At 35.6% G+C, this 144,179-nt stretch overlaps 4 protein-coding genes, 2 long non-coding RNA genes and 1 pseudogene across 41 annotated transcripts; 1 reads left to right on the forward strand and 6 right to left on the reverse strand.

The window, feature by feature from the left end:
- Window positions 1-3,551: 3,551 nt before the first annotated feature.
- On the reverse strand, window positions 3,552-7,132 carry LOC148781932 (iron-sulfur cluster assembly SufBD family protein ABCI8, chloroplastic pseudogene; annotated as a pseudogene).
- A 13,292-nt stretch (window positions 7,133-20,424) lies between these two features.
- On the forward strand, window positions 20,425-22,218 carry LOC148781933 (uncharacterized). Of its 2 annotated transcripts, XR_016055856.1 has the most exons (3): window positions 20,425-20,617; window positions 20,816-20,949; window positions 21,756-22,218. It is a non-coding gene; the product is annotated as an uncharacterized LOC148781933 (long non-coding RNA). The 2 variants fall into 2 exon arrangements; XR_016055855.1 differs by lacking the exon at window positions 20,425-20,617 and having other exon boundaries at window positions 20,626-20,949.
- Window positions 22,219-24,631: 2,413 nt separating this feature from the next.
- UAP56A (DEAD/DEAH box RNA helicase family protein) lies at window positions 24,632-59,308 on the reverse strand. 2 transcript variants are annotated; one of them, XM_006853920.4, is made up of 12 exons: window positions 59,213-59,308; window positions 58,711-58,827; window positions 56,817-56,917; window positions 52,654-52,826; window positions 52,281-52,512; window positions 52,019-52,137; window positions 51,363-51,419; window positions 51,100-51,284; window positions 28,812-28,956; window positions 28,558-28,641; window positions 25,159-25,222; window positions 24,632-24,918 (listed from the first exon to the last, which is right to left on the reverse strand). In XM_006853920.4, the coding sequence occupies exons 2-12, from the start codon at window positions 58,824-58,826 to the stop codon at window positions 24,908-24,910; spliced, it is 1,287 nt and encodes a 428-aa protein (XP_006853982.1). In that variant the 5' UTR covers window position 58,827; window positions 59,213-59,308; the 3' UTR covers window positions 24,632-24,907. The 2 variants fall into 2 exon arrangements, with proteins under 2 accessions (XP_006853982.1, XP_088723457.1); XM_088867331.1 differs by having other exon boundaries at window positions 52,654-52,959.
- A 1,323-nt stretch (window positions 59,309-60,631) lies between these two features.
- Window positions 60,632-62,372, reverse strand: LOC148781934 (uncharacterized). Its single transcript, XR_016055857.1, has 3 exons — window positions 62,273-62,372; window positions 61,967-62,126; window positions 60,632-60,925 (listed from the first exon to the last, which is right to left on the reverse strand). It is a non-coding gene; the product is annotated as an uncharacterized LOC148781934 (long non-coding RNA).
- Window positions 62,373-76,579: 14,207 nt separating this feature from the next.
- On the reverse strand, window positions 76,580-88,454 carry DHS (deoxyhypusine synthase). The gene is made up of 7 exons (XM_006853919.4): window positions 87,993-88,454; window positions 86,996-87,163; window positions 84,571-84,789; window positions 80,021-80,107; window positions 78,678-78,783; window positions 78,341-78,570; window positions 76,580-76,828 (listed from the first exon to the last, which is right to left on the reverse strand). The coding sequence occupies exons 1-7, from the start codon at window positions 88,200-88,202 to the stop codon at window positions 76,748-76,750; spliced, it is 1,101 nt and encodes a 366-aa protein (XP_006853981.1). The 5' UTR covers window positions 88,203-88,454; the 3' UTR covers window positions 76,580-76,747.
- A 4,545-nt stretch (window positions 88,455-92,999) lies between these two features.
- Window positions 93,000-109,480, reverse strand: LOC18443736 (Iron-sulfur cluster biosynthesis family protein). Of its 5 annotated transcripts, none has more exons than XM_006853918.4 (4): window positions 109,170-109,480; window positions 108,552-108,807; window positions 93,885-94,002; window positions 93,000-93,437 (listed from the first exon to the last, which is right to left on the reverse strand). In XM_006853918.4, exons 2-4 carry the CDS (start codon window positions 108,739-108,741, stop codon window positions 93,335-93,337), a joined length of 411 nt encoding a protein of 136 aa, XP_006853980.1. In that variant the 5' UTR covers window positions 108,742-108,807; window positions 109,170-109,480; the 3' UTR covers window positions 93,000-93,334. The 5 variants fall into 5 exon arrangements, with proteins under 5 accessions (XP_006853980.1, XP_088723458.1, XP_088723460.1 ...); XM_088867332.1 differs by having other exon boundaries at window positions 93,000-93,452; XM_088867334.1 differs by having other exon boundaries at window positions 108,949-109,217.
- A 7,822-nt stretch (window positions 109,481-117,302) lies between these two features.
- Window positions 117,303-143,106, reverse strand: LOC18443735 (uncharacterized). Of its 30 annotated transcripts, none has more exons than XR_016055858.1 (11): window positions 143,064-143,106; window positions 142,839-142,926; window positions 139,227-139,375; window positions 138,942-138,996; window positions 137,964-138,040; window positions 137,713-137,763; window positions 137,359-137,410; window positions 135,390-135,441; window positions 121,511-121,569; window positions 118,978-119,023; window positions 117,303-117,681 (listed from the first exon to the last, which is right to left on the reverse strand). XR_016055858.1 is itself a non-coding variant. In XM_088867350.1 (11 exons), exons 7-11 carry the CDS (start codon window positions 137,371-137,373, stop codon window positions 117,535-117,537), a joined length of 294 nt encoding a protein of 97 aa, XP_088723476.1. In that variant the 5' UTR covers window positions 137,374-137,410; window positions 137,713-137,763; window positions 137,964-138,040; window positions 138,942-138,996; window positions 139,227-139,375; window positions 142,839-142,926; window positions 143,064-143,106; the 3' UTR covers window positions 117,303-117,534. The 30 variants fall into 30 exon arrangements, 28 of the variants coding, with proteins under 28 accessions (XP_088723476.1, XP_088723482.1, XP_088723478.1 ...); XM_088867350.1 differs by having other exon boundaries at window positions 117,303-117,656; XM_088867356.1 differs by lacking the exon at window positions 135,390-135,441 and adding an exon at window positions 136,028-136,104 and having other exon boundaries at window positions 117,303-117,656.
- Between the last annotated feature and the right edge of the window lie 1,073 nt (window positions 143,107-144,179).

Genomic DNA, 144,179 nt, shown 5'->3' on the forward strand with positions numbered 1-144,179 from the left:
ATTTTATTTCATAAAGAAGACGAAGAATAAAGACGAAAAAAAAGAAAGAAAAAGAAACAAAAAAGAAAAAGGGTAAGTCAAAGGGGATTTGGGAGGCGGTCATTTGGTGAGAATAGAGCCCGAGACGAAATGAGAATAGAGCCCGAGAAGAAGAGGATTAGTCCGAGAAGAAGAGGATTAGTCCGAGATGAAGAAGATTAAAACCAAATTAATTTCGACGATGAGTAAAGAGGCCAAAATCAACCTTAGTGGTCTTGACTTATGCCTCAAGGAACTAGGAGTCCCCATTATCATTGGTTTCTTAATCTACATGTGGTTCTTCCAAACACCTAAGAATTTACCAGTTGGGGGTGGTAATGGAATTTCAAAGCAGTTTGTCAAGGATGAATGCAGGATGAATGCTCGATCTGCCTCCATGGTTTCATGGAGGATGAAGTGAAGTGGTTAGAGAATTGCCATGTCGCCATGTCTTTCATAGAAATTGCATAGATAAGTGGTAGGCAAAAGCCTTACATTGCCCACTTTGTCGAAAGTGTCTCAGGTGTCTCTCATGTAACAATTGACACTTAATTTTTGCTTTTGTTCTACAAGCCATGTTACACAATACCTTATAATTTTATTTCTCACGAAAAGAAAATTTCAAAAGTCGGTCTTTTAAACATGACATAGTTGTAGTGTTTAAAAAAAGTACAAGCCATGTTACATAATACCTTATAATTTTATTTCTCAAGTAGAAAAAATTTCAAAAGTTGATCTTTCAAACATGACATAGTTGTATAGTGTTTAGAGAAAGGGGAAAAAGGCGGCGAAATTAAGTAATTCTCCAATGAGATTTCAAGAACAAACAAACGTGTCAGATCTCTTCTTTCTTTTCTTTTCTTTTTTTCTTTTTTTTTTCTTTTTTTTTTCTTTTTTCTTTTTTTATGACATGTTAATGGCAGGAATAGAAGGTAGGATGTCATGTTGAGGCATCAGCCCCCGATCACCAATGCCCCAACCCCATTCCCGCGATGTCGAATTTTTTTGGGGTTGACACGTGTCTTGTGTATGTTGACATGCCTAGAACCGTGAACATACCTTTTCATATGCCACCGGTATATGTAACTCATGTATGCCACCCTCTCCCTACGGTCGGATCTGGATGGAGGGCTGAAACGCTTCATTCTAATGTCAAAAGTGAGCATATGAGCATTTGATCTTGATCTAGTGGCTTAGAGTATTTTATTTTTAAATTTTTTCTACAAATCATACGAATATGAAACTTAGGGAGTTTCATCCTCTCTAGAGGTCGTCTAAAAAAAATACTTTGGTCATTTTATTTTATTAAGAATATTTACCTTTTTATATATTTTTCTCATGTGCGGCTCCATGAGAGGATGATACACGTCAAATTTGGTATCAATATGATTTGTAAATAAATAAATAAAAAAGATTTGTACAAGGAAAAAAACAAAAAGTAATGACATTCAGGCATGATATTATAATTCGACCGTGCAAGTAGATGGGACCCCTAGGTAAGGGGCCGTTGTATTTAGCGGCTTACAATAAGGTTCCCTATAGAATAAGGGCTTATTGAGAGCATATAGTAAGGTTCCCTATAGAATAAAGGCTCCACCATATCTGAAAATTTTGGTCACTAAGACCAACTTGAAAATAATTAGTTTGTTAAGGTTATTTTTGTTATTTTGAAATTTGGTTGAGATAAGATTTTATGAATTATAAGATATAGAAAAGGGAATACCTAATTTAGAATTTTTACATAAGCTTTTGATAGGAAAGGGATTGAGTTTTGAATTGTACGTGCTTTTGCTTTCATCTTTTCATGGCCTTTTATTTATATATATATATATATATATATATATATATATATATATATATATATATATATATATATATATATATATAGTGATGAGAGTAGGTGAAATCACTATTTATTTTCGCCTACAGGCATTGAGAAGGTTTTTCTTTTATTTATATATATATATATAATATGTATAACAAATATTTGCAAAACATTTGTCATATCCCACATCATTTTTGGATAAAATCTGTACGGATTTAAGGCGATTTTTCACTGGTAGCAAGTCCTCTCAAACCAACATGAAAAAGAGCATACTTTCATAGTTATTTGAAGTTTAATAATTGCATGTGCAAGCACTCGTGTGTGTCTATACATAGCTACAGGAAAATCTAAACCCAACCAATCTCTCCAAGATAGTAGCATCTGCAGCAGTATACTGCAATAGATTTCCTACTATCAACTCTTTCCATTATCACCGTTAAGATTGTTTTATTTGCCAATACATTTTCATTCACATAACACAAACATAAGTTTGGTAAATCATATTATTCTCATGGACAGGACCATTCGCAACCATAATACCTCACCATAAGTTTCCAGATTAAGATTAATGAAAGACAAAATGCACATAGAAAATAGCCTGCCATGCTTTCTTAACTATAATTTATTTCATTATTGAATAAGAAAAAAGGTATCTACCCAAAAAAACTTCAGTAATTGCCTCTGTCATCTAAAGCATGGTGGCAATATGAACAGAATAGGTTTAATGGTTTGAATCTAAACCTTCAAGAACTCAATAGCATATTTTTATAAAATTGTTTGTTTTTTGAATTGTGCAAAATTTCTGCCCAAAAAAATCCCTCTACGTATTTGTTTTGATCTCGACATATACTGTAGCACTAAGCCCATTGTCTTGCAGAATCTTTTTTTGAAGTAAATTTTCTTTGGACAAGCTTTATCCCACCTTACTTTAGTCGAGTTCCACTAGGTCAATATAAAAAGCATAGGGATTTATTTCAACGTCCTGTCACCCTAAACTGACCTCATAACAATACAGTAAAAGAGGATGACAAACTAGGCATCTCTATGAAACTGCATAAATATAATTCTTGCATTCGATGTAAGTTTAAGAGTGCATTTTCCTTGTAATTCCAACAATCATCAAATTAGAAGTCACTACATTCTTCTAAGAAACTCAAGTGACATAGATATGCCTATCATAGATGAGCCCCATTGCTACTAAACTGCTAAAACCCATGGACTAGCATAGCGATCATTTGCTCCAAAATTTGCAGCACAAGATGATCATGATTTTAATTGAGGACTTGGAACCTTTTCCGAGCTTCTTCAATAAAAACAATCTTCGCAATTGATTGGACCCTCAACAATCACGAACCCGTTATAGGAAGTTCGCAAATTGTGCATCAATATCCACTAATTAATTCTTAAACATAGTCTATCTAAGACAAAGAATGTTCCGCATCACAAGTAACTGATTTGTTCATGAATTCATGACAAGTTCAGCAGAAAAAAATGCAACATTTCTCAAACTAATTAATTCTTAAACATAGTCTATCTAAGACAAAGAATGTTCCGCATCACAAGTAACTGATTTGTTCATGAATTCATGGCAAGAGCAGAAAAAAGTGCAACATTTGCTTGAGGAAATGACCAGTGGGCTGTTCAACAGCAACCCTTCCAACATGGAGATAATTTGAAAGCAAAAAGAAAAACAACTAAAAATAGCAAGGAACAGTATAACGAAGAGGACCTATTTTGAGACTCCAAAAGACAGTGATGTCAATAAATTGGAACAATGTAGGCCCTAAGAGGTGGTGCAGCACAATCAACCTTCACATTTGAAGCCTAAACGGAAAAAAGGATGAGAAATGCATCACTCGAGAGCATTACTCATTACTTTCAATCATATTCTAACTCATGGACCAAAAGCGTTAAAGAAAAGGCTGAAGCCATCAAAGAGAATTCATTTACTTAAAATCAGCATGTATCCAATAAATTACAAATTAGTCGATGTCAAAGTGAATACATAGTTAATTGCAAGTATATCACAATGTCCAATACTAAAATGTGTTATTGTGGTGAAAAGCATCATAGCCACATGCTCCTGGCTGATATACGGCAGCCCTAGCTTCCCTAAAGGCGCTTGCATATAATTTTTTTCATATTTCAGTGTTACCAGCAATACAGCATGAATTTGCATTCTACCACATAAATACAACATCAGAAACAAAATATTCTCTCACAATATAAAAAAAAAAACACTCATAAATAGGATGAAGCATCACAACCATGCATCACATCCAAGAAGTGTGCTCGACTCAAGAACAAGATAAAGCAACTCAAAGAGAAAATAATGACTTCAAACCCAACAAGAAGAAAAAAAAGTAAAATGGTTGAAGTTTTACCTGGATGTAAGGATAAGTGTTCGCCACCGCATTATCACCAATCAACGAAGAGTCACACTAAGAGAAATTCCTTGCATTCTGAGCATGTGGTCGAATCTCAACCAAACCCCTGTAACAACTCCTTGACTTTCCTGCTGATATGCTTTTTGAAACAATCCTACTTCTCGAATTTTTCCCAATATGAATTATCTTAGTTCCAGTATCTGCCTGTTGATGATTGTCCGTTAAAGCAACCGAATAACACTCACCGACCGAATTCTTTCCCCTCAAAACAACTCTTTTACATCATTTTTGACGTACCTCCGTAAGCCCGTATGAATAAGGAGAGAGCCGGTGGTAGGTTGGTCTCGCAGGTTCACGAAGCACCCGCAGACCAAGATTGTGTCGAAAATAAAGCCTCCAGCCTAGCGACTTGGGTATGGTCCTCTCGCACCAAAGAAGGACCCTTCACTGTAGCCCTACGCTAACGGCTATAGCAAGGTACTAGACCACCGCTATTGTGCCTGGACGTCGAAAAACCCCTGAGGACCAAATTTGGGCTCAATCGGACCTCCCTAGAGGGGTCTATGCTCATGCGGCCTCGCAACTCATGGGTTGTACCATAGCACAGTGCGGCTTCAATAAACCAGTCCCGGAAATGGGGCTACAACAATGTTTTCAGGCAGCAACTTCGCCAACCCACGACACCTTTCTCTGAAATCAAACGGAGCTCAAACATTGACATGTTTTGGATCATGCCAGCCCCATCAATTTGACCTAAGGGACACACTGTGGCGTGACCGAGAACCCCCATTGCTCTGAAGATGAAAGGGATAGGAGAAACCAAGGAAAACACAGGGTTTAGCAAGCTTCGGATTCAGTGAACCATAGCTCAATGTCCTAAGCCTTGGATTAACATGTGGAGGAGTTCAATAGCATCCCCTTCCAAAGAGCTACATTCTGGTACAACTATTGCATTCAATCCGTAGTTCAATGAATGCAAGCCCCTAGGTCGCTAAAGAAGCAAATCCAACCAGTTGCCGGAATGTCTTTATTCGGCAACCTTACAAATTAGGCAAATGCACCAATCGGCACCAAATCAACCCAAACTTGGTGCAAAACGACTGTAACAGCCTCCTCTGTGACTTACAAGCAGAACCAGGAGCTAAAACGACGTAGCTCAAAGATGCATCGGCAAACAAAGTTCACAAAATTGGCCGGACTTTCACCCCCGACAAAAAAGGCACCACAACATGATTAAAGGGCATCAAAATACTCACAACCGAGAGAAGAACGAAGATATGTTGCTGAAATAGCTAAACAGTTGTCGTAAGTTGCAGGACCAGCTTTCAAGGTCTCCCCATGGCAGAGCAATCTACATACAGGGATGGTCTCGTCATTCGGGCAAAAGATCGCAGGGACATTTTGGTCATTTGCACCTAATTTTTGGATTTGTTTTGAATTTCTTTAATTGTATTTAAACTTGACTTTTGAGCATCCACCTTTGGTTGGTAAATCCTCTATATAAGCAAGCTCAACTCCTTTGTAAATGAGGACTTTTGGACCTTGAAACTTTTAGGCTAGAGGCTTTTAGCCCCTTTGAGAGCTCCAAAGGCTGGGAGGAATCAAGGCTAGCTTTTGTTAGTTTGTCTTTCTTTGTGAGCCCTTGAGGGAGAGGAGAGGAGAGGAGAGGAGAGAAATCTTTGAGAGAAAAGGGATACCCCTGAGTGCGCGGTCCCACGGGCACCCCGGTCGCACAGGTTACCCCACGTCTCCTATGATGAGTCGTTCCGTCTCTCTCTCACTCTCACCCCCGTGCATGCGACCCCCCCTCGCGTGGCAGCCCATGCCCATCTGTAAACCCACAGAAGTGAGCAAACCCGCAGGCCTCGCCTTTCGGGTTTATCTACGCCCCCTTTTTAGCGGCCAGTAGATTCCCTCCGAAATGACGACCAAGGAGGAGAGACATTCAAATCCCATCCCAAAAGCACAGAGAAAGTGAGAGGAGAGAAGTCGTGAGCTTGAAGAGAGCTCCTGTCCAAACCGCTTTGACGAATAAACGGAGGGCTTCGTAATTGCTCTAAGAGGACCATCTACCAAGGCATGTCCCCAAACCCCCAAAGCAATGTAAGAGCGTTCGTGCTCCAGTTGCAAAAATCTCTCTCACTGTCAGCCTCCTATCCGCTAGCAGGAGGGCCCGCGCGTGCGTCACGCATCAGACCTCTACAGTTGTTTGAGAGAGGGTTTCCGCCTCCCCTCCCGAAGGGAAACTAGGACCCCATCGACATCAATAACACTTGGGTATTTCCAGGTGATCGTTGATCCAGTCTTCACTTGAGTCCATGAAATTTTTGAAATTATCGCCATTGCATAAGCCCCTTTTTGTAACAAAATTATATATCCCTCCCTTTCGTTCCTTATCACCAGGATACCAATGTTATATAATTGAATACTTAATCTGAGCATCCTCTGCATAATACCATAGCTTCTCTCATCAACCACAATCAGATTTCTTTCAAATTGTCCAATTTCTAAAGCGTTGATTCGAAAATAGGTTGATATGTCCATTGCTGAAACTACGTTGATTCAAAAATAGGTTGATATATCTATTGGTGAAACTGTATCTTTACAAAAGAACCATCACTAAAAACTGTTGAATTTAGAGCTGCGTAGTAGTTATCAGAAGGATGAACAACTTTGCCTAAATATTTCCTAACTTCATCTGGATACTCTCTAATTGCCTCTGAAATCAAGCAAAAGATTACTCCTTTTTCCTCTAATTCCATTCTATAGGTTGTACCAACAGATGCACTATCGAGAATTGCTCTGTTAAAGGGATCCCTAATTTTTTGAATTCCTCTAAAAGCTCGGGATCAATGTAGTCAGCTTGTTTAATCAATCCCTTTGCAGCAGGTTTCAAAGGCATCGCAGCTTGTGTCATCAAGCATCAATCCCTCGGCATGTACCTACATAGCGGTTTTGAGATTAGCCAAAGAGTCATCAATCCCTCGGCATGTACATAGCGGTTTTGAGATTCACCAAAGAGGGTGAAGCATGAGATTACCTCTATGCACCATAGAGTTATAGTTGTCTACGAATAACTATGGTTTTTGTCTCTAGGAGAAAACCTGAAATCCATTAATTGTGATTGCATCCCCTAGTCTGTTGGCTGATTTTGGTAGTCCAATCATTGCATCCCTTAATCTAGTGGCTAATTTTGGTAGTCTAATAATGAACCCGTGCATTGGCTAACTTTGGTAGTCTAATGAACCTTGTAGTGGACTATAGGTCGAAAGCTAATGAAGGTGGAGTGCTACATAATTGGCTAACTTTGGTAGTCCATGAACTTTGTAGTGGACTATGGGTCGAAAGCTAATTAAGGTGGAGTTCTGCATAATTTCTTAGATCTAAAGGACCTGATTCCTATCAAAATTAATTATTTTGATCAATTTTATGTTATGTGAGTTTTAAAATGTTTATACAGCAGGTTTTCCAGAGTTCTTCTAGGCATCAAAGGCATCAGCAGCTTGAACTCTCAGATTGAGAAGTACAGAGTTCTTCCGTCAGATGGGTCGTTCTCAATAGAATGTTGTGATGGAAACGCGGAACGCTTCTTTCTTAATGGTTTTGGAGAGAGAAGCAAGTTGAATGCTTCTTTCTTAATGGTTTTGGAGAGAGAAGCCAGACGTCTGTTACAATATAAGCCATGGGTTTTTACCACAAAGAAAGGCGTAAAGAGAGAAAGCTCAAATATTATGCTCGTGTAGCCATGGGTTTCGACCACAAAGAAAAGCGCAAGGAGAAAAAGCTCAATAGTACGCTCAAATAGTGAGAGTGATTGTAGAGGCTATAGAGAAAGCGGGATTTTTAGGCTTTTTCTCGTGCATTGAAGCAGTGTTCACAAAATCAAACCGGAACCATTAACCGGTCATGAGGCTGGGAGCGGTTTGAATCTTAATGGTTAACCGGATTAACCGGAAGAGTAGATTTTTTTTAAAAAAAATCAGTCAAAAACCCTAAAAACATTTAAAAAAATTAGAAAAACTTAGATTAAGTCATATGTAAATCATTTTTCTTTTCTTTTTTTATCTTCTAGACTAATCATATATTAGTCATTTGGACCAAGTTGCAGGTGCAAACAATTCAGGGCTTCAATAGAGCAATAAAATTTTTTTACAAATTCACAAGACTTTTACAGTAATTCCATAGATTCTCAGTGAATAGCAATAGTGTTGCAATAAATATATTGGTACGTATAAAATCTAGCCTAAGGAAACCTTATATAGCAAGGTTGTAATTGTTCCAAAGTCCAAACTAGATGTGGCTGGAAAAATCCAAAGTAAAAAGTCCAAACTAGATGTGGCTGGAAAAATCTAAAGTAGATGTGGCTGGAAATTTATGATGGCAAAATCCCAAGTAGATGTGACTGGAAATTTGTGATGAAGGTAATCAGGCCAACCTACAAAATGATACGATTTAATGTAGCACAACAATGGAGGACCTTTACCACGTACTATGATTGCCTATCAAAAGCTCATGGAATTTATTGTTTTATAAAAGAAACTCAACCAATAAACATTAATGTTTTAATACTATTCAGTCAACACAAACTCATGCTACATTTCCTAGAACAAAAAGACATACTTTTATAAAACAATATATAACATTACAAGCAATCCAACAAGCTCACCAAAAATATATATCATTAAAAAGAAATAAATATCTTTTTTTTGCATATTCATCACAAAAAACATATTTTTGTAAAAAATATATATAACATTAAAAACAATCCAAGAAGCTCACCAAAAATATATAACATTAACAAGAAAGAAACGTTTTTTTCTAATAGTCATCGCAAAAAAACATAATTTTATAAAAAAAATATATAATATTAAAAACAATCCAACAAGCTCACCAAAAATATAACATTAAAAATAATGAAATATTTTTTTCTCATATTCATCACCAAAAAAAAAATTTGTAATATATATATATATATATATATATATATATATATATATATATATATATATATATATATATATATATATATATATATATATATATATATATAACATTAAAAACAATCCAACAAGCTCACCAAAAATATATAAAATTAAAAAGAAAGAAATTTTTTTTCTCATATTCATCACAAATAACATATTTTTGTAAAAACCATAAATAACATTAAAAACAATCTAACAAGCTCACAAAAAATATATAACATTAAAAAGAAAGAAATTTTTTTCTCATATTCATCTCAAAAAAAGATGTTTTTGTAAAAAATATATATAACATTAAAAAATATCCAACAAGCTCACCCTAAAATTAAAAAGAAAGAATCTATTTTTTCTCATATTCATCACAAATAACTTGTTTATATATATATATATATATATATATATATAAATATATAAAACATAATTTTATTATGAAGCAAAAATTTTTTATGAACCCTAAAATCGAGCCAAAGAACACATAAACTTTAGAGTCAAAATCAACCCCAAGTCTTTCATTTTTTGAACAAATTGGCCTAGTGATATGATAGATACTTCAATTACGATTTAAATGCCTCAAATATCATGAAGATCAATTCACTATTGAGATTGTTCTCCAAAAATGGCAGATATTTCACTTCATGCAATTTTCAAAACAAAAAAGCAGCAAAAAAAATTCATATAAATAAATATACTCAATGATAAATCAACATATATATTCGATTGATGAAGCCTTGCTGATCAAAATTAACTGATCAATTCAATAAGAAACAATCAATACATCAATCAAACATCATTTTTTTTTCATCGAACACAGTTCTTCAAACAACAACATTTTCAGCCGAATCAACCTTCAAAATTCATATTTTTCGACAAATCGAAATAGAAAACAGTATTAGGCTTCAATAATGAATCAAAGCCCTCCATTTACATACATATTCATGGGGTATTGAAAAGCTCATATTGATAAAATGGCGGAAATTTCACAGTTTCATAAATCCGCCATTTCAATCCACCAAAAAATCATTCTTTTTCAATTTGTGATTCAATACACAGTTATTTATAGAAAATTTCAAGTGTATAAGTGCAATAATTCACAGACAAAAAAAAATCCAGAAAATCGAATAGAAAAAAAGTTACAAAACATGAATCACAAGTTATGTTTAAAATAACGGCCTTTGTGTCAAATAAGGGCCATTATTTAATATGCTATCGTTATGAACGTTATATCGCATGTTTTATCTTTAAACCAGACCGGTTAGCAGAAACTAGCCAGTTTTGAATTAAAACGGCCGGTTCAACATCGAACCGTCTGGTTTTCGTGCTAATTTTTTTTTTTTTTAGAGGTTCTTGAGTTTTTACTAATACTACAAAACCAGCCTTAACGGTAGTCGATACCTAGCCGATTCCGATCTAACTAGTTGGTTCCGATTCGGACCTATCGGTTTTGCGAACACTGGATTGAAGAGAGAGATTATAAACTGAAAATGCAATGATTTTGGGGCTTACGTTATATAAGTTTGTAATAAAAATAAGAAAATAAAAATATTTTGGCTCAAAAAAATTAAGTACGACCAATTTTGAGGGAGAAGGGTTGGCCAATTACAAAATGGCCACATTGTATTCCCCATGGAGGAGGGGTGTTGGTCAATTATAAAATATGAACATTGTGTTAGGGGATTGGTAAATTACAAAATCGGAATATTGTGTTTCCAAATTACGAGTGATTATTATTATTTTTTTATCAAATTAATTCGATAATACGAATACCTCACAATAACTGCACCTTTAAAAGTAAAAAATATTACGCGTTGTTCGAATCATTAGCTTCCCATCCTCTTAGCTTTTTAGCATTTATTGTTCCGTGGATAGCTGTATCTGGGATAGAGTTTGAGATAAAAATAGCCATACATAGAGTTAGAAATACATAAAGAAGATGTCATCTCTTTTGTATTATCGAAGGAGCAGAGTCATTTTATATTAAGAAAATTAATTTTCAAACGATGAAGTACAAATATTTGTGAAGCCACAAGAATCAAGTGGTGAACTACACATATTTGTGAAGCCTGAAGGAAAAAGGAAAGCTAAAAGGTTTGAAAAAGGAAAATTTGATATAAAATATTTGGTTAGGTTTGGAAAAAAGAAAAAAGGGATATAGAACTGAATTTTTATATTATAAAAATTAATTTTCAAATAATGAAGTATAAATATTTGTGAAGCCAGATTTTTATATTATGAAAATTAAGGAAAGCTGAAAAGGTTTGGAAAAAAGAAAAAATGGATATAGAATATTTGGTTACGTTTGGAAAAAAGAAAAATTGGATATAGAAGATTTGGTTTTAACCTATACGGGAAAGAAAGAATAGAGCATTGATACTATGAGACCCTTCCACACGACCTCAAGGGATAGCCATTAAATTTGATACAGATCTCTAGAAAAGTTATGACATGGGTGTGGGACTTGACTCTTTTAGAGATTTGTGTTAAATTTAATGGTGATCTGTGGGGTCCTACACACATGGATGTGGAAGGGTCTCATAGGATCATTACTCGAAAGAATATTTTAGGGGGATATGGGTTTTTTACAAAGTGAATTCGAGTATACTCACCATTACTCTATTCGAAAGATCCAAATTAAAGTTAAAATATTAGTCTCTTCCACTTATCCAAGTTAAAATTATCTTTTTTAGAAAAATGTTAACTATACAAGCTAAAGTTAAATTTAATAGCAAGCTCTCAATACTTTAACTCTCTTTCAATTTTCTAATTTGAAAGGATAACTATTACAATTAACTCTCATTCAAGTTCAAAGGGTTCTTGACCTTTACGGGTTTTTTTAGGATGATATTGAGCTCTAAAGTTTGAAAATTGTTTTTTTAGGATGATATTGAACTCTATAGTTTGAAAATTGAAGTTAAAATGGCATTTGCAACAAAATATTTATACGATGGCATCTATAAAGGCGTATTCACATTCAAAGCATGGACACACATAAATAAAGTACCCAATAAAAAGGGCATCTTCCACAAAATAAAGGGCTAAATACATTTTATTTTTTAATATTTATTTCAAAATATACAAATTTTATGGCCATACTTTAAAAACTCAAATTCTTTAAAACTATAGGTGGTATTACATATAGTTTTATATTAAAATTTACTATTATAAATAAAAAGAATGCATAAATCAATTTACCCTGATGGTTTGTAGCAGTTATAACATTTTACTAGTAAAGATAATCAAGTAGTTATGATTTTTCATGAGTATCATAATTATACATTTTAAATTTTAAATATTCCAATATTTATTTATTTTTATTATAATTTTATTAATATTAATGTAGTAATTTATGTATTACCATTTTCAAACATGAATTTTCATATTATGAAAACTAATTTTCAAGTTGTCTAAGTAAAAGTATTTGTTAGCGTGAAGGAGAGGAAACTTGATAAGGTTCACTATAAAAAACAAAATAAAAAATTGATTTAACGAAATAATATTAAAGGGGTTATCGGTTTTAACCTATATGAGGAAGAATATTAGAGGGATTATCGGTTTTTTTAGCAGGTGAATTCAAGTATTCTTACCATCAATCTCCTCCAATGTTCCAAGTTAAAATTATAATCTTTCAATGCTTCCAATATTCTCGATTAAAGTTAAAATTTTCAATGTTCCAAGTTAAACTTAAAATTGATAGCAATCTCTCAATCCTTTAACTCTCTTCCAATTTTCTGACTTCAAAATATGACAATTAACTCTCATCCAAGTTCAAATGAATCTTGAACTCTACCATTTTTTATTTTTTTTTAGGATGATCTTGAACACTAAATTTTGAAAATTGAAGTGAAATGGGATTTGGAATAGAGCATTTATATAGGGCTATTCACATTCAAAACATGGGGCCTAATCACACATAAATAAAGCATGTAATAAAAAGAGCATCTTCTACGATATAAAAGACCAAATGCATGTTATTTTTTAATATTTATGTCAAAATATACAAATTTTATGACCATACTTTTAAAAACTCAAATTCTTTAAAACTACAAGTGATATTAAATATAGCTATATGTTAAATTTTACAATTAAAAAAGAATTAATAACCAATTTAATACGAGATTGTCTTTAGCAGTTATAACGTATTACTAATAAAGTAATAACAAAGTAATTACGATTTTTTTCATGAATATCATAATTGTAAATATTCCAACATGTATTTATTTTTATTACAATCCTGTTAATATTAATATAGGAATCATGTATTATGACAATAATAAGTATAGTTTCATTAATTATAATTATGAAAATTATATAAAATTATTAAAAATATAATTAAATATTATTAATATATTCAAATAATAAAAATAAAATTATATAAATTTGATATATTTAATTTAAAATCAATATTACAATTTTAAGGAAAATTATCACAAATATACCATAATTTCCACCTAAATGAAAAAAAAAAAAAAAGGACCTCAACTTTCATAAACCTCGTCAACAATAATAACTATCGCATTTTATACGGTATTTAAAATGCCGTAATAACTTGAAGTAATAGTACGGTACTTTAAGTACCGTAAAATCGAACTTATGTTATACGGCATTTTCATTACCGTAAGGAGTTTGAATTTTTATTGCGGCACTCGAAATGTTGTAATACTATTGAACCTTATAAACCCTAATCCAAAACCATTTTCTACTTTACGATTCTGTTTCTACCGTTTTAGGGGCTCGATTCTCTTTCTCAACTTCAAGATTTCTAGTGTTCAATCTCTCACGGTGTCTCTTTCTCCCTCATTTCACCTCACCTCATCAAATCTTTGAGGTGAGAAATCTCTCCCCAAATTTTTTTTTTTTAGTACTTTGTAGTATTTTAACCAATTTAGGGTAACATCATATATTGCCAATTTTAAGTTTTTTCTTTGATTTGGGGTAATTTTGGTAAAAAAAAAATATTGCTTTTTAGCTTGCTTTGGAATGGGATTTTGGTGTTGGCATTGTTGATATAAATGCTCTGTACTATTTTGGGTTGATATGGCTTTGATTACGAGTTCAAAATAAGCATGAAATTACTCTTTTTTGAAATTTCTTGTTTATTCAATTATTCTTGAGTAGTAATCATGTTCGTGAAACCAGGATGCTCTACATTATATCAATAATATTTGCAACAAATATACGAGTTCTTTATCATGATAAATCTTCATAATTATCTATGAAAATACATATGAAAGTGATTTCTTGTTTGCCTTGTTAGTTACTTTATGTACTAATTATGATTGAATGTGTTTAAGTAGTTTCTTCTTTTGATATCTTAATGGCTACATTGTCCTACATAAAGTAAGAGCATGTTCCTTTTTTTTGGGGAAGATGTAAGAGCATATTCCTTTTTTTTTTGGGAAGATGTAAGAGCATGTCCCTTCTCTTAGTCATTTTACCTTATCATATTGATATTTCATAAATTCTTTTCAATCCATTACTATCTTAAAAAACTAGCTTGAAAACCTATCACTTGTGATTCGTCTCCTAAAAGAAATATCTCCTACCTAAAAATTAGCTCAAAAAACAAAAATAAGTCAAATTGGGAGGTTTTATTGTGCATCTCTATGGGCTATGGGCTTATGTTAAGACATGGCCAATAGGAAATAATAGACAAAGTCAAAGTAAAACCAAAATCATACACATCTGCCTTGATGGTTATCGACTGATTCTTGTGTCATTCATGAGCCACATATCTCCTAGTATGTTCTTTACTGATTGTTCTTTTACTTTGTATGATAGACTAGTAGTAGTCTATTTACTATGAGTTTGTTGTTTACGATGGTTTTTTAAACAGGGATCATAGCAGAAGGTGCACCTTGCCCAGGAGGTCATGAGATTCCTACATTGCTCAATAGACAGAGTCAACATATATCACAGAAGATCTGGGAAGGAGATGTATGTACAATTATTTCAAATTATATTATTTATCTATCATGTTGGTTAATCAATTTATTTATTTTAATATTTGAAATCACAAATTCCATTTCAGGATCGGGAAAGTCCCCTCAGGATTGATGAGAATGACAATGCAGTTACTTTATGGCGTTTAACAAACAATGATCAAATCGATTTGGTCAAGAGATTAGGATTGTATCATCTAACCATAATTCTGATGAATCACTAAGACAATGGCACATTGTCTGCTATAATCGAGAGGTGGCATACAGAGACGAACACCGAACACTTCAATGTAGATGTCAGAGAGATGATTCGTACTCTTGAAGATGCATAGAAAATTCTCTGGCTAAGGGTGACTAGTGTAGCTGTAACTCTTATGAAAGTTGAGAAGTACAAGGATTATATAAGCCGCATGCTATGATAGGTGTCACGAGGTTCTAATCATTTTATTATCCGACTGACATGATTGAGGAACACATTTAAACAGCTGCTACAAAACTATAACCCCAATACCCTGTTACAACACTCCTATACCTAGTTGGCTGCACATTCTTCATGGATTCCACAAATGGATCGGTGCCTATTATATATTTACAGCTTTTTTAGAATATGGATGTAGCTGGTCAGTATGCATGGAGTGCAGCTGCCCTAGCTTTTTTGTTCCGCGTGTTGTCAAAAGTTGTTTATCCTGATCACCAATATCTAAGCGGATCAGCCCATCAATTATTGATAATGCTAGTATGTTAATGTTTTGATAGCTTTTTTAAAGTTTTTATAGATATTTGGTTGTAATACTTTTTTTTTTTATACGTTCATTTCAGTGCTAAGCGTACAAATATTTCAAATTGTTGCACCCAATTCCCAAAGAAATAAGTGTAAGACAACCTAGATCCCTCAAGTGGACCCCTCTAGAGAGTGGGATAACTCTCACAACTGCCCTCTCCACCGGTTATATAATTTGGAGATGTTTGATGTAAAATGATTGTATCTACACCTCCGAAAATATGTATTTGCTCAATATTTCTGATGTTGTAACATGATCCAGTCATAGGCCTCAGGATTTGCACTCTTAATCTTTACCATGTACTCATCGAAAATTGACATAGATAATGCACATGCAGCTTTCCAATAAAGCTTTGTGAGAGCCAAATTTCTATAGACCATTTTGAAGTTATCAGCAATGTGATTCATACAATAGCTCTGCTCACTGGTTGAGAATACTTTTTCAGTTGCGATTTGCAACCCGTTCTGACGATCTGAGACAATAGTCAAAGCTGGCGAATCATGCCTCTCGCCAAACTGCTCATTGAGATGCTCTAGAAACCAAGTCCAACTTGGTGTATTTTCACTCTCAACCACTGCATATGCTATATGAAATATATTTTCATTCGTATCTACCCCAACTGCATCCAATAGTATCCATTTGTATCTTCCCTTAAAAAATATCTCATCTAGTCCCATCAGTAGCCTGCAACCATACATAAAATCATACAAACATGGACGATTGCCTATAAACACGCACTCAAACCTATCATGATCATCTATTTCAATAACCATTAAGGTTCCAGGGTTAGTGATTCGGATCTTATGAAGGTACTTGGCTTGGCAAGATCCTTGTATGACTTCATATGGGAACCCTCATTTATCTCTTGTGCAACCTCTTTGCCCCACCATGCATGTCGGTAAGATAACATGACATTGCGATCACGTTGTATATCATTAATAACACCTTTAGGTATCAGTTTGATCTTGTTTGCTACCCAGTGGCTTCAAGCAAGCGGCTAACGAACCTTACCTATTGCTCCGGCACATGAGTGCATGTTTACAAAGTTGAAGAAACCCTCCAACAGTACACTTGTCATGAACACCCATCTGTAGCACACCTCACCCATACACGTCTCTCCTCACTTTTTATAAACTTCATATTGAAGTTTTGTGTTATGGCATAATCAATAAGGTGATTACGACATGCCTATACGTCATCAAAATCCTAACCCTATCGACGTACAACTTCGTGACGGTCAATCTTGGGGGGGCTTTCTATCGGATTGATATCGTCAATATATCGCTCGATTTATGAATCTTGTTCATCTTCTATGCTTATGCCAGCAGCACATTCATTCTGAACTACTTGCTTCGGTCGAAAACTGTTGTCGAAAAAGAAATTGAAGAATTTCATTGCAAACTTCTTACATGACCAATCTTAATGGACCATTATTGAGCACTGTTAGTGGTCGATAATTAATAGAGTCGGTGTGAATAGGTCTGTTTGATCATACAAAGCGATGTGAGAAGTCCCTTCCACCCTATTTACAATGTTGTCATCATCATTAATACATATCATATTACTGTTACTTAGTAACCCTTGGTCAATATACCTAATAGTCATAGTACTTGGGGCATAATTTGATACTTTTGACAGGTGAGCCTTTACTTGATCGAATGATAGGATCCCCCTAAAAAATATAACCTCCATGCCCCCACCGTCACAAAAAATACGTCAATCATTAGATTTCCTCTTGAAAGAACCACCAAAGTATAAAACAATTTTCACTTTGTTGTCACTCATTATTGTTGCGTACAAGCTTAATCACTGTAGATAAATTTCATAAAGAAACAAATATAAAATACTACTGAGAAGTTTCAAAATACTTATATATAATGAGGAGGTTGCATTATATAGGTACATTAGATTACAATGCAGATGCCATGATATAAATACAAATCTAAAACTTATTTATGCAACATTTTAATCAAAAAAATTACAATAGCCAACCTAACTAAATCAAGTACTATAGAAAAAACAACACAATATTTCTTGTAAAATGTTCCTATCGCAAATCGAAGGAAATATAATTACAAGATTGACGATTTTGATGACATACCTATAAAATAGTGTTGTCGTGTGTATTTTATACTCACGGATTGAGAAATAGCTCTCAGAGACCTCATTCAAAGATTGAGAAATAGACGGATGATAGAAAATAGATGAGAGATATAAGAGGCTAAGGAAGAGAGAGATATATATATATATATATGAGAAAAGAGGCAAAGGAAGAGTGATGTGGGGTTAGAGAGAGTGGGATGGGAAGATATAGGGTTTTATGATAAAAAATCATGAAAATGGCAGGAGAACTTTAGAAATAATTACAATTATTTTTTATACCGTATAATCACCAAACAAAGTTATGGTACATTTACTACCATAATATATGTGTGAAAGTATTGCAGTAATTCGAGTACCGTAACAAATGTTGGAGACCTTACAGTATTCAAAGTGTCATGGTGCTTCACGGTATTATGGCTACCGTGAAAGTTATTTTAGCAAAAAAATTACCAAAAATAAGGAACAAGGGTGTGGATGAGGGTTATGAAAATTGAAGGTTTTTTTTCCAATTAGGCAAAAATTAAGACATATTTGTGATAATTTCCCTAATTTTAACTGTCAAAGTTGGGTGGGCGAAGTGGGGATGAGCAACTGAGACTTTATGTGATCGCCGCATACCAACAAAACTGAAGGGCAAGTTCTATGAGCCCAATTTTGTTCTATGGGTGGAATATTGGGCAGGTAAAAATAATATATTCATAAAATGAATGTCGCGGAGATGAGGATGTTGAGATAGATGAGTGGCAAAATAAGAAGGGATAGAATTCAAAATGAATTCATTGGGGAAATTTTAGATGTGGTATTAATAAAGGATAAGATGAGAGAGAGTAGACTTAGATGAGTTGGCCATGTGTGGCACCGACCAGGGACAACACCTGTTAGGTGGTACGCTTCAGTTCAAGTAGAAGGATTGAAAATGGCAAGGGGTAAGCCCAAAAGGACGTGGTTGGAAGTAGTCCGAAAAGATACGGGAACTTATGGCCTCATTGAAGGTATGGCCTTTAATAGAACAGAATGGAGGATTATGATTCATGTAGCTAGCCCCAATTAATAGGAAAAAGGTTATGATGATGATGATGATAATTTAAATTATTATCGTTAATTACTTTATAGTATTATTATATTTAACATTAATAATGTGATCGTAATGTTATAATGAATATTAAAACAATAATGTAAATATAATTAGAGTCATAGATAAATATTATGAATATGTATTACCTGTAATGCACTTTCCCATTGGAAAATCTTGTAAATATTTTTATTGAAAGATCATATAATTATTTTCATTGAAAAATCATGTAATTATTTAGGCGATCACTTAACGCGTATCAATATATTATTCCATTGCATATTTATGAAAGTATTTACATAAATGCTTGAAACATATCTACATAAATGCTTGAAACATATCTACATACTCTTGATTACATAGTTACATAATTATTTATGTGATCACTTATTTCATTTCTAACGCACATGATCCCACTAGTGTAATTGAAGCAAATCTATTTTATAATGAATATTAAAAAAATTATGTAAATATAATTAGAGCCATAGATAAATATTATGAATATGTATTACCTTGTGTTTTTCTCTATGTGATGTAATTTCCAATATTTAAAATTATTAGAACTAGTTAGAGTTTGAGAGTTTGATGAATGGAAATTTAGCTGGTTTATTAAACTGTTTTAGGATAAGATGGACAGTAATGTTTCTTTGCCCAGCTTTCGTAACTTCACACCTTTCACCACTAATCGATGCCTATGCAAATTTGCGAAATTTATTTACTTGTGTTTTTCATTTAGAACTTTGTGATCAATGCTTTCTTTATCCTTTTAAAGGACTACCCACAAACAATCACTGAAGCATTAACTCTTGACCTAATGCGGATTAATCCTGACTTGTTTATCATGCTAGAGGTATGTTTTATTTGGTTTTCAATGAGGTAATGTACATGGAAACTGATGCCACTTGTTTCTTCTCTTTTCTTTTTTTTTCTTTTTTTTGAGTTCACAGGAACAGTAGTGCAACAGTTATTATTAGGTTTGGACTTTGGAATCATAAGTGTTAAAGGATGATTTCTGGCATTGATAAATGGGGAAGGACGATTGTGCTGCTTGGAACCTAGAAGAATAGTCGATGTGGGCCACGAGAGCTGTACCAAATTGAGGCAAGGATACTTCTCAGCTCTTACAGAAGAGGAGCTTGAAATAATTACTTAAAAGTCTAGTTAAATCTAATTATAAGTTCACTATAATAATTAAGTTTATAAAATAAAATAGAAATGAAAAAAGTTGAATTAATAGAAATAGAAATTCAATGAAATTATAACTTCGTTGGAAAATAATAAATATTCAATTGCTTAAAATACCCCTTGAGTTTTATAGTAACTCTGGCATAAAATGCAATAGTGTGTTCTATAAAGGGCAGAGGACTATGTAGCCTAACTTCCCCTTCAAATTGGACCACCTGGACTTATGAACAAGAGTTTTTCCAAAAGCTTACGCTATCTTTTGGAAGAGTTGTTTGCTGATCTCTAAAGACATCGGTTGATGAAATTTTCTTGTTTTGTACTTTTTATCTGGTGAGGACATGGCAACTTCTGTAGTCAATACAATTTAGTTTTTGTTTTGATCCTTATTGGGAGATTGATTGATGACATTGGTAATGTCAAAAATGATATTGGTACTGTCAAAAGTTGTCATAGACTCAAATTAATGAGCAAACTTTTGACGAAGCATGGATCTACATCTCATTGTTGTTTTGTGATTAACATTGCCAGGATTCTGCTTATGCATTATATTTGGAAAACTTCTTTTGCTTCTCGCATTCCAGGCACTGAGAGATGAATTGCATAAAAGACATAGAGATATTGGTTATGATGATACATGCTTAAGATGAGGATGCTTTAAATAGGTAAGCTAGAGGTGTTGGCTTTCTACTTGAATTCATGTATATGGTTGGATAGGGTTATGCTTTCTCAATTTAAAATTCTGCTTCTTAGTTTCTTAGAAAATTCTGCTTCTTAGTTTCTTAGTGAGAGTGGACAATAACTTGTGAAATTAGTCATTTATTCAGTATTCGGAAATTTCAATCTTATTGTAGTACGGATTTTATGGAAAGATGAGTTTTAAATGTTCTTCAAGAGTTTCTCACCATGATAGTAAAGATATTTGTTGAATTTGAAATAAATTCGTTTCTACCATTTCCGATGGATGTGAATAGAGCTCTCTGAAGAAATTTATTCGAAGACCCATGAACATGTATGTATTAAGAACTTAATGACACCTTTTCAAGTATATAGTTCTGAGAGAGATATCCTCCAAAGAATTACTATCTTTATTATAGTTTATTTTTCAGAGTCTTCTTGCTCAGTAAACATTCAACTTCCAATTCCAGTCCAGATACGCTTAGATTTTTGGCTTCTGCATTGTGATTGTTATTTTCAATATTCATGTTTAGCTGAGTCAATATTTATAATACTATTCTTATTATGTCAAATATTTGTGGATGGAATAGGGAATCCCATCTCCAATGAGATGGTCTGAAAAATGACTGAAAGGGCTACTCAAGTAACCTTTGGCGATCTTTTATTTTTAATCCTATGATATTTCGTGACATTTGTGTCTGTTGTTTTCCCATCAATTGTAATGGTACCTGAGCATGTTTCAATTTTTATCCTGGTCTTGATGTGTTGCAGTATCATATTCTGTTACACACAGGTTCCTGATCACATTATTATAAGAGGTGCGCTGAACAGAGGGTGGATCCGGTTACAGGAAATCTTTACGATCCCAAATTTTTTTCCTCCTGAGACAAAAGAAATTAGTGGCCGACTTATTGTTGATCCAGTTACAGGAAATCTTTACGATGCCAAATTTTTTTCCTCCTAAGGCAAAAGAAATTAGTGGCCGGCTTATTGTTGATCCTTACTATGCTGAAGATCAAGTAATACCACCCATGATTTCCATTTCTTAATCAATGTTTCTCTGTCTAGTGCTGTGTTATATCATATAAAACACTGCTTAGTCTTGCCATGATGATTAGTTCTTGCAGTCGGACTACTTATAAGCTGCTTCCTGTATCGGTCTTCAAAAAATGGTGTGATATTTTGATATTAAAAAGCAAATAACTTAGATTGGCATGAGTTAGCAAAGGTTAATTGTAAATTTATTATAGATTCAATATTTTGTTGTTGCAATAATAAGTAGGACTGGGAGGGGATGCAAAGAAACACTGGTCGGATACCTGATTATTCCAAAATAACTTGGCAATCATTGTCTGCAATTTAGGAAGGCTGAAAAAAAAAATAGCCCCCATGAGCCTATCTTCCACTTGTGCTTCTTTCCATCCACCACTGTATCAACTGCATAGTTCTTCCCTTTTATAACAGTTCCATGATTCAAGAACTTGATTGGGTGTCCATTAATGTTTTGCGTTGGTAGAGTGTTTGTACTCACCAATTGGAGGCAATACCTATCCCAGCACCACTCTCATCAGTTGATGACATGGATGATAGAGCTTGTCTACAGTTTCTTGCCACTCTCTTTCTCATTCTCCACAGACCCATGGTTTCTGTAACCTTCCAGCACAATCCAATACATACAATCAAGCGAGCACACTTTCAAATAGACCTGGGATCAACATGCTTTAATGCAAAATTAAACTGAACCTGATTGTTGAAGCTAAAGGCTACCAAAATAAGAGGTAAATAGGGAACATTTGTATTCAAATCAATGGAAAACAATGACAGCAAATACCGACAATGTCTACAAGCAATTACGGAGTGCGAAAGCAAAATCTGAGAGCCACAGCAAGTAGGATTTCATAGCGATCAAGAGCTCTGACAAGAGTTTTAATCAATTAAAGCAAAATCCTAAAATGGTATAAGTTGTACACTAATCAAAGTCTTACTAATTCTAATTTAAACTTTTTTTTTTTTTTAATAAGAAAAGAAGCTATCCATCATTGAGGTGTGCCTTAATTTGATTGTTTAGGGCCTCAGCCTTATATAGACTTCTTCTTAATTTTAATAACGTGCTAAAGAAGGTCGCTGAAGTCCATGAGACTCAGGGAAATCAAGTGGTTTGGTTAAATTTCCCTTGTAATAGACTAAACGATGCCCAATATTCTCAGTTTAGTGCACTATTGAAGGATTTGGATCAAGTTTATATCCTGATTTGTTTGGAAGAAGTTATTTGGGATGTAAAAAGTGATGGACAATTTTCGATCAAATTTGTTTATAGATTATTATTCCGTGATCAGTGGTGCTAATCCATTCCACAAGTTGCTCAAATTTGGACCCTAACATTGTTAAGCCATCATGGGGTGCTGGGTTGGGGAGTATCGGACTTGTTTCAGGTGCGTATTGTAGACCAATAACCATTTGGGTTTCACCTTTGACGAGAGGCTTTAAATTTAATTTTCATGAGAGTTCTTTGAAGGTTATCAAATGGTACAATATAGAACAATAACTGCCTCAGTAGCTGAAATTGTTGTGGATTCAAATCCTAAATATGGCAGACTGAAATTGTTGTGGATTCAAATCCTAAATATGGCAGAACCGACGGCTATCTTTTTCCATCATGTTTATAGGGAAAAATGATATAATCCTTGGACATAATTTTTTATTATTAATAAAATCAGTAACAGAGGGAAAAAAACAAAACAAGAAATAGTAATAATCACGTGCTAAAGAAACGTGCACCCGGAGTATGCAGACTTGCCGTACATTTACAAAATGAGCTAGAATAAGCGAAAGTACCATCTGGGTCAACAAGGGGTACCGCTTGTATAGAGAGACATGGTCACGGAAGTTTATTTGTTAAAATAGGTGACCACCCTTGCCAACTAAAGAATCAGCACAATTACCAACCCAATTTTTAGTTGGTAAAATTTAAGGGTTGTAGAACTCAAAATTTATCAATTTTTTTCATGAGACTAATCCAGTGATTCTCAAGTCATCCCCAAATTTCAGATTGCAGAGGAATTAAAAGCATACCATGCCCTGAAGGGAAAAGTATAATTTACACCCAGAAGGGAAAAGTATAATTTACACGCTCAAAATAGTTGTCCTATGATTACCTCAGAATCCTAAAAAAGCAAACCGGACCTCAATCCCCTACATTATTGGTACACCATAGCAAAGGAACCCCCACCTCAACATAGCCTCAATTGAGGGACGGATGCTTTTTACGCAAATTCAGGTTTAAAATTTGCGATACTAGTTATTTAATCAAGACTCAATTGAGGAACGTACACTTTTTGCATTTACTTGAAACCAACGTTCTAGGCACACACCATGACTATGATTATAAGCTCAAAAATGGGTACTCGAATACAATTTTCTTAACCAAACTTCAAGAACATTAGGCATTCAAATGGTTTATCCCCTCAAGACCCCAAATGCACACTCCAAGAAAGTAGTCCTCGATGAGAGGCCTAATAAAGGATACAACCATGAAATTGTAAAATGGCACGATTCATGGAAAATCACATTTAAGACGTAAATCACATTTAAGACGTGACAAAGCAATAGACGGGCCAACCACGCAAAAGGAGAACGAAATAAAAAATACAACAGCCCAACTTCAAAAAATAAAGCAAAATGCTACCCAACCTGTGCGATTGGTTGAAGAACTGCCATTTCAAGTCCATATCGTCATTTCTAAGCATCTAAAACATATGCAAGATATGGTGAATCAGAGAATTTAGGAGCCATGAGAATCTAATATAGGCAAACAAAGGCCAAGTTACAAAAGAACTCTACGGAACGTGTTGCCACATAAATACAGAAGCATCTGCTAGCCCCATGTAAAGGTTTTTTTGTAAGCCAGGCTCCAAGAATCCTCGAGAGATTTATCACCCATGGGCATTACGATGGCACTGTAACATCAAACAAAGGACGGACCATCACATCATTTAACCTCATCACAACACATCTTTCAACTTAAAATATCCAAGTAATCTTTTTTCATGAAAAAAATATCCAAGTAATCATCACTGAAAACTGTAATTGTGTATGTGCACAAGAGAGTATGCGCACGAGAGGGAGAGAGAAATGCACACCCCTGGAGAAATCAAGGAACCCAAATAATGAAAGATAATCAATATAAAAGCACATACTGTAAGTTGAAGTGTCGATTTGCTCTGGCAGCTCCTTTATATCCACCTCAAACCTTTCCTGAACCTGTATGCACAAGGGCAAGAAGACACATCAGGAATCAGAACTAATCCCAGAACTAATCCCTTCGAAGTACAGGTCCTTGGGAGAACCAAGAGAAGGGCAAATTTCGAAAAGGAATATACTATGGGACATGTCCCCTATTTTTAAATTTCATTTCACAATAGACCCAAGATTTTAAAAGATAACTTGGGACATAAAAATTATAGATTTTTAAAAAGACGTGCCTTTTCTAAAAACCATCTTCCCAAACTTCTCTCTCCCCGCACCCCTTCTCTCTGTCTTTCCCATCTCTCCCCTTACTCTCTCCTCCCACACCCTCTTTTCACGTTTCCAATCTCTCCCCTCACTCTCTCTCCTCCCAAATACACAGTATACAGAGAGAGAAAGAGAACAACAGATAAAAAGAGAAACAAGAGAGCGCTGAAAAAGCTACTCCCGCATAAACCCAGTTAGCTCTCCATAACTCCCTAAATCTTATGGATCTCAGAGCTTCTTCAAGTAAACCCAGAACGTCTCTCATGAGATTTGCACTTAATCTCATTATTCAAACGCAAATGTCTTGCTCATTCAAAGCTCCATCACCGTCCTTGTCTCCCTCTCTAACCATGGCCACGAGTTCTTAATCACTGAGATAATCTAAACCCAAAAGACCAGAATTTTTCTTCAAGCTCTCAAATGTTATCAAACCCTTCGATGGGTCGGCCAAAAGCTTGACCCATTGAGCTCCACCTTGAAAGCATCAGCTTCAAGCTTTTCGGCCATGATAGGAAGCAAATCTTCGTACTCCATTGCCTGGTTTTGACCCATTTTTGTTTTTTTTTTTGGCCATTTTTTGCCATTATTTTGCTGAAGAAAGAATGAGGCTCTTGATGGTGTTGGTTGACAAAGAGGTTTGGAGAGAGAAATTATAGAAGAGGGAGAGTATTTTATTGGGGATTTGGGCTACTTTGACCTTGATTTGTATAGAGGAATTATCAAGATATTTTCCCAAAAAAAGTTCTTGTTTGAATTGGTGTTATGCAGAGGATTTTCATGGATTTCACAGAGGTGAGAGAGAGAGGGGTTCGGGAAAACACATGAGGAGAGAGTGAGATGCAAGAAGAGAAAAAAAAAAGAAAGAAAGAAGTTTGGGGTATATAAGTGAAGAGAGAGAAAGGATTATGTTGGATTTCATAAAGAAACACGAGAAGAAAGGGAGTAAGATCCAGGAAGAGAGAACGAAATAAATTTGGGGTATATAAGTGAAAAGAGAAAGGATTGGGTTTAAAAAGAGCATATCTTTTTCACATTTGTTTAAACTAAAAAATAGGTTTAAAGTGGCTAAGGGGTTAGAAGATGTCTTTTGAAACATTGTGTTTATCAAGAAATAAAACCCTAAAAATAAGGGATATGGACATATTTGCCCTTTTTATTTTTAGTACAAGGAGAACACAATCACCATAGATTGTTAGATTTGAAATTGGGTTTGAAATGTTGCAACACTTTCATCTATTGGATTTGACATCCAATGGCTAAAAGTGATTGTGACCTTGTATCAAAAGTAAATGGTCTCATTGTATACATTTCCTTTACAAAAAGGGGGAAATGAAGTTTTATTGAGGCATTATAAAAAAAGCGAAGACAAACTTTCCATTGCCTTGAAAACTAAGTTTCTATAAAATGTTTTGCCATGGCTGTGGTTACATGTGCATCTTGCACCTGTCTGTTTTTACCAGACAGAACAAAACAGTAGGGGCAAATGCAACAGCAACCACATGAAACAATTTCCACGTGCATATAGCGCGGTTCCTCAGAAACACACCATACACTCACTCCCTAGAGTAAAAGACCATCTTAGGCGTATTTTCCTGATCTAAAATTTTGGAACCACTATAGCATCACCAGAGGAGTATTTTCGTAAGATGATGGATTTAGTTTCTAAAAACTTAGATCTGACTGAAAAATGGACAGTCTTCATTCGATCTTAGGATGTTATCTTTCAGGCACATACAGAATAAGTTCTTCTTTAAAAGGTCGATTGAAAACTAAGTTTCTATAAAATGTTTTGGCATGGCTGTGGTTACATGTGCATCTTGCACCTGTCTGTTTTTACCAGACAGAACAAAACAGTAGGGGCAAATGCAACAGCAACAACATGAAACAATTTCCACGTGCATATAGCGTGGTTCCTCAGAAACACACCATACACTCACTCCCTAGAGTAAAAGACCATCTTAGGCGTATTTTCCTGATCTAAAATTTTGGAACCACTATAGCATCACCAGATGAGTATTTTCGTAAGATGATGGATTTAGTTTCTAAAAACTTAGATCTGACAGAAAAATGGACAGTCTTCATTCGATCTTAGGATGTTATCTTTCAGGCACAGAAAGAATATGTTCTTCTTTAAAAGGTCGATTGAAAACTAAGTTTCTATAAAATGTTTTGCCATGGCTGTGGTTACGTGTGCATCTTGCACCTGTCTGTTTTTACCAGACAGAACAAAACAGTAGGGGCAAATGCAACAGCAACCACATGAAACAATTTCCACGTGCATATAGCGCGGTTCCTCAGAAACACACCATACACTCACTCCCTAGAGTAAAAGACCATCTTAGGCGTATTTTCCTGATCTAAAATTTTGGAACCACTATAGCATCACCAGAGGAGTATTTTCGTAAGATGATGGATTTAGTTTCTAAAAACTTAGATCTGACTGAAAAATGGACAGTCTTCATTCGATCTTAGGATGTTATCTTTCAGGCACATACAGAATATGTTTTTTAAAAGGTCGATTGCTAGGTCGAAAGCTTAGATCCTAAACATTCAGGTCCAAAAATTTACCCAAGAGCCAGGAGCATATACTCTTTGGATCATGTGTGTGTATAAATATATAGATAGAGATTCTATAAGCCACAAGCTGAGGGAACAGTATCAGCCCAATGGCCCAGTTCGAATCATCAAGATCGATCTGGATGGCCAGCGTTCACAAAAAAGAGGTTATTTTGGCCCATTTCTTGCATTGTTTCCGGCACACATAGGTCATGCCCACATGTCCCCAAATTTTGGGGTTCATTGGATTTATAAAGTGAAAAGGAAAAAAAATCATTAGTGATCCTAGCTATGGTTTCAGTATATTATGCTCCACGGGAGAATAATAGCATAAAATCTTTTGGAACACAAAATCAGAAAGGTTTTATAACAGAAAATCAGGTGAAAGCAACAAAATAACTCGAAATACATAAAGTTTAACAAGTCTCTGATGCTTTCTCAACATTTAGAAAAAAAAAAAAAATAGATGTTTCAGATATCAGGAACAACCATGCACACACACAAAAGGACAATCAACTTTAACAAACCTGATTAAGGACATCTGAATCAGAAGCAGAGGCGACAAATGTGATTGCTAGTCCTTTGGTACCAAACCGACCAGCACGACCAACCTGAAATACAAAGAAAATAGAAAGAAATCCAAGTGTCATAGATAAGAAAATGAATCTCACATATACACAAACAAACAGAGCATGCACATGCACGCACTCAAGTGCACGCACACACACAAGCACACACACATATACTCTTAAAGATCAATGATCACTTCAAGGCAAATTACCCTGTGTAAGTATGTGTCTGCAGATTCGGGCATGTCATAATTTATCACAATATTCACACGCTCAATGTCTATCCCCCTGCCAACCAGATCAGTGGCCACAAGAATCCGCTTGTGCCCCTCCTTAAAGCCTTTGTACCGGGTCAACCTGCAAAATCACATTACATTAGTCTAGGACCAAGGGTTGTATCTTGGGAACACCAAAATAATCACACTAGCTTTTTGTGATCTGTTTTGAGATTTCATGCTACCAATTGCTTTTGGTGTTCTTTTATGCAACTTTGTCCCAAACATGCATCTCACCAATTTGTTCTTTCCAATGTACCATACTAGCAACCAAAAAAATTTGACAAACATTGCATCATTCGATGAATTAGAACAAAAAACCAGAAATAAAAGACCAATCAAAAACGCTGAAATTCCATACATAACCCAAGTCTGAGCATACAAAAAAGAAAAATAAATAAATAGCAATAAAGCTGTTAATTCTTAACTTCTTATAACGTGCCAGGAATCCAGATCCCAGTCACATCAGCCTCATATATAATGGTTTAACAAAAACAACGAAAAACTCCAAATCAGAAGAAACATGGACTTCCTATAGAAGAAATATCGTGTGCAACAAAAAGAAAGACAACACTCAGAGACGAGCAACTCTGAATCACATAGAAAGCCATTGGTATCAAGTAACAAACTCCGAAGTCAATAGAAGGCCTTCAGTATCCAATAATGATAAATTTCTGTAAACTACCAGTGAAAAAATTCCATACAATTGGAAAAAGAAAGGATATTACACACTTTAGATTGATTGTTGTAGTGTGTTCAAATAATATTTCAGTGAGGGTTACCTCAAAGATTAAGGAGGTGACGCGTCAGCTGATTTCTCATTGCAAATTGCGAGGGAAAGATAATATAGAATCAATATATCACACATGTTCCGCAACTACAAATATATGAGGACAGGATGGAAGCCCTTGTCATTTTTGAGATGTACTTAGAGATTGTACTGATCACAATCACATAAACTTCATCGAAACTCGGACTTCTCAAAGAGTCACAAAGGATTCCACTTGCCACTGTTATTTCTATAATTATGCGGAATCATGAAGAAGCATTTCAGATAAACTAGTAGATTAAATTAAGATTTTAATTTTTTTTAACTGAAATATTAGGATCCAGCTTATTGTTCTCACTCATATGTGAGCATTCATATCTCTAGCAACAAATTATCTAGAAAAAACCATCCAAATATTATAGGGTAGATCCAACAATTTTAAGCGGTTACTATGCATATGCCATCACTATACATGTGATCGCCCATTTTACATGGCATTTCAAGCCTTGGCAAGTCACATGTCATTCCATGAAGGCAGATGCAGCCTCCTAGGAGGCCAGGGGTCTGGGCCACCTAGGCCCCAAGGCGGGTGCACAGACACAAAGGCAGCCTGCATTGGGAAGGAGGGACAGATCCTTGAGGATTGTTGGACCCCCCACACCTCGCCTGCCTTTATTGTACATAGAATTGACATTTACAAGAAGTGAAAATTGCAAATACATACACAAAAAGCAAGATTAATTTACAACTACTAGTTTAAATATTTGAAATTTAAAATTAGTCATCCGAAAAATTACAAATAGGAAATGAAGTGGAAAGAATTGTCACATTGACCCATTAATATCTTCAGTTCTTAACAATCCAAGGACGAATTAAAGCAAGCATGATAAAGGAAAAAAAAGAAACAAAAAATTAGGTACAACATACACATCAAAATTGCAATGATATAACACAATAAAAAAAAACATATTACTCATGCAATTTTTTTTTTTTGATAATGAATTACTCATGCAAGTATTTAATAAGCAATTTGTTAAAATTATGGTTTATGAATCATACAAGTAAACTCATGCATAAAATTAAATAAAAAATAAAAAATTCATTCGGAATGGGAGCAATGGACCATTTCCATTGAATTGCTTTCCCAAAGACCCAAACTAAATATCAAAATGGGAAAATTATCCAAATATTTTTTTTTGGGTGAATAATAATCCAAATAATCAATAATATATCAAATATATATATCATAAAGTATCAAACAGAAAATACAAAAAGCAATGAAGACTTCGTGAACAAATAAATAAATAACCTAATCAAAATATTAAATATACCAACCTTCTTGAAATGGAACCGATATCGGCCCAAACCAAAAAGTTTTGGTTCATGAATCTCCTCTTTTAAAATCACTATAAGCCTCAAAAAGACTGGGGATGATCTTTTAATTTTGTGAGCATTCGAGGAGGTTGAAAAAAATTTTGATCCCTTGCAAATCTTCAAATCTTGTTTTTTTCAAGGTTTTTCACACTCTAAAATTCACTAAAAACATTTTCGGGGGCAAGAATGGCCCCCAAAACCCTTATCCCCCCGTTTCAAGGGAGGGAAATGGCAAATTTACCCAACTGCCAAGCGGCAATTTCTGCCCTCAGTCTCGATTGGTCGACGCAGCCGCCTTTTATGCCGCCTAGATGCACCCACCTGGAACATACTAGGCCTAGACCACACCTAGGCGTTTAAGAAAATAGCAGCCTAAGCAGCCAGGCAGACGAATTTTCGTTCATTGCATCACTCTAAATCAATCATGACGTGTTCCATGATACACAAGTTCAAATTATGAGAGCTAACAATCTTGGACAAAAGTGTTTTCTTTTGAAAATTTGCATGAAAGAAAGTGTCTGCAGAACACAAATTAGAACAAAGGGTTGACACAATGATCGAGTTACTAATCTCGTGGATTGGTTAATGGACACAGTAAGGAGGTCGTTCAGATCATCAACCATTAGACTCACCTAATTAGCCAGTTGAAACCAGAATAGCAGAACTCCATTAAAAATGTGTTTTCTTCAATTTTTTGAATAATATATTAATAAGTGTGATCTTCGAAATGACTTCAAAAATTTGATTTTTTGGAATTAAATTGAACACAACCATATTATGTTTATAGAAAACAAAACTACTCAAAAAAATCAAAACAATTCTAAAAATACCTTAAGTTTAATCTTCTTTGTTAAATTAGTCATGGCATTGTGATACAAGGCATGAATATTAGTTCATCAATTAATTACTTGCATTATCATTGAAATTCTCTGTTTGTCATCAAAGTTAATATAATCAACTACCACCCCATAGACATATACACAAATTACACATAAACCCCTTTCTTTACACCCAATTTTTTCAATCAAATCTAAACCAATCACATTTTTTCACTCCACAAATTTCTAGCACTCATTTATTTGGCCCGTTATTTGGACCAAAACAAATTTAATAGTAACTTTTTGGTTCAAAAAATACCCTTTTCTTTACACCCAATTTTTTCAATCAAATCTAAACCAATCACATTTTTTCACGCCACAATTTTCTAGCACTCATTTATTTGGCCCGTTATTTGGACCAAAACAAATTTAATAGTAACTTTTTGGTTCAAAAATACCCTTTTCTTTACACCCAATTTTTTCAATCAAATCTACACCAATCACATTTCTTCACTCCACAATTTTCTAGCACTCATTTATTTGGCTAGTTATTTGGACCAAAACAAATTTAATAATAACTTTTTGGTTAAAAAAATACTCTTGCTATACATATTGCCAGCTATGATTTGAAAATCAGTAACAACAGCAATGTTGGATTACACAAAGTATCACTACACTCGGCGAGCTCGATATGTATATATCATTATCCAAGCCTTACCCCAACTATTTGGGGTCCGCTACATGAATCATGTTCCGCCCTTCCACTCTTTGCAAGGTTAAGTTACCATATTTGTTCTCACGAATTTCATCCATGTATATTTGGGCCTTACCCTTTCCCTTTTAGAGCCCTTCCACTTTGGCCAAATTGCACCTCCTAACTAGGTGTTGTATTAGGCCTACGCATGGTTAAGGGAACCTTGTGGGTAGGGTGACAATCCCGGTTCGAAACCTTGATCCCACGGTTCTTGCAATGGATCTTGTAGGGACCCCGTTTTTTTCGATTTTGGGAACTTGCTCCCAAAAAAAGGGACCACATTACATTCAACAGTGGAATCTAGTGCCATTTCGAAATAGATCCCCACTCCCAACAATCATGGCCCAAGGTTTTGGTACATTAAAATCTTGGGTTCCATGTTTGTGGGTTCTACTTTCATTAATGGATGCTACCAGGTTAGAGATTGCCATTATCTGAAGTTCCCATTATTTAGGAATCATAAGTTCCATGATGTTTAAAACCGGTCCTTTTTTCGCATAGCTTAAAGTTCCATTATTTTAGATCCTTAATTTACACTAGGCATAGTCTAGAGCGATTCATTGTTTTATTAAGTCCTACTGTGTAAGCCAACCCTCTTAGTTGTAAGAATATATATTTCATTTAAAACCTTATATTTATGATGCCCTATTGTTTTAGAGTCTTAAATCTGATTACAATTGTGAGATGAGAATATATGTTTTCATTTCAAGCTTTAATAAGCTTCTTTCATCAATCAGAGAGAGAAAGAGAGAGAGAGAGAGAGAGAGAGAGAGAGAGTGAGAGAGAGAGAGAGAGAAGTTCATCTTGTCCTCTTGCCCCTTCGAAGAGCAAGACTTGGTGAAACAATGGAAGCAGGGGAGACTACATTTGAAGAAGATGACTCTGGACAGGTAGGATTCTGAGTTGTTGGGGCCTCAAAGGAAATAGTGCATGTTAAACTTGTGTCATGGCCTGAAGATGTAGCGGTCATAAGAAAGACCGACTTATAGTGGGCCTCAAAAAGGTTCAACCCCTCATGGGGCCAACTTTTGGTGTTGGAAGGAGACACCCAAAATATCATCTCTTGGGAAGCAGGCACCTCCCCTCCTCCTTGGTACCTCTCTAGGATTTTGGATGAAATTCACCACATATGCAGGGATATGAACGTCTTATGGAAGCATACTTGGCGAACGTCGAACGAGCTCGTCGATCTTCTAGCTAAAGACAGAGCACGGGCAAGTGTGGAAGACCCCGACCGGTCTGTCTCCTTTTTTGCTCTGGACCACAGAGGATTCCCAAGACTGTAGTTAGCCTTTCTTTTTTACTTGTACTCGGGTGCTCTTATAAGCCCCATTTTTTGCTACACTATAATTTTTTGTAATCTGGTAGGAGCCGAGGCCAATTTTTTGTATAGGATCTTGGGACCTATTTTTTGAAAAAGATATGCGACTCGTGGGTACTCGAGGTCCTCTCTTTGCTCCTTCACTTGTAATCACTCTTACAGCAATACAACGTTAACATTATCAAACAAAAAAACAAAAAAACCGACTTATAGAGCTACATAAGAAATATGTTGTTATTCACGCAAAATTAAATAAATCCATTGTTAAGGGTGAGGGGAACTTGATAAGGGATCCATGATAAATGACACTTGCGGACTTCGAGGCCAATCAGCTGAGGACCACGATTCTTATACTTTTAAGAAACTCGACATTAGAACAAGAGGAACCACGTTATATGAAAATACTTAAACCTCGATTCCTTAACCAAGGGAGCTCGTACAAGCTCTATCTATTTACAACCTCATTTTTTGTATAGTGGACCTTAGATTCCTGCTAGTCAAAATATCAAACCCATTGACATCGGATCTCACTCCCATAAACCTAAGGATCTCACTCCTTGTCTTGTTCATTATACGGACGCCGATCCTAACCCCAAGGGGCTTCCATTATAGAGCGGTTCGGCGAATCCCAAACCGATCCCGCTCCTGCCTCCAACACCTATGGGCCTACGCTGCACATGGCCAGCCCACCAAAGTCTACTTTCCCTCATTTTGAATTATATCATTTCTTGTGTTGCCACTCAACTATCTAAACATCCCCATCTCATCTACATCCATCCTATGGGATTATATATATAGATAACTAAGTTGAACCTGAGGCACACAACGAGCCATAAGAATAAGTCGCCTTAAATGGGATCAACCCATGGAGAACATAGATCAACAACATGCTAAAGGTAGCAACTCCTAAATGCTAAGCCAATGTAAAAAGAATAACTTTTGGATCCAAATTTCTAGCAAACCGAAAACTACATAAACAAAAAATATTAAAATCAATGCATAAATGCCAAATTTTTACTATCTAAAAGATATAGATAACTTGATTTATGTTATTCTAAAACATGGATGTGCAGAAACGAGAACTGAACAAATCCAATCAGTTGTGCAAAATAATATAGCAGCAGCAAAGAGTATAACGAAAGAGAGATTTGTTTTGACTCTTTTAAGCCCTAATTTCGATCACCACATCAAAAAATTTAGCAAATTGAAAGAAAATTAGGCAAGGTATGATGGACTGGAAGTACATGTTTATTAATGGTCAAGAAAAATGAGAACCCAAGTTTCATAGAAATGTTCATTATTCTAAAGCCGTAAAACAAAGGATGGTAATTGGTTTAAGAAAATGGTGCCTAGAACAAAACATTTAAAAGTAATTGGTTAAAGAAAATGGTCATAGAACAAAACATTTAAAAGCAAAGCAAACTGACTTATATAGAACAATCAAGAAATAAGGATCAATTTGTGATCAATTTTCTATAAAAAAAAAAAAACCAGCTAAGACAATCTCCTTCAAGTACATCACTTATAAAAGCTCATAGAGGGCTTGTCAGCATTAACCATGCGCAAGACCACCACCAAAGATAGAGATACTAGTATCGCATGCTTTAACCCACGCCAAAAATATTTACAAAAAACAATCACCCATGCCTTCTTTCCTTTGGCATCTCTAGACCACCGTCATTGATCCTCTGAGTCAAACACAATCCTTAATAGAATCCTCCTTTCATACATACTGTGTAGATAAAGGTAGACAGTGGCAAATCTAGTAAACCCCGGCCCCACTAAGTCCCGCTTCTTAGTAGACCTGAGCATCATGCTAAGAGTAATGTTATGATTGTAACCTCCTTAGCCTTAAAACGAACTCCTTTAATAGTAGACATATCACCAATGGCCTCAAGCATAAGATCTAAGTGATTTGCAACGCAAGGAGTTCAAAATATGCAAGGCCTCTTCGACAAAGCAAATGTCCTGCAGCAATACTGGGAGCAGTATTATCTATGACCACTTGAATTACATGCTCCTCCCCAACCTCGTCAATGCCTTCATCAATCAAAAAATATATATATAAAGAGCATCAAGAATATCATCAGAAGCATCAATGGATCGACAAAAACATGTACCCAAGGGAAAATTTACCAACAAATCCATGGTACTACTCCTAACACTCCATAGATTGGTCATTAAAGAAACATTGAAGTTAGCCCACCCATCCTTGTGAGCCTTGAGATATTCCTTAATATGCTCAACTTCTTTCTTCAATAGTGGTTCGCCAAGCTCATATGGAGTTGGGCCTTTCAGCCATGCCCAAATTTCTTACAACATCATATGGAAGTTATTCAAGCAAACAATAATAAAAGGAATGCCCACATGGTAAACTACGAACCAATATGCTAAACCACTTGGGCTCTGCCTTCCTTCAGAAATATGTGTTCAATTGTCATTTGCTTTTTCTCCTTCCCTTTCATACGAGCAGTGTTTCAAAAAGCGCAAGGCAGATCCTAGGCAGCCTGGGGGGTCCAAGCCACCCAATGCCTAGGTGGGCGTCCAGTCGGGCACCCAAAACCTGGGCGGCCCAATCGAATCCAAAAAGGAAGCCCATTTGAATAAAAAAAAAGATATATAGTATAAAAAATAAAAATTAGGCATACATTGAATTTGATTGCTCAATCTTCAAACTTCCACCTCAAAGATGCTTCAAATGACTCAAAATCTTTTAAAAAACGCCCCAATTGATTTCTAAAACATCAAAAATCAAATCTAATATCAATGGGTAATGTTTTGATCAAGTTTCGTCAACTTTGAAAAACCCTTCGATATTAAACAAATCACCAAAAACTAGTTTTTTGAAGGCTCTCTCTCTAAAATGGGCTCCAATAAGTTTTAAATTTCAAATGAACTTAAAACCATCCTTCTAACCCTTTATATTTAAAAAAAAAAACCAATGCAAAAAAATAAAATAAAATATCCGCCTCTGAGTAGGGTGCCCACCTAGGCAAGCTCCATACCGCCTAGGCGGCTGCTCAGAGATTGCCGCCCAGATTGGCCGCCTAGGCCTGAGCGATGCGCCCAAGCTTTCTGGACTGTATAGGCACTGGGCGGTTTGCTTTTTGAATCACTGCATACGAGGCCTCTAAGGCCCAAAACCCCTCTTACTCTTAGAGCTCTACATAACAACCATGCCTACCTTGTCTTCGCCTTCTTCATCCTCATCGACGTCAACATCATCATAAAAAATATGGACCATTGCCCTCAATTATTTTTGCTATATTGTTTTCTTTTGATATATTTTTTAGTTTTTTAAGCTTCAATGTACTAAAAAATTTCTATCTTTAAAAGCGTTCGGACCTTCTTAAACGGGGCTACATCACCACTAAAACCGAGAAGATTGCCGACATTAGGCATATGTCCACAAAAATTGCACATAATTTATTTTTCTCATTCGTATCTGAGTTCGAAGAAGCTTCCTAAACTTTTTTTTCCAAAACTTTAGGATGGAAGTATTGTGTTAACTCGGTCAAGAATGACAAAAACAAAATCATGTGCAAATTTTGTGGACATATTTCTAATGCCACTAAAAATAGATTCAATAAACATCTTGCCAGTATTAGAGGTGATGATGCCCCGTGTAAGAAGGACCCAATGCTTATAAATAAAGAAATTTCTTATATTGGAGCTTAAGAAAATAAAAATAAAAATATCAAAAGAAAAAGGATATAGCATAATTGAGGGGAGGGGTCCATATTTTTTATGATAATGTTGACACTGATGAGAATGAACATGGGGAAGACAAGAGGGGTTTTGGTTCGAAGAGGCCTCATATGAAAGGGCCTATTGATAATTGTTTCGCACCTAGCCGCAAGACAGTAATTGAGAAAGGGAAGGGAAAAGGGAAAAAGCAAGTGACCCTTTAAAATAGATTTAAGAATGACGTACATTGCTCTGTGGTTTTACCATGTGGGAAATTATTTTAGTGTCGCTCGCCTTAATAGCTTCCACACAATGTTGAGAGCAATTGGACAAATTGGGCCAGGTTTGAAAGGCCCAACTCCATATGAGATTGGCGATCCTTTATTGAATAAAGAAGTTGAACATACTAAGGAATATGTCAAGACATATAAGGATGGGTGCGCTAAAATTGGGGTTTCTTGAATGACCGAGCTATGGAGTGATAGGAGTAGTACCATGAATTTGTTGGTAAATTGTCTACTGGGTATAGTTTTTTTGCAATCCATTAATGCTTTTGATGATATTCAAGATGCTCATTATATATTTTCTTTCATTGATAAAGGCATTGAAAACATTGGGGAGGAGCATATAATTCAAGTGGTCACATATAATGTTGTTGCCAATATAGCTGCAGGTCATTTGCATCGACAGAAGAGCCCTCGAATATTTTGAACTCCTTGTGCTGCACATTACATAGATATTATGTTTGAGGTCATTGGTGATATGGCTAGTATTAAAGGAGTTCTTTCCAAAGCTAAGGAGGTTACAAGCACACACTTACCCTTACAATGTTGTGCAAGTCTACTAAGAAGATGGAGCTAGTGAGCCCAAGGTCACTAGATTTGCCACTGCCTACCATAGTCTAAAGAGCATGCCTAAAAGGAGGATACCATGGATGTCTATGTTTGCTTCAGAGCATTGGAGTAGGTGTAAGTGGTGTAGAGATTCCAAGGGAAAGAAGGCATAGGATAATGTCTTACGCTCGGTTGATGTTGATAAGCCCTCTATGGGCTTTATATATGTACTTGAAGGAGCTAAGGAGACCGCAAAGAATTTAGGCAATGATGAGGCCAACTACAACCCAATTTGGGAGATTATAGATGACAAGTGGGCTAGGCAGCTCCATAGACCATTGCATGCAAGGTGCGATGTACTACTTGAACCCCAAATTCTTTTATGTTGATGATGATATTGAGGCAAAAGATACAATTATGGATGAGTTCCTTGAGAGATTAGTTCCTAATCCACATATCCAAGGTAAGATATCAACTGAAGAGCTCAACTCGTACAAGTGTGCGTTGATGTCATTCACGAAAGATGTGGCAATAGAACAGAACATAGACGAACCAGGTAAAAATAATATATCTCGTACCTCTGTTTTATAATTTTCTTTCAAGTTCCTAAAATTCTGTAGGATAATGTTGAATACCTAAACTAATTATAGAAGTTAACCACAAATTGCAACCTAGTGGTGGAGACAACATGGGAGCAGCGCTCCACACCTCCATAAGATTGGTTATTCGAATCTTGAGTTTGACAACTACCTGTTCTAGTTGTGAGTGCAATTGGAGTTCGCTTGAGATGGTATTCTATATGTTTTTCATGACTAGTTCATTTTTCTAATATAGATTCATAGAAGATCATAGTAGTCTACTACTCATGCATTTTTCCTTATAGGTGCAAACAAAGAGAAGGAAAAAGATTGAGCAAAAGAAGCTCAATGACTTGGTTTTAGTTAAAGAGAACCAGAGGCTCAAGGAGAAGTTTAAAAAAGAAGGATCCCATAGCTTCGAAAGACATGGAGAACGCTTCAGATTGGCAAGTTAGGGACTCTAGTACTGAAGAGATCTTCCCCGAAAGGGTTTGACCTAGGAAATGGCTGAGGAGGCTTCTGGACGAGCTTTTGACCCTAGGAGGGCCACTCGAGCAACGACGGCTGCTGGTACTTCACACTCACAAACGAAGATGAAGGAGGTGACAGATTCTAAACAAATTACGGAAGACGAGCAATATGTTGAAGAGGGTGATGATTGCCTCAATTCCTATGCAGATGCAAGTAATAACGATGATGATTCTGACTCTTATTGATGTCCTCTGTCTTCTTTTATAGCATCTTTATTGCACCATCTTGGTTTGGACTTTAGACATTTGGATGTTAGACAAACTTTTCGCCTTTTTGGACTATTTTGTTGTGTGGTTTCATAGAATGTAAGTTTGTTGCAAACATGGAGAGTTGGACACTTGGACACTTGGAGTCCATGTTATTATGGAATATGAAGAATTGGAGAGTAGGAGACTATTAGACTACTACTATTACCATCCTATTAGACTTTAAAATGTTTTGTATGGTTTGAATTTTGAAATTTTGAACAAGATTAATCTCAACAAGTGATGTCATGTTTGTATATAAAAAAGTATGTCAGAATATTTTCAAATGCAATAAATTGCAAAATTTACACAAATATATGCATAAATGTGAAATTTGGACAGCACATATATGTATACAAGGATTTATACTACATCGTGCCTGAGATTCTGGCCGCCCGACTAGATGCTGGGCGCCAAGCCAACGCCTAGCATTTTTTGAAACCTTGAGTGTCCACTAAAGGCCATCCATATCCGAGGTGTTCAAAAATGCCAGCCATATCATGGCATCTTTTACTAAATGCCAGAGCGTGTTGGCAACCTTTCTATATTTCAGTAAAAAAAATATGATAAATTAAGTTCGCATTGCCAAGTCTACTTAGAGGCTTTCTAGAGCTGACCTGGCTTCAAGAAGATGAAGAAACTAAATGAAATTATAAATGACCAAGGGATGGAACACAAAACCTTCGGTAGAACTAAAAAGAGAAGAAAGCATCTTGGATAATAGCAGACCACTGCAACCAAACAAAAATGTGAAGCACTAAGTCTTCTCTCGAGGACTTGGTGGTATAGCTATCATGAACGGTTAAGAGTCCACAGTAAAGTGAAACCAAGAGTCCACAGTCAAGTGAAAGAAGGGTTTTATATGCTAGGTATAGCTAATCACGAACAGGTGAAGGAAATGCATTTGTGGTTTTGGTGGTAACGAAACAGCTCTCAGGGAATGATCACTTTCTTACTTCGTGTTTGTTTTCATGACATCGATAACGGGCAAATCAACAATTTCACCTTCCAATTTCGGACCATAAAATCATGTTGCTCATGATTCTCGCGATCAACAATGGAAATGAACAGAGAAGTAGTGGAAAGCATATTGCTCATGATGTTCGCGATTAATAATGGATCGCTCTGACTCATCACAAAAACGATGACAGGTTGGCTCCCATACCATTAGATATGCCCTTCTTGATCCCCCAACACGGCAAAGGTTTAGTCCATCATGAGCCCTGAGTAAAAGCAAACGATGGGACAGTTTCGCAACTCAAACAAACTGCCTTACCTTGCTACTCAAAAACTTGGACAAAAGGAGAAGGTCAATATCCACAAATCTCGTCAAATGAATGGAAAACTGACCGACCAAGGATTTCACAGGTGCCAGTGGGTCGTGGAGTGCCCGTTAAGGGCACTAAAGCATACCTCAGCAAGTATGGTATTTGTAGGAACACAAAAGAGAGAAGAACACTAGTTTTGAAGAGGATAATGAAACACATACACAATCCTTAAGATGGACGTCACGATCCTTGAAACGCCTAAGATTCTGATGCATTTTGGGAATCGGAATGGCGGCAAGCTAGAAGATTCTTGTTTTTCATAATCGATGTCTGTGGAAGGGAATTGCATAAAACAAGATTCCTTACTGTATAGGAATAAGATTCAGCCCAAATGGAATTGAGATCCCTACATTTGTGGAATCGAGATCCCTTCCTCTTTGGAATCGAGTTTTTGAACTATTTGGAATCAACCCATGGGGAATCGAGGTTCATATATGGAATCGAGATTCAAATATTTGGTATCGAGTTTTTGATTTGATGCTTAATACATGGTGGTATGTTTCTGTTTCTAATTTGATGGAGACCATCACTATATGTAGAATTCAAATTCAACAAATGCAGAATCCAGATTCAACAAATGTGGGATTGAAAATCAATAAATATTAGAAATGATACCCTATAGGTATTGGAATCGAGATTCTTGAAATAAGGAGCCGAGATTCTAAACTTCAGAAAAACTAATTCAGTAGAGTCCTTGTCGATCATGAAATTGGGATTCAGAATTGGAATCGTGCCCTTAGGTGAGAGGTTCCAAACAACTATAGGACGGCATTAACTTCGATCAAATTATAAAAGATGGAGAACTTGGAAGGCTGAATGAGATAAGATGAAAAATGCATGCAATCTGTGTACTCGGCAGATACAAGGCTCTAGGCCAATAAAGAATGTCACAAGTACCAAGGCAATCTCAAGTAAGTAATTATGGAAGAAGCTCCTCATGAGCTTCTTTATGGGTTAGGTCTAACCTACCCCAAGCCTCAACAAATTTTCTTACAATTTCCAAGATAATTTGAAGACATTATGGAAGTTTTCTTGAGTTCTTCACTTTCCTCATTGAGGCAAGGTTAAACCTACATGTATGCATTCATTGCTCTCATTCTAAAGACTAACAAAGCCAAAGAAAAAAAAAAGTTAATATTTCAATAAAAACAAGGCCATTAGCCTTCTGATACAATGCATGTATTTTTCTGGCAAAGGTACTTTTACAATGGCTGCGGCTCTTTTATTTCCACACAATTTATTGAAGAGGAAAATAAAGACTTCAAGTTATATTGAAATCGTAACATTAAAGAGGCTCGCAATTCTTTTTTATAATGGGATAAACGTTCACAATCATGTTGATTGAGGCTTCTTGGATATTTTATGAGAGGCATTTGATTTGGGATGAGGATGAGATAGTTAAGCGATTGTATTTTCAAAGTCTCCTCACTAGTGATAAATGGATCCTAGATGCATCTGTGAATATCATATATAGGCGCCAATGTTCCAAAGAGACATTGAGACAGAGGAGGGGGGCACTACAAGTGACAGACGACACAATTAGAGAGATAAAGTGCACATTTAGAGTGACAAAGGAAGTTAGACAAACAAAAGGAATCGTTGGAGAGCGAGCAAGGACACAATTAGAAAGAGAGCAGTTAAAGAGAGAAGTACCACAGAGAGAGAATGGAGTTACAAAGAGAAATGCAACATTTAAAGAAAGATAACTTAGAGAGTGAGTACATAGCTAGAGGAGTTAAAGAGTATGAGCACTGTTAAAGAGAAAGGGTATGATTAGAGAAAGGAATTCAAGAGTTAGAAAGAGAAGATTTAGAGAGAAAAGGGTAACTACAAGAGAGAGAGGTAAGGATAGAGAGCTAGAGAGAGTGCACAATTAAAGGGAGGATTAGAGAGAAGCATTAGAGAGAAAAGGCACATTCAGAGAGAGAAATGAGTCATAAAGAAAACGGGCACCCTCAGAGAGCATTTAGAGATAGGAAAGGCATGGCTAGACGGTTATAGAGAAAGAGAGGGGGGCCTTCGCTAGATAGAGAAAGGATTCGGAGAGAGAAAGGAGACGAAACGCGAAAAGGGGGCGAGAGTCAAACTTCCCAAAAACTAGGTATGCAGACTTGAATGGGGGACATAGAAGTTGTAGGTTGCCACTTTTTTGAAACTTAGGAACTTCCTAAAGCTAGTTTCGTGTAGCAAGTCCTGTTACCAAACAAGTGCTATAGTAAACTAGAACTTCCAGCTTCTAGAGTTGCAGTTTCCCATTACTCAATTGTGCCCCTAAGAAATCATCTTCACAAAATAGAAGCGGCAGGTTGCCACTTATTGGAAACTCATTAACTTGCTAAAGCTAGTTTCTTGTAGCATGTCCTGCTACCAAACAAGTAATATAGAAAACTAGACCTTCCAACTTCTTGAGTTGCGGCTTCCCATTATTCAATTGTGCCCCTAAGAAATCATCTTCACCTATAACTGGCCTCTTTGTTTAATCAACACATAGCCTAAAGAAGTAACTAAAGCGTTAACATTTTGCATAGGTTTCAAAGAAGTGGTCACCTGAAATAGGATAATAATGAATCACCTCTATAATCGCAAGAAATGCCCCAGGCCAGTAAAGTTCAGTTAAAGCCAACCAATCACTACATTTCATCGACTATTATGCCTCTTAAGTACCACGACTCTACATGCCCACAAATCCCATTCTCTCTGCAAATTAGTGGAGTTAAAACCAGTGTATCAAAAAGCGCTAGGCGGGTCCTAGGCAGCTTGGGGGGTCCAGGCCTCCAGGCCGCCTAACCCCTAGGCGGGTACCCAGAACCTGGACGGCTGCCCAGTTGAAAAAAAAAAAATCCCAATATGCCGTATTCCAACAATCCAACTTGAAAAAAAGAAAAATAGAAGTTGAGAAAAGAATTTTGATAATCCATAAGTGCCCCGGATAGAGCACCTCAAAAACCCATCCGGATCGATGAATCAACGATTCGGATCAGGAATCGGCAGAATCGATCCAATTAAGAATTAAAAAAAATCAAAAAAATTATGAAAATTCATTATAAATGTTATTTTTTAAGAATCCAATAAGAAATATGGGTATTACATTATTAACTTTCATTTTTAATCAATTTGTGAATACTTAAGATATTCTTTCCCTGTATGAACTTATGTTAACCATTAAATGTGCATCACATACAACCAAAAACATAGAAATACCATGGATGAAGTACATAATCATACATAGACTACAATAAATAATGGATTAAATCGATAAAAAATGGTCACTAAAATCCTGAATTAGAGGAAAAACCTAATCCACAAAAAAAAAAAGCCAAATTATTACAAACTAACTATAATCCAAAATTATTAAAACCAATCTAACTATAATATTATATATTGCAACAAAAATTGTTGCTTTATTTTTTATTATATAAATAATGGAAATTCAAAATATTTTAAAATATCATTTAATTTAAAATGTATTATTGACAATTGTAAGAAAAATAATACATTACAAGATTTATAATGCAAATAAATAAATAAAATATTTGATTATCAATATATAAATTATTCGAATGAGCATCAATTTTCTAAATAACACTTCAAATTTTTAAAAATATAATTTTTTAGAATTCTAGAATAAATTTAATGCAAGAGATTGTTAGAGACTGAGAAATATTTCAAATGTGTATGAATCATATCTTAAAATTAATATTCCAAAATTTATATTAAAGCTTACCATATTATAAAAGTAAAAATTATAATTCAATCAGTTATTCCTAGTTTGCATTAAAACATATTTGTTATATTAAGAAATATCTTTTATTTTTTTGAAAAGAAATACTTGTATTTTTTTTTTTACGAGAAAATATGATATTTGTTGTACTACTTTTTTTTTTTTGACAAAAAAGAAAAGAAGATGTTATATTACCTGTTTTTTTTTTTGGCTTGTTGTATTACTTTTTCTTTTCTTTATTTCTTTTATCATAGTATTTTCTTTATTTTAGTTTTTTTTTAAGACAAAAGTAAGAACCTATCTTCTTCTTTTTTTTTTATGAAGATTAATTGAAGTTTTTTTTTAAGACAAAAGTAAAAGCCAAGGTTTTAAAAATTGGCGAGTTGCAATGGACTCGCCTGAGTCGATGCGGGAATCAGGCAACCCCCGTCAATTCTTTTGCAAAACCGAAAATCTCATGATCCTAGAAGAGAATCGACGATTTTGATCAGTGAATCGCCCCTATTACGTCATAAATCGCGATTCCAGCCGCTTGATGATGTCACAAGGCTCTTAGTGACGTTACAGAGGGAGTCCTTACGTAAAGACATTTTGGTAATTTTTTTCAAAATATCATTTCAGGTTACCCTTTCTCTCCATCGCGCTGGCATTAAAAGCTTATGTAAAGGTATTTATATCTTATTGACTTTCTACAATTCTTCGATGTGGGACATCCGCTACACCATATTATATTGAAAATTTATACAATATAGGCAATTATTATACAAAACTCTTCAGCAAAGCGCGAAGGACTATCATGGTTAGCAGCAGAGGTTTTATGCGTGACGTCCCAAATTCGAATCCCAATTGGGACGATATTGTGCAAAATTCACTTTGGTCTTCATAAAAAAATTTTAAAAAAATAATATCATAAAAAAAAGGAAGAAAAATAATATCATAAAAAATAAAAAAACGAAGATAGGTTTCTACTTTTGTCTTTAAAAAAAAACTAAAAATTGTCTTCATTAAAAAAAAAATATACGTTTTTACTTTTGTTTTAAAAAAAATAAAAAACTCAAATGAAAAAAATAATATGATAAAAGAAATAAAAAAAATAAAAAGTAATACAACAAGCAAAAAAAAAAGGTAATATAACATCTTTTTTTTCTTGTCAAAAAAAAAAAAGTAATACAACAAATATCATATTTTCTCGTAAAAAAACGTACAAGCATTTCTTGTCAAAAAAAGTACAAGATATTTCTTTATACAACTATTATTTTTTAATAAAAACCAAGAAAAACTGATCTAATTGTAGTTTTTATTTTTATAATATGGCAAGCTTTAACATAAATTTAGGAATATTAATTTCAAGGTATGATTTATGCACATTTAAAATATTTCTCTGTCTCTAACAATCTCTTTTATTTAAATTTATTCTAGAATTCTAAAAAATTATATTTGAAGTGTTATTTTGAAAATTTGAAGTGTTATTTTTGGAAATTTGAAGTGTTATTTTGAAAATTTGAAGTGTTATTTTGAAAATTGATGCGCATTCGAATAATTTATATATTCATAATCAAATATTTTATTTCTTTATTTATTTATTTGCATTATAAATCTTGTAATGTATTATTTTCCGTACAGCTGTCAATAATACATTTTAAATTAAATGATATTATAAAATATTTTAAATTTGCTATTATTTATATAATAAAATATAAACCAACAATTTTCGCTGCAATATATAATATTATAATTAGACAGGTTGTAATAATTATGGATTATAGTGGGGTTGTAATAATTAGTTTTTTTTTTTTTTTTTGTGGATTAGGTTTTTCCGCCAATTCGAGATTTTAGTGGCCATTTTTTATCGATTTAATCCATTATTTATTGTAGTTTATGTATGATTATATACTTTATCCATGGTAATTCTATGTTTTTTGTTTTATGTGAAGCAAATTTAATGATTAACAGAAGTTCATACAGAAAAAGAACAGCTTAATTATTCACAAATTGATTAAAAATGAAAGTTAATAATGTCATACCCCTATTTCTTATTGGATTCTTAAAAAATAACATTTATAATGAATTTTCATAATTTTTTTGGATTTTTTTTAAGGCTTAACAAGACCGATTCGGCCAATTCCCGATCCGAATCGCCAATTCACCAATCCGGATGGTTTTTGAGGTGCCCTATCCGGGGCACCCATCCGTTTTTTAAACCACTGGTAAAAACCTACCTTCTTCTTTTTCTATGATATTTTAAAAAAAAAAAAAAATTTATGATATTATTTTCTTTTTTTTTTATGAAGATAAATTTTAGTTTTTTTTTTTTAAAACAAAAGTAAAAACCTATCTCTCTTTTTTTTATGATATTATTTTTTTTAAATTTTTTTTTTTAACACAAAAAGTGAATTTTGCACAATAACGTCCCAACTGGGATTCGAACTTGGGACGTCACGCACAAGAACCACTGCTGCTAACCACGACAGCCATTCACGAACTGCTGAAGAGTTTTGTACAATAATTACCTATATTGTATAAATTTTCAATATAATATGGCTTAACGCAAGTCCCACATCAAATAATGGGAGAAAGTGTAGCAAGTATAAATACCTTTACAAAAGCCTAAACGCTAGCGTAATGGAAAGAAATGGTACACCAGTCATGATTTTTTGAAAAAAAATTCCAAAATGTCCTCAGGTCACGACTTGCCCTGTGACGTCACTAAGCGACTGGAATCGCGATTTATGACATAAAAAAGGCAATTCACTGTTCAAAATCACTGATTCTCCTCTAAGATCGAACGATTCCTGGTTTTGCAGAAGAATCGACACGCGGTACCCGGTTCCTGTGTCGACTTAGGTGAGTCCGTTGCGACTTGCTGATTTTTAAAACCCTGGTTAAAACAATAAACTGTAAAACCATACACAAGTGATATAAAAGTCAACACCCAACACAACAGAAATATATAAAAATTTAAAAAAAATACGCAGTCTAGCAAAAGTCAACACTCATGACTCAACACAAGTTACACAACAGTCAACAGACTCAAGACTCAACACCCAGCACCAAGAGGCAAGAGTCTTCAATCATCATCATCATCAGAAGAAGAAATATCAATAGCGCAAGCCTCATCATATGCATCAGAGTCGAGGCCATCATCATCAAAGTCATCTCCCCCTTCAATATAACGTTCATCTTCCTCTATTTATTCTGAATCAGCCTCTTCCTCCTCCTCCTCTTCTTCTACCTTCCTCTTACTAGTATGAGTAGTCTGTGCAGATGAGACGCTAAGAGTCTTGGCTGATGTACCCTTCTTTTTGTGCTTCTTTGAACTCAAATATTGAGTAATTTCCTCCTTAGTAGCCTCAAGAACATTTTACACGGGGCAACATCCCCCGTAATACCGACAAGGTGTTTTTAAAACCGGTAAATGCCCCCATTCGTATCCTTTCCACAATAATTACATTTACTATGATTTTTATCACTTGGATTCAGAATATAACCATACTTCCAACCCGGATCACCACTCCGACGACTAGAAGCTGGAGAAGATACTTCCATAGAAGCTTATTTTCATCTTTTTTTGGTTCTTCAAAATTCAAAAGATGTCTAATCTCATCTCAAACTGCTTCCGGAACCTTTGTACAAGAAGATTACCTCTAACACCAGCAACGTGTTTTTTGAATTGGCTAATACCCCCATTGGTAACTTTTTCACAAAAATTACACCTTATACAATTTTTATCATTTGGTTTTGGGTTATTTCCATACAACCAACCCGGATCACTTTTTTCTAAGGTTATTTCCATAAAACCTTTGTAGCCTCATGATTACTTTGACTCTAAATCCTATCCCAAGCAGCTCCTTAGTAAACCTCAAATCATATGATGTTGTGCATATATATATGAAATTATGATAATAAACCCGCACTTATTTTATTACTTAATTAAATCATAAATTCATCAAAAAAATTTAATTAAATCATAAATTTCTTATCAAGCTCAACACATTTTCTACCAAAAACACTCAAACCAAGTCCTCATAATCATCACCATCAAAGCCTTTTCCAACTAATTGGCGTCTGATACACAAATCCTGGTCCACCATTATGCTCTATTAGGGGTCATACCCTCAGTAAGGCCATAGGTTGTCATATCTTTTCTTACTACTTCAAACCATGTCCTTTTGGGCCTTACCCCTTACACTTTTTTAGCCTTCCACTTGAACTAACTCGCACCACCTAACAGGTATTGTACTGAGTTTGTGTCACAGATGGCTAGCCCACCAAAGTCTACTATCTCTAATCTTATCACCTATAGGTGCCACACCTAAATTTTTCCGAATGTATTTATTTCGAATTGTATCCTTTCTTGTCTTTCTGCTCATCCATCTCAACATCCTCACCTCCGCTACTTTCATTCTGAGTATATTGTTTTTTAACAGCCCAACATTCCACCCCAAATAGCAAAACTTGTCTCCAGTTGTCCTATAAGACTTGCCCTTCAGATTGATTGGTATACGGCAATCACATAAAATTCCAGTTGTACATCTCCACTTCGCCCATCCAAATCTAACTCTATTCGCGACATCATCCTCATTCTCTCCATTTCCCTGGATTATCGTCCCACGATATCGATAATGCGCTCTGTTTGGTATTTCCTGACCGTCAATGTTAACTACTTCCTCGTCTCTACTCCTATCATTACTAAACTTGTTTTCCATGTACTTTGTCTTAGTTCAAACTCCGGCTCATTTAAAAACCTTTAGATTCTAGAGCATCCCTCCAAAGCTCTAACTTTGTGTTGAGCAACGTTTTGAGTCTCATCGATCAAAACTATGTCAGTGCACAATAGATGAGCATCTTCCATTGATTGTCCATCACGGCATCAAAATAAAACAATATAAGGTCATATTGGTACATAAAATCAACAATCAAAAAATGCACATAACAAACACCATATCTAAATTCATAAAAATGGGCAAAGGCTTAAAACATTTAAGAAGAGCTTAATGACTATAATAAAGTAAAAAAATCTCTCTTTCACCTACTTACAAGCTTAAGCTAGGGTCACAAAAATCTCATAAAGGCAACCTATCTTACTTCCAATATTCAATCAATGAGCACATCACAAAATCTTGCAACAAGCAAAACAACAAGTCACAAATCTTGCACCCCATTCCTAAATCACTGCCAACCATCCTATGTAAGGCACGTCATCACAACCACAACAAAGCATGTACTGATGGGTCACGTATGAGCATCTTCCATTGCATCCACCCTTAAAGCACCAACCACAAATTACATACCATAATAGTACATAACAATAGATGACTTGAAAAAAAGTAGAAAAAAAAATCTCCAAGTAACGTTAGTTATCAAAATGCAAACAATACAAAAAAGGTTAAATTCATTTACAAAGAGATTTAAAGAAATAATAATAACTAAAAATCTTTATTCAACCAGGTTCTACAAGTTCAAACTAGGATCATTGGACCATGTCCAGCAACGTGGCCAAGGAGCGCATTAAAGCAATCTATGACAAGCTTATCAGTTAAAAGAGAGTAAAATATCAATAAAATAGATGAAATATAAATGCACAAGGGATGAGAAAACTGAAAATGCAAGAAGAAGAAACATATAATGCAATTGTGAAAGTTGTATTTCATTTCACCAAAGATGTGACTATAAAGTTGAAAGCAGAAACAAACAAAGAAATAATACTGAAGAATAACATAACTGATGAGTACGCAAGTATCAGGTGACAAAGGATATTGTGCCATCTTTTCACTCAAAAATTCAGAGAAACCGGGGTGTCCAATACAAGAATTAATATCACAGTGAACACTTCACTTTTCGAAAGGCACATCTCAAATTGATCTGCGTAAATAAATAGAAACATAGGGGGTGTAAAGAAGAGAAAACTAAGTATATGAAGGCATAGGTTCCCACTACAAGACACGTGATTGAGCTCCTAACTTGAATGATCAGGGTAATGATAACTGCAAAACACCCATCCCCATGTTCAGATCCCACCATTGACCAAGCCAAAAAGTGCAATACATATAGCAAAGATACACAGGCAAAATATCTTCCCAACATCTGCCATAGGATCTTTAAAATGTTTTTTTATTTAATACCTTAGAATGTGCGATTTTGTTTAGAAGCTACAAAGTTTGATCAATAAAACATTTCTTATTAAATCAACATCAGAAAAATGTATAATGATTTAACTATAAACTCACTAAATTTAGCAATTTGAGTGCTTAGAAACACCACCCTACCTTTCTTCTTGAGACATCCCAGAATGGATGCAAATAGAAGGAAAATTGCACTCCACAAGCAATTTGTTGAGCTCAGCAGCTCTGTTCACACTCTTAACAAAGATCACAACTTGATTGAAATCCAACGCATCCAAGAGGTCATTTAACTTGCGATTCTTTTCAAGCTCGCTCAACTTAATGTAGTGCTGCATAAAAAGAAATCAAATAAGGAGGGCATTCAATACATCTATAGTAAACAAAGAGCGAAAGAATAAAAGAGTTACCTGCACGAGTCCGTGAAGAGTCAACTTGGCCTCATCATCGACATATATTTCCATGGGCTGAAATGGAAGAAATGTCAGGTTAAACTAGATTAGCAGCTGGCCCTCAACTCTGAATCCAGTACCAAATCAATGACGCTGAACAACCTCCAAAACTCAATATCCAGGGCCAACCAAGTGAGAGTACCCATTCTAAGATATGATAGCCTAGGGAAACCAGTCCAACAAGGATGCCATTTATATGTAACTAATAGATTAGGGGGTGACAGGCTTATGGTATTAAACCACAAAGGCGCTAAGCAACTCAGAACCAGGCAAAAAGAGCTACCCAGCTAACTAACCCTAAAGAGAGAGTGTGGAACAAGAGACAAAGAATACTGATAAATACCAAAACCAACCACCCAAGCCCACCCACAATAACCATATGATGGACAAAAAGCAATGCCCTGATCCCAACTAATTACTAACATATAAAAATTTTAGAGTCCCACAGAAGAAATTAAAAAGAGAAACCCCACTAATCTAGATGGAATACTAGCACTAAGAATCCAATTTCGCTGTTAAACTTCAGCGATGTTACAATCTAATAGCTGCTCCAGATATCTGTGATAATAAAAAGATCGATAAATTCGAGAAGGTGAGCTGGCCACAGGACATACATCTTGCATGAACTTCTTGCATACAGGTCGAATCTCTTTGCTGAGCGTAGCCGAGAACATCATAACCTGTTTGTCATGAGGAGTCATCTTGAAAATGCTCTGCACGTCTTTCCGCATATCTAGAGACATACACCCAAGAACCAAATGGGGATGATAAGGATGAAGAAACTAAAAAGAAAACCCACCACTACTAAGACCATGGCAACAAACTAATGGTAATCAAGTGGTCCTCCCAAATTAAACGGATGCTGCAAATACGTACCAAGAGACTCAAGCATCTTGTCACATTCATCAAGAATGAAATGCCTGACATTCTTCAAGTTAAGGTCTTTATCATTTGCCAAAGCCAAAATTCTCCCAGGGGTGCCAACAACAACGTGAGGGCACTCATTTTTAAGCAGTTCCTTGTGGGTTTTGATGTTCACTCCACCGTAAAATACAGCAACTTTAATATCCGGCAAATAAGTGCTGAACCTCTCAAACTCATGGCAAATCTGCAAGAATCAGGTAAATTTCAGTTCAAATTCTGATAATCTTAGATGTTCACCTGATTTCTCACACCTAGTTCATTCTCACAAAATTCACAAAACAAAAAAAAAAAATGAGAAAGAATAGATGCAGGTTAGATATCTAACCTGGTATGCCAACTCCCTCGTATGGCACAAAACCAGCGCAGCAACTTGACCTGTAACTGGCTCAATCTGCTGCAGGGTTGAAAGAACGAAGACAGCTGTTTTCCCCATCCCCGATTTAGCTTGACAAATGACATCCATCCCAAGGATAGCCTGAGGGATGCATTCGTGTTGCACTGATGGAGTACCAAACAAATTGGAGCGAAGGAAACCCTCAGTAAGTACAAAATCACCGTCTGTATCCTTATTTGAAATGTTACCAAACCAATTATCGCCTCCTAATGCAGGAGTATAGAAGTAGGATATTACCTGCAAGTTAACAAAAAATTTACAAAATTTAAGTAATGAGACTACACTAATACATAGGGAAGTCAAATTCAGCACAGAATGGGAAAAAATCCACAATTTTAAAGCACTACATCCACATTTGAAGACAAAATACAGTAGTAACACCATTAAAATTACCAGCGTTCAAATGTTATCACAATAAACTTCCGTTATTAGTTTACCACCAGGAGAGCATTCTCTGAAAGTTCACCACTACATACTAATGCAAGTAACATTATAAGAACCACCGTGCTCAATTAAATCTAGGAACAATTGAGATCCCATATGCAAAAAGGGATCCCAGAAATGTACTACTCGCATTTTAGAACGAGGTTTACTACTTTTTTCTAATAATAACTCCACAAGGGCAACACAGTTTGAGTATACCAGCAATATGTAGGATGGTAACTTCAAACAAAATAATACAATTGAGTAGAATACAAATAAGATCCACATTCAAACAAAATACTGGCATAAATAAGATCCAATCCACCCTACACACAGAAAAATACATGTTCTCTGGCAATCTGAGAGGGAAAAAACACAAAGGCACTGAGATGCTAGCCAATCAGCCCTTCTATGATGTAGTAAGCTTCATAAAATTGAACAGATTCGACGTCCAACACCAGATATACACATATGCTATTATCTCCAAAGAAAGGGCACCTGCGACATCCATGAATTATACATAGCTTGTATAGATTGAACTCTGTTGCATCCATGAACTATACATAGCTTGCATAGATTGAACTCAGATGGTACTCGGAAAGCTCTAAAGGTAGCAGGCCAAACATAATGGGATCATGCAGCCAACCATGATAAGCAGGAGAACAGAACCCAAACGACTCAAGGAAATAAATGGAGAAATAGCTTTTGGTGTTCTCTATCATCAATGGTATTTGGCCACCAAACACACTCAAAATTAGGATTGAAACGGCCGCTAAGAGATGATATGATCAAGGCAAAAGGAATCATCTATCAAACTCATTAAACTGTCACAGGGGCAAACGTACTGAAAGTCAGAATTCCTAATGCAGAAACAAAGCCCAGTGCCCACAACACAAGCATTCCGACATTGCTATTGCAGCTCCCAAATTCCTTGCCTCAAAACCAGCACCCACTAAATAGAAATCTGAGAACACAAAATAAAACAATATATGTCCCACACGGAGAGAGAAAAAAAGCACTTGCTGATCAAGTAAGCTTGTAAAAGATAATCTGTGATTAAAAAAAGTTGGAACTCCACCAGAAATGGTACAAGAATATCGGATAATTCCCACCAGAAAACAATCAATGCACATGAGCAAATGATGAAGCATTTACAAAATGTGGATTGGAAGTGATTAAGGGAAGTAAATATATAAAGTAAGAGGTTAGGTAACAATCAGTCCTGTGTCCAGCTTTTCTATGAACTGAATGGTCCCTCTCTCCTGAGTTTTCTTGTAAAGACAAATTTTCAATGAATGTCATCACCTACAAAGGCAAGAATGACATTTCATAAAAGAAGGCCCCAATCCATTTGTTCATACAACGTTAAAAAAGCCAAGTTACCGTTGGTTGTTTATGATCACTACAAGTTCGGGAAAAAGATCACCATCTTCTTTTACTCCCAAAAAGAATATGTCTACAATCAAAAAAGATCATTACAAGACCCTTTAAAACCGTCCCAAATCACTTCCCCTCATTAATTGAATAAAAATATTTCCAGAGGCAATTTCAATAGTTGGCAAAAGACAAATAACTATAACTGAAACCAACAAAAGACAAAGTTTGGGGGAAAAAAGGAACAAAAGTAGCCAAACAACACAACCATATGGTCATCATTAGATGAACATAACTGAGAAAAATAGTGGGAACCAAGGTGCACATATGGTACCAAACAACAAAAAGCCATATCCCCTCAAAATACATACAAGTTACTTATAACAAGAAAAATCCGCTATTTGGTGAAAATATTATCAGACTAGTATCTGTTCAACCCACTAATAACATATAAAGCGCCTAACTCTCATCAACATATTAATCTCTGCATGAAGCTCCAGCTGTCTGGCTTGGTTCTAACTCAGGCCATGGACTACTAAGTTGACTGAATTGCAACTAATGATCCAACATGCCATTGCTAATGAACCTAGCAAGACAACATTTCAGATACACCAAAAATCAACACTCTCCCTACCATATGAACCATATTATGATCCACGTCAAGCCTGTCTTACTCTACAATCACCAAATTGGGGCTGGTATATTGTACAGAAGAGTTGTCAACCTTGGTCTTGAGCAAGGTCGATGCTCTCCCTATCATGTGAACCCTATTTGGATCCACTTCAATTGGATCCACTTCAAGCCTGTCATGTTCTAAAATCACCAAATTGGGGCTAGCATATTGTACAGGAGTTGTCAACCCTGATCTTTCTCTTGTTGCTAAGGAGCAATCTGGTGCTTTTAACTGTTCACCTTTATCATTATACTTTCATCTATTACGACTATACTTACTAGCAACAACAAATTTAGACTATACAAACAAAATATACATATAATAAAATTATCATTTTTCATATATTTTGCAGAAAAGGGGTTATTTATTACCCTTTCTAACGATCATATTGTCAAAGAGTTTAAGACGATTACATGCTGCTAAAGGTAAAGACTTCAAATGGGCAATTAGGCAATGAAAAGACGAAACTAGAAAACGCATATCGGTAGAGTAGATGCCTGAACATATACAAGCAAGCAATAAGATAAAGGGAAAAAATGATGAAAGGGAAAATGTGATATAGAAGAATGACACAATCAAGCACAATGCAACACATGTTCTTGGATAAATAGCAAATTAATACAACAAGATCCAAATATAAACACCAAAAAAGATTGAATCATTGATATTTTTGCATAAAATACTTTGCCAATTCAACCTGAACAGCTATGCATACTTAATGCACATAAAGCAGGGAAGGAGGGAAGTGACAAGACGCATAGAAACCAAAAGAAAACACGCTCGAAAACACAATCTTCTTCCAATCGGAATATAATTTTCAGCTCTAAAATCTATGACCCAAGACATGTATCATATTCTCCAGGACTTGGGTTTATGGAACACAAATCCTATTACAGATATATATATATATATATATATATATATATATATATATATATATATATATATATATATATATATATATATATATTTTGTTTCTCCAAAAAAAAAAAACAGCAAAACATAAAACTCCAACAACTAAAACAATCCCAAAAAAGCCTCCTATTTAACCCCATAACAAACATGTCCAAAGTACAAAAATGTTCTAAAGTTCTTTTCAATACATACCGCATCAACTTAATATGGGATACGTACAAAAATACTCGTATAGTACCCCATCAATTATGAAAAGGCCACATGCTTATTCATGTAAAAGGACCACCTCATAAAAATAATGAATCACTGAGGCTTACACTTGGTGACTAGTTAATTTAGACGCTGCAGCACAACATCCCAGGGTGAATCCCATGATGAAGCCAGCAAAACATACAAAACATTGATACATTCTAAAAAGTTCAAATATTTCAAATAGAAAATATTCAGTCAAAATTTATTTCTTGGAACCTAACAACATTCCTATTCAATCAAAAAAATGTTCATATGATCATAACAAAACAGTCATAATTACTTCCCATAACTAAGGGAAATCCACCTATCATATCAAATTAACCATTTACAGATGGACACAAGAGGAAGTCATTATAAAAAGCACCACGATGAGATAGGATACAAACTGAAAGAAACAAATCTACTAGCATTTCATGAGATATTAAATAAATGCATGTATGATCAGTGATGAATTTGCCTTCTGAAGGGTGCTCAAATCCAGAGTCCACAATAGCTCGAAGAAGTTCTGGTTTCAAAAGAAAGTCCCTAAATCCTGAACTGTGAATCCCAACATAGCCCCTACATTCACAAGCAACCAAAAAATACGTCACCACATGCAAAATGAAAATCAGCAACATCTAAGCAACATAGAAATCATAAAACCCTCAGAACATAAAGGATAGAACGGAGCCATACAGCTTCCTTTGACTAACTACCAACACCTTAAAATGCTCGCAAATGTCACCACAAATAGAGACATTTTGTTATGAGCATTTTCTCATAACCATCTCCAAAACAAATCTTTTGCAGCAAACCCCTCTCAAGCATCATAAATGCATCTAAAATAATGACCAAGCTAGGTCAGGTCAAGGTCCAAGCCGGGGCCTGAATTCGAACCGAACACAAACCTGGACCCGGATTTTTTCAGGTTCAGGTCAAGGTCAAGCGGAGGTGGATCCAAATCCAATCCAGTCGGATCTACAGTCGACCCGACCTTTTTCCCACCCCTATCTCATACACCTTGACGGGTGACCTTAAGTTTAGAGGCGTTTTTCTTGATAATCTTTTGATCACTAAGATACAATGTTCCTTGACAGTAATCAATATGAGAAGCCAATATATCTAAATTTAGGGAACCCCAAGATGCATCCAAATGCTATCCAAACAAAAAAAATCTATTTTTCACGAAATATGTTTCACAGGAAATGAATTTTGCAGGAACTAGATTTTTTCAATGTCTTTCTGAGAATCCAAACGGGCCCTTTGTGCTGGCTATAATCACACTTTCCCAAGAAATCTCTCTCACCCGTGAAACCCACTTTCATCTTTTCATTCCCACTCAATTGCCAGAGTTGGCACAGTGTCAAGGGCAGTAAGGTGGGGGTAGACATCGAGTTTATGTTAATCAAAGCAGCAACTCAAACAGGCACCACAAGTCAGGCGCAGAACTCAATCAGGCACCACAAAATCAATATTCTCAATTCTATATAATAATTTGTTTTTCCAAAACAATAATTTCCAACTGAAAAATTACTCCAGAAATTCTCAAAAAAAAAAAATAACACATCACAATGCATCAAAATTGAATCAATTTTGTAATATATACAAAGCAGCATCATATTGTAGTATGATAACAAATAAAAATAAGCATTTTAAGTGAAATTCAGATAAATGTAGAACATCATCAAATGCATGCACCGATGCACAAAGGTCTTTAGGAAATATATATCAAACTGGTACAATACAAAGAAACTATAACATTCATCTAACCCTCCAACATGTTTCAATTAGAAGAGCAAAAGAATCAAACAATTTGTCACACGAACTAGGACACGCAATGTGAAAGAATAAATTCGTTAATCATGCACAATAGTTTCATAAGCAGAAATGAGAGAACGACAGTTGTCAATTTTCATAGGTTAAGCCACTCATAAAAATAAATAGTTCATCTTTTTACATTAAAAGGAGCTCAAGAAATAAGAACGATAATAATAAGAATAACACAAATTATGGTTTTAAACTAGTATCAATAACAGCGTTAACTAATGAAAGATAGTAATAATAAAAGCAATCATAATAATAGCGAGCAAATATAAGCCCACTTATAAACCAAAAAAAAAAATTGAACACTATACAAGCCCTGCATCTACCGAATTAAAGCATAAGTCCACTAAAAAAAAGTAGATTGTCCCAATCACTAGATATAAGTACGAACTGTAAAACACAAAACCAAATACAAAATAAAATAATATATTAGCATATCTGCAAAAAATGATACATGAAAAGATAGAAAAGGTATAAAAACACCAAAAGCCAAAAAAAAAAAACTCAAACAAAAAAAGAAAATAAGTGTAAAGCTCAAAGAATCTTACTTTTTGACCGATTCACTGGCACCTTTGGCCGTGATGGAATCGGGGGCTATTTCCTCCTCCTCTTCGTAGTCGAGAAGCTCCTCCTGGTACGTATCATTGTCCTTTGCTTCACCCATTCTGCCAAAATCAACCCAATAAATCAAACCCTTCGAAATCAACAAGCAAATGATGGAAAAACCCAGTTTCAAACCAAGAGATGGGTATCCAAATACGAAAATCATTCAAACTACGATCTAGGGTTTAAAGAAATCACTAATAAGCAACACAATAAACCTAGGGTTTTAAAATCACAAGAAGTTCCAACCCAAATAAAACACCGTTGACAACAGCGGCAAGGACTTCCATTTGTGTTGGGGTTTAGGTTTCGGAGATCGCATACTAAAAGCCAACCACAAATAAAATACCCAAGATGAACTTGGGTATTATCTTTGATAGTACACATAACAGGCAAATAAAAGAGAGAAGAAATAAAAGATAAGGCAGAGAATTTTCATAGGGAAACCTTGAAGCCGCAGTAACAAAAAACTAGGGTTAGGTCTGAAGAGAGAGAAACGTCTGCAAACAAAAACAGATGAGAGACTGAACCCAAACAAGCGGTAGGGCACTCCAAGCAAACTAAACGAGATAGATATAGGTGGGTGTACTCCTCAGTATTTATCGTGAGCAAATGAAGACTAGAAAACCCAAAACAATTTTCCCAATGACGATGTAATCCTGATTTTTAAGTGAGTCCGCCAAATGGATATGCGGTGTGCTCTTCACTTTTGACTATGTCCTAGTGGGAAATGAACCCAGACCCGGGTCACGTCTAGGTCATTGGTGGGTCTAAATTAAGTTGTGTGTTATATTACATGTTTTATGCATAAATATTATGGCCCTCGGTGGACCGAGACCTGACCTAAGGCAAGTAAGGTCTAGGTCAAATAGATGAACCGATCCATTGGGTCCAAACCTGAACTCATGTTTGGTTGACCTGAGCCATGTGCCACTCCTAACCTCAGGGGTAGTTCACACATCTAACAACTACCGGTAAATGTGAACCTTTTTTGTACTAATAGTATAAGGTCTTATTGCATACTATTTTTTTTAAATTACCCATTATAACGTATCCTATCTTTAATGAACGAAAACTCGGCCGCCTTGCCATTTAGATGGCCTAGCTTACGAACTGCTTAGGTGGTGGGGTCCCGGCAAGCATGCTAAGGCAAGTGCCTAGGCAAGCGTTTAGTGCCATCCCTTAATAATAAATAAATAAATTCAAATCTATCGGAATAAAATGAAGAATGCCCGGTATTGCTCGTCTCTTTTTCCTCTCTCTCGAATCCCATCTACTTTCTACATATGATAAGAAGAAAAAAAAGACGCATTCCAAGTGTTCGATGTATGGCCTCTCTCTCACACACAAATATACACACGGATTCATATGCTCCCTTCAAGTATTCGATACAATGTTCCCCTTTCGCTCTATATCTCCTAAGTGTTTGAAACCTCTCTCTCACAAATACATATCAAAAAGAAAAAATAAATAAAAAAAGAGGCCGGTCTTTATAAATTTATTACAAGACCTCACGCACACACTTATGTGTGCATGCACATACACGCACAAAACAACATATGGCTATACCCAAACCCTTAGGCCGCCCAAGTATATCTAGCCCCTTATGCAGCTACATCCGCCTTCTTGAACATTGCCCATCTTTGAAAAATAACCATGGAGCAAGCATTGAGGGATGAAAAGTGAGTTTTTTTAGCCGTCTTTGGTTTTAGAAAATATATAAAAAAATTTAAGTTATTAGAAAGTAAATTAATATATATTTTAAATATTAACAAAACTTTAGCTAATATAAAAAGTTCAGTTTGAATTTATGGGTAGATGAAGAACTCTGTCTAATTAATTATAGAGTTTAGAGGAAACTCGAGGAAAAGGTGAAATATATCAATTGCATATCAATATTCACGAAGGCACATTCAGCCACTTAGGTTGGTGCCAAATACTTTGGCGTATCTTTGTGGCTTGTGTAGAAAAGGGTCTTCTAGGCCCATGAGGTTGCGTTCGTGCCCAATTTTGAGGCGATCGGCACTTCAACCGCATGACCTTGAACTTCAACTTAGTCACTCAGACGTAATTGTCAGTTTCGTCGAATTGTTGTCCACAAGAAACTAGTCGCGAGACTATGCTCTTGTGGACCGCCGGTTATGATAATTCAAGCCCTTTCTGCAAATGGAAATCATGGTTTTCTCAAATTAAACAAATCATAGAATCAATCAAAGAAACATAAACATTTAAAAGAGAGAGACTTCATTAAAGAAAGCATACATGGTCTTCTAATCCAAATCAGATATGGGTTCTTGGACCCTTGTCTCTTATTGCTTGGGCACTTTCTTGAGGGGATATCACAATTTCTCAACTTAAAGAAAGATTTGAAAGAGATAGAGAGAGTTTCATTAAAAACCAAGGAGAGGGAATACTTGGTATTCAAAACCAAATCGGAGATCGGTTCTTGGACCCTTCTCTCTGATAGCTCAAGCATTTTTTGCAAAGGGGAATCACAGTTTTCTCAAATTAAAGAAACATTTGAAGGAAAGAGAGAGATAAAGTTTCATTAAAAACCAGAGAGAGTGAGCATACTAGGCTTTCAAATCCAAATCGGAGAGGGGTTTTTGGACCCTTGTCTCGGATAGCTCGGCCAATTTCTGGGGAATCGCAGTTTTCTCAAATTAAATAAACATTTGAGAGAGAGAGAAAAAAATTTTAGAGAGAATAAGATAATTTAGAGGGAGAGAATTTCATTAAAACTAGGGAAAACATACTTGGTCTTCAAATCCAAATTGGAGAGATGGGTTATTGGACCCTTGTCTCTGATAGCTCAGCAAGTTTCTGCAAAAGAGATCCAAATCGGAGATGGCTTTTGGACCCTTGTCTCTGATAGCTTGACCACTTTTTGGGGAATCACAATTTTCTCAAATTAAATAAATACTTGAGAGAGAGAAAGAGAGAATTTAGAGAGAGAGAGAGAAGGTTTCATTAAAAACTAGGGAGAACGTACTTGGTCCTCAAATCCAAATCGGAGAGATGAGTTCTCAGACCCCGGTCTCTGATAGCTCGGGCACTTTATGCAAAGGAGAATCACAATTTTTCAAATTAAAGAAACTTTTGATAGAGAGACAGAAAGTTTCATAAAAAACCTTTCCCAAATTAAAGAAACATTTGAGAGAGAGAGATAGAGAGAGAAAATAAACCAAGGGGAGAGCATACATGTTCTTCAAATCCAAATTGGAGGCGGGTTCTTGGGCCCTTGTCTCTGATAGTTCGGGCATTCTCTTCAAAGGGGAATCACAAGGAATCACAGTTTTCTCAAATTAAACAAATTCAAATTGGAGTTCTTGGACCCATGTCTCTGATAGCGCAGGCATTTCTGCAATGGGGAATCACAGTTTTTTCAATTAAACAAATTAAAAAGACATATAGAGAGAAAGAGAGTTTCATAAGAATACGAGAGAGAGAGAGAGAGTTTCATAAAATACTAGAGAGAGTTTCAAAAAAGAACAAGATAGAGCATACTTGGGCTGGGTTAGCTCGGGCCGTTCTTGGCCCTTTCTGCAAAGTAGAGAGAGAGAGAGAGAAAGAGAGAGAGAGAGAGGAGAGGGGGGAGAGAACTAGAGAGTTCACATATAAAAAATGTTGGGTGAGTGTGGCCATTAAAGGCCTTATGAGTTGTTGTAATAAAACATTTTGATATAACAGAACATGAACTCAGTGAAAGTGTGGTCCATCGTGGATTATACTAAGCAAATAACATTCGCTGATACCGAACTGAGTTTTTTGAACTAGACCAGTCGATTGGAAAAAACTTATGTTACCTTGGCATAGAAAACTATCTAGTAAAGATTCTAATATGTCATCCTTTGATGATGTCGAAGTATGCCCTGATGAGTTAGCTGATGGATTGTGTAAACCTTTATGTGTGATAGTGGCCTTCGGAGACGAGGCTCAATACCTCATCCATGTATCACCACATGGCATGCATATATGATAGTCGATTCAAGAAAGCGAATTATCGTTCAGGGTGAAGCTTATGCATGTGGGAGAGATGCCCCTATGCGCGATCGGAGCTGTAGTCACATTAGGTCTAGGTGACCTTAGTACGTCTCTAGGGAAGAACCTGAAATCTACAAACTAGGATTACGACCCCTTGACTCATCGGCCAGACTTTGATGACTAATGAGCCCCTTGTATGGACTATGAGTCATGGTAAACACTAGGTCAATTTGATAAAGCAATTGTAGACCGTAGTCCATAGTTGAAGGTGGAGTGCCCCAATATTTATTGATTTAATTCCTATATCATTTTATCATCTAATAAACTTAATTATGTTTTTTTTATGATATATATGATTTTAGAATTATTATTTATTTATTTTTAGAAATATCGATATTTTATTTATCAAAATTTTAGTTATAAAAATAAATATATTGATTTAAATATTCAAATAAATTCTAAAATTATTTTATTGAGTTTTTAAAAAATATTTAAAATTGCATTGGGACCCATTGTGCACATGGGACCACCATGGCCTAGATGGTGGGGCCAGTGAGATCTTCTCATAGGTGGCATGCCCCACCCATTTAGGGGCTTTCTATTTTGTTTGATTAGTGACTTTGGCTTGAAGGCCAAGTTGTTATGTGTTTCGGAAAGCTATGGGCTTGAAGAAGCTTTGTATGGATTTTTGGAAAGCATGAGAAGGCTAGTGCATTAATTTGGTATGTACATTATTATATTTAGAATTATTTTATTTATTTTATATTGATGGAAAAAATGGTTTAGAAAAGGGGGATACAGATTCTAGCACATTCCATGATGTTGATGCCCATCTATGGAATGGAGGGCTCAAATATCTCATCCCACAAGTCACCCACAATAATTTATATTCAATCTCATCCCACGATAATTTATATTCAATCTCACAAGAAGAGACAAGCCATGAAAAACCTTAATAAACTATAATCATATTTTTGCACTATAAATAGAGGACCACTTGCCCATAAATCTCTACAAAAAAAAACTCTCTTCTCTCTCTAAATATTTTTTTTTCTCTCTTTGGTAACTATAAGGGGCACAACCCAACCCTAAAAGCTCTCTCTCTAGATTATAGTATGGGTCACGCCCCACCTCTTAGACCATCTCTCTCTCTAGGTTGACGTAAGGGGCACGCCCCACCTAGATGGTGTTATCTCTCTCTCATCTTAGTTTGATGATCTAAAGGGTTCGATAGTAGTAGTAAGAAGATGTTTTGTAGGTTTGTACTTAAGTTTGAGTTTTGTGATCAGTAAGAGTTTATAGTTCCATTGGAGGGCTTGGCCTAAACTTGCTTTCCCGGTTGAGATTGAAGGTAGATCGTTGATCCCATGTTATCGGATGGTGGTGACGTGGTGTGGGGTGTAATAAGCCCTGTTGAGGTAATATCGTTATATTTAATTATATTGTCTTTATACTCCCAAGCATAAGAATTATGGCTATTTATTTCTTTAAAGAAAATTGGTTTAGTGGTATCAAAGGTTTTTTTTAAGGTCCTAGTTTTTGCTTGTATTATTTTTTTGAACCAATAGTTACTGGAATAAAACTACTTGTAAGTGATATTTACCAAAGGGAAAGAGGTAATAATATATATATATATATATATATATATATATATATATATATATATATATATATATATATATATATATATATCCCTGCAAGATCACATTGGTCTTTTTTTTCAAAAAAGTGAAATGTTTCTATGTGACCCAACTACATAACTTACATGTGGTCCAACTTCTTAACCGTTCGCTTTGAATCGAATAGCAACGATTATTCATAACACAATGTCATGTCAAATACGGCTTTCTTTTTTATTTTTTCTACAAAATATTTTTCGATGAACCATCACAGATTAGGGCGAACTGGTGAAAAATAATAAATTTTTATGTAAAATGAATGACCAAAATGCCCTTGTAATTTTCATGGGTATTCTAATTTATATATGGAAAAAGTTTATATAGAGCTGAGGCTGTAAACAATCAAATTAGAGCCTACATCAAAAATTTCATTACAAGAGATTTGTTTTGATGCCCAAATATCTTTAAATTGATCATATTAACATGAATATGCATGGACATGGGAAAAAAATGGATTTCAAGTTTTGGAAATAGTATATTTTGTAACGCATTTTTAGACCATCAATTTCAAGATTTTCAAGTTTTCATATATTTGTCATTGAAGTTATTAGAAATATACCTTAATTTTTGCCTAATTACACTTCCACCCATTAACTGTAAGCCTGTAACTGCTTCGACATCTTTTGACGATTGTTTGCATGACTGATATTTTTTGTTGTCTAGAATCATGACATTGTAATTAATTTTGGATATTTTTTGGTATGTAAGGTCTTCTTTTGACAATTGCTTGCTATTGTTGCTTGTGGCCTCCCTCTCTCACAAATAAGTTATATTAAAAGAGAAAGTTTATATAAGGTGTCAATCTTATATAGGTGCACCTCAAAAAAAAAAAGATTATTCAGATATTGGAAAACTCATTCGTTGATTATTTCGACCTCAAGATGTTAGGTATGAGAAAAAAGAGATTTCAAATATTAAAATCGTAATATATTATCTGGATTGTTCATTTTTAAGTATTTATAGATCTATTCGATTTGCACCAATTTTAGAACTTTAAATTTTATAATTAATAGTACAAATAGATTTTGAGGCAATCATAAAGTTTTAGACTCTGAAACGACGTTTTTCAACAAGGTTTGGGGGTGCATCACTTTCATTTTTTAAGGTGCTCAGCTTATACAAACCTCATCTGAGAATTCGTATCAAAACAAAATAGAAGAAGCAACCTGCTTTGTAGTTTCATGCACACACTCATATCTAAAACGAAAAGCAATGTGCGTACGTCATATATATATATATCGGAAAATGCTAGTGTAGGCCCACTTGCCTATAACTACATATGAGTCAAACGACTTATGTTGAATATGGGGAGATCTGATGGACATGATATCATTTCGTATTTTAATTTTAATTATTTTATATAAATCCAAATCATATGGAATTTCAGTCGTCCATTCTTCTCATCAAAGACACACCTAATAAAAATATTTTAAAATAATTTGTAAAATATATATTGGCTAAAATACCCTTGAAACATTCCGAGGCTATCAATATATTTTTCACAAAATATATTTTTGATATTTTTATTGGATTCTCTTTTTTTTATAGACACACGTCCAAAATTTCAAGTGATTTAGATTTACATAAAAAAATTAAAATTAAAATATAAAATGAAATCATGATAATTGGATTGACCCATATTCAATTTAGGCTGTTGGGCTCATATGTACTTGTAGGCTTGTGGGTCTACGCTACTATATATATATATATATATATAAGAGGGAAACAATAAAATCAACAAGAAATCAAGCCAACCATCAACAATAACTATAATAAACCCCAAGGTTTTTTCCTCACACTCGAGTTCGGGTACCAAAAGCATGAGCTTTTCGTTCTATTTTCATATATGTAAACCATGTGGACTCACCCTCTAGGTGCCTCACACATCTTAAATAATTATATTTAATGTTAAAGGATATTGAATATCCATACAATAATTAAATTGTCAAAAAATAGTTCTAACTTAAACACAAACTTCATAATAACAATTTTGTCTTTGTGAATATTAGCCCATGAATAATATACATGAATGGTTTTTGGGAATATTAACTGTGAATAGTAAATAAAAAACCCTTGGATTCCTAACGAAACTTAAAAACTCCAAAACTCAAATTAAAATATAAATTATTTGAAATTGAATATAATCTAAAAATAAGAATAATTTTACCGCCCATCATTTTCTTCTAGTTAGAGAAACTCGTCCTCGAGTTTTTCCACCTCGATATTGTAAACTTGTAGGTTATTATACTAATTAAAACATAATGATTGTGCATTAGAATTGAGTTAGTTAATTGATATATCCATAAAGACTTTTGAGAAACCCTCGAGAAAAGGGTCATTATATATTGACAGTGACTGATTAGCCATATGAGCTACTTGAAATTACATCAATTCAATCATATAACATTGTTAAAATTGCCCAGGCTCAACCCAAAAATACATCATGGATGCATCTTGGGCATGTGAATTGGATTCAATGACTAAAGCAATAACTTCATCTATTGATTCTCCGTAGAGTCCTCAATCTTTTTCTTTGTTAAAGATTCGATTTTCTACGAAATCTTGTTCTTCATCTAAGCATATATCAAATAATGGTAGCATATGTCAATCTTCAACCTACTAATTTTGGATATAACCTACGTCACAAATAAAAAATATCCTTATTCAAACAAAAAATCCTAGAGTAATGTTCCCCTTGTCTAGATCACTATGATTTTTATCTTCACTCGAATCTTCAAGCAGAGCACATAGGTGAAAAGAGTGGTAGTTGACATCTTATTGGCCAGAATGATCATCGCCATGAATGGTGCTCATAAACTAATGAGCCAACTTTTGAAGTTGCCCTTGAAGTTCCTCAATTTCTTAATATATGGGATCATGAAGTGGGTCTGTGAAAGCCCCTTCACAAACTCTAAGCAGAACATTAGCACAAACTCACTAAGATCAGCAAGATCTAAACTGATTTGGCAATATTTGGCCATGAATTATCAAACAGTAAGCTTGCATGTAGTTTTTTGGCTTTGTTCTTGAAGGAAACTTAAGCCCTAATACCAAATTAATGTAAGAAAGTTAAATGAAATAGTAAATCAACAAGAAATCAAGCCAAACACCATTAATAACTAGGAGAAACCCTAGGGTTTTTTCCTCACACCCTAAAAGCCTGAGCTTTTCATTTTATTTAGATATGTAAATCACATATAATCATCCATCTATCCCCCACACACCTCTTAACCAACAATATTAATGTTCAAGGACATTAAATGCTCATATAATAATTATAATGACCCAAAAATCCTAACTTAAACATGAAATCCATAATAACAATTTTGCCCATGTGAATAGTACTCAGTAACAATAACTATGAACAATAAATAAAAAATAAAAGGAAAAACCCTAGAATCCCTTGAAAAAAACTTAAAAATCCTAAAAATAAATTCTAAAACTAAAATCAAAATATACGTCATTTGAAATTGAATAAAATTAAAAAAAAAAGAATATTTTTGCCATTTATCAGATAGACTGACAATGTAACAATAGAGGCCATAAAAACATGGACACGATTTTTTTACATAAGCCAACACATCTATATATGCGCTCTTTCTCCATAATTCATTTTTGAGCTGGATTTTGAACTAAACTTTTGGGGAATATGTAACCTTTAATGTGGGGAGCATTAATATGTAAAAATAAAAAAATTAAAATTTTAAATGATAATTTCTGAATAATAAAAGTAGACAATTGAGTTTGTTTTTATGTAGGACTAACACGTTTTCACGTACATCCTTAGAAATGGATATGTGATGCATCCAGGGACGCAAATGTAGAACTTCATCCTTGACTTACAAAGCACTTTTACTAAAAACATTAACAAGAGAATTAATAAAGAAACCACCATAAATTTGATTTGACAAAAGAATATTTCATATTGATAACTAGCAAAGGAACCAAATTGGAACCCAAAACTTGCTATGAAAATAAAATGTACAAAAATTGGGCCATATGACCTTTAATTCGTAAATAGCCATACAACATCATTCATGAGTTAATGATGCCTTAGCAATTGCAAAATTTCAAAAGTATATAGAGCTGCATGAATTGCAAAGGGTGCCCACTCCACAACATTAACATCAACCCTATCGCATGAACACCAATTGCCATGGGTCACTCCATCAAATCTCACTATCAATTTTATTAATAATAGGGTAATCTCTTTGAAACCTCCGTACAAATGCGGCCGTACCATTTGTCATGTCCAAACTACAAATGTGGTAGTTTGGAACAGTGCTCGCCATATTGGCCCGTTTAACTTCGAACAAGCTGGTTAGATCGGAATCGGGCATTGGCAGGTTTTAGTGATCCAGTTGGGTATTTTAAAAAGTATTCATAAAATAACATAAAATCTCAAAAAATAAGGGATTTGTTTGTGGTGTGTTATTACTTTTTTTTTTTTAATCATTTTGGAAAAGATTGGAAAGTGTTTTGCTCATAAATACTTTTTTTTTTATATTTGTTATATTTTTTTAAAAATTAAAAAATACCCCTAACCAATAAATTTATTTTTTTAACTAATTTTCAACTTCATTCGGATGTGCTTTGTCTAATCATGCTTTAACTATACTTTTCATATATTTTTTATTTATTTTAGCTACTTTTTGACCGACTGGGACTTGTCCAGTTAGGCCGATTGAACTAGCCGTTGAACTTTCCCTTGGCCAGTTTCCAAGCCCGGTTCGATTTCTCGAACACTGGTTTGGAGTGCAGGTGAGTTGTAAAGAAGTAAGCTTCTAGGGGAAGGAGAAGCCTAGTGAAGTTCTCAAAATTACGCATGGAGAATATGTTGCATCCAAAATGAAAAAAATGGCATTAGCATTTTCTTTTTAAGGTCAGAAACATTAGGTGGATCTCCCATTATGCCAAAACCATCAAGGTTAGAAACATGATACTCGAAGCATAAATTGACAGATGGTGATGGTGTAGGAATGTTGGACAAAGGCTTTTGGTTTTCCCATATCCAAACAATTCCAATATACAAATAATTTTAATACAAACAAAAAGGAAAATGATAATGAAATTAACTATGCAATAAGGTTTGTCAAAAATGTAAGTTTCACAAATTGTTAGTTACTAGAAATATACAAAGAAATTGAGAAATTATGTTTTTTTTTTTTGTTTGCATATGTAGTCAACAAAATGTGTGATAAACGACTATAAGTTTTGAAAAATGATATAATATAGCCACTTGACTTTTGCATGTCATATCTAGACTCAAGTTTTAGAGTTCCATTTAAGGGTGCAGTTTGCATACAGATGCACTCGTACGTGTAGTGTTAAGGTGCACCTTCAAATTTTATCATGGCATGTAAATTTGATGTAAAATGTTCTTAGGATTATCTCAAAATCTATCTTTATATCTAATTATAAAATTTTAAATATAAAAAATGGTTAAAATCAAGTAGATCTATAAACATATGAAAATCTTAAAAATGGACGGTGTAGATAATATGTTATAAAATGCATTATTTATGAGCGTTAAAATCTTTTTATTTTTCATAGTCATACATCTCGATGTTGAGATGATCAATCAAAGGGTTTTTCAACATTAAAACTACCTTTTCCAATGGGTTTTTGAGGGGCATTCGTAGTTCTACATTATAAGTTAGATCCTTATACAAACTTTTTCTTCCATTTAAATGGAACATAGAAAACATAAAAAAAACAGCAACAGATAGTGCCAAACGAATATGATTTTCAACATCTTGGCGCAAATTAACAAATAGCAATAAGTTAATAGTTGCCAAATTTCAACAACACATAAATTCAAAAAATTGGGGAAAATAAGTTTTGAAAATTGTAACATTTTAGGCCCGCTTATTCAAGATATCTAATTACTATGGGCATAAACATATTAGTTAATAATATCATGGTATTGATATGAAAATAGACACGCATAGATATAAATATTACTAGGTCTTTAGTGGTCTAATTAATTGGGAGTTTTGACTGTTTGGATTTCGTATCGCATGTAGCGAAAAAAAGTGGGGAATTGAATCCACCATTTTATTGAATCAAGTAAGATCAACAATAATATAGAAAGAACACGACTGTAAATCAAGCCAAGATAAGAAGAATTTTATTCTTTCATAAAATAAACCTTATTCCAATAAGGTATCTTTTAAAATATGACATCCAACCTTTTATAAGGTTATGAAACCCTAAGTTAATTTGAGATCTAAGTAAACATTTAAGACTCTTAAATACCCCTAAAAAATATAATAATTTCAAAAATACCCATGTGACCAGTAAAACATGAACAATAACTATGAACATCAGTAAATGTAAATATTGTATAATAAATAAAAATAAAAACCTTAGAATCCCAAAAAAACTAAAAAAACCTAAAACTAAAACTAAAACTAAAACTATACATCTTTGAAATTGAATAAAAATAAAAAATAAGAAGAATTTTCTCTCCGTCATTATCCCCTTGTTAGAGAAAACTCGCCATTGAGTTTTAAATTGTACAAGATGAATTCAGCATAAAAAATGCCTTCTTCAACCTTCTTTTTCTTTGTTGGATCAAATGTTATTCGTGGTAAAGATAATTCCTCAAGAAACAGATCTTGATATGTAGATTGGGAATTAATGCAAATTCATCAAATATGGATACCCTTGAACTCCCATAGAAAATTATGTGGGAAACTTCAAACTCAATTTTATGCCATCAAAAGGTTCATTTTTTATGTTTCTTCGAATTCGCCTACGTCACTTTGATACTAGATCCAAGTGGTAACTCCTATCGTTAACCACCTTAAAAAGCATTGGGAGCTTTGACAAGTTGTCACTTAGCTGTTAAAACTCCCATTAGGATGAATTAGGCCCCTAAAGACCTATTAATATTTATATATATGTGGCTCCTTCTATGTCAAGACCATGATATTATTATCTAATATGTTTATGCCCATAATAATTAGGTATTTCGAATAAAAGGGCTTGAATGACTAGAATTTCCAACAATAAGTACTATGGGATCTTTTGTGTTATTATTTTTGTCCATTTCAGTATGTATTTTGTCATAGTTTTTTATTTATGCACTTATTTATTGATTTACAAAACATTACGTGAAACAATATGTTTGATTTACATGGTTTTATTTGTTTTACAAAGTAATATGTCCAATAACATAAATAAAGAAAAATTATTATTATAAAATAATATTCTTTATATAAATCACAAAATAATATCATCTCAAGATTAGCAGATAATTTCCATTGAAAAATAACATTATCATTAGATTATCTATTTTTTAGGTGATTTGCTGCCATCACTAATTTTTTTTTGAAATCACATCATTTTTTTTCCTCACTCACGCATACATATATAAGCATTTACTGTGATTTTCAACTTTTACTCAGTTTTCTTATGCCTCGGAATTGTAAGGTTCTGTTCACAGATTTTGATTTGAGGTTTATTAACAAATTTCATGTAAGATTTTTTGCCATCAAAGAAAAACATAAGATCTTCTTCAATAAATAAATTTTCTAAATCAAGATTAGAGTTTATTGTAATCAAAGTGAACCCTTTATGGTGATTTAGAGATTGCAAATGAAAAACAAAAAATATTGCCACTAGCCAATTTCATTGTCGTAGCCCTGAAAAGCAACTTCTCTTGGATTTTTTTTACCGAAATTGCGTGGAGTGGGAGAGGTTAGGCACGAACTTGAGATGGCAGGACAGAGAGCAAGCATGGGATCCTTTCAACTTGTTCGCAGAAAAATAAAAAAAATAAAAACAAAATTAAATGGTTGAGAGAATGTATCTTCTCAGGATTTACAAGGGAGTCAACTCCAAAAATTCTCTTTATAAGATCCGAAAATTTCATTCTTTCTCAAAATTAACCTTCATAAAAAAAAATGCCTTATTCCCTTTAAATACATACTAAAAATAAAAATCTTTATGATAACCATAAGATATATTTTCATCTTTAGTTATAAAACATTTAAAGCTTAAAAAATAGTGTAGATCGAGTAGGTCTATGGAAAATTGAAAATCTTGAAATTGATGGTCAAAAAATGCGTTATAAGATGCACTATTTCCAAAACTTGAAATTCATTTTTTCTCATGTCCATGCATCTTGATTCGACATGATCAATTTGAGGATTTTTTTTTGGATAAGTGAGTGGGGGAGAAGGCCCCTACCCGATTTTTCATTAAAGAAAAAGGAATAACATGTTATTATACAACCCTATAATAGGACGCCAAATCATGTCATAAGAGAAGAGAGAAAGTATGGCGGATGACTATGCCAAATTGTGGCGCTTGATAAACCGATGCTATCTTAACGAGGGCATCAACTACCATGTTGGCCTCACATAAGCCATAGGCAATATACCACCTATAGGGCGAGAGCTTGACACGACAATAATTTGAAGATATTTGGACATCAAAACAACCTCTTATTGTGAAATTTGAGGTGGGCACTAATTTGATTGTTTCGAGCCTCAGCTCTATATAAACTTTTTTTCTTATTGAATTGTCAAAAGATAGTTCATCATTTACGTTGCCTTATATTTCCTTATTCATGGAGTTTCAGATTTGAGAGAGAGAGATGAACAGACTAAGGCTGGGAGAATGTGGGAATAGGATTAGGCTCGTGGTTCTATAGGAGATGGGATTCATGGTTGGGCAGTTTAAAAGAACTAAATTTGTTTTATTTGATTATTGTACGTGTAAAAAGGGAGTGGAGGCCTTTGCATGGGAATGCTGAAAATTTAGATTCTTCTATTGAAGAAAAAAAAATCGTGCTTCCCCTGAGAGCTTATCTCATTGGATTACTTTCGACTGTTTCGAGAGGTATACAATATTGCATTGATTTGGTACTCTTTGAAACCAAGCTACTATTTTTTATTTATTTTTGGGTAATTTAGTGTGGAAGCCGGGCACCGACCTGTTTTTTAAATGGATTAGGGAGTTAATTTTTTTGAAGATGTTACCGGGTGGCGTCAGCAGGATAGGTGTAGGGTTGCTACATGAGAGCATGTGCCTATGTGTTTTACCATCTCTTCTTATGCCAAGGAAGAACGGCTTATGGATGCTATGTTGGCGGCAATTGTGGTTTCAACAGGCTGCCGAGTATAGGTTTCCCATACCTAGGCTTAATGAAATGTTGGATATACTTTCGTATTCTTTTTCTAAACAGAAGAACCGTTTTTAAGTAGTGTTAAATTGATTGCGTATTAATCAACATTCGATTGATTGGTCCAAGATGAGTCTTTCTGAAGATGAGCTTTCAAAGAATAAGAGTGGGCTACACTACCAATTACTAAAGTTCTACACCACCAATTACTAAAGTTCCCTATGGACACAGTGAATCAAAGTCGAGGACAGGTTTTCCCAAGTGGGGGAGATTGATGCAATTATTACCCAAAGAGCATAACTCTTCATCCATATCTTCAGTTTTAGGTGCTTCAAAATGCAAGTTGAAGATCTTAAAATTATTTGCTAAGGCTATTTTTAAGTCTTTTTTTTTTTGTAATTTTTCTCTCCTAGGCCTCAAATCTTAGTAACAATTTTTTGTCTAATTGGAGGTTTTGATATTATTTGTTTATCATGGGGTAAATATGGGATCTCCTTATTGATTGGGATTTAAGTTGAAGCGCTAGAATTGTTGAGTTTTGACAACTAAAGCACATATGGTGTGATTAGGCTTGGAATTCCTTGAGGGCACATTAGGTTCAGTGTAGGTGTGGCAATGGGCCTGGTCACCCGGCCCACCCCCTTACAGCCCAGCCCTAAAAAACTAGGGCGGCCGGGCAACTACAACCTTGGGTATGGCGGCTGAGCCTGGGCCAAGGCCAACCCGACCCTCCCAACTTTTTCTTTATTATTATTTATTTATTTGTTTGTTTGGCCTGGCTTGGATAGAGCTAGTGTTGGTCCTAGGCTAGGGCTAGGGCAAGGGGCTTTTTGGCCAGGTTAAGGCTAGGGCCAGCCCTATGGGGCCATGCTCAGGCTAGGGCCAAGGTTGGCTCATCCCTTTGGCCCCGCCCATTGCCAGCCCTAGTTCAATGAATATCTTTCCTAAGGAGGGATATTTCTGGCATGTCGGTTTCATATCTCGGAGGATATGAAACCACTTTCCCATGCTATCATCCCAATTCGTATAGCGGCTTCTTGAGCGGCACTTTTGCCATGAAACGAACCTGGGAAATCAAATTGGTCAATGAAAATCACTCTCCCCGAAAGGAATTTCCCACAAAAACACGCCATGAGGGATCACCCTCATAATTAAGCGGTGTATAACCACCAGCAAAGACTTCCCTTTAGACATAATAATAATAATAATATTATTATTATTTTTTAACGTTAATGACTTATCTTTGGTTGTTTTATTCAATTTTTAAAATTTATTAAACTACAACTATAATATAAACTATTTAAAATCTCACTTGTTTATCAAGATCATGTAAAAATATATATCATTCCAACTCATGATCATGGGCATTTTGGATTTTTGAAATTCAATCAAAAGAAATAAGTGAGACACTCATTAAATGTCAAATTGGATGGTTTGGGGTGAGTTACGAAATCCAATAAATTTTTTTTTTTTTGGAACTTTGTGTCTATTCAATGACACGTTTACAACTACCCATTTTGAAATGGACATGATTATAGTGAGTTAGGCGATTCATCTATTACCATGCAGTCCCTTGTCCATCTAACGTCCATCTCTAAGATGGATGTCAAAAACTGTTCCATTCACTAAATATTAAAATGGATGCTGAAGAAAGAAATTAAAAAAATAACATTTATAATTTTTTTTTTTTTAAAAATTCTAAATTTAGAGGGTTGAGATTATGGAACTTTAAAATTTTGGATCAAAAAAGTTTTCATTGAAGGAAAAAACTAATAATCACATGACACGTGTCTAGTCGGCATATTTTAAATTGAAAGTTTTCATTAAAGAAAAAAAATAAATCACATAACACGTCTCTAGTCGTCTGTTGGTTGCTTAATTTTCTTTCTTCTCTCTCCATTATTCACAGCGCATTCCAAACCACCATAATACACTTGGTTTTAGTTTTGAATGAAGTTTCTATTATGAAATCAAAATAAAAACCTCAGAAATCTTCATGTCGGCTCTAAAATTAATTTTCAATACCAACGATAAAATTTGAAACTAAAAAATCGATATAAATCTTGTAGATACGTAAGCACTTATTTTTAGAGTCAAATGGATGGTTTAGATAGTTTGTTGCAATATATACTATTTTTAGAATTTAAAAGTTTTTCAACATTTTATGAGATGAGGCTTTACTTAGTTTGATAGGGCCGCAGCCCTATTAAAGCCTACCTTAAAAGTGAGACAAGAAAACCATGTAGATCGTAACGATGAAACATACGATTTACAAATTTTTGTAAACTTTTTACTTTTAGCTCAGTTGAGCTCACTTGCTCCACACAAAGCAACCGGCTCTAAATTGCAAACGATATTTTTCACTATTACTATCCATGAATGATATGGCCCAATTAATGGGAAAGGTTTCTATACTTTCCTTACAGCATAGAAGGTCTATGCTTCTCCTACCATCCAACCGTCCAATTTTGATCAAGTGAGCCACTCACTGTTCGATCCTAGATCCGACGCCTCAAAGTATTTTATTTTTAATTTTTTTAATACAAATTGTATGAATATGAAATTTGGTACGTGCCATCTTCTCATTGAGGTGCACCAATAAAAAATATTACAAACTAAATTTTTGATAAAATATAATGACCAAAATACCCCTTAAAGCTTTGAGGGGTATTTTGATGATTTAATTTAAGTAAAAATATTTTTTTTATAATTTTTACAAGTGCCAGTTTAATAGAGGATTGGATGCCCAAAATTTGGTGTCAAAATATGTTATATAAACAAAATTAAACATAAATTCATGTAGAGACGTGACATTGTGATTGGGGCAATTTTAGCCATCCATTCAGAATGAATGGTTGGATAAAAAGAAGCATATAAGTTTTATGTTTTATGCTGTAGGGGAAGCATAGAAAGTTTGCACCCAATAAATATATTCTGAAGTCTGAATGACAAGTGCCATGCAGCTCGATTACTCATGGATAATTAAATTTCATGATGCAATGAGGGGGCAAAAAAAAAGAAGAGAAGAATCTGCGTCGTTAGGTTCACAATACCACGTTAAGTACATGATCCACTAATCGAAGATTCAAATAGGAAAGGATAATAATTAAAAAGACCCTCACCATTGTCTCAGTTCCAAAAGAAAAAATCAAGCAATTACAGCTTCCATCGGTGATCCTTTGGAAATTACTCATCAGATCTCTTGAACCTTTTCGCAAATGTTTCAGCCACCAGCAAAGGGAAAGCAATAGTTGCATCACAATGCACCTAATCAACACAAGGTCAAAGTTTAATAAGAAACGGAACAAGGTAATCAAAAGATTATATATCGCACCATAGGATTACATTTATAAGGACGTGAGTCAGCTGACTAACATATTACCGTGCGGTCCCTTGTCTATCAAATGTCCAACTCTAAGATAGATGTTAAAACTTATTTCAACCACTAAACGTTAAAATGGACAGTGGAAAAAAGAATTCCAAAACAGTATTTATATTTTTTAAAAAGAAAATTCGAAATTAGATCATTGTCTTGGTTGATATTATCAAACCCTAAAATTTTAGATAAAAAATACATTATCATCATCATTAGAGCCTTTGTTCAAATTGGGATCGGCTAATATGAATTCTGATGCGCCATTCAGCTCTATCAAAGGTCATACCTTTAGTGAGGCTATAAATCGTCATATATTTTCTCACTACTTCCAATCATGTCCTTTTGGGCCTACCCCACTAGGTATGCGCTGCACATGACCAACCCACTGATGGCTACTTTCTCTTATCTTATCGCCTATTGGTGCCACACCTAAATTCTCTCGAGTGTATTCATTTCGAATTCCATCCCTTCTTGTCATGTCACAAAATCCATCTCAACATCCTCCTATCAGCTACATTCATCCTATGGATATGTTGTTTCTTGACGCTCAACATCCCAATCGACCTTGTGTTGATTAGGATAAAAAATACATCTTTGAGATATATATTCGGAGGGAGACAACACAAGAAATTTTGAGTGGGCCGACTCATCAAATACTTTTCTTATTTATAAACAAAACCTAATGCTTACATCTTGGAAATATACCAAAAGCAAAAATGTTCCACATTAGTAGGAATGTGTTGTACTCTGAAATGCATTCTAATCCAACTTTCAGGTAAAATAAACCTATTTTTCTTTTTTAATATAGTTACTCACGATGAACTTATTTGGGAGCTGGGTTTCTAACCTTCTGTACTCATTTATTTATCTTTAAGCTTAAGCAGGAACCTATGAACAATGAACAAAAACCCCAAATAGGGGCTGTTATTGATTGTATTATAGACGTTACTTCTGTTACACTGCATTTTAGATGTTATAAAGTTCATCACTTTTTTGTGGACAGTAATATATTTTTGGTGGGAATGGAGTCCGAGACCTCTTTTTGGGACATCGGAGGAAGTACCACCTCATCCCATTTCCTATAAAGTTCATCATTTACAGAGGGACTTTGGCCAAAATTTGCCTCCACCTCTGGACCTTTCAGTTTCCAACCTCAATAGGAAACATTACAAGGCCCTCACTTTGTGAATCTTGATTCAAGCAAATCAAGAAGGGGTAAATGTAGTGAAATACGAAGACGAGAAAAGGCCCTGTTTTTTTCTTTTGAGGAAATCTAAGAGACATGGTTACCGTTTTCTGGATGGCTAAAAAAAAAAATTGTCAACTAATAAGAACTATTGTCACCACAAAGTCAAAAGGAAACAAGAATAAACTAAAACAAATTAGAAAAATGGGAAACATACTTTTACAGCTTTTGCAGACCCTCGGATCTTCCCCCAAGAAACAGCTTCATCAGGACGAGCTCCTGAGTCACTCCCATCAAATTCCTGTGCAGTGTTGATTAACACAGCAAAATCCGCACCATTTCGCATCAGATTGGCATTGTAAATGTGATGCTTTGGTAACCCACCTCCAAGAATAATCATGCCTGTCTTTTTTGCATGGACAGCTTCCCTGTTAATGGCTCCTATATCTATATACTCTCACCATTAAAAAGAAAGAGAAGTAAGGATTTTCCAAAGAAACACCAATATTTTTGTTAGTTTCACTTCTTGACTGCCAAAAACTGCATTGCCATACCTTGCACAATGTCAATAACTAGACCAGGATTACGGGCTGAGTGGAAGTAGAGCATGTCTCCCAATGAACCATCAGTTAAAGCGGGGCAGAAGACAGGAATATTGTTCTGAAAATTTTACACAAGAAAATAACTGTCAAAAGCATCCGCAGGCCCTCAACCCATATTGTAAGTTCATAATAGTAAGAATATTGGCATTAAATACAGATTTTGTCTCAATTACTAAAACTAAAAAATTACAAATCCAGCACATGAGCAAAGATACTAAAACTATAGGAAGATGCATGGGACTAAAACATAATCTGACAAAGTTTTTGAAGAAAATGGCAAACATAAGTCAAAATCAAGAAAAAAGGAGAGACCAGAAAGTTAAGTTCGTTGCATTTGATATGACCAATATCTGGGATCACTAAGAAGAAAAGATATGTTGAATATTTTATCAAATTTGAAATGGTTTATGTTCATTTCAATATAATCACTTTCTTAGCTCCAGAAATAAGAGAAGTGTGAATTGTATAAACTTGTAATACCAAGAAATAAGCAATAGGACAAAGCATGAGCAGTGTTTCATCCTGACTACTTAGTAAATTAAAGGTAAATGGAGCACATCCCAGATAAGCATCTGATTCTTACATGGAAGACACACTCAGACAAACAAAATATTAAAGCAAAGCTCCCTATTGAAGTGCAAAGTTTATGCCAAAAACCATGTCAGGAGTTACACCTTGACCCAGAAAAATGATGGACACCAGGTGCAAAGTTGATTTACAGAAATTATATGCTAATATCTAGTGCTTCAAGATAACTAACACAAAATAAGAAAGAAAAGAGACAACTTTGAATGACGAGCAATGATCATAAATAGAAAAGGCACAGTGTTAATCATAAACAGGGGCATCACGCATAGTTTCAAAAAATTGGCTTGCTTTTAAATGGAAGAAGGAGAGAATGAATGAAAACATTGAGGGGCTTAATAATGCTGGAGGTTACACATTTGAGGTTATGGTTGGGGGACCTTTGCTACTTCCCAAGATAAAAAAATGGAATAAGAAGCAGAGATATGAAGAATATGGCTTTTCAGGGTGTGAACCTCAAAACCTAGTCGCATGAAGTTTTTAAGTGTCCCAGTTCCATATCCTACAAGTCAGGTCAAATGAGAGAGAGAGAGAGAGAGAGAGAGAGAGAGAGAGAATCTGGCTTTAAATAAGCTATAGAAAGTCAAAATGACCTAGATAACAAAGATTACTCAAGTTACACTTTCTACAGTAAATAAGAATAAAATTTCATAAAACCAGCACTTAATGGTGCTGAGATATCTAGCTAAGTAATAAACTCAAAAAATTACCTTGTAAGCCCAGTACAAGTATGAACTTGGATCATTAATTTCTTGACCAAGACGGGCAATTACCTTTGAAGGGGTCCAAACCACACTCTGCAAGTGTGAACAGCATAAATTCTCAGCATGTATGCATGGAAATTCCAAGAGTCTTGGCAAATACTCAAACTTACAACACAGTACTTTGAAGTTTCCAGTGTATAAGTTTGATGACCCTTCATAGAAAACTCATGCAACATCTTTCCAATCACAAAATGCATTAATCCAAAAACAAAATAGTCCGAAAAATTTGAAGTGCAGACATTCAGAAGTTCAAGGAAGAACCCTGGAAAAACTCAAAACTCCCACATTTGCTGTAGACAAACATGGGGGTTTCATCTGTAAACAATCGACATTGTAGTCCCTCACCATAACAAGTTTTAGGGAGACAAAGGCAATGATATACAGAACTTTTTAATGAAGGATTAAAAAAAAAAAATCACTAACATCTATGGAAATATAAAGTTCCACTAACACTTTAAGTTATGATGTATAAAATAATCATACATACAATATCGCTCATCAAAAACAAGAGTACATGCTAAATATGTTGAAATAATAAGGGAGTAAACCGAGTAGTTTTTCATGCTCCATGACATAAATATAAAACTTATACCAGAAAATTGAGCAGTTTTGCTACTAAAAAACGAGCTTGTTAGTCAAAGAGTCCTACAGGTAAACTCCGGAAACACAATCTCAGCTAAACCATAGAGCATTTGTATTTTAACTGCTGCACATAACAGAGTCCATCAATAATTAGTTACACTTCAGGAAAAAATTGTTTTATTATTCAGTCCAAAATCCACCAATATCTTCAATTTGACTCTTCCATGGTTGGATTCAAGAGTACCCATGGAATGCTTTTTGCATTTGATTCTCTCAAATAATTATTGCTCCTCCAATCTCTGGGATCTGACTATGGGATTCCTTTTACAATCTCCAACTCAATGTAGGAATGCAGCTCTTCTGAAGCGGAAATTCCATCAAGTTCCCCAAGCACAATCCGAACGAACACTAATGTCTAAACCAACTGTTGTTTCAGAAAGAAATTCAAGAGACAGTGAACAGATTGAGGGTGTAGCCATAACCCATATGTCTCAGTTTAGGATGTAGAGAGCCATGAGTTAGAACCAGTAGGAAATTCTTGGGAAGAGCAGGAAGAAACTGTGTAGATTGGTTGGAACCACACGTAGAACATGCTTATCAACAACTGGAACATCTGGGAAGGGAGGTACCAGAAGTGCGCGTAAATGGCCATTGCAAGTGAGAGAAAGGCACTCCCATTGGGTGTCAAGACATGATTTGCTCATGGAAAATATCCTACGCCAGCCACCACACAAGATCAAGATTTTGTAATGCACCAACTCATCCTCACCTCTCCCATTCACAACACTACTTATATTGAGAATGCCACCTCTACTCTCCATTCATTTAGTGCCAAATAATGCTATGACCCCTAACCTGGCACCTTGAGTAGGCCTTTGCAAAAACTCGTAATGGCCGTATACCCTAGGGTTAACAATCCTCCCATGTTCTTCATCTTCCCCAGAATGCGCTGGCCATTGCTATACCTAACCGCATGTAACTAACTTCAACCAAATCATGTAGGTGATATGTTCCATAGTTGCCACAATCTCCTCTAGCGGCTAACTAGCCTCCACTTCTAATCTTAATGTGTGGCCTAATATCTATCACGAGGTAGCTAACTAATCAACCGTTTAAACGTCCAAAACCTCTAGCCAAAGGCTTTCAGTATCCTCCAATAAAAGCAGATCATGGATAGCTTGTAAAATCTCAAATCTTTTCTCCGCCAACACAGGAACACCCTTTCCCTTCAACTCTTTATCGTCAGACCCAATTAATGAGCCTCTTCACCTTAAAACCCATGTTTCTGATCGTAACCCCATATCTCTAATATCCTTAAAAGTTAAAACCAAACAGTAGGGAGTTATTTAACCTAGTAACCAAGTTCCTCATCCACTACATAAGAAGAAGAGTGTATTGGGTTCAATGAAGCAGGACTTAATTTGCCAACAATAAGGATATCTTGTGCTCTGCCACTTGCTCAGAGCCTCAAACCATCCAAAGTGTTATACATGGTCCACCATCACCAGCACTTCCCCAACCCACTTTTTATTAACAACACTGGTTCAAGTTTGCACCTACACTGTGTCACAAAACAAAAATCCCTATTACAACCATAAACAGGAAAAATATATACTAGATAAAGCGGGACTCAAACAAAAAAGATTACTATATAGAGGAGAGAGACAACCATGCCAAGAAGGACTAGCCACAACAGCCCTTTCTGGGAACAAGACTTGGTATTCATTTAGAGAATCCAGGTTATAGTAGTCTACATGTCACATCCATGGAGCCTGAGAGTATCTGGGCCTTGAACTTCCTAGTATAATTATTTGACAAGAATCAATCATGTTCTTTTTGTAAGATGGCTACTTGGAAATTCCTTCGAAGGGCCTTGGAACTTGGGATAGATAAGCTGTTAAAGGATAACAAGGGCTCTAAAAGTTAAGGAATTAGGACTAGAAAATTCTCAATGGGCCCAGAATTGGAAAACAAGCTTGGGTCTTCCAGAACATCACTGCAGTGTTTCCAGCCAAACTCGAGCACAACCTTGTCAATAATCACAAGCTACCATGCGAGAAGCAGGGTTGCCCACTCACTCAGCTAAGTGTTGTGGCTTGTCCCATGGTGGACAATTTATTAGCTACTTCCTTTGGTCAATGCAGCTTAAAAATTCCTTAATCTATTAACCACAATTTTAAAATAGAACAATAGACGAGTCTACTCACTACAATTATTAGTAGTAGTCGTTTAACAATTGTTGAAGGAATACATTCAACAAATTGTTAAAGGAGGTGCTTTTAGTAATTGTTTTTAAACAGACTAGAAGTTTCTCATCAACATGTGGAGGGCATATAGGTGTTAGTTACACCAATTTATTCACACGTAACCATCCATGGATAGAACAACATGTCCTTAGGAAGATATGTTAGTACCCAAAATGTGACCTGCACAAATGAATACTAAAAACAAATTGTGAGGCCCCACCGAGCATAAACCATACAACAAGTGATTCTCGAACAGACCGCATGCAACATGTCTATAGTTGTTGGGAAACTTGATGAGAGAAATTGGTTCTTCCCAGTACATGCTTCAGAATTTCAGATACACGCTCAATACATTTTCCATTTAATGAGAGAGCAATGCATACAAGGCATATTTTTCCATGGTCCTCCAGCAGCTTTCTCACCAGACGTCCATGAGCTCTCATCTAATCTCTAATTTTCAGGCATTTTTTGGAGCTACTGTTCATCAATTTCTTTGTCAACAAATTTTTCTAACAGCTGCTACACATTTCCAATCCTGAGTCATGTCATTTGGATATATTGTTTCTCACACTTATCTATGACAGCTATCCCCTTTCTATCAACTATGTTAGTATGCATAAAATACAAGAATATATCCAATGATTGATGAACTACTCAGGGAAAAGGCCCCTATGAGACATAGTGTTCGAATATTTGCCATATAAAGATAGAGTTCCACTAGAATAGCACATTAAGGCTAGGCAAACATACTCAATAAGGCAACAACCACAAATGCCTTATGATGGGTGGAGTCAGATGGGCTTCCAGTATGCACCTCAACACATTCATTAGGACTCAACAAGTGATAGTCATCTCAAGAGTTCGTAAATTAGCAAAGATTTAAATGGTAGCCAACAAAAGAAACACAGACGCCTTGTGTTAAATATAAACAGGCAACATCATGAAATACCAAGCCCATTACTTCGTGTCATGCCAGCAGACAGATATCAAAGCACCACAATCCCTGACAATCTGCAAGGCAAGATAGACGAACATGACTCAAAGCAGCAAAAATGTTTGATGCTCTCCATGGACTGCATCTGTGATCTGCCTAATTCATGGTTCAGAGAAGAGATAAACGTTTGTCATTGGTACACCGCTTTGGATATTTTTCTTTTGGTAGGTCAACGGTAGGATTCAAACTTGGGATGTTATGCTGCAATGACTGACAATGTATCCAATCAAGCCTAAGACCGAGTCCCAAGGGTAGACAGGTACGTGAGGTTGTGTGGTATTTTGGAGTAAATTTAATGAGTTCTAATCCTTGACACCTTCATGCAAACATATCTACAATTAAGACTTGAAACATGTAAAAGGGCACATCCAGATATCCAGTTAATAATATAAAGCACTTGTTTCTTATATAAAGCATTTCCAAAAATCACAAGATTCTGAATCATTATATTAAATTCATTTCATTGCAAAGCTTGGAAGAAGCTATGAGGCATATTTCTCGAATGCACACTAAAAATTGAAATGCAATGATCTTAAGAAGAAAACAAGACAAACAAAAAGTCTGAAGCAACAACTACTTCTAACCATTAAAACGCTACCCCTACTAGGAAAATGCCTTACCAAAAACAAAAAGATAGATTGGAAGTGCTTCTAACTTAGTTAGTTGATCCATACCTTTTCAGATTGCTCCTTCAACATTTGCTGAAAAAGCGGGATGATCCAATTTTCGAATTTGCAGTAGTTGTCATTAGGAACCAGCAAATTACCAATGCGGTTCAATCCCTTTGACCTTAGATACGCTCCGGGAAGAGAAAACTCACCACTGAAAGTCGGTGCAAGACATTTAATAATGTCTTCTTCAATCCCGCCAGCAGTGGTAACCATCACATCTACCTGCCAGATGGTCCTATTATCCTTAGTTGTCACCAAAACTCATTGAAGAAACAAGAAAGCCTCAACTCTATATGTCAATCTGCATTTAATTCACGTCAAAGATCAAGTACACTAGCATTGGGACCAGACTTATGGGCATGACCAGTAAGATTATTGTTTTTAATAAGCATCAAAGTAGATGATTTCACATTACCTCATAGGATTAAGTAGCATTAGTTGGTTTTTACAAAATGCAACTCTCTATTTTGAGTGAGTAGTACAAACTATAAAAAGATTGAATAAATATCAATTTATAAACGATCAGTTGGTATTAGATCATTTATTGTTTAGATAAAAAAATCTATAAGTTCCTATTACTAAATGTTGCACCATTGAATGAAGAGTGAAACAACGTCAACTTTGAAGGACTATGGAGGCACAAAGCCTCCAATGGCAAATCTTCGAGGTGCAAGGGAATCTGTGTTTACATCTGTGGTTGTTAATACGTTTTGCTAGAGCTTGATCTATAATTCTCATTTAGTTCAATGATTGAGTGGCTAATTATATAATAGAAATACTCATGGGTAGAGACTTATGAAAGTCATAGATATCAATGAACTGAACCGTCCAGTCTGACCAATTAGACCACCAACCAATGCCTTGGGCGGTCTAGCCCAAAGCAATAACTAGGTTTGGTAGGAAATTGGTCAAAAGAAACATTTGAACAATTTGGCCAATCAGATCAATATTGACTAGCTAGACTTGCTAAACAAAGTTGGGCAACCTTTTTGTTTTGCATAAACTATTGTTGCTATTTTTCATTATCCTTTTAAAATCTGGTCCAACTAGTTCCATTGATGGTTGGACCAGTCTCACCAGCTCAATGGCTAGTCAGATTCTGATGACGCTGATGTCAGTGGCTATATCATTAGCTAGAATGAACCTTTAGAAATAGAACATAACTCTAAATAAATTAAAAAGTTAAAGGGGAAAGTCCGAGGTTCACCATTTGACATAAAAGGAGCCAAATATGGTAGAACATCATTAGAAATGTAAGATTAGTTGGGTGTTCCATATACACATGCACATCAATAACTCATGGTGAAATCATATGCAATATACCTAATAAAGGCCCAAACAGGACCCCTACAAGCAAGACCTTGAGGCTAATGATATCCTTATATATATATAGGCAAAAGTTTATATAAGGTTGCAACCTTAAAATGTAGAATTAAAGATGCACCTCAAAAATCAATCGGAGAAAGTTATTTTAATGTTGAAAAACCCTCTAATAGATCATCTCAACATCGAGATGTATTCATATGAAAAAAAAAAGAAAAACATTTTGAGTCCCATAAATAGTGCATCTTGCAACACATTATCTAGACTGTCCATTTTCAAGATTTTCATATGTTTATAGATCTACTTGATTTTAACCATTTTTGGAGTTTACAATTTTATAATTAGAGATAAAAATAGATTTTCAGATAATCCAAAGAATTTTTTACACCAAAATTATATGTTATAATAAAATTTGGAGGTGCGCCTTAATTGGATCACTAGGACAAAAATTCAAAGAAAACTGTAGAAAATGGTTTTCTTGAACAAAGTCAATAAGGTTCATTCATTTTGATGGGGGATCAGATCTAAGTTTAGATGAGCCCATAATCATTTTTTTCCTTTTTCTAGGTTCATCTGGTCATCTTAAGACTATCTATAAGCTTCGGGTAAAAAAAGAAAAACGATAAAAATAGAAAAGGGGTTAGTCAAATGTGTTGCAAATGCACACACATCAATACACACACCAAAACACACACACATCAATACACACACCAAAACACACACGCACACACATATCAATACACACACCAAAACACACACACACACACACATATACAGATACACAGATAAAAAGAGATTCCATAGGCTAACCGCCTACTGGCTATAGTACATGCCGAAGGGTCAAAACAAATAGCGGGAAGGATTTGTTTGGGCTGAAATTTCACACAACATCTTTGATTCGAAAAAATATCATGAGGAGAATTTCCTATCTATTTTCCATATATGTCCCAATGATACTCATATTTTTTCCTTTTCTAGTGATTTACTAGGAAAAAGAGACCCATATTGTCCCATAATTTATCACCATCGATTAAATTGCAACTTATTCAACTAAGCATAATATTATAAAAGATATAAACAATTATTAATAACAAAAAATACTCACCATTTTATGCTCTGCAAGAAACCTGACTGTTTCCCGAACACCAGAAGATATGAGATTGGAGGTGAAACCTAGGAACACCTTACACTTAACTGACTTCCTGTACTCCAAATCTGTTTCCTTTCCATTACAGTCTTCAGATGGCTCTTCATCGCTCAGCCTCCAATCTAACTGCAACATAGTGAACAATTGAATAAATAGGCATAAGAATAGATAAAAATGGAGCAATTTCCAGATATTTTATTGCTAAATCAATTCAAAGTAAAAAATGCAGCATTTTTGAGCATTTTATTGATGCTTCAATTAAAAAACAAATAAGATGCAGCTTTCATTAATAAAACAATGCAAAAGCAAATAAAATTCAGCATATTAGTTATTTAGCTGATAACTCAATCCAAATACTAATGCAAAGAAACATTTTAAGGAACTCCTAAACACTAGATCTCTCTTGTCTTCACTATAATCCTCAGAAAGATCACCACAGCTCAGCCTCCAATCGTACTTTGACCCATGAAATAATCAAATATATCCATGTGAAATATATCAATAATGCAGCAATTTCATCCGTTTTATTGATCAATCAGTTTAAAAATGAAGAAAATGAATCATTATCAGCCATTATAGCGATAAATCAATTGAAAATAAATAAATGCAGCTTTTTCACCAATTGTTATTCGCAAATTAGTTAAAGAACAAATACAAATTCAAAATGGAGCAATTTTCAGGCATTTCATAGATCACCAGTTAAAAAAAAAGGGCATTTTCAGGCATCTCATAGATAAATCAATTAATAAATAAATTCACAACAATACTATTCAGGAATTTTTTAGATAAATCAACTCAAGAATAAATAAAACCCAGTATTTTCAGCTATTCTATTGGTAACTCAACCAAAAACAGATAAAATTCATATAAAACATAACTTTTCAGGAACGCAATAGATTAATCAATTCAGATGAACTTCTTCAAGGAAAAACGCAATGAAAAAAAAACCAATAACCATTTGATTCACAGTGGAGATGGCTTCGCCTAAATTCGAGGCTTGAAAACCAGTTGTGATCATCGAACCAAGAAGCTTCTCATAATCAACTCCATTGTTGAAATCGTAGCCACTGATTTTCTCAAACTTGCCATCAAGTAGCTCCGACTGCTTAAACACTATAGCACGAGTGGCATCAAGCACACTCTGCTCCTCTGCAGATTCTCCCATCTCCTTCGTCCACCAAGAAGAACCCTAATCAATTCCAATAGCCAGAAAAACCTTCAAAAGTTCAATTTTTTTCCTAATATAAAAACCTTAGAGATTCAGGTTCTAAAACCCTACAATAATCCAGCTCCTCCTTCGGCTTCGATCTGATAACGCTAATCAATTCCTGACAATGACGAAACCCAGAAAACTTCATTTCTTCTACTGAAACCCTAGAACACAATCAATCACCTTCTTTTCTTCATTCCAAAACCCAATTCTCCACTTTAGTTTTTAAATTCCAACGTACACTTTGAGAAACAAACTAAAAGAAAACCATTGCAAATGGAATATTTTTCTCTAACGTCCATTAAATTGATTGTACGGTGATTAAAAATACTGTCATTGTCGGGACAATCTGCCACCGTAGATGATACTCGCTTTCTATTTCGGGAAGGAGAATTGTATGGTGTGTTGGAGATCTACACCAGTTTACACCGTAAATAATAGTCCAAAAAAAACTATCAAATATTTTTTCAAAAAATATCATGTCTAGTTTTTAAAATTTATTATTTTTACAGACTACTCATAATTCTATAAAATTAAATTCTCTAAAAATTATTTTTACAATTATATATATTTTAAAAATTAGAATTAAGTTCTATTTAAAAAATAAATTATTAAAGAGAGCGCATTTTTACATGTGTTTGGCGGACTCATAGAAAGGATATTTCGCGCGCAGTATCTGGGAAACCTTCATGTCGCGTGGCCATTGTGCAAAACTCACCCAACTTCTATTCTTTACTAAGTTTGGCAACGGGCCGGGTCGAGGTAGCCTCAATGGCCCACAAGGTTAGGGGAGGCAAAAAAACAAATGAAAAAAAAAGAAAGGAAAAAAAAAGAGAAAGGTTGGGCCGGGCTGGTATAGGCCATAACTACTATTGAAAAAACAGGGTGATCTAATCGCTAATCTCCTGGTTAGAAGTGGCTAGTTCAAGTTTTGGACAGTTTTAGACTTTTAGTGATCAACAAAATTTTTTAAAAAATTCAAAAAATATATATAATTTTTTTAAAATGAGCAATTTGATTTGTAATATAATTTTTAATATTATTTACATTATGGTAAAGACTAAAAAAAAATTTGGTCATTAATACTTTCTTTTATATTTTCCCTTTTTTTCAAAAAAAATTAAAAATACCCTTATACACAAGCTGATTCGTTAAATCCATTTTTTCATGAATTTTCAACCTCATTTGAATGTGTTTTGTTTTAATCATTCTTTATATGCATTTCATATTTTAGTAGATTTTTTTTTGTATTTTTTTTTTAACACGTTTTTGATCACTGGGGACTTATCCAGTTAGAGCGATTGAATCGACTGGTTTACTGGTTAAACCACTTCCGGGCCCATGTGCAGTTCACTGTTCCAATTTGATTTTATGAGCCCTAGCCCTAGCCCATCTCTAGGGCCACAATTTGTGGACCAAGGCCCAATTTTTTAGGGTCGGGTTGACCAGCCCTATTCTCAATCGTCGATAGCTTTAGTCACAATTTTGCGCCTACCTATAATCTTATCTTTTGTACTGTAGACGTAAGGCGCATCTAAAAAATTTTAGTCGAGGAGATGATTTTGATGTTGAAAGACCTTACAATTGATTGTCTTGACCTTACAATTTTGATTTTAAGTATTTATATTATAATAGGTGGAAAAAGATTTTTAAGCTATTGCAAGGGTTTCCATGTTAGATTGACATATTTTATCAAAATTTAGAGGTGCACATTACTTTGATTATTTTAAGTTGAGAGCTTACACAAACCTCACCTTTTATTTTATTTTTTTAATTTTTACAAATCTTCTTGATACAAAATTTGGAGTGTGTTTACTCTTTGGAAACGCGCAACAAAAATAAAATGACCAAAATACTCCAAAAAGTTATAATGACATTTTAGTCATAAATTTATTATTAAATAATATGTTTTTCAGTTTTTTAGGTGTGCCTTGTGAGAATTGGGAAACGTCAAATTACATTTCAAAATGATTTGTAGAAAAAATAAATAAAAAGTTTGAGTCCTCTGATTGAAATCAAACGATAAGAGACTAATTGGGAGACATTATGATTAAAGCTATCTCAACCGTCCATTTTAGAATGGACAAGTGGAATACATTAGTTGTTCACTCTTTGAACCATAAACGTTGTTTCGATGATTTACAAAACATAAAAAATAATAAAATAAAATGACCAAAATATACATTAGCTGGTCTACTATGCTAGAGACAAAGGGGACATCACATATGAGCACCTGATTCCTACAAAGGGAGACACATTAGGACAGACCACCACATTAAATGGAATGGTTCCCAATGAAGTGCAAACCTCATGCCAAAAACCATGAATGAATAAAATTACACCCTCATCCAGAAATTTAAGGAACTTAGTAACACGATTGACCTTGTCGAGTACATAAATTCCTCAAATGCAATGAAATAACTCAACTATACGAAAAGATGGAAGTGCGAGCATGGAGCACTATAATCACAAAAAAGAAAGGAGAGCATGGTAAATTTTATTTTGATGTATATACAGGAGGCCATTATACATTGAGGCTAAGAAGGGTAAGGATTTTAAACTGTCACCTACTCTGTCTCAAACTCAGTTATAGGAGGTGGGTGCATTAGGTAGGAAGACAGCGTAACACTTCGCCACATCTTATCATGAAGTATGAACCTATGTTAATTGATACTTAAATAAAAATAAAAAATAAAAAAGACCAAGATGCGAAAGAACAATGCATCTAGTTTCTAAAGGGTAACATCCTAAAACACAAATAGTATGGGAGTTCAGGGATCTGAGTTTCGTGTCCTACAATGCATGCCAGAATTCAAGCTTACTGATGAAAAAGAAAAGGTAAAAAGAACCAATTTGGCTTTTAAATAAGCTATTGAAAGTCTTAACTGACTTAGATAACAATGACTACTCGAGTTACACTGTAAACAAAAAAAGAAAATAGGGTTCTCGAGTAAATGCCTACTATGCTCCTGAGCAAGAATTTGATGGAGGGAAAATTTGTTATTATTATTATTGTTTTATTCAACTTTTAAAGATGCATATTATAGTTTGTTTTTAAATGCCTACATTAAAATTCAAACTTTGGCTAAGAGTGATAGGCAAATTCAGTTTTTCCTCTGGTTTCCTTCAGAGCTAATGAATCATTTTATAGTTCATCTCAATGGACAGCTTAGATTCGTGTGGCTGGTCAATTTAAGTGATGTAATCATTTCATACAAGAGGTTACAATTATTATTGACTGTTGGATGTGAAAGCTCGAAAATATGCTATTAATTGGGCACAATATCCAAAACAAAACTTTTTAATTGTTATGACACCCTTCAATCTATTAGATTTTATATCCAATGACTAAAAATAATTATTATTTTGCAAACAGTGAATTGTCGTGGCTGTTGTCCATGTTGAGTTGTGTTCTCCAAAGATTTTGTACATCCCCCTCGATTTACGTTTTACTTGAGACTTTTTAAGTGAACACTGAATATAAAGTACAAGTAAAATGACAAGAAAAAATGTGCCTGGAGCCCGAATTTTCTACTTACAAAGACGATATGGAATTTTTTTTCTTTGAAGTGAAGTGCACTATATTGCATTTTTTTTCCAGCACAGAAGAGTATAGGCTTTTTTGTCTAGGAAATGTTTATGTGACCCCAACAATAAATAAGTTATATATGCAACCCCACTTTTTAGCCGTTTGATCTAAATCAAACAATTACGATTGTTTATACCACAATGTCATGTCAAATACTGTTTTATTTTTTATTTTTTTCTTACAAAATATTTTTTAATGAAATTTTGAACATCCCATCAGAAAAATAAAGCAAACCTGGAAAAAATGAAAAAAATATTTTACATAAAAATAAATTACCAAAATGCCCATGTAATTTTCAGAAAGGTATTATGGTAAGCTTTCATCACCAAAAATATATTTTTTAACTATTTTATCATGTAAGCCCTTGTTATATCCATTTATGCCCCAAATTTTGCTTCAAAATTATCTGTACAATAAAAAATTAAAATAAAATATTATGAACTGTCTGATCAAGATTTGACAGGTAAGTGATAGCTTGTGACATTGTGCCTTAAGCCCTCCACTCATATCTTATGGCTGAGAACAAGAGTCACATATACCATATATGTGGGTGGGGTCACATAGGAAGCGATCCCTTTGCTCCCTTTATGTTTTTCTATGCATAGACAGAGGAGGCTGCATAGACATAGGAGGCTTCTATACCACTGCTTGTCTTTATCACTAATGCCATTATCAATCATGGTCTGGTAGCAAAGAGACCATGCTACCGATGTCTTGGTTTGCGGGGAAAGAAAGAGAAACAGACAGAACATGTGGTCTTAAAAAAAGCAGCTAGCTAACAGGTGAACTGCTAACAGGTGAACTGAAGGAGAGAGAGACATGATATTTGGCAGCACAAAGACCATGCTACTGATGTCTTGGCTGCAAAGAGAGAGAAACAGACAAAACATGTGGCCCTAAAAAAAAAGCAGCTAGAACGTAACGAGAGAGAGAGATGATGTCTGGTAGCAGAAAGACCATGCTACTTATGTCTTGGTTGGAGAGAGAGAGAGAGAACACGAGGCCTTAAAAAAGCAGCGAGCTAACTGGTGAACTAATATAGGGGGAGAGAGAGAGAGAACATGTGGCCTTAAAAAAGCAGCTAGCTAACTGGTGAACTAATATATATATAGATATATATATATATATATGAGCAATGAGAGAGAGAGCATTAACAACTGCACTTTCTTCCTCAAATATAGAATATCATTGTAAAATACACTAATTCCATATACACGATCAAGCTTTTTCTTTTAGCAGTTCAATCAACAAGAAATGTCAATATAAAACAAAATACAAAGAATTACAGGCCAGGAGAATCTACAGGAGAAGAATAAGAGGCCCACTGGAAGCAGCAATACCCAAGATAAAATTATTGTTGTGAAAAACAATATTTTGGAAAACAAGGTCAGTTTTCACTCTTTCTTCAACTTACTAGTGGCTCAAATGTAAGGGATGAGTGGAAATTTTAGTAGATGGGCCTCTCAGTCATTACAAGGGCAACAAAATCAAGAGCTTCTTAACTGGTTCCTTGTTTGTTAGCACCACTACTTGTAGTCATGAAGGATTCTCCACAGCCACATTGCCCTTTTGAGTTGGGATTAATGAAAATAAACTCAGACCTGCAAAACAAATCACTTTTGTCACAGAGAGAGAGAGGTTTGTGTCAGGAAGGCATGTGCGAGGGAGAGAGAGAAAGAGAGAGAGAGAGAGGGTGCTCTCAATTTAGAAATACAGTGGAGGATTTCTCTTTCAGATAGAGAGATTGCATATTTCATCGTGATATGACAAGAATCAGATAGAGATTGTGGGTCTTGGGGGCCCAGGGGGCATATCTAACGTAGAGAGAGACGATGGGTTTATTTGCATGAGAAAAGGCAGAGGAGAGAGAGATTCCTACGGCCGAGAAAGATAAGCAATGCATTTGCAAGAAATAGGCAGCAAGGCAAAATGTATAAGATATAAAATTGTCTGTGTGCACGCGTGTGTGTGTGTGGGGGAGGGGGGGGGGTGCAGGTGTGCAAGGAAAAAGGGCAGTATGTCAAGACTGAGAGAGGCAGTAGATTTACTTTAATGTATCATCTACAAAGTCCATTTGTGTCCCTATGACATGCATGAGTGCTTTCGGATCAATTAGAATTTTGACACCTTTATCCTCAACTAGCTCGTCAAATTTTCCCTTCTCATCTGCACAAAGTTAAATGCCAAACCATTACATTATTTGTAAATTGCTAGAAGGCTGTAATCGTCAAAACAGAGAAACAAAGACTATGTATCAGGTAAATTGAAAAGAAAATTCCAAATTCGACTGCAGAATAATTTGGCAAATTGGAAAATCAATCAACACTAGACAGCTAATTGAGGAGTTATTCTAGTCTTTGAAATGTCATTTCTACCTAAGATACAAGAGAAACATTCCATACACTTTTCATATTTCATTGTCCAAAGTACAATTAAGTCACCACGAACAAGGTCCAAATCATTTTTCCACTTCAAATCCTACTTGACATGCCACCCAGCCATTAGATATTTTTGTTATTTTTTGGCAAAGTTAGTGGAGGTTAAAGCGAGTGCCCAATCATTGTATCAATGTGGGAAGATTGTATAAAAGGATTATACAAGACTGAAAAGTAAAAGGCTCTCAAAGGCTCCCAATATACGAGTCTAATCACTACATCGCTCAGAAGTACATACTCAAATTCTTTTTTTCACTAAGTTTGCAAGGGTTTGAGAGTGCAAACCACCTACCGTATTAAGGTATAAAAAATGTACGAAGGAAATATAAAAGACTGGATGTAAAGTGCTCTCCACGAGCTCACAGTAAGATCATTAGATCACATGCTTCAGGAACTACCTTAGTTGCTTGTCTTCACTTGAACTTATTTCTTACTTGGGATATCTCTTCCCAATTTTTCGATCTCTTCCCAATTTTTCCACATTTCACAAATAAGGTCACAACTATTTTCTTTCTTAGCTGCTGTCCATTAAAAAGGAGTCCGAATTTCATCAACAAGGGTTCACTAATTCGAGTTTCTCCGGCAATGAGACAAAAAAAGGGAGTCCCACACTTATCTATTATTCAAAAAAATCTTTCGCTGGTCCCACTTTTTCACAGTCTAACATATTTTCTTCCAATTTTAGTTTCTTTTTCTTTTAGTAGGTAATACGAATTATAGAACAAAAAAAATGGCATCACACCTATTTGGGGCACGTCCCAAACAATGCTTCAAAAAAAGCAAGGCAGCGCCTAGGTGGCCAGAGGGGTCCAGGCCACCCAGTACCTAGGTGGACGCCCAAAACCTGGGCGGCCCAAGAGAAAGAAAAATGTCCATAATCTAACAATATAACTGTATAACACATAAGACAAGAGTTAGGGACTTAGGGTACACATAATACAAGATCAGTGAGTGACATTTAGATCGATCTAATGGGGTTTAGGTTTCAAATAAATCTAAAACCCACAAATTTCCCCCTTGTTTATTAAAAAAGGCCTAAAAATGCTCCTCAACGAGGAGCATTTCCGCCCTAGGGCAGGACACAGGTCCTGGGCGTCGGCCTAGGCAGGTTCTAGGGCACCTAGGCGGCCGCCTAGGTCTGGGCGAGGCGGTCAGGCTCTCTGGACCACCTAGGCGCTGGGCGGTCCGCTTTTTAAAATAATGGTCCCAAAAATAAACACCCTAATGGAGAATCTCCAAATAATGAGAATCTGACATCTGGGTCCCTATCGAACCAAAAGTAACACAACAACAAGATTAAGACTTCTGATTTCCCAATGTACTTTTGAATCGGCTGTTGACTCCTGTCCTATAGAGGAGTTTCCCTTGAGTATTTCAACTTTGTCATTTGTACAACAACTTGCAAATCACTTTGCACTATGATGAAGCGACCACCCAGCACCATTGTTGTATCGTATACTATGAGGACATATGCAACCCAAACCTGAAGATGGGCATTATAAATTAACTGTATGTCCAATTGATGGACATTCACTTGCATAAGCTAATTCAGATTGACGCTGATAAGACTACTCAGACCAAACCATGAGAAAAATAAAAGTTTAATGGATATTGATTTTAACCAGCCTGGAAAAAGTCTACAGGTAAAATACCTCTAGCCTTCGTTGGAGGTTCTAGAATGGTGATGTATTGACCAGAAAGTGAGCTACAAAAAAATTCCAGTCAATAGATCACTTTGAATGAATGAAAACACACATTAATAAGCTGCATCCAATACACAAATGCCAAGGTTTACAAACCAGTGAAATTTGAATAACTTCAGCCCAAAGTGCGTTGCTAGAATAAATTTGATCATGAAGTCTAACTAACATACTTATATCCCCCAACTTTGTCATTCTTGATAGCTTCTTCTACAACTCTGAATCTGGAATCTGTGATGTTATAAAAGAACTAGAAGATACAACGGTTATACAAATAGATATAAACGTTGCGACAGTCTTATAAATGCCCAAGATTTCATTAAGCCTCTTAACATTTCTGATATCAGGACATCTTCTACGAAAAGAAAAAAAGGGGCATGAAACATTTCGCAACATGATAGTGGAAAAAGCCTACTGCTATAATGCATAGATACTTGCGTATGCTTAACATAACCATTTGAGAGCCTGCAATCTTCCTTGACCATCTCTCTCTCACCTTGCACAAAATTGTCGACTGTGGAAATGAGAAACAATAACAGCGGACCAAGAAAGGGACATACAAAAAAAATGAGGGGAAAATGGTGAGTCGTCGCTAAATATGGAGTGGAAAATGGATCCAAAATATGCCAGGGAGAATGAGATGGGAAGAGTGGAGCTTCTGTGCATGAAGACGAAATGAGGAGAGAGGGAGAGCTCGATTTTCTTTGCAACAATGGAGCAGAGTTTGGTTTGTGTGTGTATAGAGACAGAAAGAGAGAGGGAGAGAGAGGGATGGTAAATACAAAGAAAAGGGTCAACGGTTAGTGTTACATGGACACTAACACTTATGTTGGTATTTAATACGTATCCAAGTGTCTAGTATGTGGAGTGAAAAGCCCAATACTTCCTAACATGTTCATGCAAACGAATAAGAGAATATAAATATATGATACAATGTATATATTATATTAATATAGAATCCCATTATAGTCCCACAAAGCTATGTTGGTAGTATGGTGGCACTGGTGCTTCATAACCAAAAGCTTTAAAGTTTATTCCTATTGTGAATAGTTTTTTATATTATATAAAACTTTTTCCCCACATGGCCTATATTATTTTGTTTGAGAGAAACATGGCCTACAAAATTTGAAACCTTGAAAACCCCCACATGGCCAGAAAAAAACATGAATCTTCGAGTAGAAATCAGACCTTAGATAGAAGAGCAAGCAACAACTAATGCTTTTATGATATGAAGTAGTGAATTATTATATAAGACATGTTAGAGGAAAACCACGACACAGTTCTGAAATCTAATGACATCATCAATACATATGGGCCAGTGTCAAAAGGGGTATTGGTGAGTATCAATTTGTACATAAGTGTCAACATGCGACACCAAAGAAAATCTCAAGTGGCAGGTTAACACTAGATAATACTCAATGCGAAAGACTTATCGAGATCTGACCTTCACTATTGTAGTTTCAGATACTCAGATTATCCCCTAAACTAGGCAGAAAGACCTCCTTTACTCTCCTTCCTATCAGTGGTAGAGGGCAAAAAGTGACACATGTACCACCTTCTTTTAGTTAGGATATGCCTATAATGATGATGATGATGATGATGTACCACCTTCTTTTAGAGTCAATTTATTTTTACTTTATCCAATGAGCGACATCCTGGTAGGCTGGTCCAAATTAAGAGTTCACTTTGCTTTTTGAAAAGTGGTTCAAACTCTTCATATATATTAAAATACCTTGGGACTAAAACAAACTTGACACACTCTCCTAAGGGCATTTCCTTAGATATTTAGTGTTTTGTGGCATCACGAATAACAACATCCGTGTTGATGATTACATCATCATTAGTCTTGGAATGCCTCACCTTTCCGATTTTCCCATGAAACCTAGAGATTCTAGGATGTAGGCTCTAATCCATCTTTTCATCAAATGCTTTGCTCATATCCACATTCTTAATCATAGTACCCACTTTTAACTATCTCACTTTACTTACCTTTACTTTGTAAATGTAACAGATTCTACCGAACTATACTCTGGCCTTTAATGATTAACCGGATTCATGCTAAGTCCACTTCAGATACACGCTTATTTTGCCCATCAAAGCGAAACTACTTCCACCTTCAGTTCAGTGTTACCCCAACACTTGTAATTTTCTTCGGTGTCGTGTGCCGACACGTATTGACACTTCGACACGCGTTGACCTTCCCCCTTCATATTGATAACATCATTAGATTTTAGTACAACGTTGATACTATTTTTTTCTAACGTGCTTTATATAATAACTTACTGTTTCATATCATAAAGCATTGATGGTCTACCTGATAGAATGACATGTTGCTTGCTCTTCTAAGGCTCGTTCTCTACTTGTTGCTTTGTCTTTTATCTTTTGGGGCCTTATTTTTAGGGGATTCAAGCCTTTTAAGCCCCATGAAGGTTTTCAAGGATTTAAATCTTGTAGGCCATGTGGGGGTTTTTCAAGATTCAAATATTGTATGCTTCGAATCGTGTAGGCCTCGTGGGATAGAGGTTTTATAATATAAAAAGTTAGTTACAATAGTATTTGAATCTTAAATCATTTGGTCATGAAACAACAGTTCTAAGCTGCTACTGATGTAACTTTATGGGATAGAATATCAATATATTAAATATATACATTATATTATATATTTATATTCTCTTACTCATTTATTAAGGAAATACTGAGTTTTTTTCCACATACTAGACACTTGGATACGTACTAAATATTGACAACCGTGTCGGTGTCATGAAACACTGGTCCCTCAGGTCATGGAGTCTTTGTGGCCAGATTTGTATGGGATGCCCTTCTTCCTCTCAGATTGGAGGTAAGTGGCTGGCTGGCGAACATAGATAAGATTCTCACATTAAAAAAATTTCAAAGTCATAGGTTGAAACTTCCATAAGTGTATGATGTGTAATACTTAAGGTGGATGATACTGTCAGACATCTACTCATCCATTGCCCTTTGGATGCTGCCATGGTGGTGGCTTTCCACTTGGAATGGAATTGTGCCAATAGTGATGGCTACATACACGCGCACACACACACACAAAGGCCACATAATGGCCAAATCATTAATAAACAAATAAAAAAAGACAAGAAACAAAATACAAGAAAGCCCAATGATAAACAGATGAAATGTATCCTATAGAATCATTGATAACCCTAAGTGTCATTATTCCATTCTTGTTGCAAGTGTTAAATTAAACCACCTAGCCGTGCATATTTCTCTACACCAAAAGCATGTGCAATTATATAACAATAATCACTTTCTATTAACGTCTCAGATTTTTGTGACTTCTTGACCAAGAACAGGAATCCAAGGTGTTTCCCCACAAATTATACATCAATGTTTGAGAAAAGGTTTCCCCAAAAATAATGTGACATAATGTCCATATCAAAGAAATTAATGCACTTGTATAACAATATCTAAATTTCCTCAATCCCCTTTCCCTTGGTTCTCACACAAGTTAAACCACTAATCGCTATGTTTTTTAAAAGACTACAAATGATACAATTCACAGACCAAATTACAAAGATACATGCAAAAAGAATATTTCACAAAAAACAAATGAAAAAAGTGAGGTATCCCAGTTTCATTTCATCGTTTAGTTCCAAAAAAAAAAAAATTATAGTTTTGCAATTATAAGCTTTAACTCATTTCTAGCAAAGGAAAATTGAGGTCCATCCATATTTAGAACTTCAAAACCAAATTGTGTATGCACAATAATCAGGCATGGAGATAAAATCAACATAAACAACAATAGAACAACACAATTTGACTAATAAAAAAAATCATGAGATAACATTATACATTTAATTCCCCTCGATCTCTCAGGTTTCCTTATTTCTTGCCCAAAGCAGCCTAGCATTTGCCAATTTTCTCATAATTCATCCATCAAAAAGCAAGAGTTCAAACAAAAGAAAGAAATCACAATTAACAAAACAATTAAATATCATTTCATGAAAAAAAAGCAAAAGATGAGAAAAAAAAAGCCACAATTGAGAGTACAAGAGAGGCCATTATATGCCCTTTTCTTTACACCAAGACGAAGACAAGGGCACAACCTTAGTTGCAGGAAATGGTGAACTTTTTTAACCAGCAGCAAATGTTAACATTAGGGCTTGGTGTTTCAATGAAGCACCTAATTTCTCTGATGCCGCTTTTAAGTATGAGGACATGATTAAAGGTCGCATACTGCAGATGAAAGAGGTGTTAGGCTTAGAATATAGTCATGGAAATAGCACGATACATGTGAACCCCTAATCAAGTATGATATTTCATTTTTAACCCTTATTTGAGTATGCATTTTATTGATGTCAATGGCAATTGTGATTCGTGACAAGAAGATTTAGTTTGGTAAGAAGAGAGTTTAAAGAGGGCAAATGAATTCCTATGTTATCTAACTCATCATCATAGCCTCTTCCCAATTAATTGGGGTCGGCTCCTACGTTATATAACTGGTAGGGATAAAAGAAATTCCCAAATTCAACTGCAAAATAATTTGGCAATTGGGGAAAAGAATGAGCTCAATTGGTACTAGATACCTAATTGAGGAGTTCTTCTAATCATAGAAGTGTCATCTCTACCTAACACAAAAGAGCATCATTCCAAATGCTTCTCATAGTTCAATGTCCAAATTTCAAATATGTCACGGTGCGAAAATTCCAAATAATTTTTCCACATTCAAATGCTACTTGACAAACTACCTAGCCATTAGATCACACTCTTCAGAACCTATATCTTAGTTGTAAAACACAAAAACACAAAACCTATCTTAGTTGTTTGTCTTCAACTTGAACCTATCTCTCACTTTTGATCCTTCGCTTCCCAAATTATTCACATTCCTCAAATAAGATCAACTATTTATTACTTATCTGATGTCCACTGAAACCAATTGTCATTAAAAAGGGGTTCGCTAACAGGAGTTTCTCTTGCAAATCAGACAATAAAATAAGAGTGCCACACTTGTCATATTTAAAAGTAGCTTCACTGGTCGAAACTTTTAGTGATTCGGCATCATTTCTTCGAAAATTGATTTATTTTATTCTTCTTTCGGTCGGTAGTAAAAATTACTGAACAAAAACAAACCCCTATAGGACATGTCCCAAAAATACAGACCTTTTGAAGATAGTCCAAATAGTGAAAATTTGGCATTTGCATTCTATAACAACCGAAAGTGACACAAATTATACTTCCAATTACCCAATGTACTAATGGGTTGGCTGTTGATTCCTCTTCTACAAGTGCATTTTCCCCAAGCATTGAATCCACACAATGCTGAAGTTCACTATTCAACATTGTCATTTGTGCTAAACTTTGCACTGTGATGGACCAAACAACTAGCACCAGTGTTGCATGGTACATCACGAGGACATAAACAGCCTACTCTATGATGGGATGGTGAAAATTAACAGCATGTTTCCAATGTAGGACATTTAGCTGCATAAGCTAACTCCGCTTGGAACTGATTGTTGAGACCTGCCCATGAGAAAGATGAAATTTTCATGGGCCATAATTTCTATCAGCCTACAAAAAGATCTACAGTGTACATAGACAAAATGCCTCAAGACTTCCTAGGGGGGTTTCAAATGGTGCTGTTTTGACTAAGTTAAAGTGAGTTGCTCAGAATTCCAAAGTCCATCTATCACTTTGAATGAATGCAACAACAACTTCAATAAGCTGCATCATACCTCACTAAATACAAGAATGCCCAGGTTTACAAACCAAAAAGAAGGATGAGGCCCTTTAATATATTTACCATTCATAAATTCAAGGCAAAACGAGTTGCCAACAAATTAAATTTTCCATCAAAATTTTGTCTTGACGTCTATATAACATATTGATATCCCCCAACTTTGTCCTTCACAGTAACCTCTATAACTTCAAATTTGGAATCTGAAGAATTAAACTTGGGCCTGAGTGGTTAGCAGTTGATGTTTGCAATGCTATGTCTCAAGTTTGATTTCTCCTGACTAAACTGCCCAAGAAAAAGAATCTGAAATCTGGGCTTTTGTGGATATCAATTCTCATGCAAATTGATATTATCACTACAACAATCTTGTAAACGCCTGAGATTTCACTAAGCCTCTTGACATTTTTGATAGCAAGCAATCTTTTATGAAATAGATGAAAAGTGACATGAAATATTTTGGGAGATGATAATTCAAGAAGCCCACTGCCAAAAGATAAAAACTAAAATATTATGCATTATGGTAGTACATTTATATATATGCAACTATACACATATATACTATACATTTACATTAGCAATAAGATATATTCATTGTTGTGTCAAATACAATATAGGAAGGTTGTACGACCAGTTATGCTTTATGGGATGGAATGTAAGGCAGTCAAGAAACAACATATCTATAGGATATGTATACCTGAGATGAGGATGTTGAGATGGATGAATGACTAGACAAGAAAGGATGGAATTCAATATGAATACATACGAGGGAACTTAGGCAGTGTTTCAAAAAGCGCCCACCTAATGCCTAGGTGGCCCGGGGGGGCTTAGGTGCACTGCCAAGACTTGGGCGAGGAGTCCCTGGGCGGCCGCCTAAGTTCCTCGGACCCCACCTAGGTGGTAGCCCAGTGCCTAAGGGAAAAAATGCCACTCATTGAGGGGTATTTTAGGTTTTTTTTTTAATTTAAGCTTCTAAAAAATGAGTTTTAGGTTCATATGAAACCTAAACCCCATTTGAACCATTTTCGAGAGAAAGAAATCAAAAAATTTGGAATTTTGTGATTTCCATAGGATCGAAGGGTTTCTCAAAGTTCTGAGAAATCGATCCAAACATCACCCTTTGAGTTTAGATTTAGTTTAGGGGATTTTTTTAGGACTATGAGAGGGTTTTTTATAAGATTTTGAGATTGAAAAACATCTCAAAGGTAGAAGTTTGAAGATCAAGCAATCAAGGTCAATGAAAAAAAATCTCAGGGTGGAAGTTTTAAGATCAAGCAATCAAGGTTAGTGAAAAAATTTTGTTTTTTTGATTACTTAGATCAATTTGAGATGTCTTCTTTGGGATCTAACAAAAGTGGTGATCCGGGTTGGAAATATGGCTAACCCAAATCCTTTAGATAAAAATTGCATAAGATGCAATTATTGTGAAAAGGACATGAATGATAGTATAAACCGGTTCAAGAAACATGTTGCCAGTATCAAGAGGGGATATTATCCCGTATAAAAAAGTTCTTGATGCAATTAGGGAGGAGATAAAATATTATACGTGTATAGTTAAAAAGAAAATAGAGGAAAAAGAGTCATGCATAGCAGGGCTAAGGTATGGGGTTTGTGTTAATTATGACGATGATAATGATCAGGAGGGGGTGTGAAGAGGTGGAGCATCTTGCTATGTCCCATACTTGGAGGCAAGGAAAAGGTTGTAGTTGGTTTAGGGGGTGGGGGGCCTAAGATGTCTCGGGATAGGGGGCCCATAGATTTTTTTTTGCCCTGGCTTGACCCTAAGGTTGAAGGTAAGAAAACAAAGAAGCAAATAACCATTGAAAACAGAATCAAGAAGGAAGAGAGAGAATAATATAGTACATTTCTAGGTGGTTTTATGAGGCGAGCATTCCTTTCAATGCCACTTGCCTAAGCAGCTTCTGCACTTTGGTAGAGGCTATTGGCCAATTTGGGCTTGGTTGAAGCCCCCAACTCCATATGAGCTTTCAAAGCCGCTTTTCAAAAAAAGAGGCGAATGTCACAAGGGAGATTGGGGAGTCATAAAAGGATGCATGGGCTAAGTATGGGGTTTATGATTGATACTTGGAGTGATAATAAGAAAAGAAGTTATATGAATTTGTTGGTGAATTGTCCTTTACGGACAATATTTTTGAGGTGTACTGATGCCTTTGATGATAGCCAAGATGCCCATTGCATATTTAAAGTGATGGAGAAGAGCATCAAAGGAGGTTGGGGAGCAGTATGTTATAGACATTGTCATAGATAACACGCTCCTAATACTGCTATTGCTAATTTGTTGCGCATAGCCTATTCTAATATCTTTTGGACACCATGAGCAACTACTGTATAGACCTCATGCTTGAGGCTATTACGGTTTGACCGAGATTGTAGGTGCAGTTAAGAAGGCTAGGTCAGTTACGACTTTCTTTTATGGGCATACCCTCACCCTCAACATGATGCACATATTTACAAAGGAGGAGATTGTGAGGCCCAAGATCATGAGATTTGCTCTTGTATGTCATGATAACTTCATTCGAGGAGTGTCCAATTGAGACAAATGTTTACCTCTGATGATTGGAGAGTATGATCATAAAAGGAAGAAGGCGGGAGATATTGTCCTTTCTAATGCATTTCTGACGAGAGGTGAAGGATGCTCTTAAGGTATTTTTTCCTCTTGTCAAAGTCTTTCACCTGGCTGACAACAACAAGCCGTCCATGGGCTATATATATGAGGCAATGGAAAGTTGCGAGAGAGAGAGCCCATAATTTGGATGATGATGTGAACTGCCATGAGCCAATTTGGACGATTATTGATGAGAAGTGGGATAGGCAACTACATCAATCATTGCATGCAGTTGGTTAATTTTTAAACCCAGCTTTTTATTATGCTGATAGGAGTCTGCAGACAAATTACACAATTATGACTAGATTAATAAGTGTCCGGATGTGCTAGTCCCTAATGAGGATATCTAAGACATTATATGAGCTGATGAGCTAGTAAGTTACAAGTTCGCATTGAAGTATTTTGGGAGTCCAATGGTGGTGAGACAAAGAACAAAATTAATCCACTTAATAATATGCCTAACCCAATCCTCAAGTACAAGTTTCATGTTTGTTGTTTGTTTTTTATATTTGGGAAAATTATAAATACCCCCCCAAAATCAACTTTCTACACATCCTACCCCCCAATACTTTTTGTATTATACCCTAAACCTCAATACTAATTTTCCTTGTATTTACCCCCCAATCAAAAAGTCAATGAGTTTTGGGACAAAATTGCTCTTTTTCTCTTTCTTCTCCTTTTATCTCTCTTTTTCTCTCTACCTCTCTCCACCCATCCTCTCTCCACTTGTTTCTCTCTCTCTATCTCTCTTTCTCTCTACCCTCTCTCACTCTCTCTCTATTTCTTTCTCCCCATTTTTTTTATGCGGTACGACAAGGAGTGTGCTAGACCGCAGCATGGGCAAGGGAGCAGTTCTTGGAATTTGTGCGGTCCGGCACACTTCTTGCCAGACCGAAATATTTTTGTGGTTCGGCACGTTTGTGTTAGACCGTAAAAAAAAAAATCAGTCTAGCAAGAAGCGTGCCAGACCGCATAAAAAATGGAGAGAGAAAGAGTGAGGGAGGGTACAGAGAGAAACAAGTAGAGAGAGAAAGCGAGGACGAGTAGACAGAGATACAAAGGGAGGAAAGAGAAAGGGGGCAATTTTGTCCCAAAACTCACTGACTTTTTTTATTAGGGGGTAAATACAACGAAAAATAGTATTGGGGTTGAGGGTATAATACAAAAATTATTGGGGGGTAGGATGTGTCGAAAGTTGATTTTGGGGGGTATCTATAATTTTCCCTTTATATTTTATACATAATCAAGATTCATAATCAATTTGCAGCCAACACAGGTGTAGTGCTTCATACTTACAAAAGTTGGCCATTTGAATCTTCAGCCTAACCATTACCTCGTCTAGCTTTGAGCAGAATTAAAGTACTTTTGAGATGGTAATTTAGCGTACTTTACTAGTTTACAGTTTACTATTTTGTATTAGTAGTTGCAAGTTAGTAATTACTGATTACTATGTCAATTGTAAATTTGTAGGATTATAATAAATTATTAATTAGTTCCTTTGTATTAATACATTTGTTAAATTCTTAAAAAAAATTATTAATTAGTTTCATTTGATTTTCTTAGATTCATACAAAGAAACGAAACATGCTTGAATCAAAGAGGCTTAATGACCAAGTTTATGTGAAGCACAATCAATACTTGAAGGAGAGGTTTGCTAGGAGAGATAAGAGAGACCCCTTCAGATAAACAGATATGGATAATGCCATGGAGTAGTTGGTTGATGATGATGAGGTTGAGGGGCATGAAGGATTGACATGGGATATAGTCATGGAGGCCCTAGGGACTCCTAAAGCCACTAGATCTTCTTCACAGAGGACAAGGGTGGAGGAGGAAGAGGAGTAAGTAGAGGTAGATTCAGAAGAGATAGAGGAGGACAACCATTATGTTGAGGGAGATGATTCTAATCATGATGGGCATGACTCCGATGCATATGACGATGCTTTTTCTGATGATAAGTGATGACTGAGGATTCTTTGAGTCTTCAAAGTCAATTTCTTTCCTTTTTCTTTTCCACCTCTTAGTTATGTGCATGTAACTGTATATGGACTATGGATATGGAGTATGGAGGAGTGTATGTGGAGTTATGGACCATGGACATCTGATATGCCCTATGTGTTATTTATTTCCTTTTCATGATGATGAATCGATGTCTTGGATTATATTATCCTATTTTTACTGCGTGGTTAGAGTTCAGACTATGGTATGGACTATGGAGTATGGTCTAATGTCTAATGGTTTGAACTTTGAATTGAAATGTATGGAATTATGGAGTAATGGACTATGGATTGACTATATATTATGTATCCTTAATGTGTTATATGTATCAATATGCATTTTTTAGTTGTTACACTAAATCTAATCCTAAAACAATTGGATCTCCTATGCTTTGAATTCTACCTAGGCCGCCCAGGTTCCGAGAGGCCGTCTAGGCATTGAGCGGCTTGGACCCCCCCCGACCACCTAGGCGCCGCCTAGCATTTTTTGGAACAGAGCACTTAGGTGTCACTTCATTAGGCGATAAGATTGGGGAAAGTAGACTTAGGTGGGCTGGCCATGTGCAGTGTAAACCTATTACAACACTAGTTACGAGGTGCGATTTGGTGCTAGTGGACAGGCTCTAAAGCGGTAAGGGGAATGCCCAAAAGGACATGGATAGAAGTAGTAAGAAAAAATATGGTGACTTTTTTTATCTTACTGACGGTATGGTACTTGATAGAGAAGAATGGAGGAACAAAATTCATGTAGCCGACGCCAATAAATTGGGATAAAGCTGGGATGATGATGACGATGATGATTGTTATGTCAAATAGGATGCTTATATTCTATTGGTACGCAAGATTTTGAAAAATATAGAGTCGTATCCCCGCTCTTTGTACCCGTCCCCACAATCGCATCTAAGTCGGGGAATCATGGGTCCATAGTTAACAGCCAGAGTTCGAAGGATGTTACTGAACACTTAGTTCGTTGTTATGGATATGAAGGCTGAAAGTACCTAATCTCTATAAATTTATGGGCCACTCGATTCACCACTCTATACTAATTCATATAGCTGAATTCACAGATTTCTAATCTCCCAATTGGAATTATTTGAATGAAGCCACCTTCCCTAAAAGGGCACCTAAATAATTTAGAAAACAAACCTAATAACATTGAAAAATGAAGTGCACCTATAGAACTATAAAGCATCCTAAGTGCCATTGCTTCATCCATGTTGCATGGTTTAAAACAGACATGCATAGCTCTATAAACAAAAACACATATTAAATGTAGTTACTTAACAATAATTCATTAGCTCTTTGTATCTCGGCTTTTCAACCTCTTGACCAAGATGAACCAGCATCCAAGGTGTTTCTATGTTTCCACACAAATTATGCATCATATGTTTGAGAGCATATTTCTCCAAAAACAATATAAGATACAAAGCATGTCCAAGAAGAAATTAAGCATATCAAAGAACACATTAATGCAGTTATACAACAAATATCTTAATTTCATCAACCACCACCTTTCGATTCGTTCTTGCACAAAGTAAACTAAGAATCACCATGTTTTTGAAAAAGCCAAATACAATTTACAAAACAAATTACAGAGATAGAAAGAGGCAACCAAGCAAAGGGTATAATTCAGAGAAAACTAAATGAAAAAAGTGAGATTATGTCAGTTTCATCTTATAGCTTCATTCACAAAATACCCTAATTTTTGCAAAACGGAATTCATTTCTGGCAAAGAAAAATTGGAACATACGAGCTTCTGGGTCCATATTTAAAACTTGAAAATGAAATTTCAAATACTAATGCACAATAATCAGCATGATGAAGATAAATTTCTAATGAACACAATATAGAACAAAAATAGATATCTCATCTAAAAAAATGATTAAACTTGAGTCCAGTTAATTCCCTTAAATCTCTAAAGTATCTTTCATTTCTCTCCCAAAAGAGCCTAGGATTCACCAGATATTCTCACAAATCATCCATTCAAAAACAAGATTATTGACGAAAGAAAAAAATACCAACCAGAAGCATATACACAATAAAATTTTACATGACAAGGGGAAAAGATTGTAAAAAAAGAACTGCATAAGAAAAAGGGGAAAAGATTGCGAAATACAAACTGCATAAATACACAGAAAAAGCAGAAAAGATTGCAAAAGAAAACTGCATAAATACACAGAAAAAGGGGAAAATATTGCCAAAGAAAAACTGCATAAATACACAGAAAAAGGGGAAAAGATTGCGAAAAGAAACCTGTATAATTGAGAGTGTAAGAGAGGCCATTACAACCCCTAGCCTTTACACCAAGACGAAGATAAGGGCGTTGCCTCTGCTGCAGGAGTTGGCGAATTCTTGAAGCAGCAGTGTCTGTTAAAGTTAGGGCTTGGCGTTTTGCAGAGGGGGCTAATCTTTGTGATGCAGCTCTTAAGAATGAGGACGCCATTAATCAGGTGTGATATTCTTCAACTCTGAGATGAGAGAGTATGAAACTTGAAGAAACGAGAGTTTTCTGTGCCCAAAAAGAGAACTCGTAAGCAGTTAAATTTAGGGAAAATGATAGATACCCCAAAATTATTTACCACCCAAACAGTAAAAAAAAAAAAAAAAAAAATTTTAAAAAAAAATGTCCTTTTTCTCTCTCTCTACCCACCCTCTGTCTTTCTACCGCCCTCTCTCTACTCCCTCTCTTTCTCTACCTGCTCTCTCTCAATGTAGAGAGAAACCCTAAATTAACCTTTCTCTCTCTACTCGCTCTCTTTCTCTAGCCGCCCTCTCTCAATGTAGAGAGAGACCCTAAATTAACCAGAGACCGTAGTAAGAGAAACCCAATATTCAGTATACGATTCCGGGGCAAGAAACCCTAGAAATTACCAGGGTTCAAAACACGTCCACCATGAATGGAAGTTCAAAGTGTGAAGAGCCTCAGATTTATCTGAAGAGACTGTATGGAACGTATATACTTGTCTATTATAACAAATTACAAATAACAATAATAAAAGCTAAATCATAGACACCCATACCATACCCAGAGTTACTATAAAATACAAGATAGGATACCTATTTAATTTGAATTTAAATATGTTAAAATAAAAAGTAGTTATATCATAATATTATTAGACTTAATTTAAAATAAATTAAGAAGGAAATTTATGAAGTAAGGTGTTGGGAAACTAGTATAATTCATAGTTAAAGTATCTAGAAAATCATTACATATGCTAATAAAAATATAAGATATTATAAAAATAAAAAAATTGTAAAATAAACATCTATATACAGTTCGCAAAAGTGGAAAAGGGGAACAAGGAAGCAAAAACGGTATCTTTTATTTTCTTTTTGGAGAATAGGAAATCAGCTTTTACAATAATAGAAAATTTGTAATCGTATATATAAAGATTTTCTTATGTATTTTTTAATAAAATTTTGTATTTAAAATTTATTATGGTCTAAATTACTAAGAGAATAAATAAAACTAATGTCCAACTTTTGTTGAAATGAAAATTAATTTTAAAATATTTGAAAGTTTACAAGTAGAAAATTTGAAAGGAAGTCATAAATATTTTTTTTAAAACATATAACTTTGTAACTAAAATTATTAAAGCTCTTGGAAATTGGTGTCTTTTTATATAGAAAATACTACATAAGAATTATAAATCAATAAAAAGTTTTTTAAAAAAATTACACAATTAAAAGTTCATATTCTAGAAGTGAGAAAAGATATGGAAACAAGGAATCTTGGATATTTGAAATCTAAGAAAATCCATGGATTTTCAAAATCAAGGATTCTTGTCACGGATTCTTCAAATCTCTTGTGTGGATAAATTATTACAAAATTTATGGATTCCTTACAATCCTTTCCATGTATATTGTTTGGTAATCATACAGATTTTCATGGATTTTTCAAGGTTTTTTTTTGTTTTTTTTAATGGCAAATGAAATTTAATAATTTCATGAAACATGATTATTAAGTAAATAATTATTATAAAAGTATTACATTGGTAGACTATCCAATTACATGACATTTCTAGAAAACGCGAATATTAATAAACCAAGTCTATTTACTAAATTATTTTTAAAAATATGAATTTTAAAAGATGGGACAATGTAACAAAACGATAATATTCAATAAAACAACATTTATTAAAGATTACATGTTTTTTTTACATTTTCCGAAGTCAATACAATCCCATTTACTTTTTCAAACTCATCGCATATTTCAGTATGCGCCTCACACCCGAAACCATTTTCAACTCTACACCCCAATAGTACTTGTTTAAGTATGCTCCACGAGGTTGTTGTCCATTTCATCTGTCTACATTAGATATTTTCCTTTAGTATCCTTTTTCTCCTACTCCTTGGCTCTTTGATTCTTCTCCATTCTTGTTATCAAGTTTCAAGATAAATACACAACCACATCAATTCAAATGCCCCACACATGGAATAAGATAAGTCCATATTGTTAACATTAGACACTTCGTGCGAACATGTTTGGGAAACATGGGGCAAATCGTATGGTGGACAAGCTGCCATAATTGCGCGCAACAAACCGGCACTATGTGCACTCAAATCACGTGCATTGGGTTGAGCACGAGCGGTGCGCGTGTGTACGAAACTTCATATGGAGGGCACAAAAGTGGCACTTCGTGCGCACGTGTTTGAGGGAACATGGGGAAAATTGTACGGTGCACAAGTGCACACAAACCACCATAATTGCGCAAAACAAACCGGCACGGTTTGCATGCGAATCGCGCTTGTTGAGTTGGCCATGCGCGATGCGCGTGTGCATGGAAGGAACTTAAGTGGCACTTCACGCACACAGGTTTGGGGGAACATGGGGGAAATCATACGGTGCACAAGCACGTGCAAGCCGCCATAATTGCGCGCAACAAACCGGCACGGTTTGCCCACGAATCTCACGCGTTGAATTGAGCGAGCGTGGTGCACATGTGCGCGAAATATTGTAAAGATGGCACGTAAGTGGCACTTCATGCACACGTGTTTGGGGGAACATGGGGCAAATTGTACGGTGCACAAGTTGCTATAATTGCACGCAATAAACCGGCACAGTTTGAGTGCGTTGATTTGAGCCCGCATGGTGCGCGTGTGTACGAAACTTCATACGGAAGGCACATAAGTGGCACTTCGTGCGCACGTGTTTGGGGGAACATGGGGCAAATCGTACGGTATATAAGTGCGCACAAACCATCATATTTACACGATACAAATCGGCACGGTTTGCACACAAATCGTACGCATTGAGTTGAGCGCGCGTGGTGCGCATGTGCACGAAACTTAGTACGGAGGGCACTTAAGTGGCACTTTTTGCGCACGTGTTTGGGGGAACGTGGGGCATATCGTACCGTGCACAATTACGTACAAGCCACCATAATTGCGTGCAACAAACCGACACAATTTCGTGTGAACCGCGGGCGTTGAGTTGAGCGCACGCAGTGCACGTGTTCACAAAACTTCGTACGGAGGGCACTTAAGTGACATTTTGTGCCCATGTGTTTGGGGAAACGTGGGGCAAATCGTATGGTGCACAAGCTGCGATAATTGCGAGTAACAAACCAGCACGGTTTGCACACAAACCGCACATGTTGAGTTGAGCGCGCGCATTGCTTGTGTGCACGAAACTTCGTACAGAGGGCACCTAAGTGGTACTTCATGCGCATGTATTTGGGGGTGCGTGGGGGCAAATTGTTTGGTGCACTAGTAGGCACAAGCCACCACAATTGCACATGAAGCGCGCGCGCGCTTACTTAAGCGTCGCAGTACGCGTGTTCACAAAACTTCGTACGGAGGGCATATAAGTGGCACTTCATGCGCAAGTGTTTGGGGGAATGTGGGGAAAATCGTACGGTACACAAATGCACACAAGTTGCCATAATTGGACGGAACAAATGGGCACAGTTTGTGTGCAAATCTCGCACAAACAGGTTGAGGGCGCGCGGTGCGCGTGTGCACAAAACTTTGTATGACTCTTCATGCACATGTGTTTGGGGGAATGTGGGGTAAATCCTAGGGTGCACAAGCTCGCACAAGCCCCCATAATTGCATGTAACAAACCAGCACGGTTTGCACGCGAAGCGTGCATGTTGAGTTTAGCACGCACAGTTAAGTGGCACTTTGTGCGCACGTGTTTGGGGGAACGTGGGGAAAATCGTATGATGCACAAGTGCACACAAGCCACCATAATTGCATGCAATAAACCGGTAAGGTTTGCACGCGAATTGCGCGCATTGAGTTGAGTACGTGCGGTGCGTGTGTGCACAAAACTTCATACGGATGGTACTTTAGTGGCACTTCATGCACACGTGTTTGGGGGAACATGGGGTAAATCGTATGGTGCACAAGTGCTCATAAGCCGCCATAATTGCGATTAACAAACTGGCACAGTTTGTGTGCGAATAGCGCGCATTGACTTGAGCGTGCACGGTGCTTGTGTGCACGAAACTTCGTACGGAGGGCACTTAAGTGGCACTTCGTGCACCCGTATTTGGGGGAACGTGGGACAAATCGTATGATGCACAAGTGCGTACGCCGCCATAATTGTGCGCAATAAACATGCACGATTTGCATGTGAATCGTGTGCGTTGGGTTGAGAGCGGGCGGTACGCGTGTGCATGAAACTTCGTACAGAGGGCACTTAAGTGGCCCTTCGTGCGCACGTGTTTAGGTGAACATGGGGCAAATCGTTCAGTGCACAAGGGTGACGACCCTAAAATTCTTGAAACTGAAAATCATAATAATAATGTTAATAGTAATAGATACAAATAAAATTATTGTAATAATAATATTATTAAATAAATAAATAAAACTTACATAAAGAAATAAGTTGATAGTAATGATAGACTATCGGGATCATTCTTTTAGTATTTTTTAAAATATTTCAAATGCCATAATATTAATAAAAAAAATTAGATGGTCCAATCTCTTTTGGGTGGACCTAAAATCCACAATCAACGGCTCCTAAGCTTTTACACGAGAAGGTTGTTACCATTTACGTGGCAAAAAAATGTATATTTTATTGACCCCTCTTAATTGAGGTGTCACAAAAGCCTCTCTCTCTCATATTAACTCTTTCCCTCTCTCTTATTTGAATTTCCTATTCTAAAAGTTTTACGTATTTTTGTATTAAATTGTAAGTGGCATCATTTTTCTGAAGAATACTTCACTTTTAATAAAATGATTATTTCTTTCTATTGTTAGGAATTTTGTACACTGTAAATTATTAGAAACAAAAATTAATTATTCATCTACATTATTATGAATTTTAGAAACTGTAAGTTTAGGTAAGTGATCACATTGTCCTGTAACACAGTTATTTGAAAATTGATATTTATGCTTTTAGTAAAATTATGATATTCCGTTTATGGTTATGAATTTTCGATACTGTAAACTATGGTATTTATTCTTTCAATAGTAAAATTGTGATATTTCGTTTATGGTTATGAATTTTCGATGATTTAAACTATGGTATTTACTCTTTCAATAAGATAGTAATATTTTTGTTTATTGTTATGAATTCTAGATATCATAAGTTTATGTATAAGTGCCTTCATCTTTTTTTAAAATCAGTATTTGAAGAAAATTGATAATTCTATAATATTCTTAGAGATATTTCTGCATTTAATTGTAATATTTCTGATACCGTAAGTTTTACGTATTTCTGTATTTAATTGTAACATTCACAGCATAAACTTTGAATACTGTAAATGATATGTGCAAGTGGTTATGTCCAAGAGACAGTGCAAATGTTATGTGTAAGTATTATGTAAGTGTTAGGTGTAATTATGCTTAATTGTTATATGCAAGAGTTTTGTGCAAGTGATTGTTATAAATTGCTTTATGTGGATGTATGTTAATAATTTCAAGAATAATTTGAACATTTGATATTAAAGTTTCTTGATATCTACAATATTGGTATGTGGCCTGCAATTGACATAATAAGGTTTTTTGAATTTATATGTATGATAATACGATATAGTGATGTCACTCGTGACTATATGTGTAGCATATATATGGTTATATTTCTTGTGATTACATATGAGACATGCTTCTTATGAGATATGTGCGTATGGCAACATGCTTCTGATAAGATATGTGTGCAGGGCAACATGCTTGTGATAAGATATGTGCGCATGGAAACATGCCTCTGATGAGATATTTGTGCTGGCAGTGTGATTTTTCCTAACTCTCTATGATAGGATGAGAGTTAGGAGTGTGTGTTTGAAGGGTCGCGCCCCTAATATCTATATGATGGCACTACTCATTGGGACCTCTTTGGTAGTGTAACGCCCTCTCGCCAGAAGCACACATGAGATGGTTGTCTTGCAAGGCTCCTGCCTATCAAAAACCCCAAAGCGCGTTGGGGACTTTGTGCGTATGTGAGGCACTATGCAACGAATTTTCCCGTTGGTGATGCTTCTTTCTATGGGATAGTAGAAGTTCTAACCTTGGATTCAAGGCCTGGGACCCGAGGTTAGTGCTTCTATTGCAGGATTTGTGTTGTTGTGAATGCACGTTGCCCTTATTTTTATTGTTGTGAATGCACGTTGATTTGATTTTGTTTTTGTGAATGCGTGTTAACCATGCCTGATACTCAAATGCAATAACGCTTAACACTACTTCAATTAGATTATAATTGGTCATGATATGAATCACGTACCTGTAGTTTATGTATCATGCTGATTTGATTTGTCCAATAAGGAATACATGACATGTGTGAGATTAGAAATGAATTTATTTAATGACATGTATTAGGATGAAATTGATACTCTGAAATTCTAGTTAATATGTATTGTTTAAGAAATAATTACATATCTAGCCATGATTTGTAAAGACAATGACGGTCACTTATTGAGTAGCCATACTCATAAAGTTATTATGAATTTTTTTTCTAGAGTAATCGCAGCCGTATCGTTCATATGCACACCAGTTTTAAAGAAATTTGTGGTCATGACTAAATTTCCCTTTGTAACTATTGATCAAATTCACAATTGTAATTCTCCTATGAAAGGATGTATAAATCTAGACCTTCATGTTAATATCGGTTGCGAGTAGACCTTGTACTGATTTTTAGAAATGGAAAAATCTGTGTTGGTACAATATATAAATAAAATTTTGAATTTGTTTAACATGTAGTATAAGAATAGCCTGTTACACCTCATGAATGTTAGTACTATAAAACTTGGGGTGTGACAACAAGTGTGCACAAGCCTCCATAATTGCGTGTAACAAACCATCACAGTTTGTGCCCGAATCGTGTGCGTTGAGTTGAGCGCACACGATGCGTGTGTGCACGACACTTCGTCTGAATGACACTTAAGTGGCACATCATGTGCGCGTGTTTGGGGGAATGTGGGGCAAATCGTACGGTGCACAAGTGCGCACAAGCCGCTATACAACAAATCGGCACGGTTTGTGCACGAATCACGCGTGTTAAGTTCAGCACGTGCGGTCCGCGCGTGCACGAAACTTCGTACAGAGGGCACTTAAGTCACACTTCATGCGCACGTGTTTGGGGGAACGTGGGGCAAATCGTACGATGCACAAGTGAGCACAAGCCGCCATAATTACACGCAACAAACCGACACGGTTTGCATGCGAACCGCAAGTGTTGAGTTGACCACGTGCAGTACATGTGTGCACGAAACTTCGTACGAAGGGCACTTAAATAGCACTTCGTGCGCACGTGTTTGGGGGAACGTGGGCCAAATCGTATAGTGCACAACTGCGCACAAGCTGCCACAATTGTGCGCAACAAATCGGCACCGTTTACAGGCGCACCGTGTGCATTGAGTAGCACGCACGATGCACGTAACTTTGTACAGAGGGCACTTAAATGGCATTTCATGCGTACGTGTTTGGGGGACCGTGGGGCAAATCGTATGGTGCACAAGTGCGTACAAGCCACCATAATTGTGCGCAACAAACCGACACGATTTGCATGCGAATCGGACGTGATGAGTTGAGCACACGCAGTGCGCGTTTGCACGAAATTTCGTATGTAGAACACTTAAGTGACACTTCGTACCCACGTGTTTAGGGGAACGTGGGGCAAATTACAGTGCACAAGTGCGCACAAGCTGCCATAATTGCACACAACAAACCGAAACGGTTTGCACGCGAACCGCGTGCGTTATGTTGAGTGCGTGCAATGAACGCGCACGAAATTTCGTACAGAGTGCACTTAAGTTAGGGCAAATTATACGGTGCACAAGTACACACAAGCCGCCATAATTACATGCAACAAATTGACATGGTTTGCACACGAATTGTGCGCATTGAGTTGAGCGCACATAGTGCACGCGTACACGAAACTTCGTACAGATGGCGCTAAAATGACATTTTGTGTACATGTTTGGGGGAACGTTGGGCAAATCGTACAATGCACAAAAGCGCATAAGCCGTCATAATTGCACGCAACAAACCGACACAATTTACAGACAAACAACACGCGTTGAGTTGAGCACACACAGTGTGCATGTGCACAAAACTTCATACATAGGGCACTACATGCAGCATATAATACATCTACTCCCTCGATAGTCCTATTTGAGAGGAATTTTTCAATTTAAAGTTTTGATAAAGAATCACTACATGATTTTTTTTCAAAAGAAAACAATTGAAATTTGAGTTTTCTTATGCTTGGCCTTGGATCTCATCGGGTGGAAATTGAACAATCCCGTTCAATCTCGATACAATTTTTTTTTCAAATGTGTAAAAGGCGCAGTTAGGAAAAAAAAAAATTTAAAATTGTTGTATGGGTCGTTACATCTCAAAAATTTAGAATCTTAAGTAAATCCTAAATTGGCTTTTATTAAAAAGAGTCGGTATAATCCAACAGTAGTGGTACAAAAGACACGAAATATACAAGTCCCAACAAATGATTAAAAGAACAGATTGGTGAATGAATCGACAGCTCGAATCACCGTTTTACCATGTGGAAAAAATATTGAACCGTAAAAAAAACACTGAACATGCCAAAAACTACTCTGAATAGATGCATCTACGATCCTGATCGCTATTTTACTATTGAGTTGTCGTTTTACTGTACAAAACTGTCTGTTCCCTTCTAGACTCGACCGTTTTTCTATACAAACACAGAACCAGAATAGAACGACCAATTCCTACGCCAGATCAGGCAATTTCATGCACTGTCTCAAGAATACCTCATCCTCATAAAAATATTCTCATGTTTATATACTCTCTCTCAATAAGAGTACTCTCTCTCTCAATGAGTAAAAGTCGATTTGTTGGCATCTTCATTGTCCCGGCAAGAAGGCGGCAATGGAGACGAGACAGCCGTATGATAAGAGGAAGCAGCAAGCTGTGCTAATGCTGGTACCGCACCACCTGCATAACCCAAGCAACCATGCACCTAAAACAAAGGTTAAATAAAAAGAGACACGGAGTTCATGAAAAAAATTATTTTGATTTTGGAACTTAAAAAATTATACTTCATATTTCATGCTCAAATCCCACATTTTGTGAGCATTTAGTATAATTTAATTTTATTCTTTTTTTGTAGATAATGTTTTGAAGATGTGGCGTTCATACTTCTCACCATCACATACTTTTCACCATCACGCACTTACAAAAAATATAAAAAATAATTTGAAAGAACTAAAATTACCATAATACCCTTAAATCCAATAAGGGTATTTTGATCATTTTATTATTGAATTATTTTTTGTTGTTTTTACGAGTGCATAATATGAAGAACTCTAGCTGCCCCAAATCTGAGCTCAATCCGATGTACAGAAGAAATAAATTGAAATACACCACACACTAAAAAAAAGAGGGACTTGAGCATAAAATATAAAAGAAAAAATTTATATAAAATCTTGACCTTATATTGTAGAAATAAGGTGCACCTCAAAAATCTTTAAAAGGTTGTCTCAATGTTGAAAAACCCCACGATTGATCATCTCAACCTCGATATACATGGATTGCACATATTGTAACATATTATCTAGACCATTCATTTTCAAAACTTTTGAGTGTTTTTAGGTATGCTTGATCTACATCATTTTTCAAGCTTTAAATTTTATAATTTGGTCTGAAAATAGATTTTTATGTCATCAAAAAGGCAAAACTACATCTTTTACCAAGTTTTAGAGGTCTACCTTACTTTGATTGTTTAAGGCTGACATTTTATACAAAACATACCCAGATACAGAAGGGACTATATGCTATGAGATCATTACTTTTGTTATAAGGAAGTCACAATCATTTTTAGCCACTAGATATGAAATCCAATAGATTAAAGTGTAACACAACATTCGAGAAATTTTATTTTTGGATTTTGTACCCAATCAATGATACATCATCAACCACCGAATTTTAAATCCAATAGTCAATAATGACAGTGACCTCCTTGCATCAAAAGTAACTGGTCTCATTGTATACATTTCCAATATAAAATATAGGAAAAATTAAATGGGATTATTCTGTAAAATTCCCATGAGAAGAAAAAATATTTGTTCAATCCTTTCAAAAACAGGAAAGATCGAACTACAAATAGATGACCAATATGAGAAGTCCACATTAGAATTTCTCATTGTGTGTGTGCTCTTTCTATGTCTGAGAGCGTGTGAAGAATATGAATCAACCATTTGTTTTTTCTTTTTTTTGGAAGCGTAACATGAATCATTAAGGGAAAGGTTTGATTTACCTGCAAGTCCAGCACAAGTCGAAGAGAAGAGTATTACTGGTGGGGCCTGAAATCACAATTAGACAATATAATTGAAATTGTATGAGGAATAAAATAAGTAGCTTGTAGTTTATCAGTTTCCGGATTTGTTGAAAAAAACCTTGATTCTTGTGATATAAATCATTAGTAATATATATGCAATAATTAGCTATAAGCTAAAAGACGACGTATGCAAAAAAACAAATAAATCAAGTAAATAAATGCTCACAATCTTTTTAAACTGGTATCGATACAATAAGACCCTGATTCTGGTACCACTAACTCTAGGGATGTTAATAAACGTGAAATCATGGAAATAAAGGAAGGAAACGTTTTTGGTGAGTCTATGGAGTCTTGCATCTGCCTTGGTTTTCAAGGGTTTTTGGACCTGCAACATATCCCAAATCACTGCAAATCCATTTCCAAGTGAAATCCATGAATCTGGATCTATACAAACAGTGCAGATATAATTTACCTTTGAAGAATTAAATGAATGGTCCCAAACCAATATAAAAGATAGGCCACTTTTAAGGTTCAATTCCTTTTTCTATTTTTTTTTCTTTCTTCAGATTCATGATTGTGGTGGTCATGATGATAGACCTGTGGAGTTTTGGATCCCAAATCCATCTCCAAGATGGATTTTTAAAGGTTGGAATCACAAGAATAGATGTGTCCCAATAAGTACCTAGATATATTAATAAGATATTATGCATGATGAAACAATAAATCTATCTAAAACAAAATATACTATGACAGACATATCATGTGATTAATCAAAACCCAGTTCTTTTTGCTTGTAAGACAAATTTTATGGCTTCCTCCCCCTGTGATTCATGTTTCAATATGTGGTGAAGATTGGGATTTTACAATGTTGGAGGCAATGACAGGGGCTTTCCCTTAAGAAGTTGAAACGGTAGCTTTTGAATGAAATCTTACTTCATTTAAGGTAGGCTCAAGGAGCTCTTTTGAGCAAGTCTGAGAGGAGGATGGAGGAACCTAGCTTCTAAGTTCTTATTCCAGGGAATTTTATAGGACTTCAAAAGGAGAGAAGTGACAACTAAGATGATAGAAATACTACTTTGAAGATTCCCCAACCTGATGTTCTACTGATTGAAATTGAGCATATGGGGTTCTCTTACCTACTTGAAATACTTTGCAATGCAGTTTTATACTATTTCTAAATCTAGTAACAAACTCAACAACAACAGTAAAGAAAAACACAAAATAAGTAAATGTAACTGAGACTTATCAGACAAAATCTCGGTTTTGTACGCTTGTACTTTTAGTTCGCATAGCTAATAAGAAAAGATATTTAATTATGCAACATGAACTTTCATTGGAGTAAGCTGTCATCAACCAGTCTGTGCTAATTTGACTTGGCTTGAGAACCTGATGAGTTTTTTGGTTTATCACACAACCTGCCTGAGTGAGCCAATAAAATGTAATTTTCGGTTGTGACTCAGACAAGTCCGCATAAGAGTCAATATGACTCGGCTGGGGGGTATGGTTTAATAAGCACAGCAACTGTTTGTATGAAGCATGATTTAATATGATGTCTCTGTTGATATCTTCAAAAGATCATTGGCTTGGGATCACCAAACCTACCCACTAATAAACTTTTCATGCTCAGTTCCACCCCCAAGCTTGTAGGTAATCTTAGAGCCTATTGGTCTCATTGTGTTAGTTACTTGTTTGGTAACTCGTTTGTACCATTGATTGTAAATTGTCGATGTTACTTCTTATATTCATCCATGCATGTGTTATTCTAATATTTTTTGTGTCAAGGCTATTAAAAGTTTCTCACACTTTACAAAACACACTAGACTAGCTCTTGCAGGGAATCTTAGAGCCCAGTGGCATTAGTTTGGTTAGTAACTTATTTGTATCCCTAACTACACACCATCTATGTTACATGATATTCACCTATATGTCGATTTCTAATATTTTGTGTCAAGGGTGTTAAAAGCCTCGTACCCCTTACAAACATACACATGCACAAGCACATAGATACTGTGCTTGAGCTAATAAACTTGAATCTGATTCCTCCTAAAATGTCATAAAGGAGACCCAAGGTACGTAAACCAAGTTGTCATCAAAATTAAAATCCCTCTTTCCGGTAATTATCAGATCTATGAGAAGATTAACATTCATTAAAATAAATGAGTTATATTATTTTCATAATATACAAAAGATTAAGTTTAGTTCACATAATATCTGAAGACCTATAATTAGGCTATCAGATCAGATTCTACCTCGGGGAGATGTTCCACTCATGAAATCAGAAAGCATTAAACCAATGTACTAAAGGGCATCTATTAAGCATCTAATGTCAAGTAGCTAAATTCCTAGGAACATCTTAAACTTCAGAGAAAAGGAAAATCAGGTTGGTCAAAGGAATCAGGTTATTTAATAAAAAAACATTAGTTTACTTGATACAATAAAGGAAACTCAAAGCAGTAAGAAGAGTAAATTTCATCAAGTAGAGCATAAAACGGTAAAACTTTCAGATACTTACGCCAACAAGGAAATGCACCCACATAGGCCCTTTAATCCATTTTTGTACGATAGGCATCGCTGCGAGCAAAAAAGAAAAAAAAAAATTCATCAAAAAAATGAAGCTGACAAAAGCATACTACCTACTCCTGTATTTATAGCCCTACGAGACATGCAGATCTCAAGATTTGCTTCTGATAAATAACAATAAATGGAAGAGAAATCTAACACCATTCCATGTGATTTCAGCACATTCAAGAAAAGACTAAGAAAGTATGCGAGAAGTGGAATGTTCGATTAAATATTTATAAGACTACAATGGAATAGAACCAACGCAAAAACAAGCAGATGAGATTCAAAGGTGAAAGTAATTTTCAAACTTTAGTTTGAATAAAAGCATGCAACCAGATTAGAGCAAATAAAATTACTTCATTGATGCTCGATTCACTTGATACTCGTATTATTTACTAAGTATAATACCACCAAACAATGTTTCAAAAAGCGCTTGGCGGCACCAAGGCAGCCGGGGTGTCCAAGCCACCCAGTGCTTAGGCAGGCACCCAAAACCTGGGCAGCCCAATAGAAAGGAAAAAATTGTAGGGTTTTTCTCTCTCTAAAATAGGCTCCAATGGGTTTTAGGATTGAAATGAACCCAAAACCCACAATTTTACCCCTTTAGTACTAAAAAAATGATCAAAAAATGCCCTCAACGAAGGTCATTTCCACCCCTAGAGGGGCACAAGCCCTGGGCGGCCGCCTAGGCTGGTTCAGGAGGCCGCCTAGGTAGGTTCCCAGGCGCCCAGGGATGTCCGCCAAATTTGGCTGGCTAGGCGACCGTCCAGGCGCTGGGCGGTCCGCGTTTTAAATCACTGCCATCAAATAAACCAATAAAGTAGCAAGAAGGCTGGTCTTAAGGTCGATTTATGAATATCCCCATATTGCAAGCAACAACTTGAGGCCTTTACAGATATTGTCAAGGACCAAGAAATAAAAAAATAAGTATAAAAAAAGGGCACAAGTTAAGTCAATTGTCATAACTGCTCAATCTTACCAAAGAAATGGACATGATCAATCAAACTATTTAAATAAATTTGTCACTAGAGAGCACAAATCCATATCTCCTAGTGCCAGCACTTGTTCCTAACTCCCTATCTCCTAGACTCGTCAGTAATACAGATCTCCACAGGCTAACAACAAATCCTCTCTCTCTTTTCTCTACTATGAAGTTCAACTTCAGGTTCTTGGATCTGTGGTTAGGGTGTAAGAGCTGCAACCCATAATTCAGGGCTAAAATAGAATACTATGACAACTAAAGTCATATTGCATGCATTCCAACATGGAATTAGGACTCATCTTATGTGTTATAAACTAGGCTCTTCCTCTATGTTATTGTACAGTTCTCACAGCTTGCTTTCCTCCCCAAAAAATATGGAGAGCAACCACTATAAATAAATGATCACTTGGCACCTCTCAGAGAACAAAAGAATATAGATCACCCCAATCAGGAGTCTATGGTAGGACTACATCTGGACCGTACTGCATATAGCCTCAGGCGCCCTCCCTTTTGAACTCACAAAAACCACCAGTTATCTATGTGACCCTGCTCATTATTCTAGTATCCAAGTCCACACATGATCGCCTCATGGAACAACTCAGGAAAAAACCACAAGGTCAGAAAGAGATTTCTAAAGACCTTTAGATGGGAAATAAACTTTACAAGTTGCATAGAGACTGTCCATATCCTCGATAACCTAGTTGCTGATTTCCTTGCATCTTAGAACTAAGTAGCCTCTAGACACAATACATTTGAGGATTGAGCCAGGTGTTTTCTTGCTGTATAGATATTTTGATCACTTTTTTAGTGTAACTGTGTTTACCATGCCTTTTTGCCATGATCAATCTACTGATTGCAAAGCAGGAAAATTTTCAGCAAGTTATGAGAAAAATATAAACAAAAAATATTGCTCTATGGTCTCAAAACGATCTTTCTTTATATATATTCTTTATATATATATATATATATCATAATTTACTAAAGGGAAGAAACTTCGAGACTAAATTTAATGGAAATATCATGCATCCACGTGTACTAGTCTCATGGTTGATCAGTTGGGTAGAATTCCATATTGGAGAGCACATATGGAAGTGGTTTAACATATGTTGATAAATTTAGTGCCCTGAGGAATTTAAATCAATTAACTATATTCAACAACGAAAGAAAATGGAAATCGTTTTTGGGAGAAACTAATGAACATCAAATTCTTTGTTTAACACTGTACAATCAGCCCAAATGGCTTAATATGACTTGAAACAAAAGGCTAGAACTCATTACAAGCACATCAAAGCAAAAAGAGCATAGTTTCATAATAAAATTGATCGGGATTTTTAGCAAAGAAAATGAAGGGAATGAGCAAGTCTTGCTCGAATCTCAAAATTTGCCTAAAAAATTGACATCACAGTCAATTCACAATACATATTCAGCCATTACACCCATTAATAGCACTGAATGTGCATATATTGAAACTTGTTTCCACTTTACATCAACACATCAATTATTCCCCAAATACTTCAACTATTTCCTAGTTAAATATTTCCAAGGCACTCTCCATGTATCAAAACGCAGATTCATTAGGAATCACTTGAGAATCCAGCCTTGAAGAGATAAAATGCTATATCACGTCAAGTTTCAAATGCCACTTAACATCTTAAAGTTCTTTCCCTTTTATTTCATCATGTCATCGTCCAAGCCTTAGCCCAACTATTCGGTGTCGGCTAGACAAATCATGTTCCACCATTGTACTCTATCAAGTGTCATACCCTCAGCTAAACCATAAGTCATCATATCTCTTCTCACTACTTTCATTTATATCCTTTTGGGCCCTTCTCTTGCCCTTTTAGAACCTTCCACTTAAACCAAATCGCTCCTCCTCACAGCGATGTTTTAGATCGGTGTTGTACGTGGCTAGACCACTCAAATCTACTTTCCCTCATCTAATCGCCTATTGGAGCCACTCCTAAGTTCTTTTGGATATGTTTATTCCAAATTTTGTCCTCTCTTATCTTGTCACTCATCAATCTCAACTACACTCATTTTATGAATATGTTATTTCTTGACCACCCAACATTCTATCCCATAAAGCATGGCTGGTCCTACAGCTGTCCTATAGAATCCCCCCTTCAATTTCAATGCTATGAGACGATCACATAAGACTCCAAAAAAATATTTACTTTCTTCCACACAACTCTAATTCTATTCGCGAAATCTTCCTTAATCTCCTTATTTTCATGGATTATCCACCTTACCATGAGCAGATTGTATCCATTGGGCAAATATAGGTTCGATCAAGATTTGTTTTTTCTGGAGTACCAAAAGCAAGCATGACATCGTTATGAACATAGAGTCCCAAAGTATGAAAACCCAAGAACAAGTTGGCCCAACTTAAATGGAAAACATCGAAAATAATCTCTTTTAAGTATTTATTGGCCATCAATCTTAACTAATTTATTATTTCTACTCCTATTATTACTAAATTTTCATTACACATACTATGTCTTAGTCCGGCTAATTTTAAAACCTTTTGATTCTTAAGCATCCTTCCAAAATTATAACTTTACATCGATGTCGTCTCTAGTCTTACCAATTAAAGCCATGTCATCTGCAAACAAAGTACACCATGGTACCTCATCGTGTAGATCTCTAGTTATCTCGCCTATAACCAAAACAAAGAGAAATGCACTCAATGTCGATCCCTAATGAAGCCTTACCATCACTAAAAACTCACTTGTCTCTCCAGTAATTGTCCTTACTCTAGCTAGCACTCTCTTTTACATATCTCTCACCATGTCAATATATCCTCCAAAGATTCATTTCTTTTCCACTACCCACCAAATCGTATGCTTCCTCTAAATCAATAAAGACCATATGGAGGTCTTTTTTGTTCTCCCTAAACTTTTCAATCAATTGCCTAAGTACGAAAATAGCCTCTTTAGTTTACCTCCCTGGCCTAAAACCAAACTGAGCTTTTGATACACTCATTTTGTGTCGTGTCGTTACTCAATTCCACTTTCCCACAGTTTCATAGTGCAGCTCATAAGTTTGATCCCTCAATAGTTCTTACAGTTCTGCACATCTCCTTTTGTTCTTGTAGACATTTTCTTCGTTCTCAAGATCTTGTTAAACGACTTGGTCAACCAGGATATGTCAATCTCTCCAAGCACTTCCAAACCTTTATTGGGATAATATTTGGTCCTAAAACCTTTCCTATTTTTATCTTTCACGAAGTTTCTTTGATGCAAAAGGAGTCTGGGAAATTAAATCCAGCCTCCTTTTGATCTTAAACAAGCAAAATTCAACAATAATGGAGGGAAAACTATGGTTGTAAATCAAGCCATGGAGAAGAAGATGCTATCTTTCTTTATTCATAAACAAATAGTCTACAAAAATATTCTAATCTCTTACTCTCTCTCTCCCCCCCCCACAATTTTCCCTCCCTAGCTCATCTCCTTTTACATGAATCTCTCCCCCATCAAATCTTCCCTTAGATCTTCACTCCCATAAAAATCTCTTTTTTAAATCACTAACTCCCCATCCATATCCCACATAAATCTCTCTAAATCAAGCAAATCAACCCCTTTAGATCCTATTTTCTAGGAAATTTCTCTACCCCTCACGTGATTAACCATCACCCATCATTCTCTTTCTAATTATCTAACAATCCTACCAAAATAGGATCATGGAATCCTACAAACTAGGAAATCCATCCTAAATAAAATAAAAATCTCTTTTTCTTTATGAATATCCTTCAAATTTTGTCCCAACAATAAATAAAAAATAAAAAAATAAACACTTTGGATGCGATTTGCATCATGTTCCTCAGGTTGGGAAAAAAACTCATCTCAAGTTTTTCCTATTGCATCTTCATCGTTCTCCCTAAACTGATAGTGAAGTCCAACATCTGCACGCAAATGTTCTTTGTAAGGCATGAAGTTGAACAACCGATATGCATCTTCGATGGCCATCCATTTGGCATATGCATTGCAAAACAAATTGCTGATTGAGGATTCAAAATCAACTACCTTTGCTGAAGAAGCATTGTTTCCAACCAAAGAATTTTGATTCCGTCAAAAAAAAACTCTCCCATAACAAACCCCCAAACACATTCAAATATCTGCACAAGATCTCATCTTTAAGATAGACTGGGAAAAAGCCTATGACCACGTAGACTGGTCTGTCCTCGACGAAACTCTGAAGAAAATGGGCTTTCCAAACAGATGGAGATTGTGGATGAGATGCTGCTACTCCCGCCCCTACTTCTCCATCATTATCAATGGAACCCCAAAAGGCTACTTCCCTTCTTCCAGAGGGCTGTGCCAAGGGGACTCTCTCTCCCCATATCTATTTACCATTACAGCTGAAGTCTTCAGTTGTTCCATCTCGCGCATATATCAGAAAAACCTCCTCACGGGTTTCAACAGTAGTCGTCAGGGCCCAATTGTGTCGCATCTGCAATACGCAAATCATACGTTGGTCTTTCTTGACGCCTCACCTGAGGAAATCTATAATCTCAAACTCTACCTCAGATGTTTCCAAGTGGTCATTGGGTTTAAAGTAAATATGGAGAAATCGAAAATGATGGGGGTGGCACTCTCATCTGAAGAGGTCAAAGCCCTTATCCCCTCTTGGGATTGCAAAGTGGAAGAACTGCTTACTTCTTTCTTACCTTGGTCTCCCTTTGGGACTGGGAAAAAGCCTATGACCACATAGACTGGTCTGTCCTCGACGAAACTCTAAAGAGAATGGGCTTTCCAAACAGATGGAGATTGTGGATGAGAGGCTGCTACTCCCACCCTTACTTCTCCATCATTATCAATGGAACCCCAAAAGGCTACTTCCCTTCTTCCAGAGGGTTGTGCCAAGGGGACCCTCTCTCCCCATTCCTATTTACCATTACGGCTGAAGTCTTCAATTGTTCCATCTCGCGCCTGTATCAGGAAAACCTCCTCACGGGTTTCAACAGTAGTCGTCAGGGCCCAATTGTGTCGCATCTGCAATACGCAGATCATACGTTGGTCTTTCTTGACGCCTCACCTGAGGAAATCTATAATCTCAAACTCTACCTCAGATGTTTCCAAGTGGTCACTGGGTTTAAAGTAAATATGGAGAAATCGAAAATGATGGGAGTGGTACTCTCATTTGAAGAGGTCAAAGCCCTTATCCCCTCTTGGGATTGCAAAGTGGAAGAACTGCTTACTTCTTTCTTACCTTGGTCTCCCTTTGGGACTGGGAAAACCAAAAAAGAGACAATGGTCTCACATCATATACAAGGTAGCCCTCGGAGGTTGGAAAGGGAGATACCTCTCAACGACAGGCCGCATCACCCTGATCAAAGCCACCGTAGCAAATGCCCCTGTATACATGATGTCCCTCTTCCACTTGCCTTCCTCAATGGCTCTTCGTATCGAACAGCTCATGCAGAACTTCCTATGGTCGGGACAGGCAGAGCGTAGGAAGTACCATCTCATCCCGTGGGATACTATTTGGCTACCCAAAAATCAGAGGGGGCTTGGGATAAGAAGTCTCAACCATCATAACCTGGCTTTACTAGGGAAATGGTGGCGACGCCTAACTATTGAGCCAAAATCCTTGTGGGCACGGGTTTTAAGGCATAAATATCACATCCCACACACGGACTAGGTGCCACAAAGACGACAGGTAAATAACGCATCGGGTGCATGGAAGTCGTTCACTGCTTCTCTTTCCCTTTTCAAGAAGTTCATTAGACTCCACTCTAAAGAAGGTACTAGAATCAAATTATGGTCCGACCTATGGGTAGGCCACTCCCCTCTCAAAGACAACCTTTCCCCTCCATTCTTTCCCTCACCTTACACAAAGACTCAACTATGGTAGAGGAGATGGTCTTATCAGGTAACAGAAGGATTTGAAATCCTTCCTTGAGAAGGAATCTTTCGGAAGTAGAAACCTGCCAATTCCTATCCCTCTTGAAAACTCTCGAGTCTACTTTCATACCCTCTCAGGGGAGGGACTCCTTAATCTGGACCCCCAATCCGTCTGGTTTATTCTCGGTTTCCTCCTTCTATAGGAAACTCATTCAACCACCAACTTACCCTCTCAACCCCAAATCTATGCTTTCTAAAGCTTGGTCCTCTATTAGCCCACCAAGAGTCTAGATGTTCTACTGGATAGCTCTCACACAAAGAGCACTCACCGTTGACCAACTACAAAAGAGAGGGTGCATATTACCCAATCGATACGTCATGTGTCAATATGAGGAAGAATCCAACCCACACCTCTTGCTTCATTGCAAGACCACTTCTGTGGTTACAAATTTTGCAACTCTTTGGCCTCCAATGGGTAACACCACCATCTCTTAAAGTTCTCGTCCATGGAATTGCCAGCACATTGGCCGAAGGCAGGCAGGACCCTTTGGTTGGCGATGGTAACAGCTGCTGTGTGGGTAATTTGGAAGGAAAGAATCACCAGGATATTCCAAGGCCACAAACTACAAACTGATGCACTCTTCCACAAGGTGACTACCCAGGTCATTTTCTGGGCTTCAAACCACAATGCATGTTCGGGCATCCCCACGACTCACTTAGCCAGTGGCAAAATGCTCTCAACCATAGGCCACGAAAACCCATAAGAGCAAACAACTGGCAGCCCCCACCAGTTGGAACCATCAAGCAAAACTTCGATGGCTGCTCACTTGGAAACCCCAGCCATGCAGGAGCAAGTGGAGTATTTAGAGATCACAATAGTACGATACACTACACGTACTCCGAGTACCTTGGTATTAGAGACTCACAACTCGCGTAGGCTCTGGCACTTCTCTTTGGCCTCAAAAGTTTTAATACAGCCTGGGGCACACGCCTGATTGTAGAAGGAGATGCACAAAAATCAACTGGGACCACACCACCACCTTGGTATCTCGCATCCATTTTTGATGAGATTGAAAACATTTGCAGGGATATGGACGCCTCTTGGATGCATATCTGAAGGATGCCCAACGAGTTTGCGGACCTACTGGCGAAAGACGGAGCTAGGAGGCAAGCAGCTATCTCGGGACTGGTTTCCTTTCCTTCGTGAACATGAACACTCATTTTTTGTCTCTCTCTACCATTTTTGTAATTGGGCAGTTTTATAAGCCCACTCCTTTTACTGTTTCTCTCATTGACTAAGGAATATGTAATGGCTGCCTCTCCTAAGATTTTTTTGTAAACTGACTGTATCTACAAACCCAATCTCAGGGTCCTCTACCAATCTTATACTTGTAATTACTACTTTCATAATCAAAACAATCGTTAACAGTTCAAAAAAAAAACAAGTGGGTATCCTTTTCTCATTATGTCATGTAATTGCTTAGTACTAAACAATCGAGGAAATCTTCTTTCCCAACACATGCGATTCACTACTTCGGATGCATATTGTGCAATTCTTTCATGGAAAATGGCATAGTATTTTGGATGTGCATAATAGTCGGCCTTATCAAATGTTTTTGTTGGGTCCCTAAGTGTGTTCATGTCTTCACAAGTTACAATGCACCATATCCTTGAAAATCACCACACCAATTATTGAATGGTTCCAATAAATGACCAAACCATCCCAATTTATCATAACCACTCCACACATCATGGTTAGGCTATTTCAAAAAGACAACCAATCACAACTCACCCTGCTTGTACCAACACTCTCATCACCTCTACTACACAACTCCAATGAGTACACATAATTTTTACCACCAGCACCAATATTAACCACATAACCAACTTCAGTCTGGATATCAACATTTTCCTTTATAAGTCACCGAATAGAGAATTGAGCCACACCCTCCTTCTTAAAAGATACAAATAGAGTCTCATCCCTTAATGGCAACAAAGATAGTTCATGTTTGACCATCGACAATTTTCATCGATAAAAAACCACTATCTTGGTTTTCTCATCCAATCCCAAATCCCATTTCAATGTAGTCAAGGGTGGCTCTTCCATGTTCACAAGGATGGAAACATTTGAAAATCCAACAATGTCTTCAACAAAATAATGTCAATGTAGTGCATTCTATGGGTTCAATCATGGTACTCCTCTCTTTCTCAAACTTATCTCATTCACATATTTGTCTCTCAATGGCCATGAAGTGTTCTACTTGTAGGCTCTATTAGTGTTTGATTTGGTGGAATTGAATCTAGATATGTGAACTATATCACTCCATTTTTGTTGTGTAATTTAGTCTAGATGACTTGTTTATCTTTCATTAATTCATACCAAATTAAGAAGTTGGTTCTTTGTACTATGCTGCAGTAACATAATCTTTTAAATAGCTGGCCATGTTAACTAGATATGCTTGGGGAAGTTGCAGATGATGTTATGGCCCTCTCACCCCCACACACACAACCACTGGAGTTGCTTCTTTGTGATGTGCTTGAATGACTCAATGTTATATAGTTATTCAAATAAATGGGATAGAACTTTCTTTCTTTTTCTTTTTCTTTTTCTTTTTTTGAATAAATAAAAAGGAAAGCTAAGAAAAGGGAATTAAGGGAAATAATTTCTATTGTTTTTTATTAAATACAAAAAAATGATGTTACAAAGCTTGGCAATAGAATAGAAAATGATCAAAACTTAAAAGAACATAAAAATTCCAAGAAGAATGTTGTGAGAGAAGTAAGTAAAGCTATGCTCACGGCATATGATAATCTGTGCATCAAATTAAGGACATTAGAAGGTGAAAAAAATATCTTCAAACTAGCAAAAACGAGAGAGAGGAAGTGTAGGGATCCCTATCATGTTAAATGCATTAAAAGTGAGGATTAAAGGGTCTTAGTAAAAGATAACGAGGTCAATGAAAGGGGCGGAAAATTTATTTTCAAAAATTGCTAAATGACGACCACAATGGGAGCGCAACATTAGGAAGAACCTTTGATATAGATAAGGTCGAAGGTCATCGACACATTCTTAAGTTTAGGGTATCTGAATTGAAAGAATAATCAAAATCGCATCCAAAATATCGCTTTATTTATTTTTTATTTATTGTTGGGACTGAATTTTAGGGATATTCATATAGGGGTAGCATTTTTATTGATGAAAGTAGAGATTTGTCAAGAGGCCGGCATTTCTACATAGTGCATAGAAATCGGGTCCCTTTGTGCCTCGGCAAATCGTACCAAAAATTTCTCGTAAAGTTTAGAAATTAGTAGAGTCACAAATAAAAACACTGATTTTCCAAGCGTCCCTTTAAGCTCGATTAAATTTTGTTAGAGAAAAGCTCAATAAAATTATGTTAGAGAGAGAGAGAGAGCTCTGGTTAATGGGATGGCAGGCATTTCAGAGATGGGATCAAAAGGGGAAACGTCCGCAGCTAATTTGAGATGCCCCCACTGTGCAGGTTCTCTCTCTAAAGATCTGGTATGCTTCTTCTTTAACCTATAGTGGTTTAAATTCATCCATTAAAATACCCTCTCTCTCCATATATACATCTTATTTTTTTGGTTCTTCTCATTTTTGGGTCATGTTTGTTTTTTGTTCTCTTCTGAATACTGGATCAACCTCAGTCATTAAAAAAAGACCTAACTTTTATTTCTTTTGAATTTATGTCACCGCTTTCAATTGGTTGCAAGAATCTAGCACTTGGACTGTGGCTCCATTCATTAGAGATAGTTTTTTGATAGTGAGTTATTCCATTCCTGTTTCTTAAACCTTTTTTAACACTGCATTTATCAGAGAGTAATATAAACGTTTTTTAAAACTGTGTTTATTAGAGAGTAATATATAAAATGCATCTCAGAATTTTCTCTCTGAGAAGGGTTCTATGGAAATACTAGGCTATCTTTTCTTCCCAACAAAGATTCAGGTGGAGTCTCATCACTTCATGGCAACAAAGATAGTTCAAGTCTAACCATCGACAATTGCTTCAGTAAAAAACCACTCTCTTGGTTTTCTCATCCAATCTCAAATCCCATTTCATTGTAGTCAAGGGTTGCTCTTTCATGTCCACAAGGAGGGAATCATTTGAAAATCCAACATTGTCTTCAACAAAATAATGTTAAAAGTTAACATTTCCTTCTAATCAATACAATGTAGAATTTCTTCATTATTTGACTTAAAATCCTCCATACTTTCATCAATAAAAATGCTATCCTCAATTATCTCTGCTTTTTCATCAGATTGATCTATAAATACATCTACTCGTGTCTAATTAATTTAGGACCCTTTGTGTCTTTCAACGCATGAACCTCTGTAGTGGAAAACTTAGGATTTTGATTTACCAAGCAATCACATACCATTCTCTTTTTGCTTGTGTAATGCTCAAGTTTTGTTGTAGGGACAACAACTCCTCGAGTTGGAAGCGTCAGTCTCCTAGCGTAGGATGATCCAACTCTATTGGTCGATCTAGATGTAGGAAAATTCTTTCTTTGCTCGTCTCGACATTGATTTTGGTCTACTCCCCTATGCCAATGACATCGGCTTTAGGGTTGTCGGTCACCCAACTTTTCTTTGCATTCATGCTCCCATCGATGTTGTCGTGCATTGAACCCATAAGTGTGAACAAGCATAACATCAGGCTGTTCCCACTCAGACTCACACTTTGATCTATGCCAATCTCCACCAGAACTCGCATAATATGGATCTAACACCATAGATCTCATCTTGTTTGATGTGCGTTGTTGCAATCTTTCTTTTTGCAACAACTTTTCAACCATCTCCATCAATTTGTATATTTTCCTGTGTATTGATCATGCTCGGCATTCCTACTATTGCGACCTCCACGACCATCCATCGTAGTCGTTAACCCTTTTCGAACCATGCTCTGATACCAAATGATGCAAAAGGAGTCCGGGAAATTAAATTTGACCTTCTTTTGATCTTAAACAAACAAAAATTCAACAATAATGGAGGGAAAAATATGGCTGTAAAGCAAGCCATGGAGAAGAAGATGTTATCTTTCTTCATTCATAAACAAATTCTCTACAAAAATATTCCAGTCTCTTTTCAAAGGGAAAAGTTCCACCTTAAATACAAGCCAATTAAAAATAAATAAATAAACCTAAAAAGAGAGACTTTCTCTCTCTCACACCAATCTCTCTCTCCACCACGTATATCCACAATTTTCTCTTTCTAGCTCATCTCCTTTTCACATGAATCTCTCCCCCATCAAATCATTCCTTAAATCTTCACTCCCATAAATCTCTAACTCCCAATCCATATCCCACAAAAATCTCTCTAAATCAAGCAAATGGAAATCTCTCTACCCCTCAAGTGATCAACCCCCTCCCATCATTCTAATTATCTAACAATCGTACCAACATAGGATCATGGAATCCTACAAACTAGGAAATCCATCCTAAATATTGTTGAGAAGGATAGCCTAGTATTTCCACAGAACCCATCCCAGAGAAAAAATTCTGAGATGCGTTATATATATTACTCTCTAATAAACACAGTGTTAAAAAAGGTTTAAAAAACAGGAAAGGAATAACTTACCATAAAAAAACTATCTCTAATGAAAGGAGCCACAGTCCAAGTACTAGATTCCTACAACCAATTGAAAGCAGTGATAGAAATTCAAAAGAAATAAAAGTTAGGTATTTTTTTAATGACTGAGGTTGACCCAATATTCAGAGGAGAGTTAACCGTCTCTAAAATACCTACCACCCCCATTAACCAGACCTCTCTCTCTCTAATAGAATTTTATTGAGCTTTTTCTCGAACAAACTTTTATCGAGTTCAAAGGGACGCTTGAAAAATCAATGTTTTTATTTGTGACTACTAATTTCTAAACTCTACGAGAAATTTCCGATGCGATTTGCCGAGGCACACAGGGATCCGATTTCTATGCGCCAACCCCTCGTATGTAGAAATGCCGGCCTCTAGATAAAGCTATACTTTCATTAATAAAAATGCTACCCCTATATGAATATCCCTAAAATTCAGTCCCATCGATAAATAATAAATAAATAAATCAATATTTTGGAAGTGCTTTGCATCATTTATTCAATTTAGATACCCTAAACTTAAGAATGTGTCGATGACCTTCGACCTTATCTATATCAAAGGCTCTTCCTAATGTTGCGCTCCCATTGTGGTCGTCATTTAGCAATTTTTGAAAATAAATTTTCCGCCCCTTTCATTGACCTCGTTATCTTTTACCTAGACCCTCTGATCCTCACTCTTAATGCATTTAACATGATATGGATCCCTAAACTTCCTCTTTCTCATTTTTGCTAGTTTGAAAACATTTTTTTCACCTTCTATTGTCCCTAATTTGATGCATAGATTATCATATACCTTGAGCTCAGCTTTACTTACTACTTTCACATCATTCTTCTTGGCATTTTTATATTCTTCTAAGTTTTGATCAATTTCTGTTCTATTGCCAAGCTTTGTAACATGATCTATTTTTATTTAATAAAAAACAATAGAAGTTCTTTCCCTTAATTCCCTTTTCTTAGCTTTCCTTTCTATTTATTCAAAAAAACAAGAAAGAGAAAGAAAGCTTTATCCCATTTATTTGAATAACTATATAACATCGAGTCATTCAAGCACATCACAAAGAAGCAATTCCAGTGGTTGTGTGTGTGTGGGTGAGAGAGAGAGGCTATAACATCATCTGCAACTTCCCCAAGCATATCCAGTTAACATGGCCAGCCATTTAAAAGATCATGTTATTGAAGCATAGTACAAAGAACCAACTTCTTTAATTTGGTATGAATTAATGAAAGATAGACAAGTCATCTAGACTAAATTACACAACAAAAATGGAGTGATATAGTTCACATAACTGGATTCAATTCCACATAATCAAACGCTAATAAAGCCCACAAGTACAACACTTCATGACCATTGAGAGACAAATATGTGAATGAGATAAGTTTGAGAAAGAGAGGAGTACCATGATTGAACCCATAGAATGCACTTGCAATCCCTCCAACAACAATACCAATCTACCAAAAACATGCATAGACATAACATCAAAACTCAATTCAATATTCTCTCCAAAGAAAAACCACAGAGCTTTCCACAAATAACCATGTTTTTTTTTATATGCGACATTCTCAATTTCCAATCAAATGAGAATTTTACTAAGCAAAAAGAAAGACCAAATCCAATTTCTCCAAAGAAAGGATAGCCTAATATTTCCATAAAACCCATCCCGGAGAGAAAATTATGAGATGCGTTCTATATATTATTCTTTGATAAACACAGTCTTAAAAAAGGTTTAAGAAACAAAAAAGGAATAACTTTCCATCGAAAAACTATCTCTAATGAAGGGAGCCACAATCCAAGTGCTAGATTCCTACAACCAATTGAAAGCGGTGATAGAAATTCAAAAGAAATAAAAGTTAGGTCTTTTTTTAAGGACTGAGGTTGATCCAGTATTCAGAAGAGAACTAAAAACAAACATGACCCAAATATGAGAAGAACCCAAAAAAAAAAGATATATATATATATATATATATATATATATATATATGAAGAGAGGGCATTTTAATGGATGAGTTTAAACCACTAAAGGTTAAAGAAGCATACCAAGTCTTTCAAGAGAGGACCTGCACAGTGGAGGCATCTCAAATTAGCTGGAGACGTTCCCCTTTTTTATCTCATCTCTGAAATGCCTGCCATCCCATTAACCAGAGCTCTCTCTCTCTCTAACAGAATTTTATTGAGCTTTTCTCTAACAAAGTTTAATTGAGCTCAAAGGGACGCTTGGAAAATCGGTGTTTTAATTTGTGACTCTACTAATTTATAAACTCTACAAGAAATTTCGGGTGCGATTTGCCGAGGCACACAGGAACCCGGTTTCTATGCGCCAACCCCGCGTATGTAGAAATGCCGGCCTCTTTATAAATATCTACTTTCTTCAATAAAAAAGCTACCCCTATATGAATATCCCTAAAATTCAGTCCCAACAATAAATAAAAAATAAATAAATCAATATTTTGGATGCAATATGCATCATTCTTTCACTTCAGATATCCTAAACTTAAGAATGTGTCGATGATCTTCGACCTCATCTATATCAAAGGTTCTTCCTAATGTTGTGCGCCCATTGTGGTTGTCATTAAGCAATTTTTGAAAATAAATTTCCTACCTTTCATTGTCCTCATTATCTCTTACCAAGACCCTCTGATCCTCACTCTTAATACATTTAACATGATATGGATCTTTACACTTCCTCTCTCTCATTTTTGCTAGTTTGAAGATATTTTTTCCACCTTCTATTGTCCCCAATTTGAAGCATTGATTATCATATGCCTTGAGCTTAGCTTTACTTACTACTTTCACAGCATTCTTCTTGGCATTTTTATATTCTTCTAAGTTTTGATCAATTTCTATTCTATTGCCAAGTTTTGTCGCATGCTTTATTTTTATTTAATAAAAAACAATAGAAGTTCTTTCCCTTAATTCCCTTTTCTTAACTTTCCTTTTTATTTATTCAAAAAGAAAAAAGAAAAACAAAGAAATTTTTATCCCATTTATTTGAATAACTATATAACATCAAGTCATTCAAGCACATCACAAAGAAGCCACTCCAGTGGTTGTGTGTGTGTCGCTGAGAGAGACAGAGGCTATAACATCATCTGCAACTTCCCCAAGCATATCCAGTTAACATGGCCAGCCATCTAAAAGATCATGTTACTGAAGCATAGTATAAAGAACCAACTTTAATTTGGTATGAATTAATAAAAGATAGACAAGTCATCTAGACTAAATTACACAACAAAAATGGAGTGATATAGTTCACATATCTAGATTCAATTCCACCAAATCAAACACTAATAGAGCCCACAAGTAGAATATTTCATGGCCATTGAGAGACAAATATGTGAATGAGATAAGTTTGAGAAAGAGAGGAGTACCATGATTGAACCCATAGAATGCACTTGCAGTCCCTCCAACAGCTGTACCAATCTATCAAAAACATGCATAGAAATATATCAAAACTCAATTCAATATTCTCTCCAAAGAAAAACCACAGAGCTTTCCACAAATAACCATGTTTTTTTTTTGTATGTGACATTCCCAATTTCCAATCAAATGAGAAGTTTACTAAGCAGAGAGAAAGACCAAGCCCAATTTCTCCAAAGAAAGGATAGCCTAGTATTTCCACAGAACCCATCCCAGAGAGAAAATTCTTAGATGTGTTCTATATATTATTCTCTGGTAAACACAGTGTTAAAAAAGTTTTAAGAAACAGGAGAGGAATAACTTACCATCGAAAAACTATCTCTAATGAAGGGGGCCATAGTCCAAGTGCTAGATTCCTGCAACCAATTGAAAGTGCTGATAGAAATTCAAAAGAAATAAAAGTTGGGTCTTTTTTTAATGACCGAGGTTGATCGAGAACTAAAAACAAACATGACTCAAACTTGAGAAGAACCCAAAAATATAAGATATATATATGGAGCGAGAGGGTATTTTAATGGATGAATTTAAACCACTACAGGTTGAAGAAGAAGCATACCAGGTCTTTAGTGAGAGGACCTGCACAGTGGGGGCATCTCAAATTAGCTGGAGACGTTCCCCCTTTTGATCCCATCCCTGAAATGCCTACCATCCTATTAACCAGAGCTCTCTCTCTCTCTCTGACAGAATAATATTCAGCTTTTCTCTAACAAAATTTTATCGAGCTCAAGGGGACGCTTGAAAAATCAGTGTTTTTATTTGTGACTCTACTAATTTCTAAACTCTACAAGAAATTTTCGGTGCGATTTGCTGAGGAACACAAGGACCCGGTTTCTATGCGCCAACCCCGCATATGTGGAAATGCCGGCCTCTTGATAAATCTTCGTAGAAACGAGTAGATGTATTTATAGATCAATCTGCTAAAAAAGTTGAGATAATTGAGGATATGCCTAGCATTTTTATTGATGAAAGTATGGAGGATTCAAAGTCTAATAATGAAGAAATTCTCATTGTATTGATCAAAAAGAAATGTTAACTTTTAACATTATTTTGTTGAAGACATTGTTGGATTTTCAAATGATTCCCTCCTTGTGAAATAACCAAAAAAAAATTACAAAATAAACCATTTAACAGGCTACTCTTCTTTGAGATCACATCGCATAACAATGAGGAACCAGCAATGTAACAACAATAGAAAAAATAGTAAAACCAGCAAGGAACCAGTGAAAAATGGTATACGAGCTTCTCTTCTTAAGTGAGATTAAACAGAAAAAAAAAATAGAAAAAGGAAAACTTATTGTATGTTTGGGTTGTTCTTTTGTTGAGCTTAAACAAAAAAATGAAGCCTAAATAAAAAAAATACACTCTGTAAATATGAGGGTTTTCTTCTTTGAGCAGAAAGGAAAAAAAGAAAAGAAAAAAGAAAATCAACTAAAAATGCTATCTATAGACTTGGGATTAATCAAAAATTGGTAAAGATCTGGGGTCATCTTCTTTGAGCCCTAAAAAATATAAAAATAGGAAAAATACAACTCACCATAGTTTTCTCTGAGCTCTAAGCTTGCAGCAATGGGGCGATGAGGGCAAGAGACCTGCGGAGAGGAGGTGATACACTCTGTAAATATGGGTTTTTTCTTCGTTGAGCACAAAGAAAAAAAGAAAAATAAAACCAACTTAAAATGCTCTCTCTAGATTTGGGATTAATCATCTTTGAGCTTATAAAGAAAGATTAAAAAGAAACCTAAATCAGAAATAAATTCAAAGATCTGGGGTCATCTTCTTTGAGCTCTAAAAAAAAAAAATATGGAAAAAAATAACTCACTATAGCTTTCTCTGAGCTCCAAGTTTGCAGCAATGGCGGAGATGAGGGCAAGAGACCTGGGAGAGGAGGAGAGGATGAGTTGGTTGAGCGAGCATTGAGGGCAAGAGACCTGAGGAGAGGAGTAGGCAACTTCGTTGGGGGCAAGAGACCTGAGGAGACGAAGAAGCAGCTTCGTTGGTGCGATTAGGGCAAGAACGATGACGGCATCGTTGGTGTGATGAGGGCAAGAAATATCGGGGTGAAGTTCTTATTGAACTTCCAATTTTAAGTTCCGACATTTTGGTCGGAACTTTTTTACACACCAAGATAGGAAGATGAACAGTACGGTGAAGTTCCCATTTGAACTTCCTTTTTTTTATCAAACACAAAACATGAACAGTATTGGCAAGTTCCCACTGTTATCAAACACGCCCTAAAAGTTTCCCTGAGCTATTCCATGGGGTGCGAAAGTAAGAGGAGAATAAGTGGGGAACTGACTAGGAGAATGTTTGCTCTTTAAAGATATATTTCAAACATATGGACAGGGAAGCCAATGGTTCACTGAACCAAATTTTTAATCACTTTTCATAAATGATTTATTATTCATAATTGAAACCCATAAATCCCAAATCAACTTTAGTTCCCAACAAAACAAAGCTGAATTCTGTGAGTAATTTGCTTTCAATAATTCCAAATTTCTTACAAACTACCCATAAAATAAGCCCTTTCCAACTGTGTACTCTTGAAGCTACTTAAAAGTGCCCTAAATAAAATGAGGTCACAGGTTCCATTGCTACCTACTACCCATCAACAAGTCAAAAAAAATGATAAGTGATGATTTCAACAACCAGCATTTCCAAAGCCTTTTATATAAAGCCCGAACAGTTCCAGTTTTATATTCCAAGCATGTAAGCAAAAAGATTAAAACAGTACAAAATTCTGTCTAAAAATAAAATTACATTTTTTTAAATACAGAGCAGATCCCAAATGAGTATTTCACAAAATGCTTTAAAATCCCATAAATAGCCCACAAAATGAAATATTACCAGACCAATAAGATAACTTGCCTAAAAACGCATAAAACCACATCAATCGAAACTCAAAATCAATTAGCACTAATACACTGCACTGTGCCCAAGACAATTTATCTCTTCAAAAAGGTGAACTCATAATTGAGTCATTCGGGGCTTCCGATACGTAAATCCTGGATATGCCTCAAAACCTAGGTATGCAGATTCTAGTATATGTAAAACCTGGTTTAGCTACAATCTATTTGGATAGCTTTTCGAAGAACCCAATATATAACAAATCCCATGATTGGCTCTACTAAGTTGAAAACCAGGTTTTGGCAATTTGCTGTTAAACTTGTTAGCTGTCCATTTCATAGGTTAATTATTGCATATAGTATATGGACAATAAAAATGATTTCCTGGAAATAAGGCATCTACAATATGATAAACAAATTAGAAGGTTCAGATCTTATTTCTTAGATCATTTTAAGATCGAATTTGGATACACACAAATACACTGTCTCTCTCACACACACTCTCTATTGCACGTCCACACTATTGATTATACAGCAACAATGCACTATCCAACATTATTTTCATTGTTTTCAAATGTAGAGGGAACAAAAACAAAGCAAATAGTACTTATTTTTCAGATTCTTTTATAATTTTTAGTTTAAACCTGTAAAATATATTTTACTGCAGCTTTTACTAATTTTGCTGCCAAAAACTTGGATTCCTTATGAGAATGACAGTGGTTAGCCCATGGGTTCTTGAGACTCAATCCCAAGGTCATGTAGAAGAGTCAAGAATTGAAAATATAGGAGAAAATCAATATTCTATTGGTTTTCACTTTCTCTCTCTAAAACTACCTTCAAGAACTTGAATTGGCATTGAAAAACTGAAAACCAGCCAAACACCGTCAAAATAGCCACACAGTATCTACAATACAAGGTCTTGGTTAGGGCCACACCACAGGAATTTTTTTTTTTTTTTGAGAAATATGTTGACTTTTTATATATAGTAAAAAACTACAAAGAACTAGAATTAATAAATAGTATCTTCATGGACCATGTATTGCTTATTTTTGTAAATGCTAATAATTATTTTGTGCATATTTCTCACAACAATTTAGCAGGAACATATATAATGCTACACAGTATACCATATTTAAGCCATCCGATGATGGGAGATGGGAGCATCATCGGAAAGTTTGTCTTTCATATTTGCATCAGTTTCATTAATTGCATCAGTTTAACATGAAGACACATTTTTATTTTATATTTAACAAATAACAAAAGGAAGGAAGAAAAAAAGAGTTTTTTGTGAGGGTTATGTTTGGAGAATCACATCATCTTTGTACCATTCCTCTTTTCGATCCAGTAGTGATCCTATAGATAAAAGATAAGAGAAACAAAATGTGATGTGCGCATACTCAACGGTATGATACGCTATTCAAGCTATCCGATGGGAGCATCATCGGAAAGTTTGTCTTTCATATTGCATCAGTTTCATTAACATAGAGACATATGTTATTTAACATGAAGACATCTTTGAGTTAAATTGGTATTTGATTGCCTTCAAAAGCCTAAAAACCTCTAGTAAACATTTGCTAAACAAGATATTACCTAAGATGGACTCCACACTGCACTATGTGCAGATCCCCCTTTTCACTGCATTAGACAGTCCATAATATTTCCCACCCCTGGCTTTAATTGAGTATGACATGATAGCAAGGAATAATAATTGAGCATGCTATATCATAGATGCAGTGTCCAGAGGCAAGCACAACCAACTCCATCAAACAAAAAATCCAATCAAACGATTGCATGCATCATACAATAAAACCAGAACAATAGATTTGCATGCATCATACAATAAACCTCAAGGTGTTGCAGGCATCATACAATCAAACAATAACAATCAGATTTCAAACAATCAAACAAGGGCAATTAGATTTGCATACATAAGCCCATCAACCTCAAGGTGCTTGCGTGCATCATACAATCAAACAAGAATAAACGATTCCATACAATCAAACAACCATATTATCAAGAATAAAAAATAACTCCACATTGAGAAAGGATAAAGCGAACAATGGAAAACACCCAACCAAAAAAATCAGATTTCCAGAGTGATCCAAAATATAGAAATCCACAAAAATATATAAACAAAAATGCCACATTAATTAATGCACACTGGCCATAACATCAGATTCAGGGAAACAAATGTCACAAAAAAAAAAAAAACAAAGATGCAAACCCACAAAAATTCGCATTCCCTTGCTCTCCCTCTCTCTCTAGTTAGCTAAAAATCGTGAAGAAGAGAAGGAGCCTGAGAAGAATTATTTTTACACACAAAAAACACAGGAAAACCAGGGCTCATTTGCTCTCTCTCTCGTGGAGATGGAGCTTGAGATGAAGATTCAAGCTCCGAAATGCCCCCAAAATCCCTTCTATTAAATCCCTTTCAACTTATATTTTTTAAATTAGGTTGTAAGAATCCATTAGGAGAAAACACCAGGAAAAACCAACCCCCATTTGCAAGAATGGAAGAACTCGGAAAACAAAAAGCACTATAGTAAAGAAAATGCAATGGAGAAATACCTAATGCAATGGAGAAATACCTGCTGAAATCAGAATGAATCAAGACACCTCTGTTGAAATGGAGACCACAAGCCTCAAACCGTAATGATCAACAACAGAAGGCTTTATCTGCAGAGTACATAGTCAATACGATGTAGAAAATAAATATAGAAAAACACGATGGTAGTGCTACAGACGAGGATGGGAACAACGGCGAAAATGGAAAACGGGATAGACAGACGAGGAAAGATAGCAATCGGGGTTACCGCTTAACCCTCTCTTGCCACTGCGCTGCTGCTACTCGCCATTAATTCAGCGTAACGCTTCCTCCTTCTTATTTGATATTTCAGATGTCTGTAACGATGGCAACGGGTTACGGACCCCGACCCGGACCCGGACTCGAACCAAAAAATGTAGTGTGGGACGGTGGGACCTAAACCCAACCAAAAATCAAAATGTATTTAACTATATTTAAATATATTTCAGATATTGAGACCCGAAAAGTATTGCTCTACCCGGAACCAGACCTACCAGGTATAATTTTTGGACCCATAAAATATTTGGGTCCAAGATTTGGACCTAGACCCAACCCTCTGAGTACAATTTTTAGATCCGTACCTGGACCTAGATTGAGTCTACCCCTTAAGTCTGGGTCCATTGTCACCCCTTGAGATGATATGCTCTTCATTTCTTAAAGACGAGTGGAACTTAAGCATTTTCCACTAATTTTAGAAAATAAATTGTGCTATAAAATTTATGGACACAATTTCTACGAGTCTATGTAGAAATGAGTCACCTCTTAAATATCTATTTTTGAGATGGATTTCTTAGCCTAATTTTTTAGGACAGGCATGTAATCTGTAATATGGAAATCATGAATATGAAAAAATAAATAAATTTTGAAAATTAAAAATAGTAGTTCTATTAAGAAAACTATTTGGACCATTAGTTTCAATTGTTTTCAGAAGGACCACCTATTTGCGTCCATCTTGAAGGTGAATGCTTTATATCCGGGGGACCACAAATGTAGAAATGTGGTCCCTGCCGCATGAAATTTTTTTCCAAAATTTATTGATAGAAAAAGTTTATATAATGTTGGCACTTAAAATATAGAACTAAATGTAGAATTAAGGTGCACCTTTAAAATCCTTTGAAAAAGTCTATTTTGATATTGAAAACATATCTAATTGATCATCTCAACATCAAGTTGATAGCTAAGGAGACAAAAAAGAGATTTCAAATCCTAAAAATAATGCATCTTACCACACATTATTTGAACCATCTATTTTTAAGATTTTCATGTGTTTGTACATATGCTTGATTTGGACCCTTTTTTAGTTTATAATTTTATGATTAGAGATAGAAATAGATTCTTGCACCAT

This window comes from Amborella trichopoda, chromosome 5 (assembly GCF_054954075.1).
Source record: "Amborella trichopoda isolate Santa Cruz 75 chromosome 5, AtrichopodaSantaCruz75HAP2 v2.0, whole genome shotgun sequence".
NCBI lineage: Eukaryota > Viridiplantae > Streptophyta > Magnoliopsida > Amborellales > Amborellaceae > Amborella > Amborella trichopoda.

Excerpts from the sequence above, each read along its gene's own strand:
- LOC18443736 (XM_088867332.1), bottom strand. The coding sequence starts at position 108,741 with ATGGCGTCCTCATTCTTAAGAGCTGCATCACAAAGATTAGCCCCCTCT. Across the intron at positions 94,003-108,551 it reads TTACACTCTCAATTATACAG|ATGAGAAGGGAAAATTTGAC; the intron begins GTTTCTTTTCGC and ends AACTTTGTGCAG. Across the intron at positions 93,453-93,884 it reads TTTGTAGATGATACATTAAA|TGATTTGTTTTGCAGGTCTG; the intron begins GTAAATCTACTG and ends CTGTGACAAAAG.
- LOC18443735 (XM_088867335.1), bottom strand. The coding sequence starts at position 138,038 with ATGGGATCAAAAGGGGGAACGTCTCCAGCTAATTTGAGATGCCCCCAC. Across the intron at positions 137,411-137,712 it reads TTAGAGATAGTTTTTCGATG|ATTGGTACAGCTGTTGGAGG; the intron begins GTAAGTTATTCC and ends TGTTTTTGATAG. Across the intron at positions 117,657-118,977 it reads GACTTGTGCTGGACTTGCAG|GTGGTGCGGTACCAGCATTA; the intron begins GTAAATCAAACC and ends TGGGTTATGCAG.
- DHS (XM_006853919.4), bottom strand. The coding sequence starts at position 88,202 with ATGGGAGAATCTGCAGAGGAGCAGAGTGTGCTTGATGCCACTCGTGCT. Across the intron at positions 84,790-86,995 it reads TTCTTGCAGAGCATAAAATG|GTAGATGTGATGGTTACCAC; the intron begins GTGAGTATTTTT and ends ACCATCTGGCAG. Across the intron at positions 76,829-78,340 it reads GGTCTGCAAAAGCTGTAAAA|GTGCATTGTGATGCAACTAT; the intron begins GTATGTTTCCCA and ends TGTGTTGATTAG.
- UAP56A (XM_006853920.4), bottom strand. The coding sequence starts at position 58,826 with ATGGGTGAAGCAAAGGACAATGATACGTACCAGGAGGAGCTTCTCGAC. Across the intron at positions 51,285-51,362 it reads CTCTTCACGGACTCGTGCAG|CACTACATTAAGTTGAGCGA; the intron begins GTAACTCTTTTA and ends CTTTTTATGCAG. Across the intron at positions 25,223-28,557 it reads ATTCAGATGTCCTTAATCAG|GTTCAGGAAAGGTTTGAGGT; the intron begins GTTTGTTAAAGT and ends TTGTGCATACAG.